Below are 144,179 nucleotides of genomic sequence, written 5' to 3' on the forward strand. Positions count from 1 at the left end.
TTCTTGATCAGTCTGAAGCGCCTGTAAGGCAGAACCACGAAGAGATCATGGATGCCAAACCAGAGCTGCTTGCCTTCCAGAGACCCACAATCCCACGGAACCCAAAAGGTTTTGGCTATGTGACTTTTATGCACCTGGATGCCCTAAGACAAAGAACCTTCATTAAGGATGATACTTTGTTAGTACGCTGTGAGGTCTCTACCCGCTTTGACATGGGCAGTCTCCGGAGGGAGGGTTTTCAGCCACGAAGTACTGATTCAGGGACATAGCATCCCTGCATGTGTTCAAAAACAAAAAGCCGTCTGGAGAAAGCAGTGTCTTGGCCTTGTTCTCAATAATATGCAAACCACAAAAGAAGTGGGAAGGCTCACCAGTGTAGTACTCACCAGTGAATGTTATTAGACAGGTCACTTACCACTTCTTCCTGTTACAAATCTCTGAAGCAGTTTTATTTTCTTCCTTGGAAATCTGCACATTCTGTGCTTTCTCAAAAACCGAAGTGCCTGTGGCACATTGTAGAAGCTCTTTTGTCACTTAGTATACCTCTTTGTTGTACTTCCATGGGCTTTTGCTCCAGTGTGTTTGATTGTCAAAAAGCCCATGGTTGGACTAGGAAAGCTCAAACCTTTTAATAATAATGGACATTCCTTAAAACTTCAGCTTATTTTTATATTATATGTAATATATTAAACTTGAGAATCACTACTGCCTCGTGCTGGTGCCAGCGAGAATTATTACTCTGGAGCTGAGTTCTCATTTTATTTGACCTTGTACGGATTTCAGAGGATTTGAACCTTAATCCTTGGACAGCTTAAGTTCTCATTGACTCCAACCCCCCAGCCCCCATAGGGTGTTACTAAGGATGTTCAGAAACTAGTTTAAACCCTAAATGTAACCTTACTTATTCAGTATAAACACTTATCTGGCTTACATATTTCCTTGAGGCTACAAGTATCTTCTCCTCCAGAGTTGAGACTGTTGAGAACCATGTGGGTACCAACTGCCCAGTGTTATGCTATAAATCCCTTTCTGTCTGTTCAATGCAGAGTGAGTTCCACAGCTTTACATATGTTCTCTGTGGCTTAATGCTTGTAGGACAGGGAGATGTACACATAGAAGCACCAACAGAAAAAATGTGTCTCATCAGTCAGCCAACATGGCATCTCACTGGTGGTGACGGGAGCTATCTGAGCCAGAAATTTTCAGCTCTTTTGAACACCTCCGATAGTTGTTAAATGGAACAAAACTGATTTCCTAAAAACAGAATTTCTTAATACTTGGGAGATCACTGGAGATAACCTGAGAGGTCATCAAACCAAGGTGGGCAGGCATAGTGGTTCTGTCAGGACTTAGCCTGAGTAGGTTGCTTTGGTCAACAATAATACATAGTTGAGGAGGGTCATCTGGAATGTATTGAAGTGGCTAAATGTTCCTAATAGGGAGAGATGATTTTTGTGCCGTTGATTTGTTAAGGCCTATAGATACTAAATATGGTGAAATCTTTTTCTCAGCGAGTCCCAGAGCTAGTAGAGGCTCTTAGAAGAATCTGAGAGGACCCATACTCCTTGCTGTTCACACAAGATTGTTTTAATGCTGTCTGGTCATGAGAGATGGAATTATATCTTTAGAGGGGCCAGATCAGAGCTCCCTGACCAGCATTGAAGATGAGCCTTAATTTCAAGAGGAAGCCAAGAGACCTTGTCTGTGGAGAAGAATGGTTTTGGTTCCAGGCAGACCCAGCAAGTGACACTTTGACCTTTCCCTTTACTTGTGTTTCTGCCCTTCCTCTCTGCTGCATTGAGGCTCCTGCTCTGATGCATTTATGTTCCACAGTAAAAAGAAGGGTCATGCGGAGATCCTGTTCCCCAGAGTTACCAACCGTTACCAGTTCACTTCCTGGCAGTTGGTGTCCCTTAGCTGCTGTGCCTTCCAACTAGCTAGCTCCTCAGAATCATGGCAGCACCACCCTCCAGGTTGAGAGCCCCGCACTACTGCTGTCCTTATGACTGTTTTTCAGTGAGTAATTGTTGAGTTCCATTTAACAAGTAAATGGTAAACTTTTTTTGTTGCATAGAAAAGCCTGAAGGAAATGTACTGAACTATTTTTGATGACTTATATTCTTTGTGCTTTCTTAATATGTTTTACATTTTCTACAATAAACCATATATTTTTATCAGAGGGAAAAAAATGTTGCCACAAAACATTCAACCCCACCAAAAAAGGAAATACTATTTAAAAGCTTCCTGGTCAAATTTCTATTAAAAGCATAGCTGTACTTTAGGTACTGAAGCCAGTCATTTCCTGCTTTGGTTAGTTTATTTTTTTTCTACTCACTCTGCTTAATCCAAACAAAAACAGGGTTTTTTGCCTAATTTCAACTTCTAGCTTCAAGGTTCTCATCTGTAGAATAAGGAGTTGCTTTAGATGTTTCTAAGGTCCACTCCAACCATAAAATTCTGTTTTAAGAAATTAAGTCCTAACCAGCAGAGTGTTGACAATACTTATTAAAGGATTGGGCCAGTAGGAAATTGCTCTGCCTTATTTTCTGCTGACATAATACTTCAAATGTAGTATCCCATCAGCTGGGTCTCATCTTAATTCAAATAAGCATTTGTTTTCACCCCCAAACATGTGGTATTTTGTAAGAAACCAGGCACTTATTTTATGCTGGTCATTCACTGTGAATATAGAATAAAAGTAATGGTCAAGCTGTCATTCCAAATAGAAACTTTTGTTAAGACCTCACCTCAGAATCAAGCCTGAGGTGGAAAATCTGGTCTCTTATATTTTTCCAATCTGCTGGACTCAAACATGCTGGCTTCACTCAACCAGCTTTCAAGTGTTTGCGCCCTGCATTCTTATTTTATTAACTTTTGAACATGTTGATCTTCTGACATCATTCTCAAATGTAGCAAAATTGTTTCCTCTTTTCCCAGAGAGGTCCAACCCAGTGTTGGAGGCAACTGGCTGCGAGTCATGTATTTGGCTCTGGGAAAACAAGTCAGGATGTTGATTTGTAGTTTGGGAGTTTTTACGGTCCTTTGGCCAGGGCAGCAGTGAAGCTTTGTCTGTAGTACAGTATGATTCAGCTTCTGTGGGGCTGAGTCAAGGGAGATAGAATGAAAGGTGAGTTTTTTCCTCTAATGATGGGCTAATATAGAGATGTTGGATGACATCTGACAGTTTGTGTGACAGGTATAAAATTAAGTTCTCCATTAACTGTTTCTGTACTAGTAAAGTCTTAGATAAACTAAGCAGGAATTAGGAATTAGGAATTATGCATGCAATTAGAATACATTCTCCTTAAAGAGGAGCAGTTGCTTGTCATTCCTTTATCCAGGGAACCCTCTAATCTCTAGTGACCAGAAAACACTTTTAATTAGGAGAGAGGTTTTTCTAACTTAAGACTTGAAAGCACTGTACTTTAATTCAGTTACTCCAGCTCTTTTTTTTGGCTTGCCTCAAATTATGAATTATGCTCATCATTTATATAAAATACCATTAGGTCTCTTTTGTGATGCCTAGTTCCACAGAGCCTAAGCACTGCAATGCCTTAAAAAAATGAAAAATGGACAATAGTCATTTGTACTTTTCTTTTGAAATACATTTTTTTCTAAATTTTCCAGATTCACACGATAAGCTATAGTAAGTTTCACAGTTGATACCATTGCATTCTACAGAATGGAGTTGACACTCCCGAATTGCCAGTCTCCAGAAAGTTGATTTGATGAAATCAAATTAGATGGATCTCTACAGATTGTAGTATTCAATTACAGCCTTCACTTTTAGTCACATGCCTGTAAAGAGAAGCCTACTCGGGGCGCCTGGGTGGCTCAGTCGTTGGGCGTCTGCCTTCGGCTCGGGTCATGATCTCAGGGTCCTGGGATCGAGCCCCGCATCGGGCTCCCTGCTTGGTGGGGAGTCTGCTTCTCCCTCTCCCACTCCCCCTGCTTGTGTTCCTGCTCTTGCTGTGTCTTTAAAAAAAAAAAAAAAAAAAGCCTACTCGTTTCTCTAAATGTCACCTAAGCCTTTAATGTTTTAAAGCTTTTTCCTCTCCCAAAATTGTTATTATAAAGTTATAAAATACTGAAAAATCATTCTAGATGGGGCAAGCATGTTGTGGAATGAGAAGATGTGCTATTTTTTTTTACTCTCAAAGTGCTTTCTCAGCCGGACGCTAGCCCTGCCTTTAGGACAAGAGGGAAGGAGAGGCCGACCCCTGTGCTCCCTCAAGGCTTGCAGCTCTGAATGCCCACCTGGAAGGTCACCAGAGCACAGCCGCAATGCTGCTTCCCAGCCGTGGTTTCTGGAAAGGAGAGCCTCCTGTCAGAGCTCCTCTGCCAGCTGACTGCATTTATCCCAAAGTTGCAGGTAGATTTCAGGGTAAAAGCTAAAAGGCCAATGGAAAGAAGAGCATATGGATTCCTGTATTCCAAGAAAGAAATGCTGCCAGTCTTAGAAGCACGTAACGACAGTTTTACTGCAGTCCGAAGGAGAATGTGAAAATTAAGGGACAGGGACAGTGTTCGGTTCATGTTTCAGCACAGTGCCTGGCACAGGATACACACTCATATATTTAGTAATGATCTGTTAATGAAAATACTGGTTAAAACTGACCAATTTCTGGTAGTTTGTCATGTGAGTTTTAGGTGGAATGGTATAGATGAGTTTGTTTTGTTTTTGCTGTTTTTTTTTCCCCCAGCACTTTCTTTATGAAATTTTTCAAACATGCAAAGATGTTGGACGAATTGTATACTGAACAACCACCACCTAGAATCTACAAGTAATATTTTGTAACATTAATACATGTTAATTTTAATGAGACTTCTTCAAGTTTGGTTTCTCTTTAAAAATTTTGCTAAGATAATTAGCTTCAGTTGAGTCATCTCTTCGGGGAAACTTGTGATATTTGAGTTGTAGCTGGAATTGTGGTCCTCACTTTGAGCTAGTTTTCAACTTGTAAATCTATTATGCTGAATTTTGATCTTATTTATTTTGCCTGAAGGGATGCTTTTTATAATGGATTTATTTGAAAGTCCTTAGTTGTGCAGAATATTCTAATGTTGTTTTCACACTTGATAAATTATCCAGTTAATTTCTCTGGTGAGAATGTAATTTTGGGCCCATTTTGCTTACACAGGATTCCAGGATTATGTTCCCAGAGGGCTGAAGAGGCATTGTAATTTAGCATATATACCACTAAATTAGAAGCTAAGAGACTTAGGTTTTACTCCTGACTGACCATGGGCAAATCAGTTCTCTTTGTCTTTGTGTCCGTGTATCTACCTGTAAAGAGTGGGATAGAGTCTGAAGTTTAGATACTATTAAGTAATGGGTAATGTTTATTAATGCTTGGATCTATTAAGCAAGACGCTCTATGAACCCAAGGAGGCTATTAAAGTTCTGTAACTGTATGACAAGCTGTGGGGTGAAAACGTGAAAAATTGAAGCACGTGGAATGGTGAAAGTGTCATCAAAAAGCCTGCTGTTGCTAAGAATTTACCGTTGCTACAGAAGTTGTGAGCAGTTGTCCTAATCCATCTGGACTCAAATAATGTGTTTTGTGAGAGGGAGTGAATGCAAAGATGGGAGGGGGTGGCTCATCACAGAAAGACCAAAAATCAGTGTTCATCGGAAGAGCAGGATGCGTGAAAGGGAGGGCTTAAAGGCATTACCCAGATTCACTGCCACACACCCTCCACTGCCCCCTCCAACCGCCCCCATCACCACGCACAACACAGAGGACCTCCCCCCTCCCCCCCCGCCATGGTCTCCATCAGGTCAGTACGACTGGATTGCAGGACTGGCGGAGGAATCAACAGGGTCTCCACTCCATTTAGTAGGTAAGTGTGACCTGCTCTTTCCAACCTTAGGTTATGCATATAGATTCACATTTAAGTCACAAAGGCACTTGGAGATTTTACATTAGATCCTGTCTTAGTAGTGGTTAAAAGAGTGTGACCAAAAGTGTTTCTTGAATGGCACCTAATTGAATGTTAGTGTACATGAAAACAAATGCTGGACTGACACGGCCTACCCACTCCCATCTGTTGTGCATATTCTCTTCTCAGCCTGTATACAGCACCGATGGCTTTACCAAAGAAGTACTCTTACTTAAAATGAAATCTACATATTAAAATATAACTGGTATCCCGGGTGTTTGTTTTAATAAAATAACTACACTGCTTTGATATTTGCTTTATCTTTGTTTTATTTTGGAGACTGTAACTCACTGTATTGGGAGGAAAGAATGATCCCAGCCACTGGTTTACACATGAAATACAATTAATATTTTGCTCCTCCAGGAAATGGTAAATGATTTATTCTAGACCTTGGTTTAAGCTGTGGTTTCTTCCTTGGACTCTTAAAACTGTATTTTGCAAAATAAAATTGGGCCCAGAGAGAAACGTTTGCACAGCCATTTTAGGCCCAATGAGAAAACCAGGTAAACAGAAAGTACGAAGCCAGAAACAGCATGAACTTAGTCCCAACAGATGCATGAGAAGCTTCAACTCCAGGGCCGAGGCTATCCCAGCTGCTCCATCATTAGCAAACCCCCCAGACACTTGTTTTAAGTGATGGCTGCCTCTATCGTGTGGCAAAAAAGCATTTTTAGGAAGCTTTCTGTGGGTCAACCCCGTCTCTTCTAAAGTAGACTCAGTTTCCCTAAGTGGGACGTACAAGTTTGTCAAGCATGCACGTGTTCTACAAAATGCCACCTTAATTCTTGGAAAGTTCCAAAAGTGAAATATTGTTATTAATCCCAGAATAAGCCATAAAATTTTTTTTTAAACTCCACCTCTAATTTGGGTTAGTTTCTTGACCAGTCCATTCTTGTGGATGTCTTGTTACACTTGTCATATTTTAAATTAACTTTTGTATGGGGACCAGCAGGGGCATGATTACTTTATGAAGTGACAGTTGTAATCTTGTCAGGAAATGATGCATAATCACAATTTTTGCTTGGTCTGGGTAGGGATTTGCACATTTTAATATAAAAACGAGTCAACAAGTCTGAGCTTCACAGAATTTATACTTTTGAAAACTAAGTAATAAAACCACACTGAGATTTAGATTCCTAAATCCTGAAAAATAATCCTTTAAATATAAAAATATATATTTATGTAAGTATAAATATATAAATCCTTTTTTAATATATAGTATATTAAATAAATATCCTTATTTAATTATCCATTACCCTGGACCTTCTCACGGGCCGCTCCACCCTGATTGGCAGAGGTTGATTTAAAAACAACAACGACAAAAAAAAAAACAAACCTTGTGTGAGAAGGTCTAGCTTCTTAATCCCAGCTGTTTCCCTCTGGCCAGTCCTTTATTTTTTATTTTTGTATATATTTTTTATTTTTTTTATTATGTTCAGTTAGCCAACATATAGTACATCATTAGTTTCAGATGTAGTGTTCAGTGATTCATCAGTTTCATATAACACCCAATGCTCATCACATCACGTGCCCTCCTTAATACCCATCACCTGGTTACCCCATCCCTCCACTCCCCCCTCTCCTGCAACCCTCAGTTTCCCAGAATCAAGAGTCTTTCATGGTTTGTCTCCCTCTCTGATTTCTTCCCCTTCAGTTTTCCCTCCCTTCCCCTATTCCTTCCCCTTCCACGCTATTCCTTGTTTCACATATGAGTGAAACCATATGATAATTGTCTTTCTCTGCTTGACTTATTACACTTAGCATAATCCCCTTCAGCCCCATCCATGTCAGTGCAAATGGTGGGTATTCATCCTTTCTGACTGGCCAGTCCTTTAACTTGAAGTGTCTACATAAAGCAGACAAAGCCCCACCAGAAGTGCTTGAGAAAACTAAAGCTAACCTGTCATTTCCTTTAGAATAGTTAGGAGCCTGAAAGTGATATTTATTTCAAACCTAATCTGATATTCTCCTGGAGCCACTGTGAAAGAAGAAAGCAAGCAGGTTTTCTGAAGACAACTAGGCTAACAGACCTGAATTTGACTATACCTGTGCAGTCAGTGTTTTGCGAAGGTTTTTTTTTTTTTTTTATTGTGGTAGTTTTTGTTGTTTTTGTTCGTGACCCACAGTAAATTATATAGATACATAGATATAGAAAGATGATAGAGATAAATGAATAAATAATATGTACACTGACTCAGCTGCAACAAAAGGTGTTTGAAAAACTTGCTTTTACTACATCTTGATGCGTTCTGGTATTTTCTGTTCTTTTTTAAATGTAGCCCCAGAACCCATATAAGTTCATCAGAATACAACTTGTCTCTTGAGTCAAGATCCGAGGATTGAAAATAGCCCAGAAGGCTGGAGGCCAAATTCACATTCTCTCTCTCTCTCTCTCTCTCTCTCTCTCTCTCTCGTAGGGTGCTACCTGTTTGAATGCAGAGGGGCAGGAGGGAGGGTGGAAAGTGGAGAGGCAGATTTCTCCCTGATATCTCAGTTATTGGCAACACTGAGTGTCTCCTTCATCAGACTAAGCTTTCAAGGAAAGGGCCAACCTTTTTATATCTCAGGAATGTGAGATATCTAATATGATTCTGGTCTTCTCAAAAGAGAGTCAAACTATGACTCTCATACAGATATCAAATGAACACAAGTTAAAGATTTTATTTAATTCTTAATGAGGGAACCAGGTGGATGTTTTAACCCATTCAAAGGAGAATCCAAAGAACAGACACAGGCCAGGAATATTTAAATGAATGTCCAAATGGAAGCAAAAATAGCTTCTTCCTCTGTAGGGGAGGGATGTCAGGTGAACCTCTCCCCACAGGATACGATTTGCATTTCTAAAAACAAGAATTATTTTGCATTTCTCAAAGTTACCTACAGGACAGAGCTGAAAAATAGCTTCCTTAGGGTCAGAATCTGATAACCCTGAAGGCTGTGCTCCAGACAAGATAATGTAGTGTTCCATCAAAGCACAAAATACCCATTCCTGCCTAGAACTGGACTACTCTGACAGCTGGTGTGGGTGACAGCTTGTTCTAGCTCTTAAAAAGCTCCAAACTGGAAGACAAGTCAGGAGTAGAGCAAACTCAGCTTAAGAACCATGTGGCAGTAGGGGGCAGCAAAGCTCCATGGACTGAGTCCATAAATCCCCCCTGAGATTGTATGCAAAAAGGTTTACTTTGTACATTGTTCTGGGGGGAGTCTTTTTTTTTTTTTTGGCTTTAAGTCTGATGACTTTCCCCAAGTATTGGAAATTCCGTGTCCTAATTGTCATATTCACAACTTGGTTGCCAAATTAGCTTCAAATTAGAAACACCTGAGGAATTATTCGGTTGAACCATACGAAACTGACATTTCAACTTACATATATAGATTCCTGGTCACCCCCACTCTGATAGAGCCAATGGGTAGATGAACATCTGAGATCAACTACCATCTTCAGGTTGAAGTTTAAGAAAAGGGACTGTTGGACTCCAACCCACCCCAAGGCCTAGATGTGTAACCCCAGCCTATTCTGGCCACTCTGAACAGTGAAAACCAAGATGGCATTAGGACCATCACCCCACCCACTTCACTGGGGGGCTTTCTCAAGGGGTCTGATCTGAGGACCACTAGCCTCAGAGTCTCCTGGGGTGCCTGTGAAGATGCATATCATTAGGTCCCATGCTAGAGCCCCAGAATTAGATGGCTGAGCAGTGGGCTGGGGAATCTGCATTCTAAATAGGCTCCCAGGTAACTCTTCAGCAAAACAAGAGAGTAGGTAATCCCAGGAGATAGGCGAGACTATGAGCTGAGGTCTATCAGGTATATCAAAGTATAACTGTTAAAATGGTAAAATCATGGCTCTCATTCAAATATAGAATAGACATTCAAATATAGAATAGACATGTGTCAAAGGTTTTGTTCAGCTCATAAATTTATGACAGAACCATTAGGTGGTAAAGCTGATTCCAAGAGCATTTGAGGAAAAATAATTTATATAAGCCAATAGGAAAAGCATTTCAAAACAAACAACAAAGAATCTTAGAGTAAGATCGCTGGGTTAAATAAGAAGCTAGTTAATATCCTCCAGGCTAATACAACCATAACCTTTGGGGTTATCTTTCCTACCAGATAGAAAAATACAAATTAACACATAACTTCGCAGTATCTGGCTATCATCAAACAATAAATAGCAAAGTCAAACACAGATACATTCAGCTAGAAAATGAAACAATCCTTGGGTGACTTCATTAAATAATTCCCCAGTAGGACTTTGAAAGGACATACAGCCCAACATTTTGCCTTATTTCCAAGTTTTAAATAATTCTTTTCTACAGTGAGCGAAGATAATAGAACATTAAGCGTGTGGACCCTGCTCCTCTGGGTGAGACAATTCAGACTAGAGCATATATTCAAACACAAGAACTACTTGATTCAGAGGGAGGAGAAAACTGTCAGAAGTCACGTATAACCTCCTCGGATTTATTTCAGACACTAGCCATAATCACTTCCTCTTCCTTTTGCAAGTAAGTGTTTTGTCCTCTTTCTAGTTATCTGACTTACAAACTCGTCATTCCCTAATAATTTCTCTTAGAAGTTTAACTGAATAGGCTGCTAAGGTTTTCGGCTTTGTTCTTTTGTGTTTAAAAATTCAGGCACTTTGTTTAAACATCAGAAATATCCTCTAATTTTTATGAAACAATTGTGCACCTCAGGGATTAAACTTTGAGCTTCATGAAACATGAACTGAAATAGAAATACTGTGTGTCCCAACTCAACCTCCATATTTTTTCATAACTTCTTTTGCCTTTAGAGGGATAGCTTAGGAATGAGTATATCAGTGTTGGGAATAAACATCTGAAGTTCAGCAGTGTCTTCATTTCAGTTCCTTCTATGAATTTCAGATAAAATTAAAATGTAGTCGTTTTTGTGAAGTAATCTTTCAGTGGTTTTCTGTGAGATGACAGATCTCTCTTCTTTGTACTTTTTTTGTGTATTTTTCCTTTTTTTATTCTCTTAAAACTCACTTTACTGATCAAATTTGCCATTCTATGAGTTATTGATAATAACAGCATCTACCATGTATTGGCTAAGTTTTGAAAAAATAATTGAAGTTTTATTTTAAAATAACTTTATTGAGATATGTTCCACATATCATAACATCCACCCATTTCAAGATAGTTATACACTGATATTCATAGCAGTCTTATTCACACTAAGCAAAAGGTGGAAAAAACCCAAATGTTCTTCACTGGATGACTGGATAAACAAAATGTGGTCTATATACAGAGGAATATTATTCAGCCTCAAAAAGGAAGGAAATTTGGGGCGCCTGGGTGGCTCAGATGGTTAAGCGTCTGCCTTTGGCTCAGGTCATGATCCCAGGGTCCTGGGATGGAGTCCCGCATCGGGCTCCCTGCTCAGAGGGAGTCTGCTTCTCCCTCTCCCTCTGCCTCTCCCCCTGCTTGTTCTCTCTCTGTCTCTCTCGCAAATGAATAAATAAAATCTTTTTTAAAAAAAAAAGGAAGGAAATTTTGACACATGCTACAACATAGATGAACCCTGAAGACATCATTCTAAGCAAAATGATTCAGTCACGAAAGGACGAATATTGTATGATTCCACTCACCCGAAGTACCTAGAATAGTCCCATTCGAAGAGGGCAAAGTAAAATGGCTGCTGCAGGGGCCGTGGGGAGCGGAGGAGGGGAGCCTCTGCTTGCCGGGGACAGAGTTTCAGTTTGGGAAGATGAAAACATTCCAGGGATGAATGGTAGCGATGGTTTGCACAACAATGGGAATGTACTTAATGCCACCGAACTGTACACCTAAAAATGATTAGAATGGCAAATTTTATGTATATTTTGCCACAAGAGAAAAGAAAAAACTGCAATTTCAGATGTACAGGTTAAGTTGCTTTTAGTAACTTTACGAAGTGATGGAACATCATCATTAATCAGTTTTAGGTAATTCTCATCCCTGCAGTAAGATCCCTGACACCCATCTACAGTCAATCCCCATTCCTACCCCACCCCTGAAGCAACCACTAATCTACATTCTCTCTCTATAAATTTGCTTTTTCTGGACATTTCATTTGTATATATGGAATCACACAAATTGTGGTGGCTTCTTTCATTTAGCATAACATTTTTGAAGTCTGTCCGTGATGTAGCATGTGTCTATAATATGTTCCTTGTTTATTGCCAGATAGAACTTCACTGTGTGGATATACCTGGTTTTGTCTACCGCATTCGTCAATAGATGTTTAGGTTGTTTCTAGTTTTTGGTTATTACACATAATGCTACCAAGAACAGTCATGATTTTACCTAACCCAGAGACAGCTTAAACCTTTTCTATGCCATATGTATGCTTACATGTATGTGTGTAAGTATGTGTGTATATATGGGTGTGGGTGTGTGTGTATAATACGTGTGTGTGTGTATAGTTTTTTTTTTCTCTCTAATCCTGCAAGGCAGGCAAAATTAGCTGCATTTCACAGAAGAAAAGAGAGGTTAAATAACTTGTGAAAAGTCACCCAGCTAGTTTTGCTGGGCATGGACAAAGGTCTGACTGTCCGCAGTGACAGGGGTGACAGAGGAGAGAGAGGTTTAATCACTAGCGGCCTCTGGGTTCTCAGTGGAGTTGGCCCCCTACCACGCGCTCACAGGCTCTCAGGCGGCAGGTTTTGGGGACCCAGCCTCACTGGCGGGGAGCCTCACAGAGGGCATTTCCCTCAAGTAGAACTACTTCTCTATGGGAAACCAGGGGCTCCAAGGGGCCGCCCAGCAAGCTCCTGCTTTTCCCAGTGACTGTAATTCTGCTTGGTAATTTAGATTACATTTTCCAAGGGTAGGGGAAGAGTTTACCACAGTGGTTAAAAGCAAGGCCTCTGGAGCTGGACTATGTGAGTTCGTTCTCATTCTGGTGTTGCCACTTAGTTCTGTGGCCTCAGGGCAAGTTATTTACCCTCTCTGTGCTTCAGCTTCTTTATGTGTAAAATGTGAATAATAATGGCATCTACCTCACTGGGTTGTTATAAGGGTTCAAAGAGATGATAGAGAGAGAGCAAAGACTACACCAGCACCTGGCCATAGCAGACCCTGAATAAGTATTGAATGTGGTTAGTGTAGTTACTTGCTACAGAATTATCCTTGGAGTTCCAGAAGCTAAGAAGACACACAGGGCCCCTGCGTCCTCTTGGCTGTCCATGAGCGCTGCACATTATGCCCCAAACTTCAGTCTGTAGGCTTTTCCAGTGGTGCCTGCCCAGGTAGTAAGAGGAGTGGCAGTTGATGACCATTGTCCCTGAGAGAAAGTGTCCCCCTGGTAGCTCATGGGCAGAGAAGGCTCCCGCCCAGACTGCCCACTTCAGAGAACACTTCATTTCATGCTTTCCTCCAGCTTCCCTTGCCACCCTGACGAGCCTATCTGTTCCCCGCTCTCTCCTGGGGCTTCCCCACCTCTTCTGCTGAGCCTGCTGCCTGTCCTCCGCCTCCAGACAGCTTGTGTTTTAGGTGAAGACCAGAGCTAGCGGTGGCTTGGGAAGGCTTCTCTGGGGGTTTTCTGTTCTGGTTCCCACCCACCCACCCACATATGCATGGATTCAGTCTGGAGTGGGTGAGTCTCTTCTAGAACTGCTGAGCCATCCCCTTCAGTTCCAATGGAAGAACTTAGCAGAGCTAAATCTGAAACCAGGTAAGATGGCACTCCTTAGCAGCAAGCCGGCTGATTGAATCAGGAGTGGTTTCATGATTCCTGAACTTGACCATATTCTTGAGAATTTAGACCAAAAAATTCAAAGAATCGGGCTGCAGTAGTCCATTAATAGGAAGGTCTCTGTACCTCTTGGGGATCAGGTATATAGAAGAGCAGAGCATTTACACAGAAATGTGAGTGTGTGAGAGACAGACAGACAATCTTAGGGTCTTAGCTCTTGAAGGGTTTCCAGTCCAGAGTCCCAGCAGTACCCACAGAATGTCCTCCCTTTGGGCTAAAACATACTATTGTGCCCTCAGGGACCCTCTCCAACTGGTTTAAGAAAGCACACCACAGGCAGCAAAACTGTGATTAAAGCTCATTGGCAAGAGGTCAGACAGAATTAGGTTTGAATCTTCTCTATCATTTTCTTAGTTGTGTGACCTCAGGCAAATTGTTCAGTCTCTCTGAGCTTCAATTTCCTCGTCTAAGGGGGATGATACAATTGACTTCAAAAAAGTGCTCCGATCACACAACACAATGAATGAAATCCTCAGGGTGGTGCTTGACATATAGTTGATGACCACTAAGTGATAATTTAAGTATTATAATTTCTATCTTCCTTTTGAATAGACCTTTTATCATTATGAAATATGATGGCTCTAAATTAGCAGCACCAAATTTCTTTTGCTAGTATTTACACAGTATATGTTTATACTTTTAATTTTCAATCTGTGTCCCAATATTTAAAGTTGTATCTCTTATAAACAGCATATTGTTATTTCTTCACCTGATGTGACAGTTTTGGTCTTTTTGTTGGAGTGCTTAGCCCATTTACATTTAACATAATGACTGCTATCGTTGTGCTTGTCTACCATCTTGCTACTGGGTTGGCCTTTCTGGGGTCTCAACCAAAAGCCCAGGAGGTTTGCCAAAGCTTCTCCCCGCCTCTGCAGGACTCAAACCTCTGGCTCCTCGGCATGATCTATTTAGCTCTTTGGCTCCCCAGCTGTTGTTCTCTGCTGTGCTCAGCTTAGGAGTCAGCCAACAACCGGAGGGAAACACGTATGCAGATTTCTCATGTGGTCCTCTCCATCATCCTCCCTTTGAGTTCCAGCTACTCCAGCAGCCTTCACCTCTGATCTCAGCCCAGTAAGATGGCAGCTTTCTGCTCTCATCCACTCCTCCCACCCCCACCCCCACCCCACCCGTGATTTGGGAAAATGCCTTTGGGAAAAACCAAGATGACTGTACATTTCGCCTCTCTTAGGGATCACAGCCATTCAGACTTGTGCTGAGTGCTCTCCAGCTCTTTCAAACAGTTGCCCTATATATTGTGTCCAGCTTTTATCATTATCTTGGCAGGAAGATTAATCTGATACAAGCCATTCCCCTCTGGCTAGAAGCAGAAGTGTTACACTACTTCCATTTATTGAGCCCTTCTCAAAACTGCCTTAGAGTGGGCATCAAAAGTTTCTGTTGGCAGGCGACTGACTTGATCCTAGTTCAGTCAACAGGGAGAGGAATGACTTTATAAGTTGGCCCCCAGGGGCGCTTTGGTGGCTCAGTCCGTTAAGTGTCCAGCTCTTGGTTTCAGCTCAGGTCATGACCTCAGGGTTGTGGGATCAAGCCCCGTGTTGCACTTAGTGTGGAGTCTGCTTGTCCCTCTCCCTCTGATCCTCCCCCACCCCTGCTCGTGCTTTCTCTCTCCAAAAAAATAAATCTTTAAAAAAAGAAAGTTGGCGCCCAGACAAAGCTGAGATATTTAATTGATATCAGACTGAAGTTTAGGCATTTGTTAAAAGTTATGTGGCCCCGAGAACCTGCAAGAATTTAGAAGCCTCTATTTATAGTGCTTCGGATTCTTCTCAGAGGCCCAGACCTAGGCCAAAAGACCATGGAAAATAAGAACCAATTTAATGTGTGACTTGGTGAGAGGGGCATACTTCTGAAGGGAGACTGAAGAATGAGGCAATTAGATAAGACAATTGCCTACAAGGTCATGTCTCTTAGGTTATGAAGTTAATGAGTAAGCAATCATAAACAGCATCCAGTGTCTCTGGGGATTCTGACAAGAGTCAAATATGCTTCACCAGTAAACTCAGGAATGTAAGGAACAGTCCGCCAAAATTACTTGAAAAGATGTTTTGGTGTCCTTAGGTCAGGGTGAGAAGAATCGCTGTGCATGTCTACAGCTCTGGGTCACATACCCAAAGGAAATTTCTGGTCGTTAGTAACCTGGGTGAATGGAGAGGGTCCGTGCTTTCTTTAGTGAGTGGTTTATCAGCCAGGGTCTAGTCGCATCTACCAATGGAACAGAGAACTTAACATACAGAATTGTTAATCAGGTATTGGACAAGTCAGCTGGCAAAGAGGAGACACGGAGGAATCTCAGAAGTGCAAAGTGCAGGAAGCAGGTACCACCCTTAGAAGGAGGGAAACAAAAGCCCCAGTTGGGGATGGTTGACTTCGAAAGGGCTTGGAGGAGGGCCCAGGCCGGCTGGTACTGCTGGCTCTGAGGGGAGATGTCCTGAGGCTGCCTGTGGGAGGAAAAGCTGCAAACTGATCCCAGGTGCTGCCACTGGGCCCACCTGTCTGCCCCAGGATGTTGACAAAGGCAGGAAACAGGGATGAGCGGTCTCTTCTCACTACCCCCACCCCACCCCAGCCTCCCAGCCGCCCTCCAGTGCCTCCTACAGGCGGAGCCCCACAAAGCGGAACTGGGGTTTCGGACTTCCAGCCCCAGCATCCCAAAATGCGGAAAAGGCCTGAAGCTGAGAGACAACAGCTTCACAACCAGCACGCCAGGAAGTTTAGACTCAAGTGGGAAGATTTAAGAGAAACAAACTAGAGCACTAAGACTTTTATGTAAGGAAGGAATCTATGCATAGTTGGTATTTTAGACACATGTGGTATTTAAGAGATTAAGGCCCTGATCGGTGACAGTTTTATAATCCATTTTAAAATGTATAATTGAGTAATTAATTAAGACTTGTGATTTTTTATGGTGTCATCTAAGCTTAAGTAGAGTGTGAAAACATTTAAAGTTTCCCTATTTATAAGCTTAATTTATTAGTTTCTATAAGAAGTTAGAAGGGGAAGATTTTATATGCTGTCAGAAAAACTGAAGTACTTAAAAAAGAAATATTAAATTTATAAATGTATTTAAAAGTGTTTGAAGTGCTGAGCTACGCTTGTAAATAGGACCAAGCGTTATTTAAAGATTTCTCCAAAATTAATGCTAGAATCTGCTAGACTTATAAATAGAATAATAAAATTTGTGAGTTGAACTTAAAAGCCAAAGAAAGGCTTTTAAATTTGTATCTTAAATTGAATATTGATTCTAAAGACATTATTAACAGAATTATTTATTAAATGAATACTAATTAAACTTATTAAAATGCTATTTTTAAATCCAAATTTAAACTTAACGAATTTTTCAAGAAAAAGACCCACTGAAATCTTTTCTGCATAGGAAATCAGCCATTCAGGACAGCAGACTCTCCACACCCTCACTCCCTCCCCTCGTGAGGTTTTTTTAGAAGTGGCTGGAGAAGAGCAAGATAGGCAGCTTTGCTTCTCCACTCTCTGGAAACCCTGAAACCATCTCACCATGTAGCAAGCTGAGGAGGATATGCCCCTGGCTTAGTTGTTCTGCTTCCTCATCCTCTACCAAGCCAGGACACCTCATGGAAGAGAGGAAGGATGGTCACTGGACATGGGGTAAAAGAACCCAAGCCTCAGTTTCCCCATCTGCAAAACGGGAGCGATACCTGCCTTGCACAGTTGTTGTGAGGGTCCGTGTAGTGCTTGGCACACCAGGGCAGAGTTTGACGCTCCTTTTTGCTGGATCTTTCCTGGGTTAGGGCCAGGAGGTTCTTGCCTGAGCACACTGGCCAGGAATACTCCCGCTTACTTCTTGGCAGGAGAACTTCTTCAAAGACCTGGCCTCGTGCCAACAACAGGCACATGTTCCGGGCCCTGAAGGAATCAGGCCAGGAAAGAAGCAGCCGGCTCGGGAGCAAAGCACCAGCCCTGTGCACAAGTTAGCGCTGCACAGGGACTGGCAGCCTCGGGCTGGAGCAGGAAGGGGGGGCTGCTGCAGGGAACGGCTGAGACCTGGCCCCCATCCGTGTTCCCAGGTCACTGGGCCACGTAGCCTCAGCTGGAACACGGTTAGAGGGCAGCATGGGTAAGGCCTCTGCCTGCGGAGAAAGCAAAGGGGGTGGAGGTCTTTTGTACAAATAGGTGGGAGGGAGGGAGTAGCAGTCAGAATTACCACCATCCCATTAATTCGTCCAATGCACCTGACTTAGCACTTCCTCTGCATTGCTAAGCCCTAGGCAGGCAAACACAAATCCCACATACTGTTGCCTTCCTGGGATAGCACCTGCACGCGTGTGGAGGCAGAAACATCTCCTACCTGGAGAAGAGGTCGGCAGGGCCCGCAGGGAGAGGGGGCAGCTTCCAGGACACCGAACCATCCAGTGAGCCTGACATCTGTTCACAGGGAGTCACAGAGCAGCAAAGGAGGCCAGAAAGGCAGCTGGGGTCAGCTTGGAAAGGACCTTGAAGTCACGTTCAGGTGTGTGGATGTTTTTGGAAAGCTGGGAGAAGTTTTAACTAGGTTTTAGAAAGATCCGCTGGGGCCGCCCATGGGGAGAGATGGAATCTGGAGGCAAACACAGGGAGTACCCAGTGGCAGAAGTCCAGACGGGAGGATGCGGGCCTGACAAGCATATGAGATTAGAAATCGGAGAGGGAGCTGAGCAAGAGACTCCAGAATCCTAGTGAGTGTGGGAGTCCGGGCCAGGGTGGGTGGAGGTCTGGCTTGAAGGCCCCTAGACACCAAGACCATCACCCGCCTGCCCACTGCAGTTTCATCTCCGCAGGGCCCTGGGCACCCCCTATGGTGGCTTTTCTCCTTCCAGGAGAGATGCTAGCAGTCCAGATGGAGATCATGCTGTGCTGTCTGGGTGGGCCCGATGGAATCACAGGGCCTTAAACATGGGAGGGGGAGACAGAATGTAGGCTGCTGCGATGCACTTGATTTGAGAGGGACTCCCCCCACCGTTGCTGGCTTTGACGCTGGAGGAGGTGGCCCAGAAGCCCAGCATACAGGTGGCCTCCAGAAGCTGGCAAAGGGGAGGGAATGCATTCTCCCCAAGCCTCTGGCCAGGGGCACAGCCCTGCCGACACCTTGATCTTAGCCCCATGAGACCCACGTCACACTGCAGCCTACAGAACTGTGATAATGAATGTGTGTGGTTTTTAAACCACTCAATGCCATTACCATCTGTGGTCACTTGGGATGGCAGGGACAGGCAACAGAAGCCGATCGTAAGGCTGGCTCGAGTCAACTGCAGAACTTCTCTAGCCACCCGACCCAGGGCCGCCCTCTCCTCTCCCCCAGCCACTGCATTTTGTCATTTGATGTCTCCCAGTGTTGGTCATTATTTGAAATGTATCTGTTGACCTGATCACCAGCCTTCCCCCGTTGGATGGTCTCCAGGAGAGCAGGCAGGCCCCTTGCCTGGCTGTCCATTGCTGCATCCCCAGCACTAGAAGGGCCTGCAACGCGATGGCAGCTCCACACATACTCAGTGAATAGCTGAGCAGATGTAGGAGTCGATGTGACAGTGCACCGATGAGGTGAAATCCGCCGAAGCACAGCTCTCTCCCACCTTATGGCTTCAGAAGGCTCAACACGAATGGACATGCCCCGCTTTGCATCCCCCAGGATTCCCAATCAGCTTGGGTCACACCGCGTTGAATGCTCTTACTAATAAGCCTTCAATCTCAGGTCAACTCTGCTCCAGCGGTCCTAGGAAAACCTATGCAGAGAGTAGCAGATTATAGATTAAAGTTTCCATCTGCCAAACAGAATCGGAGGGGAGTATATGAAGAGAGAGTCCATGAGGAGTCACGGTAAGTGTCCCCTCTGGCTCAAACGCTCGGGAAGAGCCCAAGCTGGCTTTAGAAGAGGACTGGCCTTCCCAGACTGTGTTCAGTGTTTTTCAAGCTCTGCAGACAGGCTGCTTGTCCAGGAAATGACCTGCCAGTCCAGCTGAGGATGGCAAACAAAACCCGGGGGACACCGGCCAAGGTAAGGCTGCTGCCGAATCCTGGAGCAGAGGCAACAGGAAAAGGGACGTGGAGGCAGGGAAGGCCAGCAGAGAGCGTGAGGACAGGATGCATAAAGAGCCCGGGGACTGCGGCGCTTGCAGATCCAGTCAAGCCACACAGCACGGGGACAGGATGACGTGTACAAAATGATGTTTATTGAATCTATTTTGGAAACAGACAACATGAAAGGTTTTTGGTCTGTGAGCTCACCCAGAGCTTGGAGTCGGGATAGCTTCCTGTCATTAAAGCGCAGCCACCAGAAGATCCTAGCTTCGTCTCATAAAGGGGCGAAAAAGTGCTTGCCAGCACCACCGCTGTCGCTCTCGCGACAGGTCTGATGGCTAAAATGCCCGTCAACATCAACAAAAGTGTTTCTGTACAGTCTGAAATATCCACGGCACAGGATCAGGCACAGACATCAAAGGTGAAGTTGTAAACTGGCTCACAGTCAGCAATTAAGTACACTGGGTCTACACTGACACTCCCGTTCTCAGCCTGAGCGCTCACGTGTTTAACCGATGGTTGCTGGCCCCATCAGGGGCATTTAGTATAAGAACAAGGCATTTACAAGCGTGTGTATCATTAACGTTGGAAACTAAAGAAGCATACCCAAGCATGATTAATGACTTCGCCTGGATCGATAAATACTAGTCCCGAGTGCCAGTAAGCACAGACACCAGCAGTCAAATAAATCATCCTGTTGTTACTTACTGATGTTCTATTGCTAATGCACGTTAGTCAATTTGTGGACTTCATCCAACACATACGCAGACCTTATTTTTTGTTTGAAATTCTCAGAAGGTCTCCTTTGGACATTTCTTTCCACGTTCTCTTAGAAGAATAAAAATGAGACAACGTTTTAAACTAACTTTCCAAAAGTACAAGCCATCCAAAGCATGACTCTGGTCATATTCCAGCTCTTCACCCAGAAGGGATGTGCTGTCAAGGCTTAGATATGCTTAGAAGGCCGCCTTCCCTGCTGGCAGCTCACACTGTCCTCGTCCTCTCCCAGCCACCTCCTGCCATATTGGAAGCCAAGCTGGCTCATGTCTCATTAACAGTTTCCAAAGACTAACAGGACACCTAGAAGGTACCAGAAGGACTCGGGAAAGCCTTCTCTTTTTTCTGGAGCTGTTATTGGTGGGGCCAACAGGCAAATACAAAGAGAAGAGGGCTTCTAGGTGGATAAAAAGCCCAGACCCAGAGGGAGCAGTGTTAAGGATTCAGCACAGTACCAAAGCCTGCTGCCCCAAACAGCATTTTGAGAGCTCAGATGTTAGAAATTCCAGGCACTTCTTTAATCACAGGGAACGAACCTCTCTCCAAAAGGTCCTGCCCACATCTCCCCCCATCTTCCCCTACTTTAAAGCACTGAGACATTGCATTTGCTATGACCCTCTGCTCTTGAGGCAAACGGAGCCTCCCTAACTCAGTGCTATGGACCGTGATGCTCACAAACACAGGCCATTTTGGATTTAAATCCAGCTGCTTCCAGCACTCTGCAGCTGATGAGCCCTGCCCACCACGGATCACCTGCACCCTGAACCACTTCCAGGCTCTTTTCCTAAGTGGGGGGGGGGGGGGGTTGTTTATTTTCTAGTTTGAAGACACACGCCCTTGGAAATGAGCAATGCAAGAACCTACGTGCAAATATTTGCAAACAATTTTTTTTTTTTGAAACGATGCACATTAAAAAAATTCAAGTCAAATCCAGGAACAGACTACTTGGTTGGCATCCACTGGCCCCGCACCCATAACAGGAAAATGGTCAGTTTCTGAAATGAGAGCTGAACAAAGGCACCAGCTACTCCACCAGGGAGGTTAGTTCCTTGAGCTTGGAAGGAGGCCAGAGAGAAGAGTGCCGAGGCTTCATCAAAGAGGACTTTTCTCCAGCCGGGTGGCCCCCCGGGGCCAAAAGTCAAAGGCGGCATGTAGGATCTGGATACCGAGCAGAATGACCCTCACCCACCAGAGGGACAACTCTTTTCCAGGAATTCTGAAAGTAAAACAGGAAGGCACGCTCCCAGCGTCGTGCTTGGCAGGGGCCGCTGCCTGCTTTCGCTCCACCCAGAACAGGGGAGGAGAGGTACCGCTCTACCACCTCTTTTCTCCTGGCAGCCCCGCATCACAAGAACCTACAGGGGATCTCCGGAGGCCAGTGCATCCCTGTGGGCTTTGTGTGTGGCTCAGCCAACCTCCCGCTATCCTCAAGCCAGCGGCCCTGGGCGATATGGTCGGGAGCGTCGACAGCACTGATCTGGGGGCAGGGCCCGCAGAGGAGGATCCGGAGTCAGGCAAGCAGAAAGTGAGCATCAGGCAGTCGGGTCTGTGTGGCTGCCAAGAGGGGGGTCACAGTCACGAAAACGGAGAGGTTCACAACCAGGACACTTGGACTAGGCCTCCAGGAGGAGCCCTTGGGGAGCTCTGCCCGGCCCGCCCCTGCCCCGGGGCATGGAGCCTGCTCACGCTGGGAGGTCCTGGGGGTGGGCATTCAGCTGAGGGAAGCACAGTTCAGCTCGGAGTCCCCCTGGCTGCCCGCGGCCCCCTGCTGCAGGGCATCGGGGCTGTCGGTGATGTTGGGCTCGCTGGAGCATTGCCGGTGCGGTGGCGAGAAGCTGGGCGGCAGGAGCAGGCCCTCGTCCTCCCCGCCAGGCTCCTCACCCAGGCCCGAGTGCATCATGGTGGCCATCGCCAGCAGCTGGATGTCCGAGTGGGCGTTGGCCACCGTGTGCCGCCGGACGCCGCCGCACTTCTCCAGGTAGGCCTCCCCCTCCTGCTCCGCCAGGGGGGTCAGAGCCGTCTCATTCAGGGGCCGGCTGAGGGCGGGGGTCGGGCAGGCGTAGCTCAGGCCCGCGACCTTGGGCCGGCCCCTGGAGTGGCGTCTGGCTGCAAGAGAAAAACCAGCAAAGACTGTCACTGGGGAGGGGGGGCAAAACCTGCTCCTGTGTTTGGGACCACAGGGACGTGGTGGCTCCATGCCCAGGAACAGCTTGAGGTACAGACGTGCCGAAAGGCAGGGGAGGAACCTGAAGCGTGGACATGCGGGGACAGAGCGGGGGTGCCCCAGAGGGCTTCCCAGGGCGCGTCAGGTTCTCTTTCCCAGCTGCCGCCTGAGCTTCACTGCATTCGCCCTACATTTCCTTTCAACCAGTCTCCGCCAAAGGCCTGGGCACTGGCTGGACCAGCTTCTAGAAGACACGCTCTGGCTCTGTTCAGCAGGAAGTAGGGGCCTCCCCGGTGACAGGAGATGACTTAGCCCCTCATTCCAGAGGGCCCGGACACACTCCATCATCACTTCCAGAGCTCATGCTCCTAGATGGGCATTGCAGTGAGACCTGCCATGTCCATCTGCAAGGCTCTCAGGGGTTCCTGTCACTTGACAGTTTTATAGGTCCACATATACCCACATATACAAGCCTAAGTCCAGCTTAGGGGACCTCAGCTGCCAAAGTGAGGGCCGTGGGACATCCTCCAAATCATCCTGACCGGGACCACAGTGCCCCTCCCACCAGATCAAGGGGCTGTGACCTGCGTTCTGTTCAAGTCATATGCGATTCCAGCAGCCTTTGGCACCATCAAGGGATGGGCAAGACTCCGCAGACGGCCCCGTGGAGGCAGACCCCGAAGACGAGGCCTGGCCACAAATTATTGGAAAACCACTGCTGCCTGAGCACTCCGCACATTCCAGAAACTACGCTAAGCCTTGACATGCAATCATCTTTTGACTCCTCCTAAAAACTGACCTTAAGTCATGATATGCTATTAGCTCCCACTTGACAGATGAGAAAACGGGAGTATCAGAGCGGTGATAATTGACCTACGTGCACACAGCTAGGCCACAGTGCAGCTGGGAGTGAAGTGAGGTCCCACTGCAGACCCTGCTCTTCCTAGACACCCCCACACGAAGCACACAGAACTAGAATAGGCTGAGTATCTCCAGGGAAGGACAAGGGGTTTCGAGGCAGGAAAAAGCGGATCCATGTGTCAGGGAGGACGTATACTGGAGCTGGGGGGAGGGACAGCATCATTCCAGATGCTGGACACACACAGCATTTCTGGTGCTGAGCCAGGTGCGCCATCCGGCCACAGCCTGGCTGGAACATGGAAGACATGAAACAGTGGAGACGTGCACAAACAGGCAGGAGGGCCCTTGAAAGCCAGATGGAACCTTCTGTGATCAGACAAGCCGTGGGGGGACGGGGCAGGTTGGGGGTTGTGCTCCAGAAAGATGCACCTGGCAGGAGCTACGCAGGGTTGGAGCCTGAGGGGCCAGAAGTAAGGAAAGCCAGGGCCACGACAAGCCTACATCCCCTGTCTCGGTCCGGTTACCTCCCCCTGCTCCTCAAGAGGCACCACACCTCTTCCCCCACATCGGCACTGCATCTGTATCATGAGCTGGCTGGAGGACCCCAGCAAGAATGGAGGGCCGAGGACCAAGTGGGTTCTGTTACACATCCCTCTTTCTACCAGTGCATACCTCTCCCAGCCGGCCAGCCGCCTACCGCATCTCATCTGGCCCCACTTTCCACGGCTCCCACGTCCCTGAGACCCTGAAGACCCCAAAAGAAACCCATCCCTTTCTCAGCAGGGGGAGGCAGTGGGCAGGAGGGGAGAAGCATGACAGGGGTGGTGTTCCTGCACATGGACAGGATCCCAGGGGAAGACCTAGTTTCTAAAGGGAAAGCAAACCATGCGGCTCAGAGACTGTCCTTGGGGACACATGGCCCACTCTGCTTTAGTTTACTCTCGGCTCTTCCTGTGAGTCTGGAGGGCCCGGACACACTCCGTCATCACTTCCAGAGCTCATGCTCCTAGATGGGCATTGCTGTGAGACCTGCCATGTCCATCTGCAAGGCTCTTAGGGGTTCCTGTCACTTGACAGTTTTATAGGTCCACATATACGCACAGATGCACATCCAATGACGAGAGGATAAAATCCGAAATCTTAGGACTGAGTCACCAAGTCTGTTGGCTCTGAGCCCCAAGGGAGCTGACAGGTAATAATAATTACTTCTCAAAACCAAAGAATAATATGTAGAATTTTCCTGAGTGTTCCCATCCATTTTCTCACTGCTGAGTCCCTATCTCCCTTTGAAACACCAGGGCTCTCCTCACTCTCCCCATTGTTCAGATGAGGAAGACTGAGGCTCAGCCCAATCTCTTAGGCTCTGAACAGCAGTGCCCAGACCTTCCCCACTGCATAATACTTTGTCTCAGGGCTCCACGGATGCCCTCGGAAGACACATTCCTCTCGGACGCCATGAACAGCAAATGCTACCCCCCAGGAGGTGCTGAACAAGAGGCTGGTATTGGCCAGGAGGGCTGGGTCAGCGGCTCTTCTCTTTGGGGAAGAACGAATAGGAGACAAAATGGCAAGGAGCAACCAAGAAGGAAGAATCCATGCCAAGCATTGGCCGAGGTTCTCTCGGGAGAATGGGGGCTCATACCCTCAACGTTTCTATAATGTTCCCACAGTGTTACAATAACCATGTATTACTTTTATGATCACAAAAATCGATAACTATAAGACAGAGGCACCAGAAGGGTTCAAAGAAGCCGGGGTCCCATTAAAGAACCATCCTTAAAAATAATGCCCTTGAAAACAATTCATTTGTCTCCTGCTAGCCATTAGAAGCAAGCACCTATGATTGGCAGTTGCAAAATCTGTTGTGGCCCAAACCCTCAACCAGCTGGGCCGGAGACTGGACTAGACGGTTCGGTGAGCCTTTCTCACACGCAGACCCAGGAAGAGAAGTGAGCTGGAGCTAAGGCTGGGCCCAGGACACAGGGTAAGCTGAGGGCCTGGAGGATAGACGGTGGACCCACGCAGCATCTCTAGAGGAAATGACGATCTGTTCGATGATTTCCAGGGGCCCCAGCCCGGCAGAATGAGCCAGGAAAGGTGTTTCAGATGGGTGCCTGCCATTATCTGTCTCTCTCACACACTGAGTTAGCCCAGAGGCCCAAAGTCCTTGGGGAGGTTAACAGGGAGCAAAAACAAGAGAGGCCACTTCAGCTGCTGCTGAGAGCTGGAAACACAGTGCGGAGGGGTCCCACGACACCTGTCTCCTCCTTCAACAAACACTCTGAGCTGCGACCTGCAAAACACTGCAGTCACTGCTGAGAGGGAGAAATGCAAACCTGCCACGGGACCCGCCTACAGGGGCCCGAGCCCAGCGCACGTGCGTGTACGTGTGTGCCTGTATGGGGTGGGGGGTAGGGTCTTGGGAGCAATCACTAGCTGAGCATCTACTGTGGGCGAGGTACTGTTATCAAAAAAGGGGGTGCTTCACCGCCATGCTCGTCTTCGGACCATTTTGCAGAAAAGGAATCTGAAGTCAAGATGCTAATTAACCTTGCAGCCAGTTAGGGATGGAAGCAGGATTCAAGCCGAGGGCTGACGGTGGAGCCCCCGTTTCTGCCCCTTGGGAAGCCTGCACACAAAGATCTGTTAGAACAAGGTCAACAAGTACGGAGTTACCGAATCACTCTATTGTACACCTGAAACTAATACAACGCTGTATGGTAACTAAAATGGAATTAAAAAAAGACAAGGTCAACAAATGACAGGGTGGAGGTGAAGGCAGGAACCTGCTGGGGAGCCAGGAGGAAAAGTCCTAAAGAGCAGTCATTTCGGAGGGGTCTGTTCCAGAGCGACTGACGGACGGAACCCAGACATTCACTCATTCACTCCCTCGGAGCCGAGAACTGTGCTAGGGCCTGGGGTACGAGGGTCCCCACGTGTTCCCTGCCCCCAACGAGCTGACAGTCTATGGGGAGACTGACAAATCATCAGGCAGGACCACCCAGCACGGCAAGCGCCAGGATGTGGTCTGGGCTCCCAGGGAGAGGCACAATTTTTCATCTGGAATGATTCCAAGGAGGCCAGGCCACCCTCTAGCTGGGGCCCGTAACACAGCAGGGAGCAGCTCTGCCTGGGTCCTGGGCTCGGACAGGGCCCCTTCTTCCTTCTCTGTGCTCAGCCCTCTGCAGCTCAGAGACATCAAGTAACTTACTCCAGGCCACACAGCTGAAGCCAGGCCCTTGTCGTTTCAAGGCCCTGTTCCTTCTGTGGCCGGCCCTGCCTCTCTCCTGATGGCTCTTCCCTGCTCATGACTCACAGGAGCGGCCTAGGACTCTTCTGCCTTCTGGGTGGAACGTTCTGGTTCCCAGGACTGGGTGTGGGCAGAACGGAGACCACAGGGGCCGCTGGGCTGTGTTGAGTCCCCTCGGCAGACAGTGTTCCCTCGATGAGCTCCCACCAGACTCCAGAGCCAACCTCAGACAAGCACGTCAGCTGCGTCCCCAGTGGGGTCAGGCCACATACTGGGCTGGGAGCTGAGACAGCTACCCACACTGGTGCTGCCCGCCACCGTCCCCGCCTCCTTCTTATTTGTACCAGGGAAAGCCAGGCCCTGCCACTCAGAGAAGGAACTCTCCCTTAAAGAGACTGATTAAGCTGTGGGCACCTCCTGGGGGCTGAAATGGGTCCTTTCCTTGTAGTGGTGCCCTCTGAGCTGGGAGAGGCTCCGGGTCCTGCCACCACGGCCAGCACCCACCTCCAGACCGCCTCCTTCTGCCTTTCACACGGGGTGGGGCCCGGGGGGCCTTTATTCCTTCCTCACTCCCCAGGCGCCCCACTGAGCTCTGGCATTCATCCCCTTGCACCCGAGTGAGCAATGGCAGCTCCTTTCAAACCCCCAGAGAAGCAGAGCCTGGATGAGGCGGTCCTCAGCCCCTTTGTGGGGGACTTGGTTCCCAGGCCTTTGATCTCCCAGGCTCGCAGGAGTGGCTGCCATAATGTGGGTATTGTGACCTCTGCACACCAAGCCCATTGTGGGCGTCTCTCTCCAGGCCCGGGCACCTGAAAGCCCATGAAAGCCTACTTGTCACGAGGAGAAGTTACAGTATCTTGAGGAAAGGGCCCTCCCCCTGGAAACACAATGGAGGAAGATCTGTGGGAGGCCAGGGCTTTTGTGTGGGAGAACACAGCATGCTGAATGTTCTGCGTGTTTGCTCCGAGGGCCCTGGAAGCAGCCAGGGCAGCCGTCTGGAAGCTTTGGGAACTAGAAAGGTAGGATGTGGGCCCAGCCTCTGACCAATCTTTTTTTTTTTTAAAGCTTTCACTCTTCCTCCTCACCTCCACATCCCCACCGCCCCAGGAAAGTGACTGCTCTGGAACAGAGCCATCCATCGTACACCGTCCTCCAACACGAGCCTCAGACTCCTCTCTCTCCCCCAAGCCTTGCACGTCAGTGGGTGAGGCTCACTTCTCAAGCCCATCGGCCTGGCTCAGAGGAAGAGACTCTTCCCAAGAATCCCCATGGGGTCAGACAGGCCTGGGCAGGTGCGCCTCCCCCGCCGGAGAAACCACTTCTCTGGCTCTGGTTACCTCCCCCAGGAAGTTTCTTCCTGAGTCTGAGACTGAGGTCAGCACAGCAGCCACCCCTCAGCAGGCCGTACCAGGAAGACAAGCGTCTGGGCAGCACCTGCAACAGGACAGGCAGAAGTGCGGGCTTCCGAGATGAGCCCTCCCACTGCCCTTGGCCACTCCCAGCCCTGGGTGGGCCCTGAGTGGACCATGGCAAAGCCCTCCTGTGGCTTTACACTTCCGTTGGTGGTCTCCATACTCCTCTCCTTCAGGCGGGACAGACGTAAGTTATGGCCTCCGTTCTACTGGGGGGAAGACTAACGCCCAGAGAGTCCTCACTTTATCTGGCAAAGAGGTGTCCTCAACAGGGAAGGGCTCCATTGTGACCATTTTAGCTGTTTAGTATGCAGAGGTTTGGGGTGAAATGTCTGGCCCCGGAACTCCGTTGGGCTAAGGAATGAGGGGGAAGAACACCTCCTCAACTGCCCCTCAGTAAAATCACAATCACCTGGAAACTGACAGGGGGAGGCTGGGGTGAGGGTGCAACCAACCTGGGGCTTTGAAATCCCAGCTCCAATAGCTGAGTGACCTTAATCCTCATTTGCCTCACCTGTGAAATGGGTACAGTGGTGCCCACTCTGTGGTAGGGTATTCAGCCCGCCCGGCAGAGTGCCTGCCCAAGATGTAGTCTGTGGCCTGTGCCTTCCCTTGCCACCAACCACTTTGTAACTCTGAAGGTCTTTCAGTTCCTCAAAGGCTCCAACCTCCTGTTCCCCTCCTCCTACCCCAGAGCCCTCCCAAAGATCCTTCCCTTTGTTTGGGATAGCTGAGCAAACAGGGAAGCAAACAGGGACTAATTCAAATTCGTCCTACAGGACGCATCTCAGGTATCACTTCCGCATCTCAGGTATCACTTCCTTCGGGGAGCCTCCCCTGATTTCCCAGTCCGAGGGAAGGGCCCCTGCCGTGGGCCCCATGGCTGATGCACTTCCCCCAATCAGAGTCTGTGCACACTAATGAGTCATTGTGATCTCTTGTCTGTGACTTCCTCACTGGCCCGTGTGCACCACAGGGCAGAGACGGGTCCATTTAGTCATGGGTATCCCCGCAGCACCTCACCTCACAAGGTACCTGGGGGGGCCTCAGGACACATTTGCTAAAATAATAATAATAATAATAATAATAATAATAATAATAATAATAGGGGCGCCTGGGTGGCTCAGTTGGTTAGGAGACTGCCTTCGGCTCAGGTCATGATCCTGGAGTCCCGGGATCGAGTCCCGCATCGGGCTCCCTGCTCAGCGGGGGGTCTGCTTCTGCCTCTGACCCTCCCCCCTCTCATGTGCTCTCTCTCTCATTCTCTCTGTCTCAAATAAGTAAATAAAATCTTAAAAAAAAAAAAAAGAAAGAATAATAATAATAACAATAATAAAAAAAAACTATTTAAAAAAAGAGTCATTTTCTGCCCCTCCTGAGACAACAGCCTGGAGGCGAGGCTTGTCCTTGGTATAAGAAAATCTCAGGCCTTTACTTTATAATTTGCCAAAAGTATGTATTATTCTGAGCTTAACTGGAAAGCCAAAGGCATCGCCTCTTAGAGTAAGTACTCCCTGAACAAACTTCCAAATCTATCCTTACTCTCGGCTCTAGGCCCGGCCGATGGCCAGGTCCCTGCCACGGCCCAGCTCACCTGCTTGTGTCCTGACATCTGCCTGGATCGTCCCGCCCAAGCTTGGGGAGCTGGCGAGCCCGTGAGCTGGGCCGAAGCCAGAAGGCGGGCTCCAGGGAGGGCAGAGCAACGTGGCCCCCCGCTCACAGCTGACGGTTTTCCTTCAGCAGGCACTGTTACTCGCTCTGGCTTGTACCAGCTCCTGGGTGAGTGAGCGAGCGAGGCAGGAAGGAAGGGCGGGGGGGAAGGACCCGGCAGGCGGGCTGGGGCCAGCACCCCAGATGTGTGGCAGCCATGGCTACGCCGGTGTCTCCAGAGACACATGAAGCGGCCAGGAAACCTCCCAGCCGCCCTGCTTTTCCTGCAGTACTGAGGCCCAGGAAGGGGCAGAACCTCACTGGACACTGTGCCCTTTTCTTGGACACTCAGCTACAATTCCACTGGAGCAAGGAGAGCAGGGCAGAAGATTCCAATTTCAGGGAATCCCTTTCCGCCTCTGCACCCCTGGACAGGCGCTGGTCACCCCTCCCTTGGGGTACAACTGACTGTCATCCACCTACAGATATGTTTTTGAGTACCTACTCTACACGGACCATATACTATATGCGTCCCATTAAGGTTGCTGGAGATAGGGACATTCCTGCATTTGGGGGGGCTCTCATTTCAAAAGGTAACTGAGGAATGTCTCTTATGATAAGCCTATTATATGGCTATTTCCCCATCTGGACTGCGGGTTCACGGAGAGAAGGAACAGATGCAATTCACCTCTAGATTCTCCGGGGTGCCAAGTGCAGACCCTGACACTGATGCTAGTTTTAGAGCCACCAGCCGGACTTGTCCCCAGTCCAGGAGCGCCTTTCCCTGGCGTGCAGGCCCTGGCGGTACCTACGGACAAGGAGGGGCCGGCGAGGGGGGGACAACAGCAGCTCCATTTCGTCTGGCCGTACACCAAACGAGTTGTCTTCCCATTTCAAGCTGCTTTCAAGGGAAAATCTACCACAGGTGGTTTTTCCACTCAAGTGTGTGGGGGGCGTTGCAATCAGGCCCAGTTTCTGGCTATCAGATACGGGAAAATGAACACTGCAGGAACACGGAAAAGATCAAAGCCACTAGTCAGGCAGATCAGACAAGCAAGACCACAGAGGCGCAGTATCAGTCCCTGGGGAGGACTCGTCAAGCAGGGAGGTTACCCCAACGCAGGCCAGCGGGAAGCACGGGTGATTAACATGCACAGATTAGCCGGGACCCACATGAGAAGCAAAGAGCTTGCTACACAACCCAGGCTCAGGAAAACATCACGGGCAGCATTCTCCCCGAGGCCCCTGCAGCCTGAGAGCCTCGCCCCTTACCTGACATGGACGTGGGACCCGAGACGCCGCGGTCCTCACTGATGCCCAGGAAAGGAGACACCACTTGCTTCACCAGTTCCTCCAGCTGCAAATAACCCTCACTGGGGCCTGTGGGCTCGTGAACACTCTGGAAATAAACATCCAAGAGAGACAAAGGTCCGTCAAAAGAGGCCAGGGCCAGCTTGGCACTCAGCGAGCAAATCCCGCCGGCCCTCCCACTACATTCAGAGCCGTGATACCTGCCGACAGCATCCTCGTGGCTGGAATGAAGGAATCCGAGGCCCGAACCCCAGTCACAGTGATCAGAACTGTGCCCCGCGGCGGCTTCTCCCGTCGGGCCCCAGCCACTCGGGGCAGGCGGGACTGTCCTCACGCCAGCTCCAGGGTTGAAGTCTGACGGGTCCCAACCACAGTAATCCCAGCCCACCCTCAGAGTGGCTGCTTCATACTTGGCATGCAGGCACTTCCCTAAGCACTTTACATGGACCAAAGCACGGGGGCCTCTCCACAGCCCAAGGAGCCAGGTGCCCTCATCATCCCCCTTCTACAGATAAGAAAGTTAAGACCCAGAGGGCTCATGTAACTCAGGACTGGAATGCAGGCTGTTTCGGCTCTGAGCCCATCTTACTGCCACTTGTTAAGGAGGCTAGAAAAGAAAGGGGGACAGAATGTGGAAAAATCCAGAACAGTAGAAGAGAGAGTCACTGTGGAGCTAGACATACATTCCGCCCCAAGATGAAGAGTTAGTTCAACAGCCCAACATGACAGGCGTCCTCGGGGCTGAGCCTGAGCAAACACCAACTAACACAAATGACAACGCTCAAACACCTTTAAAAGGGAGACCAAAAGTGACCCAGGTTCTCTAGAAGACCAGCAGACTCCTAGGGAATCCAATTTCTCGCTGGAAAGGACTTGAAGCCTTGCTCTGTTGAGGGGCTGCAGGGGCGCAGAGCTGTGCTCAGCCCAACAGGGTGTCCCACCAAATTCTCAGAGCGGAAGAGAGGTTACATCACCTTCACTTAAAAAGTAGAAACTCCCCACTGTGCTGGAGTTGGGGGGATTGGAGGAAAACACGGTGGGGGAGGGAAGCGAGAAGGGCCCGTCACACAGGCCGGGGATGGCTGGGTGAAGCGGGGGCTCCCTGTACCCAAGCTGACTTGGCCCCTTGTCAACGCCACCCCACAAAGACAGGGCTGGCTGGGGGCGGTGGAAGGGAGGGGTTTGGCTTAAGGAAACACAAAGGAGGCTGGGGAAGGGGGTTCTGGGGCAGAAGACTTGGGGTTGGGGCTGGGAAGGGGTCAGAGGGGAGGACATGCAGAATGAACAGGAGTGGGCCTCCGACCCACGGCATAGTACCGCAGTGAGGGCTGCCCAGGGGGAAGGCAGGAGGGTTTTTCCTGCCCCCTGGGCTCTGATACCTAGTCCTCAACCTGGGCTGAAGGACTGGACAATCTAGCAGTGGAAATAAAGGGGGAAAGCCCTGGGGGTGCTTCAGCCAGGAAGGGAATCCTCAAGGCTGCAGAAGGGAGAGGGGAGCCTTCCTCGGGCTCCCCGGAGACCACTCAGGCCTCCAGAGCAGGGCAGTTTCAGCCCCAAAACCACCTCGACTGGTGTTCAGAGCTAAGGAAACTTTTTTTTTTTAATTCAATATTTTCCTCCTTGATATTTCTTGTCTGCCTTCTCGCCCCAAGCCTTCCCCCCCACTCAACAGAGAGGGACAACAGAGAAAGAAGAGGCAAGAGGTGGGGTGAAAATGGGTAACATGCGCATGCTTTGAAGCTGGATGGGTTTCTCCCAGGGCAGCGGCCGACAGACAACCTGACAGCCCTCAGCCTGGCTGCCGGACTGGCCACCTCTTTGCAAGGCTCAGGGCAAAATGAAAATGTGGGCGGGGTTCCCTTGTTCAAAGATTACTAAGCGACAGGAGAGAATAAACCAAGCACAGGACCCTGCTTGGCACGGGACCCTGGGTGACCGCACGGGGGCCCCTCAGAAGGCACTGTCCCAGGATGATCTCAGGATCTGGCTGCACCTGCCAGGAGGAACCAGATCTCTGTGATGGTCAAAGTCTCTGGCTCAGCCTCTCCCTGGGGCAGCCTGGGGACAGAAGCATATAACCCAGAACAGGGAACTTGGAGTCCCTTGCACATGTCGGGGAGGGAGGGGTTTGTTCGGGGACATTTTGGAAGAGCACCAAAAAAGGGAGACACGAAGGCCTGAGGAATGGCTCTTTTCGCTGTAGGAGAGTCAGGCCCGGAGAAATCTGCCCCAGATCTCGTGGCACTGGGGCAAGTGAGGGCCTGGCGGGAGAAGGGAGCAATTCTAACGGGGGTCCTGATTTCCTGCAGTGGACATGGTCCAGGGGCATTGAGATCCAGCAGCTGTGCCCTGCTACTCAAGAAGATAGATGCGGATGGGCCCAAAACCCCTATTCGTCCCTGTCACATTCCCAGCTTTACGGCTCCCAGAGTAAGGAAGAACATGGGCCAGAACTCGCCCCGTGAGACCCTCCAGGAAACAGCGCCAAATGCCCGCATGAAAGTGGACCATCTCAGAAGCTTCTGCGATCTCTCCCAGGGCCCTGGGGCGCTGCAGGAGGGAGGCCGTGCTACCTGAGCAAGGCTGGCTGGGCAGGTAGAAAGAGCAAGGGCTGAGGAATGGGTGACAGACCCACTCTCTCACAAATTAGTATGTGACCTTAAGCTGCTTGGCCAACTCTTCTGAACCTCCACCTCCTCTGCGAAAATAGGACAACAGGGACTGTTCCCTCGCTCAACTTCCCAACCATCTGTCACAACCACAGAGCTTCTCTGACTGTACTTCTTTCCCTCTGCCAAGAAATAAATCCCTGCACGATGATCACCATCAGAGGACTGGAGGCCAGAGACCTGGGGTTGGTCCCACTCAGGCTCTTGCTAGCTGTGCCGTCACTCACTGGGCACATGTTTAGTTGACACCTACCGCGCGTCTACCATGCAATGGGTGCTGAAGGTACAAGAGGGAGGAGAACGTGGGCAGACCTGCCTTGACCGGAAGGGGGCTGTGGGTCCCAGGAGACCGTGTTCTCCTCAAAGGGAACCCAGGTGCGAAGACTTGCTGCCCCAGGGAGAGGCAAAGGTGATCAGTGTGACCGGAGGCTCCAGGTGAGGCTGGGGAGGTGGGAGGACCGGAGGCCGGGGTACAGATCAGGCCATTCTCCTAAGATCACCGGGAAGCCCATGGAGAGCAACGTGGGCTGGAGGCTACAGAGGATGAAGGAAGTGTCTCCTAGGGAAGCAGGCTAACCCCCCAGGGGCTGGCAAGGGGATGATGGCAGCCTTCTGCTATGGCTGTTGGGTTGTCCAATGTGGGAACATGGTGGATGTTTTTCATTAGCACAGACAGAGGCCTTCCTGGGCTACTATCAGCAGGCGGGGGCCCTCACCCCAATTCTCCCTCCAAGGAACAAAAACAAACAACACCAACAACAAAAGAATCAGCTCTCATCCTTAAAATATCATAAATGGAAATAAGAGGGAGAAAGCCCAACTTTTCTTTCCCAGTCTTCCCATCTGGACCCCAAAGGGGTCATTTTCTAGACTCCTCACTTGGGATGCAAGCTCTACTTCATGCTTCTCAGACACAAGCCCCCCCCCCACTTTCCGAACCCCCCTCCTTCTCCTTCCTGCCCGAAAAACACCTGACCTGGTTTTCCAGCCAATAAAGAGCACCCTTATCCTATTAGGTAACTCTTGCTCCTCTCAGACTTCAGGAAAGGCGGAGAAGGTCCAGAAGCATGGCCCAGCTCAGAGAGCCAGAAGAGAACAGCAGCTGGGGGAGGGGGAGACCAAGGCCCCAAGCCTGCTGGAGGGCAGTGGGGTCACCGCCAGCCTGAGCAAGGAGGATACCGGCTGCCTTGGGGAACAGCTCAGACCTGATGCTGTGGGATCTGAACTTATTACAAAGGTGGAGGCACAGGAGCCCTCTTTTGGGGGTGTCCCTGGCCACATCTCTGTTTCATGGGAATTGTGCACCCCTATCCATAGGATTGGGCTCCCTGAGGCCATGTTTATGGTACTTGACCCAAGATCATGGCTGATTGGCAAAGGAGAGTCGTGTAGCCGGGGCTAGGCCAACCCAACTCTTTCCCCTGAGTGTCCACAGCTCTGAATCCTACTACCACTTGCTGAGGGACCTTGGACAAACACACACTTCCTGGGTTTCCATTTCTTTGCCTGGAAAATGGGAATAACAACACTATCTACTTCACGAAGTGGTCATTTGGATGATCTGATTCAGAAAACACCACGTAAAGTCCTCGGCCTGCACCAGGTACACAGCCAGGAACTGGTAGTGTTAGCTTGTCTTCCTACTGTTGATTCGGAATGGAGATGAAGAGGCGACCATCTGGGTCACCACTTGGTGGAAACGCGTGAGCTGTGTGCGTGATGCCAGGTTTGGTCAGGTGTGAACCACAGTACTGAGCACAAGTCTGCAGAGGGAGGGGGAAAGACAGAGACACCCAGTCCAAGAGACAGCGGGCAGGGCCAACAGAGGCGGCATCAGAGAGAGACAAGGAAAGACCAGCAAGTGGCGACAGGCTGGCTGCTTTGGGGCCTGACATGGTCTCGCTTCTGGTTGTAGTCTCTTAGGATGCCCTCCTGCCCCGGGAACCTTCCAGTGAGCTCCTGGTCTGGCTCGAGCTCACCCGCAGGAGGCTCTTGCCGTCACGTGCTACTTGAGGCTCCCAGGCGAGGAGGGAGGGTGTCCGCTCCCTGAAGGACAGGACTGTGCCTCTTGCCCCCCCCCCCCCCCCACTGGGATCCCAGCACGCAGCACAGCGCCAGGGGCCTCGCAGGGGCTCGGTGGAGGTACAGCAAATGAACAAACGTGCTAAGGAACAGGAACGACGACACCGAAGCATACTAGCTGAGCTAAGGTGCTCAGGTCGTTTGGTCCCTCCCCCGTCCCACAGGGTCTCTTCCTCCCCCGGCCTGGTGGCCACGTCTCCAGTGGGGCCTCACCCACCTGCAGGATGAGCAACATCTGGACAATGGATGAGGGTGGCTGGGACTGGGCCAGCAGCAGCAAATCACCCAGCTTCACCTTCAGCAGGACCAGGTCGCGGAAGCCCAGCAGGGAGATCTGGCGGATGGTCAGCTCCTGGCCCTGGAGAGGAGAGAGGGGGCAGGGCCGGGAGGTGAGAGCCCGCTGGATATGCTGCCGGCCACACGGGGTCCAGGACAACCAGTGTGGACAGAACACCAGGATGGGACAGGACGAGGTGTCTGCAGGACTCGGGGCGGGCAGGGGCGCTGCCAAAGAGTCGAAGACTTGGCCCTAGTCCTTCCCAATGAAAGCTTCGTTTAAGATAAGGTGTGACTCAACCTGCCTAAGTGACTCAAGATGATACAAGACACATCAATGGGGGCCATGCTGTCATGAGGGCGGGGGGGGGGGTCAGGAAGGAAGAAGAGAGAGGAAGATGGGGGGAAATGAGAGAAAAGATCAACACCCCCGACCCCCATCCCCCACCCCCACTTTCAAGGCTGCTTCCTCAACCCTGTTCAGTATGTGAGCACCTAGCTTGCGCCAGGCCAAGAAGGAAAACACAGGGACAAGTCTGACCATGCACGGTGTGGGCGGAGGGTGAAAGGAACTCCTAATCCTAAGAGCTATACTTACTAAGCTCCAGGGGCTAGGCATGACTCTCAATATTTTCGATGGAACTAACACGATTAATCCCACCCTTCGAGACAGGTACTATTATTAAACCTACTTCACAGAGGAAACACCTAGAGCCCAGAGTTACGGTTCTATCCCCCGGGTAGAGCTGGGTCTCAAACCTTAACTATTTGATTTTAGGGCTCCCAAAGTTTCCCAAAGCAGAAAGAGAAAGGAGGCCCTCTCTCCTAGACTCTCCTTTGCACGTATACACATGACACACACCAAAAACGGGCTGCTCTTGGTGGAGCCAAAGAGATCATGAAGGTACCTGCCAAACGGGATGTCGCTTTTCATCCCTCACGTCTGCCAAGGCTTAAGGAAGTTTTACATTTCCTAGACGTCCTTAGGGTTTCACAGAAATGCAGTCAAGAGTGGTTTTGCCATCTCCGCATGCCCCTCTCCCTCCCCCCTCCCAGTCCCCAGAGATGCATACAACCGCCAACAGGTGCCTTCCAGGCTCGAGTCAACCACCCCCTTCCTCGACTGCCTTCCTGGCCCGACTCCAGTGGCAGCAGGCCCCCCTCCGCCAACTTTGCCTTTTCCAAGACGCTACAGTCCACAATGACCTCCGACCTCGTAGCTAGCTATGCCCTCATTTCATCTCCCAGGTCCCTTTCGCCTTCTAAGGTAGGAAAATGAAAGCAAGCTTCCGCCCCCTTGAACACAGTAGGTACTCAAAAACACATCTGTCCACCGAGGAAGTAGGGCTCACACAGACACCCATACAGACAGGGGGCTCTGAGGTGGACGGAGCTGGACTGACAGACACCTCGGCGTGTTACTACCGGTAGTGAGAACCCCTAACTCCGGGCTTCTCAAGGTGGGGTGCCTGGATCAGCAGCAGCACTTGGGAAACTGTGTGTGGGGAAGGGGGTGGATTGGGGCAATATCAACTATCACCGGAGCTTGCAATTCTTCAAGAGAGGCAGAATGCGTAACATCCTCAGACCCGCACAACTGGTTTCCTGCCTGGATATATGCCAATGAGGGCCCTTCTTGGCCATCCGATGACTGTACCAGGGCCATGCCCACTCAGATGCCACACTCCCATTCTAACCCATCTGGACACCCCCACGTTGAAATTCCATGCCCACGGGGCCCTAAGACAGAGACCCAGGTCTACACAGCCCCTCCAGTAGGGTTGCCAAATGAAACAGAGACTGTCCAGTTGAACGTGAATAATTTTTTAGTAGAAGTATGGTTCTAGATATTGCATTATTCATTGTTTATCTGAAATTCAAATTTAACCCAGCATTCTATAATTTTATTTGCTAACTCTGGCAACTCTACCTCCCGTGTCTGTCTTCTTAGGACCCAGCGCTGGCCTAGGAGTGACCATTACAGGGAGGGGAGACGTTTGTGGGTATGGGAGCTGAACTGACCCCAAAAATGCTGCAAACCCTCTCACGGTGGTAGAGGATGGGGCTAAGGATGGGATGAAGAGAGCAGTGAGCTGTAGGCCAGAGCTTCTACTGGAACTGTGAGGGGCAGGCCAGAAATGGGAAATGGACTCAGTAGGCGTAACCTCCCAATTTTTAGGTATTGACACATATTTAAAGGAATTCCAAGTTCCCGTACAACACCATTCAGAGCAAACAAAGTCTGTGGGCCCTTGTGTCTGGCACACAGCATCGCTAAGGGCTGTGCCATTGCTGGGCCCCACACCCGCACTTCAACAAAGCCCCATTAGATATGCGCCTTCACCCCAGTGGGCGGAGCGGGGGTGGGGTAAGTGGAGGATGGAGATGTGAATCTTGGAGAGGAAGATCTATCGGTCAACCTGCCTGCAGGGGTGTCCATTCTGACCTGGCAGTGACCAGTCCTGCTATTAGCCTCTGCAGGAAGGTAGAAGGAAAGCAACTCAAGTGTTAGAATAAGCTCTGATCACAGAATACGAATACTAAGGAGATGCTGCTCATTTTTTGCTCGAAAGCCCACATTTTGCAGATGAAACATTTCAGAGAAGTGAAATGAGTTTACCTAAGCCCAACGACTGACTGATGGAGTCCAGTGTTCTTTCTGCTCCCTCACGTGGCTACTTGTCTTCAGGCATCCCTCACAGAAGGCAAGAGACATGATTCCCTTCCCACAATTTGGGATAACAGGAATCTTGCTTTAAAATCGGGCTTCCAAGAAAGGGAGGGGGAAGAAAAAGAGGAAACAAAAGTCTCCCTGCCCCATCTTCTCTACTTCTGAAAACGGGAGAAACAAACCACGCCAAGAATATATAGGAATACTCAAAACCAAGAGGGTGACAAGAGCCTACAAATTGCTAGTTATGCAGGCACTCTCTCTTGGCTTGAGGTTAGATGCTAAACATAGACCAGAGAGCCCTCCAAAGAGCGCTGTGGTCCTTAGCCAACTCAGGCGCCCAATGTCCTGCCTCTCCCCCCTTCACCAGGAGGTCCCAGCTGGCCAAAGGCCAAGGAAGGAGACAGAGTGCCGAGGCCGGCAGGAGGTCGTTCCTCAGTGAGACTGACCTGAACTGGATAAAATATTGCCTGCAGGGTGGGGAGAGTCTCAGTGAAGAAGTGGTCCCACACTTCAGCCAGAACCTCAATGCGATTTTCACCTACACAAGGACGAGAAGATGGGAGGGGAGGAAGAAAGAAAAGAATTTGTCATTACTTGCAGGAGAGGCTAGAGACAGTCCCAGGTCAAATGCAGCATGGGGACAGGGGGACAGGGGAAGAAGCTCATGACCTACGTTTGCTCTCGGAGGCATTACTACAAGTCAATGTGCGATTGGATGGGAAGACTTAATCAAAAATAGGCAAATATGCCTTCTATCCCCCACTCCAGAAACAGGAGCTGAAGTTTGGAAATGACATGACAATGGGTGCCATCACAAGAATGGTTACAACATTCTCAGGCACTGTGCTAAACTACTTATCTACAGGCCGTTTCATGAGTAAACCCTATGACCTCATTTTACAGGCTCAGAGAGGCTGAGGGTCTAGCTCAACGTCACACAGCTAGAAGGCAGAGCTGGAATTCCAGAACCCATGCTTTTGACAGATTTAATCTAGGAGGATCACGTGTACAGTTATTGTTTTGATTTTCTAATCATGACAACACTGCTTTTTTGTTTTGTTTTTGTTTCATTCTGGATTCGAGCTGTCAGTACAGGGAGGGGGGAAAAAGGGCCTAGAGACTGTCACTTCCACCCCCACTGGTTTGCAATAACCAGAGGCCGGGTGGCGGGTGGGAGGTGGACAGCATGCTCTGCAGTGGTCACCTGCAAAACACAGGACCCACCTCCTCATGCTGTGCCTACTCTCACCCCTGGGACCCAGAAGGCTGACCCCAGGCTGCCTGTACATGGGGCACCCAATGCCACCGGAAGGCTGCGCCAGAAACTCTGCACCTGCAGGAAGGCGGACACGGGCAGGGAGGGACCCCCACGGTGCCTGCATGTTAATGACCTAGGTGACACAACTGACTGAGTACTGTCTTTGCTCATCTGAGGCAGAGAAACTGGGTCAGCCAAGATTAGACACTGAGAGATACGTCTGGCAAAACACTGCCAGTTCACTGAGCAGATCTTGAAAGATTCATTTAGCATCTTCCGCCTATTAATTTAATGGACAATAAAAGCAGTGGCTGCGAGAGAGAGAGCAGAGCACGGACGTAACGAGCAGCGAGCAGGGCCGAAGACGTGCAGATTTTGAAAGGTCAGAGAGAAACACACTAGGGGAAAATGCAAATCCATAGCACCCTCTCATTTCCCTCCCGGAGTGCTAATTACACTCGGCTGGAATCACTTACTGACTTCTCTTGTCTCCTCCACTAGAACGGGAGTAAGCACGTAAGCCCTGTCTGTCCTGCTCACCGTTATTATTTCTAGTGCTTAGCATGAGGCCAGACAGATCAATAAATCCATTTTTAGAAATCTTTGAGTGAATGAATGGCAAGTATCAAGTGTGCAGGTTTTCACAGATGCTAAGGCCGGTGAGTGGAAGGAAGTTACCGTTTAATCCAAATATGGGACAGGACAGAACAGGACTTAGTAATTAGCTCCAACATTTTCCTTTGCTCTTAGATCAAGAAAACCTCCACAATATAGGCACTCTAGTTGCCGGGGGCGGGGGGGGGCGGGGAGGGGGGAGTCTGTTTCCTTCTTCTGTAACCTTACCCTTGAACTTGACCTTTCCCTTCAACCTTTGGGCCCCAACTATGTGGATTTTACCTTAGCCCCTCATGTTCACCATGATCCTTCACACCACAGGGCTTTTGCATGTGCTAGTCCCTTTGCCTAGACTGTTCTTTCCCCCTCTCTCTGCCTAACTTACATCTGTCTGTCCTTCTAGTTTTAGCTCCAGCACCACCTCTATAGCAAAGTCTCTCCACTGGTCAAACGCCGCTTCTACGGATTGTAGCCTTAATACCTGTTGCAATTACAGTTTTATATTTGATGATGATTTGATTAATATCTATCTCCACCAGTGGCTGTGAGCTCCACGAGGGCCTGGGAATCCTAGGATGGCTTTGTTCACCACTGTGTCCCCAGCACCTAGCAAAGCACCTGGTACATAGTTGACCACCAATCAATGTCTGAATGTACAAGTCTTTTCAAATGCAGGCTATGCTAGTTCACGGCAGGGAGGAGCCAGGGAGGTCAGAAGGAACATCTGAAACGTTAGCTCTCATCCTGGTACCCAAAACCAAGGTGACCCCAGCAGCTGGATAATGTCCTTCACAGAAGAAAGGGCTCTTCCAGCTCCTTTACTGATGGCCTGTATCCTAAGCCTTCCATGAGGAAGACAAGCAGAGGCCTTCCCGACATGGAAGAAAGGAAGGAGACTCGTGCAGGTCAGTGCTTATTCCCCTCCGCCGCCAATGGAACGCTCGTCAGCACATGAGGTAATCCTTCGACCCGGCAGGGGAAGGCACCTCTCCTGGGAACCTGTGTCTAATTGCTGGCTTCACACTTCACAGAGTAATGGATGTTTTGGAAAGCGTTCAGAGGAGAACATCAGACAGACACAGGCTAACAAAGCAGGGGAGCCCCGGGGAAGAGAGAGTTACAGGGATGTGACTTCACCTTCAGAAAACAGCCCAGAGGACTTCACTCCCTGCCAAGATGAAGGGCAGCTGGATGGAAGGGTCTAGATGAACACCCTACAGAAATTGTCCTCTTAATATGCCACGGGAATTTAGATCGCCGCATGTCTATAGAAGGGGAATGAGAAGCTCCTCGGGGTCAAGGTGGCTAAAGCTCTGGGAAATTACTGGAATTATCATGACCGATCCTGCCCGCAGAAGAGCAGCACCTGGGTAAGAGCTGTGGGGGCTGGGTCTGCGGCCGGGAGGCGGGGTGCCCGTGCATAAACACTGAGGTCCTTTCGGTGAAAGGATGGATCCTGTCTGTGGCTCCCGAGCTACGTGTTAGAGCAAGAGGATCCTTTTAGCCAAATAAAATCTCTCTTGGAGCTGTACTACATAACATAAAAAGTGGGGATGTCTGGAAGACAGGAAAGGCCCTTACAGGTTTTCCACGGGCCCCTTTGCTGAGCAGAAGGGCCGCTCAGACACCAGGACGAGAGTGGACCCCAGGGAGAACACCCGGTCCGGTGCCCCGTAGCGCACTTTGGGGGCTGAGCAGAGAACCTCGGAGGACCTTCGTTTGCCCGGGTTAGCGTAGCTCCATTCCTGAGCTTTCACTCCAGAGTATTTATGTCGAGGGTCACTCGAATGAGAGGCACTGAACCTCCCCTTGAAAGCACTTAAATCTCTGGTTTTGCTCGGTATCTTGTTCATGAAGCTGGTTTTCCATGTTTCCAGGAGCTTGTGATAACTCCCCAGATGACTTCCAGGCAAATACCATGGTCACAGACCGTGCTTCTCTTCCCTCCCTTTCTGAGACTGTCACCTTCCACGCTTGTGTAGTAGCCTGACCCCAACATGCACAAGGGGCACAAACCTCTTGTCAAAGCCAGTTCACTCAAAAATAAGGCCCTGGGGGGCGCCTGGGTGGCTCCGTGGGTTGAGTGTCTGACTCTTGATTTCAGCTCAGGTCATGATCTCGGGGTTGTGAGATCGAGCCCCGCATCAAGCTTGGCACTGGGCGTGGAGCCTGCTTAGGATTCTCTCTCTCCCTCTCCCTCTGCCCCTCCTTCCTGCTTGCATGCACGCACGCGCGCTCGCTCTCAAAAAATAAAAATAAATAAGGCCTTAGGCTAGGGGGCATTTATAAGGTTAAAAAAGCCTGAATACAGTTGTACTGAGGGAAAACAAGGTTACAGGCTCAGTCAGCTCTCAGATATACAGAAGTTAGTTTCTAGCCTCTATTCCTCCAAAGGGCTGCCGAGCTCTTACTGTGCGCCAGGTACCAGCCCTTCCAGCACCAGTTCTCATTTGTCTCCTATTTCATCTTTATACGACACCAGCCAAGAGTGTCTTTCCCGGGGTGGGGGGGGTGGGTGCGGGGGAAGGCACGCTCTCCTGCCTGCCATGTCTGTGTCTAGTAGTAAATCTGTAGTAGTAAATTTGACCTCCAGGTAGAAGTTTCTAAACTAGAGTAGAGAAAAAAAAAAAGAAGGAATCAGTCTGTGGCCGGATAACAGTGCTACGCCAATTACGCTCCCTATACTCCCTTTTAAACTCACATCATTTTAAAAATGATAGGGAAAAAAAAAAAAAAACCAAGAAACTAGAAACGTGCCAGAAGTCACCCAAGCAATAGGTGGTAAGCTAAGATCAGGATCCACCTTGGTGGCAGCTGGGAGTAGCCCCTGGTAGAGTCATGGGGTTGGCCAATTCTTGCCTTGGTCCCATCTCCATTTGGTGCCTTTCCATCCTGTCCCGTGGGCTCTAAAACATTTTAAGGTCAGGAAATCTTCCTTTGCCTATCAAATCATATCTCACTCAGCAGGTACCTGCTTAGTATAACGTCCGCCAAATGGGTAGAGCACTCCTGTCATATAGGACCTCGAGAAATACGAAAAAGGCCAATTAGGAATAGCCTGGATCAGACCCGAGAGAACGGCATGACAGGATCTGTAGTATAACTGATCCCTTCCCAGGAGACCGCCAGCACGCATCCTGCGAGAACCCTCCACAAGGTCTCTGAGAAGACCACCCCGATTCTACCTGACTTCTCAAAATACAGATCTGACACGCACCACCACGCTCCAAGGGAAGTGCTGCCACCTGGCTGGAGGAGAAACGGGCGGGGTGACTCACTCACTTGGAGTCCGCCACTTTTGGACAGAAGCACGTCAGCTGTCCAAACATCAGAGGCTGAGTCACAGAGCCCGCTGTACGAGCCCGCCTTGTACTTGCCTTCACACAGCTTAATCTTCTCCTCCACAAACAACAGGCCTTTTGCAAGAAGCTGGTTCTGTCAAGAGAGAACAAAGAACACAAGGGTTGGGCCACTTCAGAGAGTGACAAAACCTTCTTCCACTTCCCATGGCTGAGGGAGCGGGGTTCTAGGCACTTGTAGGCTAGTCATGCCTCCAAGTCTGAGGAGACTTTTGTCCTCTTGGAGGATCAGGCTTGGGGAGAAGTCAGCAAAAGAGGGAGACAAGAGCCAAACCCAACCGCCATCCCATCCCTTCAAGCAGAAGGAGGCATGCCTCACTCTTGGCTGGCTCCTATGGCAGGCCTAGGGTTGACACACAATGTCCTTCAAGCCCTTAATCTAAACTCAGAAGAGGGAGCACTGAGGTAATGGGAAATTAGGCAGAAATAGTATTTTTTTAAAAAAGATAAATTTAGGGTTTCTCATGCTAACGTGCAAGAGACTATGCGTAAAACTCTAAGAAGCCGTGGGTATGTGTCCGTCAGTGAGCGTGTGTGTGGAAAGTTGTGGAAAGAGAGAAAAAGGCGAAGTCCTTTTGCAATTGCACCTAACAACTGTTGAGTGTTCTGTGTGTGTCAGAGGCTTTATTTCCTTCATTTCACCTAATTCCAACCCTCCCGATAGTCCCCTCCGGCTGGTGCCACTACCCTTACTTGACCGATGGTCAGGGAAGACACTGCCTACAGGAGACAAGGCAGGTCTTCCTGCAGCCAGAAGCCACGTTCTCTCCGCTCCGCTTTGCTGCCTTCCAGCAAGTCTTCCCACCCAGACCCCTTCCTTCCCTTGAAGGGCCACAGCGGGTCCCCTAAGAAGCAGCGCAGCCTCTCCAGAGGTCACAGAAGCTCCAAGAGCAAGGACGTGCTGTTGCCCCTCCACCTCGCCTCACAATATCAGATTATCAAAGGCCTGTGCTTATGGGGTAGGGGGCCCATGGGGATATGTATCCTACACAAAAACCCTAAGGCATTGCTTAGTATCCTCCTTTACAAAACCCTACAACCCTGTTGCAACGATGATAAGAGCATGCACAGCAGAGTGGAAAAAACTTGGGTATCAGACGGGTTCAAGTCCCAGCTCGGCCACATTCTAGCTGTGTGATCTTGGCCTTACTTTCCCTGATTCTTGAGTTCCTCATCTGTAAAATGGACCATACCAGCAATATCATAGAGTTCATGTAAGAATTAGTCATTGTAAATACACACACACACACGGTATTTTATGTCCTTAGTACTCAGTGGCGATGGGCAGTGATGATCATAGCTGCTCTCTCATCTATCTTCACAAAAGGAGTGGGAGGTAGAGAGAGTCTGTAACAAATGAGCCTACATCAAATATATTAAAATATTTTAACAAAAGAACTACCACATTTCTGTGACACATACAGATGAACCAAATTTCACAGAACCTATTAAAACTCACAAGAGGGTGCCTGGGTGGCTCAGTTGGTTAAGCGACTGCCTTCGGCTCAGGTCGTGATCCTGGAGTCCCGGGATCGAGTCCCGCATCGGGCTCCCTGCTCAGCAGGGAGTCTGCTTCTCCCTCTGACCCTCCCCCCTCTCGTGCTCTCTGTCTCTCATTCTCTCTCTCTCAAATAAATAAAATGTTTAAAAAAAAAAAAAAACTCGCAAGATAGGGGCGCCTGGGTGGCTCAGTCGTTAAGCATCTACCTTCAGCTCAGGTCATGATCCCAGGGTCCTGGGATCGAGCCCTGCATCGGGCTCCCTGCTCAGCGGGGAGTCTGCTTCTCCCTCTACCCTTTCCTCCTGCTCATGCTTTCTCTCTCGCAAATAAATAAATAAAACCTTAAAAAAAAAAAACCTCACAAGATATGACCTAACTTCGAAAAGTGGTCGGCCACTGTTTAGTTTCAAGATGGAACCCCAAATCCAAGTTAGAGTGACATCTCAGGGGAGAACACCAATTCTGTTAAAGGAAGAAAAAAATCAATTCCTTTACAAAGAACTGGAACAAACAGGTAATTAAGGTGAAACCCCAACTGCGTCCTCTCCCTTCCAGCCTAGCAAACGAATCCCAGCAGCTTCTGGGTCAGAAAGCAAGCAACCATCATGGCACCCAATTTAGACTCTCAGAAGCAAGGCTTTGCGGCAGCTGAGCCAGACGGGAAAGATTACAGAGGTGCTTCCACGTGGCAGTCACTCTATCGGCATGTTTCTGAACAACTGGGGCCTTAGGTCCCTGCGTGGGTCCCTTACTCCCCCCCCCCCCCCACCGGTGAGGTTCTCAGAACATCCCTGGGTGCTCTGTGGGAGGGCTCCTGATGCCATGGCTCTCTGTCACCACTTCTAATACCACACGGGTGTCCCAGGCTTCTTCCAAAACGGCTTCACGACCCTCCAAAAGCTCATGTCTCTGCGATGCGCCTGCAAATGTGATCAAGCCTCCCTCTTAATGCAACTTTCCTGAGTGTGTTCCATCACTGCGATTATCTACACTTCCAATGGCGGGGTTGGGGGAGAACCAGAAGTTTACTGGGAGATGGAGAGAGAAAATGCACTGGGTCTGCATGTGCTAGGTCCAGGTCAGATCCTGAGTTAATCAAAGGAATGAATTCAAACCCTATATCCTATGTGTTAGGTCCTTAGGGGGTAAGGACCATTTCTTAGTTTAGTGCCCGAGGCTCTGAGAACAGGGCCCCAAACACGGCAGATGCTAATGAACATTTGCTGAGAGTGTATGTTGCCTGTTTTGGTGCTAAAGACCATTTTGAACTTTTAAGACATCAAGACAAGAGACAGAATGTGTATAAGACGGGAGAAAGAGAAAAACAGCATCACTAAATTTGTTGACATTTCTTCACTGGGTAAAAATCACTTTGTCTGGATCTTAAAGGATAAACTTTAAGAGATGGCCCGGGTTCTCCTTCCTTCTCTCTCCTAGATCTTCCCCCTTCAAGGATACATTTGGAAAAAAACAAAACAAAACATTTTGTTCTTTTTTAAGAAAAATAAATTACTTGTGGATTAGAGAGAAATGGAAAAGAAAATACTCTTTTTAAAATTCTCATGATACACAGCATGGCAATCCTTAACTTAGACCAAATAAGAGCAACAAAAACTTGGGCTCAGGAAGGGACTGAAGGGAGCATCTAGCCATGCTGCCATCTCCCCAGCCCTGCGGTCAAAATCCACTGGTCACACACAGTTTTGATGGTATTTGGGTGGACTCCTTTTCCAGGAAATGAGTCTCTAGATTTTATTCAGCACGTGTGCACAGAAGAAGGACCTTTGGGGCCAGCCTAGCCCACAGCCCCCCCCATCCCTTCTGGAGAAGCACCTGTCATCCACTTAATGGACCTCTGCCCCACTGTGCAAGCTCAAACCCCTTGACCCCAGGCTGCACTGTCGGCTTAGCCAACTGGCCTGGTTCCGACCCCACACCCTGACGCAGGCCCCAAACTGAGCCAATGGTCTTCTCTCCTGGGAATCTGCAGTCAGGCAGGACCCTGCGGAGGTTAGGGTCCTGTGTGACTGCAGGCTTCGTGGTCGGAAGGGCCTCCCACTTGGGCTTAATGCTCTGCAGTTACTGTTTCAATTCTTATTATTTTTATCTTTGAACTTGTGTTATGTAAGTGAAATTGGGGCCATGGAGGACGTACCAAGTGCTTGGGGTCTCAGCTCCCTTGTGGTCCTGCCTCCTACCACCTCCCCAGGAGGGGTATTTCACACTTGCTCCCCACCCCCTGGTGGCTGGCCCCACTGCAGGGTCTCCCTCACCCTGCCCGCCTCCCACTATCCTCCTATTCCCCAGATGGTGAAAAGGGTCCTGTCGGTGGGGGCCCAGGCACAGGTACAGGGAGGGTAAGGTTGGGTGCATGCCCTGCAGCATCCCGGGGAGGGGCCTGGTGGCAGCCCTCCCCGCCCAGCTGCCAGAGGGGTGGCTCAAGTGCTGGTGGCTCAGAGGGGGGCTCTTGGCCACCCCTGATCTGTGTACTGAGGGTGCAAAGGTTACAATCTCTTGGGGGGTCGCCTGTCCACCATGGGTTGCAGCTGCAGGCCCACAGGAAGGGGAGACTGATTTCCCCACCCTGGTCATGGCCAAAATTTTTATTTTGCACTGGGCCCTATAAATTATGAAGCCTGCCTTGTCGGCTGGTCACTTCACCTAAGGATGTGCCTCCTGGACATCTGTGGAGCTTAAGGCTGCTGAGACCTAAAAGAGGCGGGGAGGAAAAAAAAAAAAAAAGGAGAGAGAAGAACCACCCTTGAATCGGGCATCCATCATGCGTGGTCCTTCTAGGCACCTGTTCTCCCTAGAACTCACGGCACAGCATTCCCAGCCCTTGACAAGTGCCTGACTCCGGAAGGTCCCGAGTATCTGCTCGCTGTGGGCAGTGGTGATGGAGCCTTGGGGGGCCAGAGCTGGAAAGAACCTGACTTTTCTCTGGTCCCACTCCCTGCCCCATGGCAGCAGGCACTGCCCCCCCCACCTCCCCAGGCCTAAGGCTTCAAGCTAAAAAAACACTTACATGAAATAGCAGCTCCTAGGAAATGATTTGGGACTTGGAATGAGGCCCGTGGTTACTTAGTGCCTCGCCCCCACCCCGGAAATGAACTTAGCGGTGGAATACACAGCATTTCAATGAAAGGGCAGAGGAGCCTAGACGTGAGAAATAGCTGACACGTCTATTTTTTCTAAGACATCCCCAAAACAGGCTGCCCATAGAAAAGTGAGGTTCAGCTAGGAAAAATGCAAAACACAAGGCTGTCTGGGGAAAGGCACCCAAACCACCCAACCTTGACCGGGCAGGACAGATTCAGCTCATCCCACTGAGGTGATCACGGGAAGTCAGGCAGGAAGAGGCAGGGGAGGTGAGGAGAAGGTGGGCTCGTCACCAGTATGCACCTCCTGTCAGGCAGGCACCTCCCCGCCCCCACCGGAGGGACTCAGGAAAACAGGGAACCCATTAGGCTTGGGGGTGGGGAGAAGGACAAGGACCCCCATCTTCCCAGGGGAAAGAACTTTCCATACAGCAGGAATTCTGTAAATGTTAAGGCCACTGGCCACCCGCTCTTCTACTGATTTAGCAGTGACGACGACGATGATGATGATGGAAGGACAGGAGAGTTACTGATTTTTACTCTTGTCAGGCACTGTATTAAACCCTCTGCATGCACTAGCTCATGATACCTTTGCCACAAACTATGCCCGTTTTACAGATTAAGAAATCAAGGCTCAGAGAAGCAACCAGCAAATGTGAGACCAGAATCGGCACCCAGGTTGGTCTGAATCCAAATGCAGGTCTTTCTCCCATTCTATGTCCCTGGTCTATTTTAGCAATGATAATAAAAAATACAAAGATACAAATTACCGTATGTTGACTGTTCCCTCTGTACCAAGCACTTTGCGTATAGAACATCTCCTCTAGGAACCACAACCACCTTTTGAAGTAGGCATCATGATCACAACTAGCTTACCACTCAGAAAACCAGGCTCAGAAAGGTTAAGTGACATGCCCGCAGTCACCCAGCCAGTAAGGGTTCCAGCAGGGACCGGGATCCAGATGTACCTGGCAGAAGGGCTGGTGCTTTCAGCCCTCATGCTCTCCTGCCCTGTCACCTGGAGAGACTGTTTACGTCCTTGCCCACAGGGGAAAGTAGAGGGGATCAATTCCCAGTTCACATGAACTGGGAGCTATCTCGGGGGATGTCACTCAGTTCCACCACAAAGCCTTCATCCAGCTGGATCATTCCTGCTGCCCGACCCTGCAACCAGTGTCCCAAATTCTGCCTCTCCAAAAATACTTTCTCAGGGCCTCCCTCTCTGCGATCTACTCACTGTCTAGCAAGGCAAACACCTGGCTCGCAAGCAGATTCCATTCCCAAACGCGACATTCTTTCCGACCCCAGAGGCGTCTAGAAGCATGCCCCTCTCTGCCTCCTGAGAGCTTGTGTTAACCAACAATTCTACTTCAGGCATGTTTCCAGTGATACCAAGGTCTACAAAGGTTCCTGGCGTTGGCACCCAGCCAGTGATGGAAATGGTGGGCCACCTCCTTTTTTCCCCTCTGCGACTTTGAAAGTTCAGTCGTCGTCTCTAAGGATGTCTGCATTTCCTGTGAACCTGGATACCTCTAGATAAGCAACAAGAAGGCTCATAAACACAACTCACCCCTAAGTCCAGAGAGTTCCTAATAAACCAGTTCTGGGGTGTGTGTGGGGGGCGGCGGCGATGAGACCAGACAGAAATCCCCAGATGGAGTGTGAAGATTTAAAACTTGTTACAAATGCTAATTCTTCATTTAGTACCGTTTCAGTGGTCATTAAGAGGGTGAATTGGGGCTTTTAACAAAGTTGTTTTAGGGGCACCTGGGTGGCTCAGTCGGTTGAGCGTCTGCCTTCAGCTCAGGTCATGATCCCAGGGTCTGGGGATCGAGTCCCACATCGGGCTCCCTGCTCAGCGGGGAGCCTGCTTCTCCCTCTGCCCCTCCCCCTGCTTGTGCGCTCTCTCTCTCAAGTAAATAAATAAAATCTTTTTTTTAAAAAAGTTGTTTAACAAGGAAGCTTAAAAACAGTCCATGTCTGTTTCACTGGACACCTAAACAAATAAAATTTTAAAACACTGAAATTTTTTTCCCTGGGGTTTTTCATAGGATGCCGTAAGGGCATCCTTTAACATTAAAAGTAGAACCCAGATTTTTCTCCTGTGGCCAGGTGGCCTGGGTTTGATACCTGCTCTCCCTTTTCCTAGCTGTGTGATCTTGGGTAACCTCCCTTCTCTGGACTTCAGTTGCAGTATCCGTAAAACGGTAAGAGCAAAATCTTCCTCATCAGCTGTCAGGAGGAATAAGTAACGTGGCCTGGGGAAAAGGCTTAGTGCGTTTCTCAGACTTGCGTGGGCGTCAGAATCACGGACACTTTCTGATTCTCTGAGTCTGAGGTGGGGCCTGAAAATTTGCTTTTCCAACACGCTCGCAGATGGCGATGAAGATGCCGGTCCGGGGACCACACTCCTGAGAGCCAGCAGCTTAAGACAGTGCCTGGTGCATAAATGCGACAAAGTGTTAGCCGTCGTGACAGTCATCGCTTTGGTCCTCCTTATAGATCTTTGCCAGCCTCAGAAAAAGTTGCCCTGTTGCTTTCCACGCCTAACAAGTATTTCTCAGCCCTTCCAACTCAGTCGTTATTCCTCGTGGGCCACTGAACCTCTGCACATGTCCCGGTATCTGAACACCGCGTGCATTTCAAGCATCCCCTTTCCCCCCCACACACACACCTGCCGCCCCTCCTCCATCAGTGCCCTTGAGCCCGGCTCCTGCCGGCTCTATGGGAAATCACCCAATTTCATACATAATGGTTTCCTGAACACACGTCCTCGCGTGGAACGAGACACTTACATGATATAAGGAGGAGTTCTGCTCCCGTAGAGCTAAGAGGGATTATAAAATCCCTAATTAATTACACCTCATCTGCGGATGATATACTTCCAGCGTTTTGCACCTACATGTTCTTTCTTTCGCAACTGAATGTTCACTACCCTAAGGCCAGTGAGGCTAAAGACCTGCCATGTCGGCGTGCCCGTTGAGTTTCATCTTGATCTCAATTATATGAAGACTTACGGTTATCAATTTCACCAGACCCATCCTTTCCACTTACCTTCATAAAATTTGAGAGAAGTCCAATAAAAATATTCAAATAATTGCAGAGAATTCAGGTAATTGTCGAAGGGATGAAGTATGGCAGAGCTGCTGAAAGATAACAGGGCGGTCTGTCGGGCGGCCCCCCACGAGAGTAGCCTGAAACATCCAGGGGTCTTTCTCAAAGCCCCCAGACAGGGTACCACCCTATTTTCTCCCCTCACAGCAGCCAAGGAAAGCTTCCAGGCACCCCCTGCCCCACATATTTACGAACTCCACAATGCCTTTCTTCCAAGTAATGGCCAAATCCGAAACACAACCTGTAACAATGTTCTCACCTAAAGGCATCATCCCCTCCCCTCTTCCTTGTCTTTTCGCTGGAGCTCAGCCCACTTGTTCAACACTCCATCCCTTGCTACCCTCTGTCCACCTGATCATCTTTTTCCATTTGGGGAATCCCATCGGTTGGAGAAGACTTCCCAGGCTGACCAAAGAGGAGCTGAAACTTTTCTCCTCTATTCCATTTGGGTTTGGGAAAAAAAAAAATCACACACAAGTGATTTTCCCCACTTTTTATCGTCTCTCCACCCAGCTAGCTGTGGATTCTAACCAGTCCCATCTTTGCCCCCTACAAAATCTACTTATTCTGGGCTTCTTTGGAAGCCCTTACCATCCATTCGGGTTTTCAGTTAACACGACACAGTGTGGTATGCATCTGCATGGATGCATCTACATCCCTGTTCTGTCTGCAATCTCCAACTCCACAGTGGCCACGATGCTTCGATGTTTCCTCCTTCGGCTCTGCCATAAACCCTCAATGAATTTTCCCTGATAATGAAGAGCTAAGGAGGAAACTGGCCTCCTGGGACTCACAGATATGGGTAGTAGGGGGGAGGTATTTGTATCAAATGCTACCAGGTCATCCATCACCTTTAGGCATTAGGGTGACTAAATTTCCCCCTTTCCTAGGTACTATATCGTTCAGAGCCACTGACAATAGACAGAGTTTCTTTTATTTTTTTAAGATTTTATTTATTTATTTATTTGACAGAGTCAGCGAGAGCAGGAACACAAGCAGGGGGAGTGGGAGAGGGAGAAGCAGGCTTCCCGCAGAGCAGGAGCCCGATGCGGGGCTCGCTTGGGACCATGACCTGAGCTGAAGGCGGACGCTTAACGACTGAGCCACCCAGGCACCCCAGAGTTTCTGTATCAAGCAAAACCAAAAGGAATTTAACTTTCTGGGCTTAGGGGAAAGCTTGCAGCAGCCACAGCAACACCAGCAGATACAGGAACATAGAAAACGCTGTCTGCAACTCCTCGCATCCCCATGCCCCGCACCACCAAAGTGGTTAACCACTAATTAGGTGATACAAAAATGCATAGCATTTCATTGGTTTCCAAAGTTATAAGGAATGAATTATCCCACAGAGCTGTCTCTATGATACAGAGTTCCCCTGGGAAAACCCAACCCTCCTTCCAGGCGCAATGCAAAACAGAGGGAAAAAGAAAATGCTGGAAATGTCAGATTTTGGGGGGATCAGTGTCTTCTGGAAATCTATCTGTGCTTCTGTGGCTCAGACGGCCTGTCTCCTGTGTGTCTGTAGACACAAGATAAGCACTGTTTTTCCACCTGCTTCCCCTCTGCCTTCACCTCAGGTCATTTTCATTATTCTTCGCTGAAAATATTCTTTTGTGACTCTTTCTTTAAAGCTACAAAGTGAGAATGTTCACTTTCAGAAGCGGCATCACAAAGAAGGCTTTGTAAGTAGAGATGTCTGGGTTGGGGGTCTGGGTCCCAGGAGATGGGAGTCCACTGCTGAATGCAGATGCCCAGGAGGGGGCCATCTGTCCCTCCACATAGATAAGCCCAGTGCCCAAGGAGCCCATTCATCATCTTCACCAACAGCCACATCCATGGTGTTGGGGTCTTCCCTGTCCACCCCTGGGTTCTGTTCCTTATTTGTCCCCAGACCTTCTGCCCTCCTCCTTGCTGGAGGAATGTTCTTCCTGGAGCCCATTCAGACTTTCCATCTGCCAGTGGAATGTGAAGGCTGGCCTCTAGAACCCTCCCTCCTGGATGCCCCTCCTCCCCTCCATCCTCCCTCATGGAGAGTTCTACTTGGCATGGCTTTGGGACCAGCCCATTTCCAAGAGGTGCCTAGCACGGGGCTCTCCAAACCCGAGTCTCTCTTGAACCACCTTCAGCATTTGGCCATAGCCAGGGCCGCCTAAACTGTTACTCTTTGCAGACTATTTTTCTTAAATCCATCCGCTTTTAAAACATACATATGTCTAAAAATGAAACTATAGTAACATCAGTTGCCATAAATAGAATGTAACTCAACCATCAACTCAAAGCAAAAAAAAAAAAGGTTATGAAATCCTAATTAGTGTCCCTAGCTGAAGGCTCTACACTTGAGGCCTGCTCTGTCTTCCTGAAACACGATCGCCAAGTCCCACAGAAGTGTCAAAGACTCGCAAACCAAGACTCTCTCTGGCACAATCAGCAGCGCTAAAGGAAAAAGAAGGGAAATAATTTCCAGCCACGAAGGTGAATGTTATTTAACGCCCCTGCCTCTACCACCTAAAATCATCTACCTCCCTCTCCTGCAAGAAACTTTACTGAGTATCTCTTCTATGCCAGGTAACTTCCAGGGACTGGGGAACCAGACACCATTTTTAAAAAGGGCTCTGCTCCTTACATGAGACTTAAAACCTACATTTAAGCAGACAGCTCGACAGCGTCCAGGCTAGCTCTCTCTCCCGTCTAGCACCCTACACTAAGGAAAAACCAGATTCAAAACTGTGAAAACCAGTTCCTACCCCACACTGTCAGACTCACTCTTCACCAAGCAGTTTGTCTGATTAAGCTCTCGATAGAAAAAAAAATGACATGTGGTTATTAGTTAAGTGTTTGGCATACTTTGTAAGCAGCATTAACCGCCCCCCAAAACCTCAGGGCTTCCCAGATAAACAAGTCCCCACCCAAATGCCCTTCCCCACCCATCCTAGGGGTAAGCCCCCTGTGCCAAAAGACAACTGACATTTAAAACCCGATGGAAACCACACCAAACGCTGTTTTAAATGTCAACGAGGAAGGCGGCCGGCTGGGCAGGTTCCTCCAGGACTGATTGAAAAACCACTTCTCTGGAGTTGGATTTAAAAATCAATCCCTACAGAGAGCAAGAGGAGAGGCTGAGGACAAGACTGACCTTTGAGTCAAGGGCAACAGAGATGATTCACATTTGTAACTAATTACCTCTTTCTTAATCTTTACGTTTGTCTCTCCCTGGACCCGGGCCTTCTTTCGAGCAGCTGAGACATCTGAGCCAACTGAATTCCAGGCTTCCGTTGAGTCTTGCTTTGTCCAGATTTATAGCGGCCATTTTCTGCTCTGTGCGTGTGTGTGCGTGTGCGTGCGTTCATGTGCACGCACATGTGTGTGTGTGTGTGTTTTAAAGGACTGACATCTGTCATTCTTTAAAAGTGCACATAAGGGGCGCCTGGGTAGCTCAGTAGGTTAAGCGTCTGCCTTCGGCTCAGGTCGTGATCCCAGGGTCCTGGGATTGAGCCCTGCATCAGGCTCCCTGCTTAGCAGGGAGCCTGCTTCTCCCTCTCCCTCCCCCTGCTGCTTTCCCTGCTTGTGTGCTCTCTCTGTCAAATAAATAAATAAAAAATCTTAAAAAAAATTAAAGTGCACATAAAAGTTTAAGCTTCCTGAATCTTGGTAAGAAAAAAAAAGAATGCCTGTGTTGTTTTTAAGACCTAAAAACTCTTTAAATGGTCTTAAAAGTATGTTCTCCTTGGATATGGAATAACATCACCAACCTGAAACCAAGATGTTTTCTGTTTTTATGTTACTTTCCCATTAAAAGGGATGGATGACACCTTAGAATAACAAATATGCATACATATAAATTTAACGACCACATTACTCTGTCTTCCTCTGTGCTCGTCACTGTTCCTGACACTTAACAAATAATAATCTAGTCGGTCCTCACAACAACCTTGTAAGGTTTGGTCCTATTACCCTTGTTTTTATAGAACAGAAAACTAAAACACAGAGAGGTAAAGCAAATTGCTCAAGGTCACACAGCTAGTACGTGGCTATGCTGGGCACTGAACCCAGGTAGTCTGGCTTTAGGGGGCATGATCTTGACCACTCCCCCACTCTGTTCCCCCACTTCCCTCCCCACACACTATGTGCCGAGTACTTTACGGATATCATTTCATGTAAACCATACAATGACCTCTAAGGTAGGTCATATTTTTATTCCCATTTTACAAATGGGGAAAACAAGGCATCTTGCCCAAGACCACTCAACTAATAAGTGAAAAGCAGGAACTCTGACTTCACCAAAGTGTCACCCAGTGAGTTACTCAGTCAAACAACACGTCCCCATGCCCTCCCCCGTCCCCATGTGCCTGTGGTTAGAATCAGGAAAACCACCTGTATCAGTGGATTAGAGACCATCTTCCAAGTGAGACTGGAACCTTGAATTCAATAGCCCCGTAAAAATAGGGTTTTGGCAGGAGGGATGTCAGATCCCCTGATCCAATCATCTTTAACAGGACAGACCGGGAGGCTTAGCGACCAGAAACAACTTGGCTGAAGGATACCTACAGTTACAGTGATTTAGATGCCATCCATGGGGGTGGGACGGAAGGTCACTCAAGCAGCAATTCTCTAAGTGTGGTTTGGGGTCCCACGAGAGATCCTTAGACCTTGCCCACATGGTCAAAACCATTTCCTCAGTAACCCGAAGCCACAATTTGCCCTTTTCCTTGCATCCTCCATGGGTGTACCGTGCGATTTTCCAGCGACTACATGATGTGCAGTACCGCAACAGACTGCATGGGAAACAGATACGAGGATCCAGCTACCTCCTCTGGAGCCAGACGGTGCAGAGATTTGCAAGCATAAAACAATGCCACTCTTCTGTTTTGTTTTTTTTCTGAAAAAGCCATCTTTCATAAAAATGCTGTTTAGGCTAATGTGTAATAGGTTTATGACTTAAATGAATTAAATATCTTAAAGTTTCTCAGGTTTCATTTCCAATATCGTGATTCAGACAGAGATAACCCAAATAAGTGGTCATTTTTAAGAGCACAAAGGAGTCCTGAGACTAAAAAAGCCTGAGAGCTGCTGCCCAAGATCATCATCTCCATAAAAGGAGGGACCACACTGGCCCTGCCCGTATCAGGGACTCGGTGTCCGTAATTTTGGATGTTGAAGGAATGGTACATGCATCCACGTACACTATAATGACAGACACTCAGACCCACGCAGCTTACCTGGAAATAGTCTGTAATGAAGGATCCAAGCTCACTCTTCAGCAGCCTCCTGGGGAGAGAGAAACACCGTCAAGCAGCCCTTGATGGTACAGCGCCTGGTGTCTAGTTCATAGATACGTGACAATGACGGAGTGCTCGCCAGTGGTACAGGGGCCAAGGCGAGGTCTAAGAAGGGAGTGTGCTAGGCTTAGTAATACCTCTGCACAAGAGTTATTAGGGAATTCAGGCAATGGAAATCCTACAGGGGGATCCAGGCTGCCACAGAAGATTCTTTTTTTTTTTTTTTTTAGAGAGAGAGAGAGGAGGGGGGAGGACAGACAGAGAGGGAGAGAGAGAATCCTAAGCAGGCTCCACACCCAGCGCAGAGCCCAACACAGGGCTCGATCTCACGACCCTGAGATCATGCCCCAAGCACAGGAGAGTCCAACAGTGTTGGTACAGGCAAGACAAGGCACCTGGCTTCATGTGAAGGGGGGGAAAAAAAAGCAAAGAGGAGAAAGACTATAATTTTGGAATCCTCCACATCTGCAGACTTTATGGTTTAAAACACAGTTGCCATACATTCTTCAACCCAAGATTGTGAAATATGTGCGAGAGGAGAGCAATCATTATCCCACCCATGCAGATAAAGAAACGGAGGCTTAGGGGCGCCTGGGTGGCTCAGTTGGTTAAGCGACTGCCTTCGGCTCAGGTCATGATCCTGGAGTCCCACATCGGGCTCCCTGCTCAGCGGGGGGTCTGCTTATCCCTCTGACCCTCTTCCCTCTCATGCTCTCTGTCTCCCATTCTCTCTCTCAGATAAATAAATAAAATCTTAAAAAAAAAAAAAGAAAAGAAACGGAGGCTCAGAGAGGTCCTCGGAATAAGCCGGTGGCAGAGTTAAGATTCAAAGCCAAGCCTTCTGCAAATTCAACATCTTTCCCCATAATCCCACCCTGTCTCTCCTCCAAATCCACCAGGACATTCAACTTGGTGCCACGGTTGGGCTGGTCTTGCCGCTCATCCCCGAGCGACTGAGGAAGCCTCCAAAGGGGGCAACAACTGGGAAAAGAGATTTTACTCATCCAGCCACAAACATTTCTTGAGCTTCATGTGCCAGACATTGTGCCGGCACCAGGTATGCAGAAGTGAACACAGAGAGGAGGTCTCGGTGCTGCGGATGGAGAGCATGCTCATAAATACACTCGCAAGATGATCTCAGAGTCTTGAGAGCTCGAACGAATTTTAAACATAGAGGTATTGGCACCAGACCCCTTCTCCCTGTGACAAATCATGGGACTGGCCCCACTGCTATAGCTCCCCAGAGCCAGTGAGTCCCCTGGGGGGTACACTCTTCACCACTTCAAATGAGTGCACTGACCCATCCCACCAGTCATGGTCATGAAGGGGCAAGTGCTCAGGCTTCTGACAACAGCTGCCGCTATCCACTCCCCCCCCAAGAATGCGTTCCCCACATGTCACTGGAGGGGAAACAGGAAGTTACAGCGAGGTATCATTAGGCGCAGACCATAGACGCAACAGGACTGCAAAAGAAAAAGAGGGAGACCTCCATAATCTAAATTCTCATACCAGAAAGACCCCTGGAAAGCTGCAAACATGTGCTGAGCTAGGAAAATAAGTTCTTTTTCCCACGACCGACAATGTGCGTGTGGTGGATACTGCATTTTGAAATCCAGTATCACGGCGGGCTCCTGGAAGGTTACCCCACAAACACAACCCAGCAGCTCTCCCAGATGTGGGCAGGTCTGACAAGAGGCGGGGGAACCTTCATCAGTCAGCAGGCCATGGGCCGGGCGCTCATCACCGCTCTGGGAGGCTAGAGCCTTCTCTCAGGCAGAAACAGAAACCTAGTGGGCAGCCCCAGATGGAGGCTTTCAAACAGGAAGAGTCAGGGAGGCCGTTTCTGACTACTAGAGGGGAGGCACCCCTGAGCAAGGTCTTCATGGCCACCGGGAAGCCTCGGAACCACAGGCGAAGAAGCCAAGCTTCCTCAAAAGGTGGAAAAACACGTCCTAATAACAACAGGCTGCCCCAAACAGAGTTTCCCAAGCACGTCTTGGGTACTCATGATGCTGAGGGACGGACACGGCTCTGAGACCAAAGAATGGGTTATGGAATTGGTGTCCCCGAGGAATCCAAGCTGGGAAACTGTGCTCGTGAAGATGCTTTGGGTAAAGTGCAAGGAGAAAGAGGTCCGTGGGAAGGGTAGTCCTTCAAGGTCAACTGCTATGGGAAACCCTCCCGGACCACAGTGGAGGAGGGATCCACGTAAATGTGAGCATCGTTAATCAAGGCTGGACGTGGTTAACAGGTGATGACTGCCCAGGGACTTTTCAGGGCAGGACTTGGGAGCATCACCACGCTACCCAACCGAGGAATCCGAGAAGCACGGCCCCCGACCGATCAGGGGAGGCAGAAAGGCTACAGCTCACAGTGAGGGGAAGGTACAGCACCTTCCGGTCCTGCCAGGGCTGCCACCAGCCGTGGCCACGGCCGGAATTCTGCAGAGCATTACAGGGAGACAAAGCTTGCGGGAGAAACCGGCTGATAAAGGAGCAGAGGCTAAGGAGGGAACTTGACATGGCTGCCAAGACAAAGGCACAGCGGAAAGACTGGAACTCCTAGGACTGAAGCTAGAAGCAGCCATACCAGGAGCAGTGAGATGGTGATGGAGAAGAACGAGCAGCGCAAGGCGAGGACCTCCTACTATTGCTGAGTGTCCCCGGCTGCTTTTCCATATATATATGTGCTTCTACCACACTGGGAACTCGGATCCTCGGTCCTTTACTGAGGAGGAACCAGACACAGGAATCTGCACAACGATCCGCCTTCTATACTTTCAACCTAATTAATGGACTATTTCTGACCGGGTATGGTAAGAGAACCAGACATGTGTCCTTTCCTCAATTCCTGAGTTCAAAACCCTGTCCACTAGGTCTTGTTATATAGACTTAGCCGAACAGAATAGACCCCATCGGATCAGTTAGGTCAATGTTCTGTTGTCCTGGGGGCGAGGGGTGCCAATCACTAAGTGGTTCTGTCCCTTACAAAACTTGTCCTACTTCGGAGCATGTTTTGTGTTAGACAAGGTCACTGCGTATATGTACGGAGTTTCTGCAGCAGCAAAATAAAGGAATCAACACAGATGGGCACCAATAAAGTACTTGCAAAAAATTGTATCATTCTTACAATGGAATTTTATGCAATTGTTAAAAAAGAGAGAGAAGAATTCTAATGGTACATAAAGATCTAGGTTATATTAAGTCTTAAATAATGCAAGATGCTGAACAGTGTGTATAATACGCTACCTTATGAAAAGATAAGAGAAAAATAAGAATATGTATTTTTATTTACAGAATACCAATTAACTCAGTTGTCACATCTGTTCTTTGAACTTAACTGCTCTGGAACAGCGATGTGATTTGGTTTCCAACAGGCCCTTTGAACTGAAATAGATAGCGCCTTGATTTTCAAGCAGGCGAAGCACGAATGCATTTTAAAAATTACATATAAATGCACTGGGCTTTGTCCCCTCCTATCCATCTCCCCAAGTAAGGAGCTGGAGAAAATTGAAGCTGTTGCTGGAAATTAAGTAGGGCAACAAAACACTTTAGCAAACTTTATTCCCTGAAGTTACGAGGAGATAGAGACCCCAGTCTGTGGACCTCCTACAAATTGCTGAGTGTCCCCGGCTGCTTTTCCATATATATGTTCCTTCCATATGCATAAAGAAGGTCTGGAAGAATGTCCGATAAACTGCTGTTATAATAATTCTCTTTGGGGGGGGTGTTGAATGAGAACTGGGTTTCTGGGGTACAAGAGATGGAGATTCTTTATGGTATAACTCATTATATATTTAAAATTTTTGTATCCTGTGAATCCTATGAAAAAAACATTTAAAAAATGTTTTTTAATTTAATTAACAAAAATCACCACCAGGGTTACTACCAAATGGCTTGCAGCCTAGAAGAAATTCTGGGAGGGAGTTCCCATCAAGGTTGCAATGTCAGGAAGCAGGTGCTCCCAGGGATCGGAGAATCCCACAAGGCCGGAGAACCTGCCAACCCAAACCCAAACTCAGCCTGGCAGCCTGAGAATTCAACCCAGAGAGAAAAGTGGGGAGGAGGCCAGAGCTGGCCCAGCCATCGGAGAGCAGATTGCCGCTAAGTCATACTGCAAAATCTCCATCCGGTTTCTATACTCGGCATTTATTCTGTTTGCACTTGGTTTACAAGGAAAGAGTACTTCTGAAAAACATGATCTTAGCTGAACTGAGAGAAAGAGGGATTTTCCACGCCTCTGTCTTGATACACCATCTCCAGGGGGGTCTCGGCAGGAGCTTCTCTCCAGAGAGAGAACAGAGATCCACAAATTCATTCGCCAAATCACAGCCATTTTCTGAACACCTGCTCTGTGTCAGACATGGTGCTAGAAGGGACGAACGGAGCCTGGACAGAGATTTCTTCCCACCAGGGCCACGGTCTCGGCAGGCACAGGAGCACCATCTTCCCCAAAAACAGAGAGTACAAGTATCAAGCGGTTAGAGGGGCACAGACCTAAATTCAGAGGTCAACTCACCCTCTAACCTTCCTCATTAGCTTTGCCAGTTTAGTTTGCAAAGCACAAGAAAGGAGAGCAAAGCAAGAGGAACGACAACAGAATTGACGAGCCTATGGTTTGTGGTTCCCTAGATGCAAGAGATGAAAACTCTCATTGCCGATCCCTAGGATGCGTGTTCTGGCTAAGGCACAGGGGCTGAGAACCCGGCAGCCCCCTTCCACTTTCTCCACCCTCTCCTAGGGTGTTTTCCCTGAAAACAGGAATGTAATTCCTTACTGGAACAAATAAATAAAAATAAGGAATAAGAAATAGATTGCTCCTAGGATGGAGCTGGATGATCCCCGCCCTGCGACTGAAGTTTACTAAGCACTTACTAGGTGCCAGGCACTGCAGTCCACAACATACACAACACCTGTTTCCTCCTTTAAGCCAAAAACAAAGCCATAAGGTCGTAGTAACACCTCCGCTTTTTATTTATTTTTTTTATTTTTTAAAGATTTTATTTATTTGAGAGAGAGAGAATGAGAGACAGAGAGCATGAGAGGGAGGAGGGTCAGAGGGAGAAGCAGACTCCCCGCCGAGCAGGGAGCCCAATGCGGGACTCGATCCCGGGACTCCAGGATCATGACCTGAGCTGAAGGCAGTCGCTTAACCAACTGAGCCACCCAGGCGCCCACACCTCCGCTTTTTAAACACAAGGAAAACAACCCTCAGAGGCCAGTACGGAGGGTGTGCAGCAAGCACAGGACAGAGATGAGAGAGGCCTCATGGAGTGTGAGGACCTGGACCAAAGCCTGTTGTCAGCGATCACCTTTGCAAGTCAACATCACTGGTCAGTCCCTTGTACCCGTTCTCCAGCCAGAGCTCAGGGGTAAAAAGGATACCACTCTGCGGATTACCGCAAGGGTTAAAGAGTTCATCCTGGACCAGTTAGTTCCCAGAACAGGCCTGGCGTGCATAAGGCTGGGCAGGTGCATGCTGCCCAGGGTTGCAGACCCTGACACCCACACTCCCAAGAACTTGATCCAACAGCTTCTCAGCATCTTAAAAGTACAGCCGGACCAGCCCATTCCCAAGCCTGCATGAGGGACCCAGGTGAAACTCACGAAGGGGGCCGGACACTAGGGCCAGACCTCACTGAATGAACAAAGGGTAACAAAGGTAGGATGGTGGGGAAAAGGTGGCTTGACTAAGATGGAAGTGACGTCCCAGCTCACGGGGCTCCAGCTTCGCCTGTGTCACCTATGTGGCTTCCAGGCACACAGAATCCTGTTGCTAACCACCACCAGCAGCAGCCACGGAGCTGGAAAAAGGAAGTGGGGACCTGGGAGTAATGGCAAAGGAACGCTCACATGGGTCCAACCCACAAGGGAAACGGGGCACGAAGTTCAGTCAGAAGCCAGAAAGGCCACAAGAGGGAAAAAATGGAGAACCACTCACTGACCTGTATTATGTCACCCCCTTCTCCCCGCCTAAGGCTGACTGGGCTAGACACCACCCCAGATGACACGATTTCCTGTTATTACACAGACCCGCCAACTCGCCCCTCACTGTCTTGTCAACTCAACTTCCCACTTCTGTGGGCTTGAAGGGTAAACAAGGCTGGGCCAGAGCCGGATCCTGGCTGGTGGAGAGGCACGAGGACCCCAGGGGGGCAGGCGGCGCAGGAGCGGCCCAGAGGATGGAGAGAAACCACCTCAGGTATGGGCCACCGTGTCCCTGGCACACGGGGAAAGACCCAGAGCAGCAAAAGCCCAGGGGAGGAGGCAGCAGTTTGGAGACAGGAGTCACGGGGCTTATGGCTCCCCAGCATCTGTCAGGACGGCCAGATGAGCTGTTCAATATTTCCGTGTCATCTGGCTACTACGGGCTGCCCCAAGTACTCAGGCCCTCCAACCTGGCTCCTTAGCAGGATCCAACCCAACCTCCTCATGATCAGGCCCTGTTCCTGATACTGTAGCTGCTCAGTACCCCCCAACCTGACTGCTAACTCCCCCGAAGGTCACCTCCCTCAGTTCTGCAACAGGACATATTTTAAGGAGGTGGCCTCTTTGTGCACTGACATGCAAATGCCCCTTTCCTCCTTGGGTCCATTTTACTGGGGCCCACTGGAGGGGGTGTCCATGACTCAGGTAAAATGTGAAGACTCCCATACCTCTTGCTTTCCTGCACCCTAGTGGGTGGCAGTGGGGACAGTAAAAAAAGATGGGAGACCACCAACAAAGAGCTTCCATTGGCCTTCCTTTTTTTTCTTTATTTTTTAAGATTTTATTTTTGTGTAATCTCTACACCCACGGTGGGGCTTGAACTTACAACCCCAAGATCAAGAGTTGCACACTCTATGGACTGAGCTGGCTAATCATGTCACATGCACGATGCTAGGCAGTTGGCACGCAGCATTGCTAATCCTCCAGTGCCTCTGTGGTAGGAATTTATCCTCATCTTGCAGATGGGGAGACTGATGCTCAGAGCCTTGCCCGGGGCCATATAGGTAGATCCTCACCCCAAATGAGGCCAACCTCAAAGTCAGCCCATGGTACCCCGCATGCTCACAGGAGCAGGTGGGTAAGGTGGGTGAGGGACGCAGGCAGACATGAACAGTGGGGGCTGCAGCATGCTCCTCGAAAGCCAGCAGCCAGGCCTTGGCTCCCCCTGACCAGTCCCAGGCCAGACTACACGTCCAGTGTTACCTGATGTGAACTTTCCAGAGAGGCCTGGATTTTTAGGGGAGATACCCACATTTCTAAACACCATATGGGCCAACCACCACCACATGGGTCAGCCCCAGAGGTTTCCGATTTGTCACTTCCCTCCCACCACTCTTCCCGCCCCCAAAGTCAACCAGAGCAGACACAGGGACAACACATATACTTGGGCAGAGCCACCGGAGCCAAAAAGAGACTCCACCTTAAGCCCTCCCAAAGCAGGGTCCTCAGAAGACAATGTCCGGCCTACCTCAGGATCTGGTAAAGAATCTTTCCCCGGGGACGTCAGGCCTTGGTCTGGACAGGGCGGGCTCTGCATGCCCCTTGCGGCCTGCTTACTAGGTGTTTAAGAACACGGGGGGCTCGGGTTCAAATCCCAGCGTGGCTACAGACCGGCTATGCAACTCTGGGCAAGGTGTCCCAGCTCGCTGGGTCTCTGTAAGACAGGGATACAGTACCCGCCTCATAGAGCTGTGCTGAGTTTTAGAAGAACGGACATATTTAAAGCACACAGAATCGAGCCTGGCACATGCTAAACACTACACAAATGTCTGCTATCAGCATCACCTCGGGGAGCCTCGCCTCAGACTCTGCCAGCCTGTGGGCCTCATCCAGACTCTGCTCCTTCCCAGCTCTCCCTGCCCCCCCGGCAGCTGCGGGTCCCGCGACCGTCAACAGACTCCCTCACGGAGATGGGAAAACCTGAGGTGCATTTCCCTTCGGGGGTGAGGGGGCTCAGGCAGCCCAAATGACTCAGAAGGAGGGCGTTTCCACTCAGACCCGTCAAAGATCAAGCACAGTTCTTGGAACCTCCTCTTTCCTTGAAAATCTCTGGGGTTTCCTCCACACCGCCCTCCCAACAAGAACAGTAACAGGGTGGTTGGAGAGAGAAGGAAGAAGTGAGTTTCCTGCCTCAGGCCTGCTGCAGATAACTCATCTCTGGCTTCCGGAAACCTCGCCTCTGAGCATTCATCTCTGCAGAGGAAAAAAAATCCTGGGGAGGAGCAGGGGTGGTGGGGGCATGGAGACAATATTAACAAGGAGGTTATATCCTCAGTTGCCCTTTCCGCCTGACCCTTACCTGCTCATCCTCCAGATTTCAACTCCACATTTCACCTTCCCCCAAATAATTATGAACCCATCCTCTGCACTCCCTGGCACTCTGGATTCTGCTAGCACCCCACTTAAGAACACGGAACCATCATCGCCTGTGCAGGGCCCCGCTCTCACTCTGCAGGCAGCTCCCCAAGAGCTAGAACCACCTACTTCAACAGCCTCCCCCAAACCTGGCCCAGTATCTGGCCCAGCATCCACGAACATCCATTGATGACAGGAATAAAAGAACCAGTGACCTCTGACTTCTCCCTCCACACAACCCCCCACCAAGCAAAAAGTGAAAGCACCTGCATGGGGTTCTTATAAGAACCAGTCAATGAAAATCATAGGTTTCTCACACTCTGCTAACCCTTTGTGGTCACACACCATCGGTAGAGTCGTTGGCTGACAAGAATGTTCAGGAAGAACGTGCTCTGGTGTGTCAGGGAGTTTGGCCACTCTTGTTCCTGGGAGAGCTCACGAAACCCAAACCTCAGACCCAGAGGCGTCCCCACTACCAAACTGCAGCCCCATCAGCAATGAGGCCGGGGTTTTTACAAACCACATCAATGTCCCACGGAGAATTTAAACCAAGAGGACATCCAGGACCAGCTCCAGTCAGGGCAGATGGAATTTTAGGGCAGGCAGAGTCGTAAACTGTGAGGACCCGGGATCTCACTAGAATAGGTCTATTCTAAAGGGTCATCTTCTTGCCTTTTGGGATATGACAACATGCAAGTCCTGCTTTCTAAGGCAATTCTGATCTATGGTCTTCATGCTGACTGACCATATGCCCTGACTGGTTTGGGGAAAATGTGCTGCTTTATTGAGGTGTGACACTCCTGACGAATTTGTTAAGAGGTCTCCACATCCTTCCCTTGATCTAATAACAACGTGTTTTAGAACTTGCCCATTGTTACCAAGATTCTTCCTCATGGCTACTCCAAAGTCTACCTGCTAAAATTTAAACTGGAACTCACTTTTGATGACCGAAAGACCAGGTGTTTGTAATGACTGCATTATAAAACCTAGTTACATAAAACCTCTATCTTCCCAGTCACCCTTTGCATCCACCCACGTTTAAATGAACTCATGCTTCCCAGGCACATACGAACCCCACCATTAGAAAGAAGGCCAGGGTTGGCCAGGGTGACCCGGGGACACTGATTTCAGCTTTGATTCTGGATTTGGACAATCCATCAAAGTTTATTACCGTTTGGCTTGAGTAGAATGGAGAACTGAGAGAGTCATTTCCTCTCGTTCTTTTCTCTGTGGAAAGGACAAACAGCAGGGCCCTTGTGAGAACTCAGCCTCACCCAAACTTCAAGTCCAGCACGTTCTTGGAGGAGCCAGTCCTGGACCTCTCTATTTCGAAGTGAGGTCACCGCATCCAAACTGCTAGAAGAATCTTTACACAATACCGTCCGTGTGGTGAGTCACCACACTGCCCTGCGCTCTCATACCTGGTCCATCCTTTATCACTTTATTATCGCTAACATTTCACAAAGATAGGAGTAATAACGGCTAACATTTATTACGCATTGGACCCTGTACTCATGGCGTGTTTAGCATTATCTAGTCCTCCCAACCACCGTGAGGTTGGTGCTATTATTATCCCCATTTTATAGAAGGAAAAACAGAGACCGAGAAAAACAAAGTAACTTACTTGCCCAAGGTCACACAGCTAGTCTAGTCTTGATTCCCAGTCTCTCTGACTCCGGACACGACTCTCCCAACAAGTTAAAAAATTCTACTGGACCTGGCACAGATCTTCTGGCACAAAGACCTATCACAACTGACTGCCAAAGTGGGCTTGAGAATCACTGGTCCTCTCTCCTTCCACATTCTCTTACCTACATTCCTATTGCCCTTCTGCCCCCGCCCCCTCATACACACACCCTCCGTACCAGGCATGCTTCAACCCTGTCGGGTTTATGGACCTGCTTCCAAAAGAGAAAAGAAAAAGGAAAATCAAAACCCAAATGTCTCCACGAAGGTGAACCAGAGAGGGGCAGGTCTATTCTGGCGTTTTCATTGCTGAGATGAGGGACAGTTGTGTTCATTCCCATGCAGGCACCTGCAGATGTGGGCATGTGTGCAGGCTGGCTCACCTGACTCCACTTGGGACCAGGTCACACTATGCCTGGCATGCCTTGCACGTTCTCAGACTCTGAGTGTCTGTGATGTGAAAACCCATCTCCATTCTAACCACTCTCCTGGAGAAGGCCAGAGGAGAGAAGGTCCAGAACATCGGTAGCTGCAACTCTGGTTTTTGACAGCTTTGACATCTCCTGGACTTGAGCCACATCCGGGCAATCAGTGTCAAGCCCCACATGTATCTCTCACCAGCCTGAAAATTGCTCAAAACATAGGAAGAAACAGCCAGCCGCCGCCCCCCCCCCCACCCCTTAGACCCAACACTGGAAGGGAGTGTTGGGGGGGATGTCATGCTTCTCAGAGGGGTGTTAAGAATCTCAGCCCATGATGGAAGATGGGGTCCCAAAGGCCTCATGAAAGGAAAGCAGAAGGCCAAGAACATCTGCTTAACCTTTCTTCCAGTCCGAAACCCCTGACTCTACAATATGTTGCAAAGAACACAGGTATTGCTCTGGACTGAACTGTGTCCCTGTCAAACTCCTATGCTGAAGCCCTCCCCTCCCCGGGTGCTGGTTATTTGGAGATGGAGCCTTCGGGAGGTCATTAGGTTTCGATGAGGTCATGAGGGTGGGGCCCTCGAGATGGGATTAGTGTGACCTTAGAAGAAACCGGAGAGCCTGCTGAACACAAAGGAGAGGCCCTGTGAGGACACAGCGAGCGGGCAGCCAGGAACCGGGCTCTCACCAGGAACCGAATGTGCTGGCCCCTTGACCTCAGAATTCCCAGCTTCCAGAATGGTGAGAAGTAAATATTTACGGTAGAAGCCCCCCCAGCCTGTGGCATTGGTTATGGCAGCCTGAGCAAACGAACACAGGTGTCTGAGACAGGGGTTCAAATCCTGACTCCACCCTTTCTAGAGCTGGGTGACCTTGGACGAGAGTTTATTTTTCTTATCCACAAGTTTATGGATAAACCACGAAACAGTGGTCGCCTCACGGGGCTGTGAGGAGGGTCGGGCGGGCTGAGAGGTGCTCCGAGCTTTTCCAGACTAGCTCCCTTCCCCCACTCATGCGGCCTTAGTGCTAGGTCAGCCCCCCACCCCCACCAGCAACGCCTTCACGCACGCTGGGGCTCCTCTTGTCAATGGATGGCCTCCCGGTCCCATTCAGCCCACAAATGTGTTTTATTTGACCTGTACTAATGTTTGGGGGAAATTCAGATTATTTATCAACGTTTAAAAGCCAGGAAATTTCACATAAAAGTCTTAATTTCCGGTTGAGAAAGAAGTTGACATGTCACTGGCTCCGCGTCCTGCCAGGGCGATCCGCAATCCCCTTTCAACAGAGGGTGAACTCTCACCTCCCTGCATCCAGGCCAGCCTCCCGCCTTCAGAAGACGTGCTGGAAACCTGAAGGCTTCTGAGTTAGCAACCCCCTGGGGATAAAAGGGCTGGTGGAATCTGCCGGGCCCAGTACTTTTCCTAGCTGCCCACAAAGATTTTAAGTACAATTTCAGGATCAGTCTCCCAAAGTGAGGAACAATGAGCACGTTCCTGAGTCACTGTTTTATTTATTTATACTTCCACTGTGAGCTAAAGAACCCTCCCGAAGAGGCCAGGATCTTAGTTCTTGGAGTAAAATAGAATTCTTGCAACCCAGGGGTTGGCTGACCCAGCTCTGTCCCTGTCACTTGACTTCATGGGGTCTCAGCTGCCTTCTCTGTAAAAGGAGGCCTTGGGCTAGACAAGCTCTATTGTCTCTTCCCATACTTGTGTAATTACTATGTGAAATTCAAGCTCCTGGGTAGAAATTCAACACACCTCAGTTTACTTCTGAGCCCTAACGGTTTTAATGAAAGCAGAGCTCTTAAAACACCTCACTGATCCTTAACACAGGTCTTCACTAAATGTAAACAGGACCCAAATAAGGGCTTTGTTTATTGTTCTGCCCATTCCAGGGTTGGGTCTTTAGCCTTGATGTTCTGCACTTAACACACCAGACAGGAAAGAACATCAGGGCATTAAAAGGCCTGATGCACAACCTCCCGTCCCCAGGAGATCCTGGCGCTCTGGGCTGTGCCTGCCTCTCTGTCCAAAACACAAATCCGACCATACCACCCATCCCCCAACTTCTGGTATTCTCTGCTCATGGGTCTTTTCTTGGATTCTTGCTCAATGCCACCACAGGACCTTTGCACCTGCAGTTTCACCTGGTGAATTCCCACTGGTCCTCCAGAAGAGAGCACGAGTAGGACATCACTCGTGGCCTCAGCAAGATCAAGTCATACAGACGTGCTTTCCTCACAGCAGCTGTCGAAGCCACACTTCTACGTTTTACAGGTATGGTTAGTTGACCAATGAGGATCTCCCTGACTTAATATAAATCCCAGGACAGCAGGGTCCACCTCGGTCTTTGCTCAGTGTTGTCTCTCCGGTGCCTGGCCAGTAAGGCGGCACTCAAATATTTGTTGAAGGAGTGAATAAACCTATGAAAAGCTGACACAACTGGGAAGATTCTGGACGACAAGAAACCCTTCAAGGACCACATCTTATTGTGGGTTGTATCACCCAAACCATAATGACAGCGACAACACGCACAGTCATAAGAGCCCCCAGTACCGAGTGAGCTCTGACCCTGTCCTAACAGTTCATTTATACAATAACCCAACTTAAATCTTCACAAGAATCCTGTGGAAGTAGGCATATTTCCCATCCGTGTTTCATGTAAGAGGACAAGGGCAGCAGAATCCCAAGCACACGAGGCCATCTTGCCGAATGTGGCACCTAATGGTTAAGCAGGGCACAATCCATATTTACAGAGTATGTGACATCTGCCCTATGTCAACCCACCCCCTGCAGAGGCCCCCCTACAGACACTATACACAGGAATAAATGTATGAACCCTTTGTGGACCGGAAGTCTAGATAGATAAGGGTCTCAGAACTTAGTAGCCATATGAGCCAGTAAACAGAAACAACAAGTTGTTTCGACAGAAACAACAAGAACCAAGCAGACAAAAACTTTAAGCTAAGGCTTCCAATGGGGTGGCCCCCACTGCCCCAGCTCAGACCCACGGTGGGAAATGGTCCCTAACCGAGCCATCTACATACCTGATGTTTTCGTTCAGTGCATAGAGCTCATTGCTTTGCAAGCCGCCCCCTTTGAAGACATTGATCACGGCAGTCTGGACACTACAGGAGAAACAGAAACGGGCCCTCGTTAGAGGATCTGCCTGCCAAGGGAAACCTCAATAAGCAGCTCAGGGCTAAAGGCAGATGTAAGGGCCAGAGAGCCCATGGCACAAACATGGCCCATTTTCCATCCCTGGAAATGCATCATTTCCTTTCCAGGGTCCTCAGAGAGAAAAGAAGACTGAGGCCAAGAGGATCCCAAAGCAGCCCCTCTCCCCCAACTTTCTCAAAGGCGAGCTGGTGTTCCTCACTGGCCTCGCTGGCAGCCCTAATGGCAAGCAGCATTCATGAAGGGCAGGTGGTGGGATCTGCTCTCAGGACACTGGGCCTGGAGGGATCCAAAATGGCGCCTGCAGCAAGCAGATGCCAACGGTGCCCAGGGTTCCTTCACTTAGGAGGTCCCTGTCCTCACAGGACAGCCTGCATGCCTGGGGCTGATAGGAAATGTTAATTCCTTGCCTTTTTGGTAGGGTTACCTTGGAAGAGTTTCATTGAGGCTAGCCTCTCTTGCCCCTTCCGTTCCCCTCCTGTGAGGTGCAGAGGCAGTAGGGGGCTAGTCCCTGGAGGGGCCACAGTTAAATCTTGACACCACGTGCTCTGGGGCACCAGCCCAATATTTCAGCAAGGAGCAGATTATAATCTCATCTTTATCAAGGATCCTAGGTCTTTTTTTTAAAAGAACACAGATCCATTCACAGCAAAACATGTCAGAGCCCCTCTTCACCCCCATCATAATAAGAGTTGTGCAAAAATGAGACAATCCAAGATGATTCAAAGTACAAAGAATCCAGTAATGCTTTAAAATAATGATGCATTTAATTCATCCAAAGAGTAACTGCTAGATATGAAAAAGAGCAGCCCACAGGGATTCAAAACATAGTGTTGATTCAGTCTCTACTCAATGCTTGGCCTACAAAACGTTGGCCAGACACCACATAAAAGCGCAGTGTCCCCTTTCCCATCCACCTGTGGCTCACAGGTACCGAGAGTCCCCAGTTTATACCACTCATTTGGCTTTCCACAGATATGTGTCTTATCTTCCCAGACAAGTAATAGGTGACTTGAGGTTACTTACACGGCCCCACCCCTTGGTACTCGAATAGTCTGGGGTGTGACTAAGGAACATGAATAGTAACTGTAAATTCCAATCCGGTTAACTGACTCTGGTAGCCCAGAGGCCCCCAGGGACCCCCCTCCTCTCTCCTCAAACAAGGGAAGCCAGGGAATACATTGTCCACAGGGAAACATGCTGTCTTCATCAACGGCCTAGATGTATAATCACGACCTTCTGGAACAGAGCTCTCCGAAGGAGCAGAAGCTAAGCCTGTCCCCAAGCCCTGCTCTGGCCCTTGGCAGCCCTCCACTCCACGACTATCGCCACCCCCACTCCCCCCCACTTCCGTTACCTGTTCCAGGCCGAGTTGGAGCTCAGCTGCAGAGCCTGCCGGGCTGCTTGGAATCGGGGCAGATCGCTGAGCACTGGGGAGCTCATGAAGCGTGGCCTGGGCCTGCGGAAGGAGCCCATCTTGTGGAACTCAGTGGGTAGAATGGGAGCGAAGCCACGGGTCATAAGTCCAAGTGAGGGGACGCCTTCTCCTCTGAACCAGAAGGTTCCAAGTGCCCCTGGGAAGGGCTTCTCCCAGAGCTGCCCTCCGGCCGTCAGGCTTTCTTAAAACCACAAATTTAGCCAACATCTGAAAAGAGAGGGCAGTGTTTATTGAAAACTCCCAGGTTGAGCAGATCATTTCTTAGAGGAGGTTGGCTGGGATTTTCCAGCCACACTTTTTTAAAGAAGACTCCAGGACCCTGCAATAACATCCATACCCCACCGGCTCCCATTCCCACTTTTGACTGTAATACTGTGCTTACTTACCCCAAGGTGGGAAGGCAGCGACAACGGGCATAGGTTAAGGCAATCTTACAGAAAGGTGATTTCTCAGCTGTGCCTCACTGTGGTTCCTATAAATACCAGTCAAAGTTTGGGCACTGGCTGGGTTTCTGTAGACCCTGCATCGTTGTGCATTAAGAGATGGCTTTTTACAAAATGCCTCAAAAAGAACACAGGAGCTCCTTCTCCTGGCACTAAAGACCTTCCATGATCTGCATTTAGCATGCCAGCCCATGTGTATTGCTCAGTATTTCCCAAAGCATCAATGCCTCTTCACTCAGGCACATCTCCCCATCCCTTACCTGCTGTTCATTCATTCCTTCCATCAGAACATATTTGCTGAGTGTTCATTATTTATTAACCACTGGGAGCTGTGGAGCATCAGAAGATTTCTAAAACATAATCCCTGCCCTCAAAAGGCTCAAGGTCTACTGAGAAGAGAACTTTGTGTGTATTCGTACGCACAACAAATATTTTTTTCCTGATTTTATTTTTTGGGGTTTTTTTTTATAAATTTTAATTCCAGTATGGTTAGCATACAGTATTAGTTTCAGCTGTACAATATAGTGATTCAACACTTCCACACATCACCCAGGGCTCTTCATGACAAGTGCACCCCCTAATCCCCGTATCTGTTTCCCCCATCCCTCCCCTCCTCCCCTCTGGTCACCATCAGTTTGTTCTCTATAGTTAAGAGTCCGTTTCTTCGTTTGCCTCCCTCTCTTTTATTTTTCCTTTGCTCATTTGTTCTGTTTCTTAAATTCCACATATGAGTGAAATCATGTTATTTGTCTTTCTCTGATTGACTTATTTCACTTAGCATAATACACTCTAGTTCCATCCATGTCGTTGCAAATGGCAAGATTTCATTCTTTTTGATGGCTGAGTAATATTCCCTTGTCTTTAGATACCACATCTTCTTTATCCATTCATCAGTCGATGGGACACTTGGGCTGCTTCCGTAATTTGGCTCTTGTAGATAATGCTGCTATAAACATAAGAGTGCATGTATCCCTCTGAATTAGCGTTTTTGTATTTTTGGAGTAAATATCCAGTAGTGCGACTGCTGGATCATAGGGTGGTTCTATTTTCAAGAAATATTTATTGACTGCACACTACGCACCCATCACTCACCCAGGTACTCACTGGGATACAGTGGTGGTTCTGGACAACATGGTCACTGCCCTGTGGAGTTTACAACCGGTAGGCGTGGTTCCACGCCATGCTTCGTCCCTCTCCCTAGCTTCTGACCACTTTTACTGCTTTCCTTGCCCAGAATTCCCTTCCTTTTCCTCTCTGCTTATCTAAATCTAACTTACCCTGCAGGGCTGGGTTCAAGGATACTGTCCCCTGAGCAGTTCCCAGGACTTTATGGCTTTGCAGTTAAGAGCAATGGCTCTGGAGTGAACCCGGGTTCAAGGCTTAACCAGGCCCCTCCCCAGCTGCATGATCTGGGGCACATGGAGTCCAAGAGTCCAAGGTTATTAGCAGTGCCACCCGCACAGGACTGAAGAGAGGAGACACGAGATCATGTGATGTGCCCAGCAGAACGGCACACCCGAAGCTCGCTTTCCGCAGCACCTCTGCTCCTGTCATTTCAGTCTCGGACTCTCTCTTTTATTTTTTTAAGATTTATTTATTTATTTGAGGGAGAGAGAGAGCAAGAGCACAAGCAGGGGAAGCAGGAGAGGGAAACGACACGGCTCCTATGGGCAAAGGACTGGGGCTTGGAGACGGGCATCCAGGCAATCCATCGAGAGGGCTTGAGACGTGCCAGACATTGTATGCAGACCGCGGGCACACTGACAATGAACTTGCAAAAAAGAAATGACTGGTACTATGTCTTACATTTTTAAAGGAAAGCCGACTTGTGTACCATTCCCCTGTAGTCTTCTTGCCCTCCACTTGCTTCTCAGGATGAACCCACGGTGACTAAAATTTATCAATACGTACCACAGAAATCAAAATAGGCCTGCTCCGCTTCCAAGTCTCAACGACTACACAAGTGCCCCTGGAATTTGGCAAGATCTTTGCGAATCATCCGACGAGGCAAAGAAGAAATAAAACCACGGAGCCCCTTCTGAATCCTTCCACGGGCTGGCTTTGGGATTTCACTTGCCCGGTAAAGGTCACACTATTAAAAGAGGATCCATTTCGCTGCCCTTCTTTAAATGGGCCTGCTAAGGGCAATACGTCTGTGCAATTACAGGATATTACCTCCTTTTTCGAGGACCTGAGACTTGAGGTGACGGAGCTGCCTCCCACTCAGGGGCACTTGAACAGGGAAGCAGAAAGGTGAGCTGAATGGGTCGTCCAGGTGTTTACTTCCCGGCTTCCTGCTGAAACCGCCACTTCCCCAGGAGGCTGTGCGACACAGAGGACCACGGGGCTGGCTCCTGTCTCCCTCCGCGGCTCAGTCAGCAGCCCCAGGCCTCGCACTCCAGGCCGTGTGTGTATCCAGCAAGGCCCACAGGCGGGCAGCCCCATCCACCCGCGGCCCCTTTTCAACAAGGGTAAATTTCAGCCCGAAGAACGATGAGCACAGCCCCCACAACCTTGCCACTGGCTGCCCGGTGACACATGACAAGCAGCTGCCTCCAAATCCATTCTCACCCACAAGACCTGCCACCCTCAGACCCCGACTGGCCGAAGACCATCGGAAGTGGCCTTTGTTTCCATCATTCCTGCTTCCGGAGGGAGTCAGGAGGCCTCCCCAGAGCACTGCGGAGAGGGGGCCCTGGCAGCGCGGACAGGAGCAGCCTGAAGGGAAAAGCGGGCGCCCCCCGTATCCACCTGCTTGCACCGCGCTGGCCCCTCGGGCACAAGCTGGTCCTGACCTAACCATGACAAATGAGAAAACGACAAGACCGATGCGGCCCCCGTGTACAGATGAGCAAAGTGAAGTCCAGAGGAGCACAGCAGCTTGTCCAGTGTCTCTGAGGTGGGAGAGCCGGCACTGGCTAGAACTCAGGTTCCCCGACTCCCGATCTAGAAAGTTCCTCAGGCCCCACCTAGGCCATTCTATAACCTCCTTAGAGAGTCATGGGCACTTCTCGTCTCCGTCTCCGTCTCCTCAAGCCTAAACTCACTGCCCAAGACACAGATGAAGGAAGGACGGGAATTCATGAGGTGCCGACGGCCTGCCTGTCACAGCAGGTGAACTTACAACTCTCACAAAACCCCACTTCAAGACCAAAGTAATCTGCTGGAAGTCACAAAGTGAGGTGGCAGACTGTTGACTGGTGTCCAGACTGACTCTATAGCCTATCCCCACTTTGTCATGCTACCAAACTCAGCCAGGAACCAGAAGCTACCAAGTCAAGTCAAGAACACCCACTCCTGAGATTACATATCCAAGTTTAAATCTCATGCCCCTGAGACAGATAAATGGACATAAGGAACTCTACGACCACATTTTACAAGGGCAAGAGGAGCCATGAGGAGAAGGGAAGAAAGGAGAAAGTGTGGGCTGCCTTAGTTAGACACCCCATTCCTCACCAGCTGTGTGACCTTGTGTAAGTTACTTGACTTCTCTGAGCCTTGACATCCTTCTGCGTGAAATGAGCATGCTAATGGTGACTACCTCAGCCCTGTAGGGGGATAAAATGAGTACATATTTGTAAAGCACTTAGAGAGGACAGCCCATGGCAAACAGCAAACAGCTAGGTAAGTGCTTGTTAAACAAATAAGATAACTTGTCATTTCTAAATCTCCAAGTAATGACAGCAGTGGAAACAAAGCAACACTTCCCCGTTTCTGGCAAGCTTACTGACATCTGGAAAACTCTCCTCTCGGAAGAACGCAAGGTCTCCAAGCTGCCATGGTGGTCACAGATTGCTGAGGCCTTGCCCCCTCACGCCTTGGGCAACACACTTATTTACTGACCCTTCACCTGTGTGTGGCCGTCCCTGAGTTTAAGAGTGTTTCCACACATCACCACACTCGTAAATCTTACCCTAACCTTGCAAGGCAGGTCGAGTAGGGATCCTGTCAGGTCAGGAAACTGAGGCTACGTGATTTGGCCACGGCTGGGAGGCGGTTAGGGCAGGGAACCTAGATCTGGCCCCGACCTCAAGCCTGCACTGCCAGGAAATTCTTCCCCTATATATGTTAAAATATTTTCATTATGCAATGTATGTAGAAAAGAGTTTATACACACACACACAAATATATGTATCGTAAACAATGATAAACTTCCACCTGCTTAAGAAAGAGGACGTTAGCTTGGAAATCCCCTGTGTTCCTATTTTTCTGATAATAGCACACCTACTTCTTTATCATAAAAAAAGGTAAACATGCACATAAATCTACAACATACAAAGTGAAAAAGGCTGCACTCTGGACACTTAGTGTTGAGAAGCTTTCTGCCCAGAACTTGCTGAGAGGACGGAAATGTTCTAGATCTGTGCTGTCCAAGGTGGAAGCTGCTAGCCATGTGGTCAGTGAGCACTTCCAACATGGCTAATGTGGCTGAGGAAGTGAATTTTATTTTAGTGTAATTTTTAATGCCATACACATGTGTCCACACAACATTTGAATAAAAATGGGTAATCTTTTCTTTCCTCTTAAGACATCATGGCTTTCTTCCCATATCCCCGTATACTGATCTACTTTACTATTTTTAATGGTCTCTTCCATTTAGGGGATACCATACTTGATGTAACCAGTCCCCAGTGGATGGGTATTTTCGGAGTTTCCAGTTTTTTGTTCCTGCAAAGAATGAGCATATCCGCCAGTCTTGGGGACCCTGTGCCTCGAATGCCCACTGCCGCAATAGCCAAAAATAGCAAGGCAGAAAGGGAGTTGGGAGGTCTCATGGCCGTAGCTCCCAAGGATGAGTGGCCACGATGGCTCTGGAATCAGGCAAGCCCTGATTCCTGATTCCTCACTGACGGTGACAGGCAGAAAACCCAGTGCCCCGAGATACACTCACTTCTTAGTCCCCAGAAGCTGTGAATATTAGGTTAGATGGCAAATGATGTGATTCCGTTAAGGATCTTGAGAGAGAAGGAGCTCATCCTGGGTTTTCCACGTGGGCCATAAATACCATCACATGTATCCCTGTAACACGAACGCTAAGATGTGAGCAACACGAGCAGCAGCTGAAAGGGGAAAGGCATAGATTCTCCCAATGTGCCTCTGGCGGAGGCCCGGCCCGGTGACACCTTGCTTCTGGACTTCTGACCTCCAGAACTATGACAGAACGCGTGGACGCTGTTTTAAGCCACCGAGATTGTGGTGATTTCTTATTGCAGCCACGAGAAATGAATATACTCATGGTGTGGCCTCGGACCACGCTGACTGCACTCTCTACGTCGGAAAGAAGGGGAAACAGGAAGAGTTACTTTGGAGAGCTGTGGCGATAAGAAAGATGAGCTGTGAAGTGACTGGCAGGCATCCAGGAACTATGAGGGGCTTGACCCTGGTGCAGGGAAGGTTCTGAGCAAAGGTGCCAGAGCCGGGTCGAGCGCTCTCGCTTCCTGTGTGACCTGGCAGCTGACTTAGGTATGAGGGGTGAAAGAGATGTCTCAGGGAAGCCTTAAATTAGTCCCAGTATACAGTAAGTGCTTGATAAATGCTACCTATGGCTTATTTTTATTACCACCACCGCCTCTGGGTTAGCCTGCTCAGGCTGTTGTAACCAAAGACCACAGACTGCATGACATAAACAACAGAAACAAATCTCCTCATAGTTCTGGAAGCTGGAAGCTCAAGATCAAGGTGTTGTCAGGGCTGGTTTCTCCTGAGGCCCCTCTCCTTGGCTTATAGATCACCACCTTCTGGCTGTGTCCTCACATGGCCCTCCCTCTATGTACGTTCATCTCTCTCTGTATGTCCAAATTTCCTCTTTGTATAAGGACACCAGTTAGACTGGATTAGGGCCCACCAAACAGGTTCACTTTAACTTTATTACCTCGTTATTTTTATTTTTATATTTTTTAAGATTTTATTTATTTGACAGAGAGATAGAGCCAGAGAGCACAAGCAGGTGGGGGTTGGGGGGGGGTGGAATGGCAGAGGGAGAGGGAGAAGCAGGCTCCCCACTGAGCAGGGAGCCCGACGCAGCACTCGACTCCAGGACCCCAGGACCATGACCTGAGCTGAAGGCAGATGCTTAACCAACTGAGCCACCCAGGCGCCCCTCATCACCTCTTTAAAGGCCCAACCTCCAAATGCAGTCACATTCAAATACACCGGGAGCAGGTTCTGAACATACGAAGCTGGGGGGCACACAATTCAGCCAAGACCACCACCACCACCACCATCATCACCACGAAAAGTTCCTTGCCCAGTGTCTCGGAGTTTTGGTAGATGTTCTCCTGTGAAGGAGCAATGCAGTTAACATTTAGAGACATGTGCTTCTAAAATGATTTAAATAGGTAAATTGTGGGTGCTTAAGTTATCTGGAAAGCTGGGATCCTGGACACATGAAGGGCTGTGGTGGTTACAGGGTTACTGGGTATCCTCCCCGGCCTTGCTCCCCAGCTCACTGCACAGGGATTTCTTTGAAAACCTCCACACACAGGATCCAAGGTTGGTTTCTTGGAGGAAAGAAAACGTGGTGTCTCACGTTCTCCTCCCAGCAGCCAGGGCCAGCGCCCGGGGAGGAGGGCACAGGCCTGCAGGCCGGCCCAGCAGGCCGAAGAAGGTAGCGCACTTAGTGGGAAATGCAAATCAATTCCACTCAGCCTCCAACCCTGAACTCTGAAAAGGGAAGTAGAACCACGGCACAACTTAAAATAAAGAAGTGAGTGGCTTATAATGACTCTGAGGCTTCCAGGAAAAAGCCATTCTGAGGGTAAAGAACAAAGAAGTCAAAGAAAACTGAGAAAACACAGTCGGGTGTGACCGCCCAGAAAACGAGGAGAGGCCAGTTTCCAGGGAAACCGGAGAGACCGCAGAGATGGCCCAATTTATATGTCCCCCTCAGGAGCAACTGCAGTCAGGAGGCCCTCGGTGCAGCTCCTTCCCTGGGACCTGAACACAGAGACGAAGGGCCAGTGTCCTTCAGCACCGTCGGGATTTGACCCGTCTGCTCGGGTCGCAGCCAGAGTCATCTTGATGATAACGCCCGTGAGGAGGGTGACAGCGCCACTTACCAAGGGCCCGCCATGACACATGCACTTGACATATTCTCTCAGTATTTCCAAAATGAACTTAGGGGGTCTCGGCCAAAACCTTTAATAGATTCGGACAGAAGTATCAGTGCGTCACGTCTTGGGGACGTGTGTATATTACATGTGCGCTCGTGTGCACGGAGTCTAAACGAAATGCCTATTTCACACTGTATGTCACAGTCAAAATGTTTGAAAGCCTCCATGTGCTGTTACCATCCCCACCTTACAGAGGAGGAAATGGATGTGCCCGACGTTTAATAGTCTAAGGTCACAGAGCTTATGACAAGAACCCCACAGCCCGGGGCCCTTGGTGCCCATGTCGCTTCCATGCCCTCAAAGATTTCCCACAGCTCTCAGAATAAATCCCCGAACCCCATCCTCATACCCTCACCTCCTTCTTGCCACTCTGTACCCCAGCTCATTGGTCTTCCTTAATTTCCTCCAACACTACCTGTTCTTCCCTGCCTCAGGACCTTCGCATACACTATGCCCTCTGTGTGAAATATTCCCATCCATTTCTCCAGGTTCAAACCCACAGACCCTTTATCACCTGTCTTTCACTTGCTCAGAGACCTCTCTTTCCCCTCACTCCTGATTAGGTCACATGACCCCAAAGAACACCCTCCTCACCGCCTTTGTTGTCTTGTCACTCAATAAATGCCTACGGAGTTAGTTATTGTTTTGTGAGGTCCGTAATGGCAAGGACTATGTCTGTCTTGTTCCCAGGTGCTTAGTACAGTGCAGGAATTCTGCAGGCACTTGAGGAAGGAGCAAATGAACCAGCCACATGAGAAGCACTACTTCCAGGAGACAAGGGAACTGTGCGTGGCTGTCAGCTGAGAATACCAGCACCCCAAATTACACAAGGCTTTACCACATGAAATAACCTGGTAATGAAATCTAAGAAATCTGGATTCGAATCCAACCATGCAATTGATTAGCTGGGTGACCTGAGTTGATGACTCAGTTTCCTCATCTTCAGGGGCACCTGGGTGGCTCAGTCAGTTAAGCGTCTGCCTTCGGCTCAGGTCATGATCCCAGGGTCCTGGGACTGAGCCCCGCATCAGGCTCCCTGCACCTCGGGAAGCCTGCTTCTCCCTCTCCCCCTGCCCTTCCCCCCAGCTTGTGTGCTCTCTCTCTCTCAAATAAATGAATAAAATCTTAAAACCAACAACAACAACAAAGCTTCCTCAGCTTCAAAAGAGTGGCGTATGCTTCTCCATGAGATAACTGAGATCTTAGCTTTGGCCCATCCAAGGGCCCCCCCCCCAAATTAAAGCTCGTGTTAATATTTTCATAACTCTGTGTTCTTCACAAAACCGTCGCAGGTTCCAAGAGATGACCTATGACCAGGGTTTGGGGCGGCAGGTACTCTCACACATCGCTGGAAGGAGAGCAGTGTGGGCAGCTGCTAGGAACGGAAATTTGACAAGGGCTGTGCTCTCTGACCTAGCAATTCTACTTCCAGAAATTTTACTCTAGGCATGTCAAGGGACTTACATAACCAGGGTTTTTACCACCGCCTTCTTTACGACAGCAGCTGATTGGAAATAACCTAGATGCCCAGCAACAGAGGATTGGCTATGGAAACTTGGGTGTCCCACGTGCTAGAATCCCATGCAGCTCCAAGAATGAACAGGAAAACTCTTAAGTACTGACTGGTGTGCCCTCCCATCCGAATGAAAGTGTGCTAAACATGGAATCGTGTGTGTGTTAGGCTACCATCTAAGTAAAAGAAGATGAAAAGAGCATGTACATATTCCATTGCACTGCATAAAGTACCTCTGGGAGGACAAACCAGAAATTGAGAACACCTGTTTCCCCCAAAGAAAAGGGCTGAGTGACAGGGACACGGTAGGGAAGACTTTTCTCTGCAAACTTGTTTGCACCTTTGAATTTTGAAACATGAAAATGTACGACATATTCAAATAAATAAGTAAAAACAACAGTGAGGCCTCCCTCACCCCCACAAAAGAAAGGCGAAAACATAAAGGTTATTGATTTGTTCAAAGTCACTCAGCTGCTTGGAAGAAGTGAGGTTTCGAACTTGGCTTCTGATCCCAAACAAGTGATCAATTATAGTTCATTCATTCACTCATTCGACACAAATTTATTTCTTCGGCACTTATTCTACAAGAGGAGCTGCCTTGTACAGGGACACACAGGTCAGAAAAACAAGCCCTGGGGGAAAAAAAGAAAACGAAAGGAAGACCGATTTCTTTCCCTTTTTGCACCACACGTCGCCTACTTGCCACACTTTGTGGAACCTCACCAAGAGTGGGCAGGACCTGCCTGGGCTATAGGAGGCAGTCACTCCTTAATCCCATCTGGTTTTTGCCAACTCAGGACACAAGCTCAGTTTTGCCAGATCCGAATTTTCCAAGAGATGCCAAAAATCCAGGTTTTTTCAAACGTGAAATCGTGTGATTTATAAATGTTGGCCACGAATTCACCAAGTTGACTCACACTTTAGGGGCCCAACTAGAGGTTTGGGACCTTTCTTTTATCCCATCACAGCTAGGATCACCAGCCTTCTCTCACCCTTCCCTGGGGCCTCCATCAGGTGTGACGTAAGCCCCCACAAACCAGCCACCGTGGGCTTGAGCAAGTCACTTCCCTTCCTGAGGTCTGTTGGCTTATCAGTTGATGAAGAGTCCGGCCTAGCTGGTGGCCATGAGCCCCTCAGCATCGTCAGCTCTCCGTTCAGCCCCTACCCTGACTGCCCTACAGACCTGAGCACCTCTGAGAGAGGAGGCAGCAGATGACCCCCAACATGGCACAAACCCAGAACTAGCCACCACCTACCACATCATCTAGCTGACCAGCCTCTTAACTATCAGCTGTCTTATCTCAGTCCTACCCCATCACTGACTCTGCACTGGAACTGCGAGCTCCCCTTCGTATTACAGACCCACGCACGCACACTCTTCCAATGGGACAAGCCAGCAGCATGTGGGGGATCTCGAAAAGAAACCCACAGCAAACAGGACACACCAAACCGACCCAGGAAACTAGATCTGACCCCCACACACCCCACCCCAGCCCAGCCCACTAGATGGAAACCAAGCCAGAAGTGGGTATTCAAGAGTGCCGAGACCATTCTGCAAATCCCCTACCATGACTATTTTACTCTATTTATCACTGAAAAGAATATACTAGCTTTCATCAGGGGCCGGCCAAGATAATCAGGATGGTGCCACACCTCTGTCTGCATCTAGCATCTCAGGTCATCTCCACTCAAAACTAACAAGGCAGGTTTAATTTTCCCATGTTGCCGATGAAGAAACTGACGGACAGGGATTAATTTATCCAAAGTCAGAAGATTAGTTAAGAGGGACCTGAGCAACAGATCCTACCTGATTCCAGGGCCTGAGCTCCTAACCGCTGTGGTTTAAGCAACACTCACGTCTGCCACACGCAGAGGTGAGAGGTGACCACCACCCATGGCTTCCCTTCATGCACACCATCGACAGCTTCTTGCCTGGCCCGGGCAGCAAGCGCACTCTGTCTCTCACAGGAAGGAGGCTTTGTTTTCTCAGGGCCCTTACCAGCTTGTGAGGTCATCGCGTTTGTTTACTTGTTCACTGACGAGCCCCGATGGCATGTTAAGTTCCTCAAAGTCTGAGACCTGACCTGTCTCATCCCCTGCCGTGTCCTGCTGTGAGCACGGCACTGGGCACGTACGAGGTAAACATCTCTGAATGATGGAATGACTCATGGACTTCCAGGCCACCGGCAGAGCAACCTTCCCGTTATTGAGGGACCAGAAAAGTTCTCCCCGGATGACTGAACTGGGATCCGTCCACCTAAGTATGACTGTCCACGGAAACGTGGACCGTGGCCGTGTGGACCAGGAATCCTGGGTCTGTGTGCGGGTGTGTGGAGCCTACAGATGGGGCCCAGGAGAGATGCCTGCTGCAGAGCCACGCCTTTGTTTTGATTAAGGACCAAACTTCGCAACTCTTAGGAGACAAAAGCCAGCCGAGGGATAGACACTGCCACAAACAAGAAAATGTGAAGGGTCAAGTTCGGACTATGGAAAAGGCTCCACGGGAAGAATGAGAGAACTTTCTCATTGCTCCACTGGAAACCGATGCAGACAGAAGAGTCTCGAGAATGTGAATTTAGGCAACAGTAAATATTAGCGCAAACAGGATGCAAGCTCAAGTGCTTATCTCTGCTTAGCCAGGCTTTCTCAATGCCCAGAGGACTCAAAGCACTGACGATTCGGATCCAGCTAGCAGTAATTATTTCATCAGACTATCGCCCTCACCCTGGCCCGCCAACTACTGTATAATCACCAGAAAAAAATCCCCTCCTTTGGTACAAGTCAAGCAAAACTGTGGGGAATAACCACACATCTTATTTACTCATCTGTGAGCCCCACTTGAAGGATCGAGTTGCTTGGAGTGCAAATTGTGAAGGTGCGGCCCATAAATGCCATCCAGAGTGATTCTGACGGGCCTACGAGATGATAAACTGGAACGTCTAGACAGAAGCGGTCGCTGAGGCTGACCATTACGTGAGCAATTACACTTCTGACATGTACCATCTAAAACCCTGGTGGGTGACACAGCGGGCCAAAGCTACTGTCTGGCAGACAATAAGAATTTTCAGGGTGGGGAAATGTGCTCCAGATTAACTTGTGCTATTTGTTAAAAATGAGCTTCACCCTCCCACTGCAAGAACAGGGTGACATGCTTTTTCATGAGAAAATGGAATCAAGGGAAAGGAAACTTCTCCGTGTCCTACTGTAGCCAAGTATAGGGAGCACTGAATAAAGACTCAGAAAACTAAAGAGGCTCCTGGGATCTCATCACTTCACAGAGGTCATGGGGTTACTTCAAGTTCATTCAACAACCAAACGTTAAGAGGTCCAGTATGTGCCAGGATCTGAGAAGAGGAAGCATAGAGGGTAAGGAAGAATAAATTCCCTGCTTCCATGGGGCTCAGGGTCTTGCCAGAAACATTCAGAAGTCATGTTATAAATGCACGTTGACAACTATAATTGAAGATGCGCAGTGGAGACAAGACTGAGGCGGAAGGGTAAATCACCTCTAGTTATAAGGCAAAGCTATTAAGGAACACCTGGGTGGCTCAGTCAGTTAAGCTCAGATCATGATCCCAGGACCCTGGGATCGAGTCCCTTGCTCAGCGGGGAGCCTGCTTCTCCCTCTGCTTCTGCTGCTCCCCCTGCTTGTGCTCTTTCTCTCTGACAAATAAATTAAAAATCTTAAAAAAAAAAAAAAAAGGCAAAGCTATTAAGAGACCACGTGAAAAATATAGGTTCTCCATTTTCTTGCCAGTTACTCTAAAGAACATGGACGCTGGAGCCTAGAAAGGAAATGCGGGGAAGGAAACAAGCTTTCATAGGTAAGCCTTTCAGAAGCTTGAGTATCCTTTTTTCATTTGTGATGGACAAGGAAAGGATAAAAAAAAATCACATTTCAACAAATATTTCGGGAGCACCTACTAACCTGAACACAAAGATGAGCCAAATGTAGTCCTACCAGTAGCAAAGAAACAAGAAGAGAGAGAAGAATTTGATCATGATTAAAGAGAAAGACAAGAAGGCCTGAAGCCGGAATGGCAAACTCAATTCTCATCGGGGCCGAGGCAGGGAACACCACGGTGTTAGAGAATCCAGTCTTTTTGTTATTGTTTTTTTTTTTTTTTTTAAAGCTGGGAACCTGAAGTTTAGATATCAAGTCTCCTAATTTTTATATTTTAAACAGCGGTGGACCAATCCCATTATTTTGTAGTTAGGAAAACTGAGGCCCAGAGCAACGGAGCAACTTGCCCACGGTCATACAGCTCGCCCACGGCAGAGTTGAGATCAGATTCCAGATCTCAATTCTTTGACCCGTGTTGTCTCTAAGATGCCCGTGAGGACCAACGCAGGGACTCTTTCAACAGCTCCCCTCTCTGCAAAGTTGATACCGACACCTTTCGGGGTGTCTTGAAAGTAATCAATTGTCCTGTTGGTCAAGAATTTTTTAAAACTTTTCTCAGAACACTGCAAAGGATTACTTTGTTTGCCCCCCAATTTTGCCTCCAGATACTTTACAGTGAAAGGAGTCACACAGCTCCACAGTGGGGGACCCAGCAGCTGGCACGCTGCAGCAGAATTCCCCGAAATGATGACGCCAGTTGACGTGATGTCCCCCAAAGACATCTGGAGAACGACAGTGAACTAGTTCCAAAGGAGTATGTGGAATGAGACAGCAAGCATTAATGGGTTTCCACTGAGGATTTATGCAGCTGAGGTCACAAGCAGGTTGTAACAGGGTCTGACGCAGCTCAGTTCAGAATAATACACACACACACACACATCACAGCCTGGGCTGGATTCCTGCCCCCAGTCCTTGGGAGGAAGACAAAAACAAACGCTCCTTTCAGGTATTCTCCCAGGCTCAGCTCAAGCTGACATATACTCTAGTTCCTGAACGAGGGAGCCCAAAGTGGTCCCTTAATCCAAGTATTTGCTAAAAACCTAAAAACCTAACTGTTGTCACAGATGCCTTCAACAAAACACAGAACTCAGCCCGGGTCAGAAAGAACCAGCCAAGCCAGAGAAAGTCCTGTAACAGGGAAGGAGGAGTGAGAAACTGGGGGTGCTGTTGGCATGCGGCAACCTGCTAAGGCGAAACCAGGACGCTGATGAATGCATTAGAAAGCGCATATATTTGTACCCCAAAATTGAGGAGAAGGAAAGAGAATGAAAGCCCAGAGAGGTAAATACGTGCTTTTAGGTAGCATATCATTATATGCAAAATAAATTGTACAAACACGCATGATGGGTTCTTTGGGCAGTGGCACAGGTAAATGCTGACCATATTTTCCCATGGGCCACGGTCAAAAGAAGGAGAGGGGCACCTGGGTGGCTCAGTCGTTAAGCGTCTGCCTTCAGCCCAGGTCATGATCCCAGGGTCCTGGGATCGAGCCCCGCATCGGGCTCCCTGCTCCGCAGAAAGCCTGCTTCTCCCTCTCCCACTCCCCCTGCTTGTGTTCCCTCTCTCGCTATGTCTCTCTCTGTCAAATAAATAAATAAAAACCTTAAAAAAAAAAAAAAAGAAGGAGAGAACTTTTGGTGAGTTCTACCACTCTCTGAAACTCTCCGGGCACAGGTCATCCGTCAGCACACCAGGGCCCCGAAGAGGACCGGGCAAGTGAGGCACCGTCTCTCAGGGTCATGCCCTCCGTGGTTACACCCTCCGTGCCTCTGAAGCACAGAGTAAAGATGGCTGATTTTCATTACAGGCCTATCCTTTTACTACAGAGGTAAAGGACCACATCATACTCCATCCAGAAAGCTTCACGTAGGTGTCCCTAAATTTCCGACAAAGAACTCCGTTCACCGGCTTGCCTTCAGGAGGCTGACTGCACCGGATGTCCCTGGCTGGGAGTTTCTGCTTCGCAAAGAAGCCGGTATATAATAACATCATTTATTATCCTGCTAGAGAAATGTAGTATTTTTAAAAGGTGGGGAGGAGGAGAACACCCTCTACACATTTAAAGAATATAAAAAAGCCTCCCAAATCCCAGAATACGTTAGAACTAGAACTATCGTGGATTAAAAAAAAAAAGTCAGCTTAAATTTAATAGACCGTTTAAATTCCTGGTTGATGGTAATTACAGAGCAAGCAACATTTCTTTAAACGCTGCTAGACAGAACTTAATCCAATTTAGGTAATCACTAACCTTTGCTGTTTTTTTTTTCCCCCTCCCTCTCTCTCCTCTAAATGAAATCCAAGGATTGATCTACAAAGGCCATAAACTGGCAAAGCATAAAAAAAGAATATTTTAAAGACAGAGATTGGGTGACTATTACCACTAAAGGCCAAGTCCAATTAAAATGGAAACAGGTCTCACGAGCTCCCTAATTTATATTGCCTATAAACTGGGGATTCTAACCAGGCATCATCACAACAGAAGGTATGCTGAGGAGGGTGGGGGTCCTTCCTTCCCCGCTGGCCCCCTCTGGGCACCTCGTGTGGCCTCCCAATTGCCAGGTCTTGCTTTACAGTATGACAGCCATCCCCTGCCAGACCAAGGCTGATAATTCTCTATACTCAAAGTATCTGCAGGGCCTCTCTCCCTCTTCCATGAATTATCAGAATTATCCAGACGGTCCCTTCAGCTCATCCACTGCTCACCTACCTCCTATCCCCTCATTTTTAGAGCTCCCACACTGCTCGGGTACCCACTTCTGATCCAGAAACTTCCATGTGAACCACCAGGACTTTACTGAGTACTTGGCACCCTGGATTCTTCACCGAAGGCCTTCAAGGGTAGATATCAAAACATACTGGAAAGCACAAGGTGCTTAAGTTAATGGCTGTTCGTCAGGAAAGGAATTAACCTCTCTGAGCTTCTGTTTTTACATCTTAAAATAAGGAAAAGAATATTCACCTGCTCAGGTGGTGAGAGGCTCAAATGACATCACCATGGCTGCACCTGGCTCATAAGAGCTGCCCAAGAAATATGTTGGCTTGTTTGTTTTAACTGTACAAGTTTCAAAGTAAACCTTGGATCCCCAGTTGCTGAGAAAAATGTTCATTAACTCAAGTTCACCTCTGATGTCTCATCATCGCTTTGCATCATTTACACTCCCAACCTCCTTCCTGGCTCCAAAGTGGAATCTTCCCTTGCCTTCTGCTTATCAGGATATCACTCTCTCTGTTCCCAAAGTCCTAACCCAGCACAAAATCCCCAAAATATTGTATTCTCAACCTTCAGCAATTGAGATATTCACACTGACTTGTTAACAAATGATACGGTCTGTAAGCATTACTTTTAACATTGCATACAGAGAGGCAGCTCTAGGGAACAAACTTCTAATGAGGAACATTAAACAGAGTAGGGATCTCTCAGAGGGGCTCACACCCTACTTCTCAAATCAATTCTGTATTGGCCTAGCTCTGCAAAAACCATGAGAAGGAAAAAGGCTGCAATTCAAGAAAGATTTCAGTACACTTGACCTTGTACAAGGGCTCTACAAAAGGAATGACCACAGGAAGTAATGAGGGTAGAAAAATAATTAAGAAATCCACAAAGTCCTAATAATTCCATTTCCTACAGATAAATGGCTTAAATCTTGCACATACACAGTCAGTGAGCAAACTGAAGATGATGACATTTAGGTCTGGACTACCAGCATGAAATTTTCAGGTACCAGAGTAACAGTTTTCTAAATACAAGATTAGGACTTTTTTCCTTCAATAATTGAGCCATTCCGTGGTACTATGTGACATAGAGAAAAAATAAGAAAGAAGAAGCCACCAAGTTACTCAACTATAAGCCGATCTAGTCATCAACTGAGGAACAACAAACTGAAGGGAAAGATCCTCAGTACTGGCTCCCACTAGAGGCCTGGAGTAACAGACCCAGACCCCATCCTCGGCTCTACCCCCGTGTGTGTGACTTGGGACAAACCACTTAAATAGTTTGTCCAAAGCCTCAGTGGGCTCATCATTATTGTGATGGGGATATAACAGTACCTACCTCATCACTGTTTTGGTGCAGATTATATAATATTATCAATGTCTCTTAGGGCAAAGTTTAAGACATAATAAAAACTCAAGAACTGTTTGCCCCCCTTCCTCCTTTTCTAAATAAAGGGAACGTTTTTATAATGTTCAAGTAACAATCATTATTGAAATCTCACCCCCTGAAATAAATATCCACGAGCCCCCGGATCTGAAAGAAATGAGGTCTCCTCAATTTAGAAACAAGGGAGTCTAAACCAAGCCCTGGAGAAATAAGCCAACTGGACTACTAGCTCATTTCTAACGTCTTTCTTTTTTACCCTATTCATGGTTCTGGCTGTTAGAAGCATCAATAAGATACCGAAAGGACAATGGTTGGGTTTGGAAAACAGAAAACGATTTTGTGGACTGATCAAGCATGGTTTCCTTTATCTGCTCATTGCCTACAGAATAAGCTCTCAACGGTGGCACCCTACATGCGTTAGAACAGCTCAATACTACAGGGGCACCTGGGTGGCTCAGTTGGTTAAGCGGTTGCTTTCGGCTCCGGTCATGATCCCAGGGTCCCGATATCGAGCCCCTCATCGGGCTCCTTGCTCAGTGGAGAGCCTGCTTCTCCCTCTCCCACTCCCCCTGCTTGTGTTCTATCAAATAAAATCTTACAAAAAAAAAAAAAAAGAACAGCTCAACATTGCAGCCAGGTTCCACCACCGCATCTTTCTTGATCGTACGGGGAACCTCAGCAAGGGCTTACATTTCAGTGGAGAGCCTGCTTCTCCCTCTCCCACTCCCCCTGCTTGTGTTCTATCAAATAAAATCTTACAAAAAAAAAAAAAAAAAAGAACAGCTCAACATTGCAGCCAGGTTCCACCACCGCATCTTTCTTGATCGTACGGGGAACCTCAGCAAGGGCTTACATTTCAGTGGAGAGCCTGCTTCTCCCTCTCCCACTCCCCCTGCTTGTGTTCTATCAAATAAAATCTTACAAAAAAAAAAAAAAAAAGAACAGCTCAACATTGCAGCCAGGTTCCACCACCGCATCTTTCTTGATCGTACGGGGAACCTCAGCAAGGGCTTACATTTCAGTGGAGAGCCTGCTTCTCCCTCTCCCACTCCCCCTGCTTGTGTTCTATCAAATAAAATCTTACAAAAAAAAAAAAAAAAAAAGAACAGCTCAACATTGCAGCCAGGTTCCACCACCGCATCTTTCTTGATCATACGGGGAACCTCAGCAAGGGCTTACATTTAAATTGTGGCTAAATTAGCCTCTGCAAGCTCCATTTCCCCCCCTGACCCACTTGCTGTTCCGTGGTGTCAAGAACAGCGCCTTCCACCAGAGAGCAATTTACCAGAGCTCAGCACCGGGACATTCTGCAGCGTGTAGGCCAATGAAATGTCAGGACAGCAACACACGGCGGTCAAGCTCACCAAAGAGAGGTCAAAAAAGGACAGTATTCGTGGCTTGATCAACCAGCACCCTTTGGAGGGGCACAGCGGACCGTTAGCGCCCTTGAGCAATTTGATCTTTCGCGTGGGCCATTTGAATTTGCACGGATCCCGTGGACAACAGGTTCCAGAACTCCGCCCCAGCAGGGATGCCGGGACACCGGCCCAGAGCTTTTCACATGCGGGTCTCGGGAGCAAACGTGCGTCTGAGCGGCCGCGCGGGACCCTTCCGTCTTGTGGGGCGCATCGCACTAATTGAAACCTTACCCACCGCAGGACTGCAGCGGCGTCTATAAATACCGCCTGACTGCTGACAAACAAAACGCGGGCTCCCGGCACCGCGGAGGAAGAGGCGGCGGCATGTGACCGAGGGCAGGGGCAGGGAAAAAACCCCGTTGCCTACCAGGGACGCACCCCAGCGCCGATTCCTGAAGCACAGTTTGCAAGCACACAGCCTGATGTGACCCGGGGCGCCCGCCCTCGGGAACAGAGGCCGAGCGCCGGGAAGGGAGGGTCTCGGCCGCGGGGGGACCCGGGGCTCCGGAGCGCCCCCAGCGCGCAGGGGGCCCCCAGCATGAGCACAGTAGGCGTGCAGAGGGCAGCCTCGCCAAATGGAGGGCGGGCGGGAAAGCCGGCGCGGAACGGGGGTGCCGCCGGCGCCTACAGCCGCCCGCCCCAGCCGGGTGTCTTCGCGGGCTGCGCCCCGGCCCGCCCCAGTCGGCGGAGCCCAGCGGAGCGCGGGACAAAGCGGCTGGCCTCCCTGCCCTCCCTCCCACGCCTGCCTCTGCAAAAGGGGGCCGGCAGGAAAAGATGGGCTGTCTCGGGGCGCCCGATCGCCCGCGCCCCAGCCGGGGCAGCTCTTTAGATTTGCCGCCTCCGGCCGAGGGAGAACGAGGGAGGCCAACAAGCAAACTTTCTTTTTCGATCTCCTGGCACAGCCTGGGTCCCGCGGTCGGCGGCATCCCCCCATCCCACGCTAAGCCGCACGGCTTCCCCCCCCCCACCCCGCCCCAACCCGGGTGTCGCCAGTCCGGACCCCTCCGTCCTCCTACTGCGTGGGATCTGAAGATCCTGCACCGTGCTGGGGTCCCCATCCGGTTGCCCCCAAATGTGACTTTTTCCCCAAGCCGCCTCCCCCCCCCCACCCCCCCGGCCCGTGCCCCGCCAGTCTATGCCCAGAGTGCACGGCGATTTCGTGCTCAATCCTGTGCGGTCGCTGAGCGGACAACTCCAGCCCCTCCCCGGGACTTCCCCACTCACCCCCTTGGGGTCCCGGGGCTGAGTCACCTCGAGTTGCGCACACCCGCAGCTCGCCTCCGCCCGAGACTCTGCGCGCCCGGGACAAAGTTTCCGGTCTTCCCGAGAAAGTTTTCTCACCGGAGAGCGACGAGGGACCTGGAGAGCTCTGCCGCCGCGCTCTGCCCAGCTCTCCCTCCTCCCTCCCGGCGCAGCGCTGGCCTCTGCGGGGTCGCGTCCAGCCTCCCGTCCGCCAGCGCGGGTCCACGAACGCCGCGGCCGCGGAGCTCCCCGCGCCCGGCTGGTGACACGTTTCCCTCCTCTCTCCTCTCAAGGCCGCCTCCTCCCCCTCCTTCTCCTCCTCCTCCTCCCACTTTTCCTGTCCTGTGCTCATCGCTTTAGTTTCTCTCCTGCGCCCCCACCCCACCCCACTTCAACCCCTCCTACTCCTCCTCCCCTGCAGCGATTCTCACCCGGCTGGGGAGGGGCGAGGGGGAGGAGGCGCCTGCACTTTCATCCAGATCAACAATTTCAGGAAATCCAACTCTTAACTTGAAAAGCCTGGGAGGATGCAACAGGTCGAGAGAGCTCACACAAGAGGAGATCCCCCGCAAACCTGCACCGTGGGATCTCCGCCGCAACCCCCTACCAAGGGAAACTCTACCAGGAAGCCATGGGATTGTTTCTAAGGCTCAGTAGAGTCCCCGAGAGCCTGGGACTTTCGCTGTTGTTTCAAGGAACAGTCCCCAGGCCGATTCCAGGAACAGTTGTTTTAAGTGCATTAATGAAAATATAATTCCAGTGAGGTCTCTCCCTTAGATTTGCAAAACCCTTTTAAAGCTCCCAAATTCTCTTTCCAGCTGAAGGTTTAGTGAATTGGAGGGACCCTCAGAGTTTGAAACAACAGAAAACCAGCCAATCTCAAAATTAAAACCAGTGTAAAATTATTTTCTTTTTCTTTCTTTCTTTTTTTTTTTCTTTTTGCAGGTGGTAAGAATTTGAGGCGGTTGTTTTCAGGAGCCACTGGCTTGTATAATTTCACCCTATGGTTGAGCAGGAAATACTTTTAAAATGCTGCCTGCTCGAACATCACACTTAGGCTTTGAAACCACAGTTGACATTTGCTGAAGAAAAGATGTGCCTTTTTATGTCAAAACTGAGGAAAAAATAAATGTTTATTTTGATCACTGTACCCTTACAAGACCTGGGTAAGCGAGGGTTGCTGGTCAGGGTTTGCCCAAGGGAGGGGGCTTGAGGGGGTTTGATGAAGCTTCCCCAGCCCCACTTGTCCAATGATAGTAAAGGATTCTCAATACAAACCCCAGGGGGGTGAAGAGACCTTAAATCTCATCCCAGGAATCACACACATGGAGAAGCTCCAGGCTCTGGGCACGGGCTGGGGAAAGGAAAGCATGAGGGGCAGGGACTTGAGGGATGTCCTCAAGGCAGCTGTGCTGAGGTCTCAAGAGCCAAAGCCTAGCGCCTGAAGGTCAAAGCTTGTATCCCACCTCCTCCTGTTACTGGCTGCAGGGTATTAGCCAAGTTACTTAGCTGTGCTACACCTCAATTTCCTCCTATGAAAATGGGGATCAAAGTAGTAGTGATCTCAGGGTTGCTATGAGGATGTAATGAATTCATAAGGAGAAAGCGCTTAGAGTCTCTGCCCATTTCAACAGAAATTAAGCCATCATTATTACTATTATTATCTCACAGGTCAGGAAAGCGAAAAAGGAGCTATTTCTACAGGGTTGCAGGAAGCCCTGGTTGGGCAAACTCCTTCTACATTCTAACTCCCTCATCTCCTTCAAGTCTTTGCTCAGGGAGGCCCACCCTCTTCTATTTCTATTTTTCCTTTTGTCCATTGCATCTATCACCTTGTAAGGTATTACAGAATTTATTTTTTTTAGAAAATGTATCTCTCTCCCACCACCTCCTACTTCCAGGCCAGCACATCAGCTCTACAGACACATGGATTTGTTCTGTTCACTGATAGGGTTCAAGATCCTAGAACAGTGCCTGGCACATAGTATGCACCGAGTAAATATCCACGAATGGAAAAATCCATGAATGGATTCATTCAGCAAATTGATACCGTGCTGGTAAGATGGGTTGGGCACTATTCAATAAGAAAAAAAAAAACTTAATCACTAGGCCTATTCAAGGATAAAAGAGGCTCCCTCTGGGAGAAATGTGCTCCCTAGTAAAGAGAAGTACCCGAGATGTAGGCGATGCTACCTTGGTGGGGAAGCCATAAAAGAGTATTCAAGGACCGGAAGGGAGGTTTAAAGAGGTTAAAGTCTCTTCTAAAGCTAAGAGTTGCAAATTTTGTAACCTGAGTTTTCTTAAAATGAGAAGTAGCCAACATTTGGTGTAAATCAAATTAGATCTTCTCTCTAATAACTATTACTACCAGTATCTTCTACTTGTCACCACCCACATTTTTACCAAAATTCTATCTAAATGCCAATGGAACATTGCCGTTTTTTAAGAAACAGAATTTTGCTAGGAGAAACCAATACAGATCATTCTATTTACACATTGATTTATGGAGATGAAAACTGTAGGTCTTTGTTAGATATATCAGGTATGCAGCTTGCCATGGTCACAGCCTCTGGAATGGAAGGTGGCTGAACCAAGGTCCCTGCTGAAAAGGCCGGCCTTAGGCATCCCCTTTAAGATCAAGGGCAGGTACCTAACCCAAACGCAGCCAAACTCTGTAACAAACCTCTGTGACCAGAAAGGGTACACTGGGCCAATCAGATTCCATTTCAGGAATGCAAACACACACAGGTGCACACGTGTGAGCACACACACACACACACACAGCTAGTATCCAGAACAGAAGCTGAGAGGTCATGACTTTATCTAAACTCTCGATTCTAGAAGCTGCATCCTCTGTGGACCAGCTAGATGTAGATTACAGGTAACATATTTTCTTAACCCCACGGTGTCAACATTTTTTAAATTACTTGCCAATATGTAAGAATCAGAACACTTCATGCAAAATTGTGGATTTTCAGCTTGCCTTGACAAATCTGAAAGGCCTGGCGCTGTTCATGCTGCGAGCTCGCACAGCCACAATAAGCTAGTGTTAGAGCTCATCTCCCTCTAGACAGGGCAGGCAAGATTCAGATTGCCACAGTCTCAACCACTTCTTGACCCCAACCTGCTTCATCCACTTCCCTGCCATCCCTGGTACAGCTAGAGATGGGATGCTGTTAGGAGGGGCCAGAGCTTTGAGGAAGCAGACATAATGCAAGAGAATAGCATGGGTTCAGATCATTTTTCTCCCCAGCAGGAGAACCTTTCCTTTTAACAAAACCTCGCTTGACAAGGCATGACGTTCACACTACTGAAATAAAGGAAACTCTGGAATAGATATGGAGGCAAGTGGGCATCAAGACAGGGAGAAGCAGAGGCCCTCCTTGGGGCTGCCTTGGGATCAAAACCACCCTCCAGTTTCTGTTCTTCTAGGTGTATTGTTCTCCTTTTCCTTTGTTCCCATAACAATGCCTGCCCACCCCATCTTCATAACTCATTTCTGTCCCCCAAAGCCTAGCCAGACCAAGTTCAGAAAGGGCGAGGTGACTTGTCCAAAGTTATACAAAAGGTAAAAAAAAAAAAAAAAAAAGGATAACGCAGGGATTCCTGATACCAATTCAGCCCTCTTTGTACTACACGATACTCCCTCTTGGTAGGATTAAGTGCGTCTGTCTATGAATGATAATTAAAATCACTTGAATTTCCAAAATCATAGTATTGAATGCCTCAAGGATCTGTAGTATGCAATAGGTGTAAAATAAATATGTGCTAACCTTGGGCATTCAAGTTTGGACCTCCCCTTCCATAATACTCCAATGTCTCATACAATGTCTTAAAGGCATTCCAATGAAGAAAAGCATCATATTCTTTCATACGTTTTCTCCTTTTTGCAGATGGAAAACTGGAGGTCCTGAAAATCCAAGATCCTTTGCACAGAGTTTGTGAGGAGCACAGGCAGGTCCCCCAGGCGTGGGAAGCTTTAGAACATACAGTGTTTCAGGTTCTCAGAGCTCCAGTCCTAAAATAAGTTAACGTAGTTACTCATGATAAATGCCAATCTAGATACAGAACTTGTGTAAGTGCTCAGAATATGTCCACAGCTCTGCACCATCCATAAAAACATGACCATTTGAGAAATAAGCTCAGTATCTGATCTAACACCAGGATATAAAATCAGTGACCTCTGGTACAGCAGGAAGACTTCATGCACAGTTGGAAAAAAAGCTTGCCCTCCTGTCCTCTTTTTAACTTCCACAGCACACAAACTGAGGAACCTGAAGTTTGTTCTTTGAAGAATTTTGGATGATACAAACAAAGAGTTGTCATCCTTTCCTTGGGAAAAATGGAGTGTTTCTGGTATGTTGGTTGTTGGTCTCTTTGACTTTTGGTATGGGGAAGTATCCAGCCTCTACTCGAAAGGGGCTGGCAATTAGTTTGAGATTGTATTTTGAGAATGACTTGAATGAGCACATCTTAAAAGTAAAAAGAATTTAATAATCCTACCCGAATTTTTCCCCGGGTAATCCAGATTTCAACTATTCCTTCCCACAATTCCAAGTCAGTCAGTTAGTTGACAGATACTGACTGGTCACCTAGTAGTACCAGCTACTGGGGATGCCAGTGAATAAGACAAAGTCTCTACCATCGAGGGGCAGCAAACAAACAATAAACATACAAATGAACACACAAAGGAGATAATTTCAAGAACTGGCCTTTGCTGTGAGGAGGCTAAGGAGTGCTGGAGTGACCACAGGGAAGAGAAGTGCTTTATCCAGGGTCATCAGGGATGGCCTCTCAGCCAGGGTAGCTTTGGCCCTGTGATTTAAATGATGAAAAAAAAATCCATAGCAACAGAGGGATGTTCCAAACAGAAGACATGACCAGTACAGAGACCTTGAGTTGGGAAGAAGCTTGGCAAGTGACAGGGATGAGAAGAAATCCATTATGGTGGAAGCATAGAAACCAGGAGGAAAGGGGAACAAGAGGGGGACTACAAAATAGATCGGGGTCAGATCCCATAGGACCTGATAAGTCAGGGTAAGAGTTTGGCTACAGTGGGACGTCATCAGAGGAGTTTAGAGAAGAAGTAACATGATCTGGCTGATGGTTGGCAGATGAACTAGAAGAAAGGCAAGAGGGAGGGCAGCCCTTTTGAGGAGGTGGCCTCAGTAGACCAAGAAGAGATGACGATGTTTGGATTCAGTGTGAAGCAATTATATTTGTCAAACATGGACTTGGAGATGATGGAACTTTCTGATGGATTGGCCATGTGAGGAAGGTTAGGCATCATGGGTGAGGCTTCGGTTTTTTGTTTGAGCAACGGGGTGGATAGTGGTGCCATTCATTGAGATGGGAAAGACAGAATGGAGAGTGCAGTCAGAAGGAGAATCCATAGTTCTGTGGTAGCTCAGTAGAGTTTGAAAAGCCTGGGTGAGAGCCAGGCAGAGATGTCCAATAGACATTTGAATATATGAGATGGTGGTGAGGGATGGATAAATTTGAGGGATAAATTTGAGACCTCTCAGTGTATATAAATGGTATTGAAAACCAAAAGACTGCATGCGATGCTTTGGGGGGTGAGTATGGACAGAGAGGAGAAGCCAGGAAGACTAGAGGAGTCTAATAAAAGAAGAGCAACCAGCAGAGGAATGAAAAACAATGAGTTGCTAATGAGATGGGGAAGTCCAAGGGAGTGTGGTACAGAGCCCTAGAGAAGATGTACCGGGAAGGAAGAGTCGGTCAAGGATGTCCAATGCTGTCAAAAAGTGAAATGAGAACAGAGAATTAACTTTTATTCGACAAAGCCATATTGGTGACCTTGATAAGGGTCCTTTCAGTGGAGTGGTGTGGGAGGAAATCCCATCAGAGTGGGCTGAGGGGAGAAAGAGTTGGAGAGGAGACAGAGAATACTAAACTCTTTCAAAGAGTTCTGCCATGAAGAGCAGTAGAGAAATGGGACTGTACCTGGAGGGGGGTACAAAGTCAAGAGAAAGTCTGTTGATTTGATGGTTTGATTACTTTTAAATGGGTGATAACCAGTAAGGCATGTTCTGAAGGCTGATGGGAATTATCCAATGGAGAGGGAAATTGATTTATGTCCCTACTCACAGTTCGGTGGGATGGGGTAGGAGAAGTAAATGCTCTTTTGAGTGCATTCTCCAAATGTGGCACCTTTAAACACACTTTTAAATTTTTTATTTTTTATTCATTGAATGTTTATATTTGCAAGCTCTTTTACTTTTCTGCGATTATGGAATTGTGTTGATCTGGTTGGAAGATTTAAACATTTTAAAATGTAATATATTCACATGTTGAGACTATGATCAGATGTTAGGGTGAACACTGCCCAAGTAAGATTTTGATATGCACAGGGAAAGTTCTCGTGTCAGGGCTTCTGCATCACACGCTGTGAGAGACAATCAGTCGCTAGAATTACAGTATGAACGGTGTCTTCTGCAATCAGGCAAAATGGCAGGCTTGAGTTAAAGATTCTTTGGGCTAGCTCCTCTGCCAACCAACCACGGGTGCAGATCCAGGTCCAGACTTTCTCCACTGATGTAGGAATCTGGCTGTAGACATCAACCCGCTCACCACTGCCACCTCCAAAGATGCCGACATTGTATTGCCCGATCCACCTCTAAGAAGGCCTTTTGCATCCAGAGGCAACGGAAGACATTCATAGCAAACCATGTTCCCCAATTTTTTGTGTCACAATGTAAGACCAGCACATGCTCAATCCGGCTCTGCACCTTCAGGCAAGACTGAATGGGAAACATTCCAAATAAATACTCAAAGATGTTCCCCAAAAAGTTCTTTCATCTCCTTAGTCATTGGAGCAGGCATTTGGGAATGCCTGCCCACATCTTACCCTCTTCCCCAGGAACATACCCTCTCTCCCAGATTTTGCAGGATGGGGCAGTGAATCATCCTACGACTTGTGACAGGTCTTGGGAGGGGGCACCTGACAGAAGAGCAGGTGAGGAGCACCAGTCAGACTACCCTTTAAGGATTCAGATACTGTGTAAAATGGCTAGTCTCCTGGCACCATGTCTCCCCCAGCAGAACCTGGCTTGGTGTGCTCCTGGCTTCCTGGCAGCACTCAGATTCATCACTACCCTCTGCCTTCAAGTACTCAGGACTGGCCTCCCTAGGGCCTTCATCCCTGTCTCTGCCCATCAATGCAAGAAGCCAGGGCTCAAGGTTACCCTTAATCCTCCAGACTGTCATCACCGTATGGCCATTTCCATTCCCATTTGTGACCTGTCTCCCAGCCCTTCCCCGTTCCCCAGAACCTTCTGTTGTGTGCTCTGGAACCTGCAGTCAACACTCTTAGAAATCATTGAGGACCCCAAAGAACTTTTGTTTGTATGGGTCATATCCATCAATACATACTGGATTTGAAATTAAACAGGGAAATTAACTTATTAACTTTAAAATAACTGATAAAACCATGAAATATTTTATGAAAACCATTTTTTTTAAGGCAAGGGAAGAATGGCATTGTTCTACATTTCTGCAAAGCTCTTTAACTTCTGGCTTAATAGAAGACAGCTGGACTCTCCTATCCACTTCTGCATTCAATCTGTGGGGTTATCACACATCACATGCGTGGCCTCTGGAAAATTCCACTGTGCACTTGTAAGAGAATGAGAGTGAAAAGGCAAATAATATCATAGTCTTGCTATGAAAATAGTTTTTGATTTATGGATGTCTGACAGGATCTCAGAGACTCCCTGAGGTTCCTGAACTACACTTTGAGAATCACTGTTCTAACTGAGCCCTCGTTCTCCCCTGAGGACCTTCCCTCCCCCAAAATCCTCTCAAATGGTGGTGGGTTCTCTCCACCAATCCTTCTATCCCTGGACTGTGAAGGAGAGTGCTTGCTTTCCTTGCTCCTTGTGCCACTTTCGAGACCACATTCCCTTCTTAAAACTCCCCATCGAACTATCAGATGAGTCTACTCACTTCCCTTCCTTGTTATGGTCATTGCAGGCTCCCAGGTTTTTCCCCTCTTCCCTGGAAGCTTTAAGTCCCCATTCATGGTCACTGCCATAGCTACTGCTCCTGTTGTGATTCCTGATGATTTCAATATTCATAGACAAAATCCTTCTAATGTCCTGGCAGCTCGGTTCCTTGACCTCTGCTCTAGTGACCTTTTTCCCCAGTCTACTGCAGTCACTCACTCTAATGGTCAGTCTTGACTTTGTCATTTCCTCTTGCCACCCTCTCCCACTAACTTTCCAGTTCACCCCTCCAGTACCCTGACTCCCATAGTTCTGCAACTCCCTGAAAGGCCTATCATTCCTCACTTCCCTCCTCACCCAGATTAGATTTTATTATATTAACTTCCTTGAATGCATCCTACACTCCCTTGCCATTTCTCACTTCATTGTATTTGCTTTGCTAGGTCAAGGTTGTCCAGTCTGATTCTCCTCCTCCTTGGTGCCTGCATCAGTTTAAGCGTGCCTGGAGAAACACACCCAACCACACTGCTGGATTTCACTTTAAATCCACACTCACCACCCTCACCACACCAGTTGTCTCTAGTGTAGTCACTGTCCCGCTGTCTCCAACATTCCCAAATTTTCTCACACATCCTCACTCTCATCTGAGAACCTTTGTTCCTTCTTTGATCGAGAACATAGGAACATAATTTCTATAATGCTGTGGCCTGAAGGTCTGTCTCCCCCCAAATTCATATGTTGAACCCCTTGTCCCCAGTGCGATGGTATTTGGAGGGGGGCCCTTTTTGAGGCGATTAGGGTTAGATGAGGTCATGAGGATAGGGCACTCATGATGGCATTAGTGCCCTCACCAAAAGAGAAAGAGACACGAGATCATTAATCTCTCTCTCTCTGTCTCTCTCAACCAAGGAAAAGTCATGTGAGTGGGCATCTGCAAGCCGTGGAAAGGGTCCTCACCAAGAACCAAATCTGCCAGTACCTTGATCTTGGACCTCCCAGCCCCCATACATGTGAGAAAATGATGTCTGTTGTTTAGGTTCCCGGCCTGTTCGTTATAGCAGCCCGAGCTGACGAACACACCTATGTTGCCACAGCTGCACCTATCTACCTGTCAGAGTCAGCTGCCGTGCTCTGCCTCCCGCCTATTGCTGGAGACCAAGCTGCTGGTGCTGAATCTGAGGCCAACCTCCGTTGTGCACCAGACCCCGTCCCCCACGCTCCTCATCTTTTCGGAGGGAATGTGGGATGACCCTCCATCACTCCCACCATCTTGGTTTATGTAGAGCAAAACGCCTTGAAAGAGTTTCCCATATTCATTGTCCTTACTATTCCTTCTCTTTTTCTTTCTTTGACCCTCTCCAGTCAGGCTTTCATCCTCTCCGTTCTGAGGAAACCACTGTCAAGGTTGTCCATGATCTCCACGTCACATGGGAGCTCAATAAATACTTGTTGAAGGAATGAACGAACGAGTCCTCAGATCGTGAGGACCTCACAACAGAAGAGTTGCACCAGCGTGAGCATATGCACGCAGAGACACACACAGTTAGAGGGAGATGGGGAGGGGTGGTGGGAATCCTCTTCCTGGCCCCAGCAACCTTGAAACCCAGCTTGTCCTTGTTTCCCTGAGAGGCCCCAGCCCTTTCATTTGAGATAGTGGGGTGTAGGGTATGGGGCGCGGGTGAGGCTGTCCTTTGCAACGCATGTCTTGATCAAGACAGTCATCTTACTATAAGCCAACCCTTGCAGTCAAGAAGTGTCTCCTTGTGGGGAAGAAGCCTACATTTTAGTCCTTTGGGGAGCAGTTCCTCAATCTATTGGGATCCCAGGTGCAAACACAAGTTGGTTTTCAGGGATTTTATAAGGTCTAAATGAGATTTATGAGAGTTATGTGAAAAATGTATATAGTCCTTGCCACACTTGTACGATCTGATAGAAAAGTAATGAAGCACCACATTCAAACATTGTGTGTTTTTTGTCCATTAATGTTTGCTTTTCTAGATAAATAATCCCAATTCCTTTATCGTAAAGCCTAGGATTGTCTTCAGTTCCCAATTTGGTTTACATATGTTTTAGCCTTTCTTTATACTGGAATATTTATTGTATTACCACAACACAAACATACCGTCGTGTTAAAAAATACCGTTGAATGTAAGGGAGACTTCAACCAAGAACATGGAAATAAAATGGCAATCTTAAAACATGACATTCAGACCCTCCCCACGTTGAAAACAGGTAAAATAAAAATAAGGAGCATAATCACATTAATATAATGATGTAAGATCGCAGTCTGCGTTGGATATGTACAGAGGCAAATGGAATAAGCAAGAATGTGTTTATGATTATTCATTCCTGTCTGAGGGGGAGGTGAGAGCAGCAGGGGGAAGTGGGGGTGGGGGGGGGACGGGAATGGGAGAAAGAAGGAGATAGGGAGAGAAAGACAGGGAAAGCGTCCTGGCCAGGATAGTTCATCTAGGCTATGGTCAAGAGGCCTGATGAAAAATTCCTTGGGACAATCTAGGCCATGTTCCTCAGAGTCAGAACCCCCCATGCAATCCTACCCATGAGTATGGTGTCCTGGGTACCCTGATATGCCCCCAAGGTGCATCCTGTGCAAAGTAAGCTTTTTACTCATACTAACTAGATTCTCCAGAGCCTAATGTATAAACTAAGATACTAGTTAATCTATAGTCAGTAATATTGGTTTCTAGGACTCTTCCTAGAATCACATTGGTAAATGATCTCTTCAGGTGAGTTAGCATTAGTAGGAAATTTATTCATTTTCCATTTTAATATAAATCTTCCTTTGCAAGATGGAATCCCCTTTATACCAAAAGCACTGCACATTCTTTCCTCTTCTTTCCCTTCTACCTCTTCCTCTTTACCCTCCTCCTCCTTCTCTTCTCCTTCTCTTCCCCTTCTCCTTCTCTTCCCCTTCTCCTCCTCCTCCTCTTCCCCCTCCTCCTTCTTCTTCTTCTCCTTCTTCTCCTTCTCCTCCTCCTCCTCCTCCTCCTCCTCCTCCTCCTCCTCCTCCTTCTTCTTCTTCTTCTTCTTCTTCTTCTTCTTCTTCTTCTTCTTCTTCTTCTTCTTCTCCTTCTTCTCCTTCTCCTCCTTCTCCTCCTCCTCCTCCTCCTCCTCCTCCTCCTCCTCCTGCTCCTCCTCCTCCTCCTTCTTCTTCTTCTTCTTCTTCTTCTTCTTCTTCTTCTTCTTCTTCTTCTTCTTCTTCTTCTTCTTCTTCTTCTCCTTCTTCTCCTTCTCCTTCTTCTCCTTCTTCTCCTCCTTCTCCTCCTCCTACTCCTCCTCCTCCCCCTCCTCCTCCCCTCCTCCTCCTCCTCCTCCTCCTCCTGCTCCTCCTCCTCCTCCTTCTTCTTCTTCTTCTTCTTCTTCTTCTTCTTCTTCTTCTTCTTCTTCTTCTTCTTCTTCTTCTTCTTCTACTTCTTCTTCTCCTCCTCCTCCTCCTCCTTCTTCTTCCCCCATCTCTCTCTCACACACACACAGGAAAACACAAATATGGAATCAATAATAACAACAATTACAATTGACATAAAGGTATGATGTACTGACACTGTGCCAAGTGTGTTGAACGCAGTATCTCCCATCTCAGACAACGCTATGACATGGGTGCTATGATTACTCCCATTTTACAGATGAAGAAATCCAGTCTCACGTGGGTGGTTTAGTCCTTTCTCAAGGTCACACACTTGTCAGAAGTAAAAATAACCCCAAGGTTTTATTTCCCACTGTAAGAGCTTCCCTCCCCTCAGTCAACTTGACCTCCAAAACGAGGGCGAGGGAGTTGCATAGCTGTTTGCGGAAGATAAATATTCTCATCCAAACCACCAACTGCAGGGAAGTTTTGTGCTGGACATGGGAAATAAGGAGAATTCTGCAGTAGTAGAAAGCAAATGGAGGAAAGATGCCCTGTCCCCTAGGACCGCAGTACCCAGCGGTGCTTGAATGTCTCCTGCAGTCAAGGTGAGCCAAGCCAGCGAGTGGATGGCTGCCCTTCACAAAGAACTCTCTGTTCATTCTCTAGCATTAAGTGGGGCAGTTCTGGACTGATAGGAACACAGACCAGCCCATTACTCACCGTCTGTTCTATTTCTCCTCCTAAGTACGATATTCATTTATTGGAGTTTGGGTGTTTCGGCATAGTTTCCATCAACGAAGTCTAGCTTAGATCTCGACGATGGGTGTCTCTTAGACTGTTCTCTGAGGAAGGGTGATACCACAAGACACAGCTACTATTACTGGAGAAAGGCTCCTTAGCTAAATAATTTTGGGAAGTACTACATACAATAGCATAACACGCATCAGTATCCTTCCCCTGCATCCCAGGCAGGCTGCCTTAGCACTTAGCACACCCTCCCTTAGAGCCTCGCCTCCGTGTGTCACTGTGATAGGTCACTTGTCTCCGCTCACAAGTTATGCAATCAAGAACTTGGAAGTGAAAAAGAAAAAAAGAATTTGGAGGTGGTCTGCAGGAAAGAAACTCAATAATTTCATTGCTTTTCATGGAATACTATCAACAGTTTGAGGGTATGGTGCTCCTCAGAACATGAGTGGGGAGATGCTGTCCTAGGCAGAATTGAATGCCAGTCAAATTTGCTTTGAAGAGGGCCCGGGATTAAATAAGATCAAGGCAGGATCTTAATTGAGTCTACTCAGTAGACTCTGCCTTCTGATTTTTAATTTCTTGGATGACTAATCTACTGATAGTATCCTAAATTTATAGGGAAAAAAAAATCCCTGCTTCACTTTCCACTGCAGAAACAAACTGAGTAACCTTGAACAATCATTCCCCTGACCTGCCCAAGTACCTCATCTGGGCTGGAGAAAAGAGTGAAGAAGCAGTCACCTTCTTCCTAAGAAAGGATGACGAGACCAGAGAGAGATGTGAACTAAGGACCTCTGCTAGTAAATTAGCACAAGCAGCTGTGTCTGTTGGGAACACACTGGGTAGCAGACACCCACTGAGCCCTCAGAAGACAGGCACTCATTTCCTCCCTCCAGTCTGCCTCTGATGCACCGCGGACCCATCCATGTGGGGAATACCCAGAACCTAGCACTGAATACCCAGAACCCAGCACCGTGCCTCTGCTGAAGAGACACTCAATAAATATTTATTAACGGAAGGAAGGGAGGGAGGAAGGAAACAGATTGAGGTTTGTAGATGTTAACTTACTCAACGTCACACCTCTTTTTTTTTTTTTTAAAGATTTTATATATTTATTTGACAGAGAGAGCGAGAGAGCACAAGCAGGGGGAACAGTAGAGGGAGAGGGAGAAGCAGGCTCCCTGCTTGTGGGGCTCGATCCCAGGACCCTGGGATCATGACCTGAGCGGAAGGCAGATGCTTAACCATCTGAGCCACCCAGGCGCCCCCAACATCACACCTCTTGCAAGCAGGAGAGTCAGGACTCGGAGGCAGTGTGGCTGGGTTCTTCCACACCTCACCAAACTGCCGCATCTTTGTTAACCAGCACACGACCAGCCCTGAGGAGCCGGCTTGAGGCTCCAGCCACACTTGCTCAGAGCGTCAGCTTTGGCATTATTATAGCTGGTGCAATCGAAATTGGTGCATTGATAGGGCACTTTTGGGGGGCTGCCTGATAATAACAGCTAAAACTTGTTGAGCGCTTACTATGTGCTGGGCACAACACTAAGAACTTGACACAACTCATTTCCATGACCAGCCCGGGAAATCGGTGCAATTATAACCCCCGCTTTACAGATGATGAAACTGAGGAGCTGAGAGACTAGGTGACCACCCCTAATTAAGTGGTGGAAGGAGGATCTGAACTGAGGCTGTTTAACTCTCAAATCCCTGCTCTTAGCCTCTTTTCCTAAATCTGTTCCTTCTGTCTGATGACAGACATCCCGAAGGAAAAAGACAGAGGCAAGTACCACCCAAAGCTGGATAATTAAATAGATTTATTTTATTACTTTACCCCTTAAAAGTGTTTGCATCATTCTAAGCACATCACAAGTATCAACTCATTTAATTCTCATACTACCATGAAACAATAGCACGAGGCTGGTCCTCTTATTATTCCCACTTCATAGATGAGGAAACGGAGGCATCGTCTCTGTAGATGGGAAACTTGCCCACACAGCGGGTGACACAGATGGGATCCAAACCCAGACAGCCCAGCTCCTTAGTCCTTAGGTTAAACCACCACAGAGTGCTGTCTGCTGAGAGCAAGTGGGCACCTCATTTAAAAGTGAGATACCGGGGCGCCTGGGTGACTCCGTCGTTAAGCATCTGCCTTGGGCTCAGGTCATGGTCCCAGGGTCCTGGGATTGAGCCCCGCATCGGGCTCCCTGCTCTGCAGGAAGCCTGCTTCTCCCTCTCGCACTCCCCCTGCTTGTGTTCCCTCTCTCGCTGTGTCTCTGTCAAATAAATAAAATCTTTAAAAAAAAAAATGAGATACCCTCCCACTAGCAGGGGGGGAGGATGGCCGCAAACAGGAACACAGAATCATCCTGGAAGTTAAGGGGCCAGGGAGCTTGAATGACTTAACCACTGTTCAATTTAGATTTCCTGGCTGAATGGGTTCCTGTTAGTCCCACTGGAAATTAATAGCTGATTGTTTCTTTGCATTCTTGTGGGAGGGGTGGGCCATCCTCGTCGGGCTGCTAGCCATGGAAAAGTAAGCTCTCCACCAGCGTCAAGGCAGGTAAAGAGGACCAAATCCCTGTGGCAGAGATGGACCAACTCCTGCTTACTCGGCTGGTCTAGGAGCTGGGCCCTGTTCTCCCCGCGGCAGGAAACCTGCCCTGGGCTCAGTTCACAGCTCTTGTGATGGAGGGAGCAGGAGGATGGAGGGAGGAAAGAAAAGACGAGTCCGGTTATTTGTTAGAAGGGACATTTCTAAGGCAGTGATGAGGAGCTGCACCCACAGCATCGGTGGGAGGGACAGAGCCAGCCACCGTGAATCCTGCTTAGCTCTGCAAGACTGTCCCCAGCTACGCCGTGAAGAGGGCAGACGTGAGCTCCAGAGGGTGGGAGTGATATCGGTCCAGGGGCAGGACAGGTGCTCAGTGAATATATGTTAAATATCTTGGGACATGAATATAAGTTCATAGCACCTCAAAGAGTTGGACCTTACTTTTCTCTGGCCCAAAATATTTCCCTCCCTTTTCTGTTTACCCCTGTGACTAAAGGGATGCTAAATGAAGCCTGAGCCACGGACCTCATTCCCAGCCACTCTTTGCCCCCACCTCACCCTATGCTGGGTCTCAGGAGCTGCTGGTGGTCTGGGAAAAGGCAGTACCGCATACAGGTCAAGGGTGCAGGCTATGGAGGCGAGCCAGGTTTCAGCGCTGGTCCAGCAACATACCAGTGTGAACTTGGGCAGTTTACTTAACTTCCCTGGACCTGGAGCACCCCGATCTCTTGCTCTCCCGGATAAACACCGACTTCCCCCTCCACGAGCCAGGTCAAGGGCTTATCCTTCCCCTGCATCCCAGGCAGGCTGCCCTAGCACTTAGCACACCCTCCCTTAGAGCCTTGCCTCCGTGTGTCACTGTGATAGGTCACTTGTCTCCACTCACCAGTTACGCAATCAACGACACCATGTTAGGTATCTCCAAATCCCAACACCTAGGCGATTCCTGAGATATCACAGAGGCTTTTACGGAAGAGGAAAAGTGGGAATGAAGAAAGAAAGACAGATGCAGGGAGGAAGGGAGGACAGGCATACTTGCATAATTGATTACCCCTTTAAAACCACAGGCATGGTTTGAGAAGTACTAGGAAAATGTTCTTTCCCCCAAATGTCTGCACAGCTTGCCCAGCCTCTAACATTTCCTGCTTAGGAGATTTGTTCCTCGGGGTAAAGATAGTGTCTCCAGGGGGCGCCTGGGTGGCTCAGTCGTTAAGCGTCTGCCTTCGGCTGAGGTCATGATCCCAGGGTCCTGGGATTGAGCCCCATGGTGGGCTCCCTGCTTGGGGCGCCTGCTTCTCCCTCTCCCTGCCACTCCCCCTGCTTGTGCTCTCTCTCTCTCTGTGTCAAAATAAATAAATAAATAAATCTTTAAAAAAAGAAAAAAAAAGATATTGTCTCCAGGATCTCCTTGTTTCTTTTCCAAGGGTGATGTGTTCAGCTATTAACAGCCAAGCACCTCAACATTCATTTATAAGATGGATTTTCAAAAGACAAGTGGCAGAAAAGGCCGTCAGGACTTTGGTGCTAAAAGTGAAGGAAAGAGGCCCCCAAAAAGGGAAGGGAGATACCAGTGACTTAAAAAAAAAATCTATCTCAGTGAGTAAGTCATGAGAATGAGAACACAGGATTCCCATTCCCACTCTGCCCGCCACCCCCCAGCCCCCACGTGCCGGTTCTCCCTGGTGCACACCCCTGGGAGAAAGTTCTCTTTGGGCTCCAGCCGGTACCCCAGTCTCATAAGCAAGATTGGAATCTCCGGTGACCATTCCACTGCTTTGGTGCTAACAGAATGTCCCTTCTCTCTCTCTTTCCTTTTGAGACAGGGACCCATTGGTGAGTTTGCGCTCTCTCATCTGCCACTCCAGAAGTGCAAGAGACCTCCGAGTTCACTATATCCTACTCTCTGCCTCATGCCGGCCCCTCTCCAGCACCCACAGGAAGGGGGCAGCCAGCCCTCCAGAGGCGAACAATTGGCTTCTGCGTGGACCCTCGGGGGAAGAGATGGAAGAGATGTTCACTGCCTGTTGAAGCAGGCATTCCATTTCGGGACACTCCAGTGGCTAGGTATGACCCGGAATCAGCCAGCCTGAAACTTCAATGAAGGAGGAAAAACAGGTGAAGCAAGTGATGTGTGTCGGATGCCGCTTTGGGAATTCTGCCGAAGGTCAACGGTAAGGAATGGGTAGTGTCTTTGCCTCATTTTTTGATAGACATAGATTTGCCTACATAAATGACCAAGTGCAATGGTTAATTTTGCGTGCCAACTCGACTGGGCTAAGGGGCGCCCGTGGCTGGTAAAATGTTTCTGGGTGTGTCTGTCAGGGTGTTCTGGAAGGGATTAGCCTTTGAATTGGTACACTCAGTAGAGAAGGTCATCCTCACCAATGCGGGTGGGCCTCACCCAAGCCCTTGAACAGTGTGCATAGAACGAAAGGCAAAGGCAGGGTGAATCTGCTCTCTGCCTGAGCTGGGACATGCATCTTCTCCTGCCCTTGGACGTTGGTGCTCCTGCTTCTCCATCAGACTCAGACTGGGATTTACCCACCGTTAACATAAATTAACATTTTTATGAAGACTGACTATAGTTTCCAAAAGCAAACTATATGCAGTGAGAAGAGTGGCATTGTTTTTCATTTCTGCCGATCTCTTTAGTGCCTGGCTTAAGAGAAAATAACCGGATTCCATATCTGCTTCTGCATTCAGTCTGTTGTAATAGCCATGTCCTATAGCTGCTGGAAAACTCCACTGTGTTCTATGGGAATGGGAAAAGGCAAATAATGGTGCACTGTATCATCAATGTATTAGTATTAGAATAGTTTTGAGCTCATGAACCCCATGAAAGGGTTCTCAAACAACTAAGAGTCTCGGATAAATAAGACCAGCTACATAATCTGCGGTGCAACTGAAAATGTGGGGTCCCTTGTCCAGAAGGTATTAAGAAATTCAAGGTAATCGCAGCAGAGCATTACACAGAGCACAGGGCCCTCTGAGCATGGGTTCCGCGGGCAACTTCACAGGTCCCCAGACCACACTTTGAGAACGGCTACTGTACAATACTGTTTACATCTTGAATCAGAGGGCTGGCTTAGGGCCACAGTGCACATTGAGGTGCTACGGAGGTGCGAGTGTGCGTGTGTGTGCGCGTGTGTGTGTGGATCTAAGCTGCTGGATCGCTAGATCTAAGTGTTCTTGAGCCATAACGAGAGAAAGGTGTCATTGTGCAGGTTTTTCCCCGGGTGCCTGCAGAAACTTCTACCCTATTCAGCCTCTTATTCCATACTGACCACACACACACACACCTCGAGCTGAGGCACCGCACCCCTTGTGTTCCAAGTGGCTGCACACCAGAGAGTCAGATACTTGACATGGTTTCCTGTTTTGTGTTTTTATTGTGGTTATCGGCTTTGATCAGCAAAACTGATATATGTACAATCCTCATTTTCCTGTTTTTTGGGGTTTTTTTAAAAGATTTTTAAAAGATTTCAGCGAGAGAGGGGAACACAAGCAGGGGGAGTGGGAGAGGGAGAAGCAGGCTCCCAAGGAGCAGGGAGCCCAATGCGGGACTCGATCCCAGGACCCTGGAATCATGACCTGAGCCGAAGGCAGACGCTTCACGACTAAGCCACCCAGGCGCCCCCTCATTTTCCTGTTTGGTGCCTGACACATAGTAGGTACTCTGTGCGTCTCCTGAGTTACAGTTCTCGTGGCTGGGGCAAATTCTACTTGTTAAATGCTGTCACCAACAGATGGCTGGCCACACAAATACACCCTTTGGTCCTCCTTCCTGACCACAGGGCTCTTAGGGGGATCTGCAATCCCACTACCAATGCCTCGGCTAGTGTCTCCAAGGGACAAAACTGCTCTCCAGCAGTGAGCTAGCAATGCCCTGAGGGGCCTGAGGCTCACACATGTATATGGCTAGTAAAGGACATACATTGTTGTTGTTGTTGTTATTTAAGCAGGCTCCACACCCAGCATGGAGCCCAATGCAGGGCTTGAACTCATGACCCTGAGATCAAGACCTGAGCTGAGATCAAGAGTCGGACACTCAACCGACTGACCCACCCAGGCGCCCCAAGGACATATGTTTTTGTAGCATTTAGAATGATGCCCTTAGAATTCTGGTAACAAATTAATTCATTTTAATGAACAGTATACACATTTACAAATATCATGCAGACCCATTTATGATTCTGGTCAAATCACCTCTCTCTCCGGCACAGAGAGAAGCGACTGTGGCTACTCTCCCACTCAAACAAAAGTCACACGATAAGGGAATTACTCTGTTACTTAAAACGGCGGGACATTTTCTATTCATATTAGAAGTTCATCCTGCTGCAGGTGCAAGGACCCAGGATCTGTAGTTCAACTCTGCCACTTTACAGATGGGGAAATTGAGGCTCAGAGACAAGAAGTGACCTATTTGGGGTGCCTGGGTGGCTCAGTCAGTTAAGCGTCTGCCTTCGGCTCGGGTCATGGTCCCAGGGTCCTGGAATCGCGTCCCGTGTTGGGCTCCCTGCTCAGCAGGGGGCCTTCTTCTCTCTCTCCCTCTACCCCTCCCCCTGCTTGTGCTCTCTCTCTCTCAAATAAATAAATAAAATCTTAAAAAAAAAAAAGAAGTGACTTATCTGTCCAAGAACACACAGTACCCCAACTCTGGGATACACACCCACTTCTCCGAACAATTAGATAATGGACCATCCACACCAGGAGAATGTGGGCTTTCAGGACAGGGTGAGTCTAGATTACTGAACATTTCACCACTGATTCATCAGGGGATCATTAACAAGTAAAGCCAAAAACATCTCTTCTGAATCCAGCTGGACTTCAAACCCTCCGCTCGTGCACGAGCCCAGATGTTTATTTGAAATATCTTTCCTCCGTCTTCAGCATCTTCATCCTCTTTCCCTCCACTCTCACCATTCCCCTCTTTACAGTGTGTATTCATCACCTTGGGGAGAAGAAAAAACAAGCCTTCACATGGCAGGCTCCTCCAAGTAGCTGCAATTCTATTTCTGTCACGCCTCTTACTGCCAGACTCCTGGAAGTGATATACACATGGAAGGTCTCCCTTTTCTCACCTCCCTGGATGCCCGTAAGCCTTTGCAGTCTGGCTGCCATCCCAGCGCTTTACAGAAACCACCCGCTCAAGGGTCAATGATGTGCTTGTTTCTAAATCAAATGGCCTTCTCCTTGCCATCAGCAACCATGCTTCCCTAATAGCGATAGTTGTCGTCGTAATTTAGAAGGTTTTATACTTAAACATAGGTCAGGGGTTAAAAGGCCATTTGCCAGTTCAGTAGTTAAAAGCATGGGCTTTGGAGCCAGACCACCTGGTTCACCTCTTGCTCGCAAAATTGACTGGCTGGTTCCCTTAAGCAAGTTGTGCCTTCAGCTTCTGGATCTGTGAAATGGGAACACAGCAATACCTAGCTCATAGAGTCTTGGTGAAAGTCCACGACATGTGCTTAGAACACAGCCTGGCACATAGTACATGCTCAACGTTAGTGAGTTGTTGTTGATGTAAAATTCATAAATCTAAGGTGACTAAGAGTTTACGTTTGCAGTACCCATTCACATAGCCACCAAATCGAAGTGCTTGTTTATGCTCTGAAGTTTATGTTCCTCCTGGCTGCTCTCATACATCCCTCTCTTGGGCATATTTCCTTAAAATAGATCCATTTGGAAATCTGTTGAGGCGAATGACACTTCCTCCCCAGATGGTCTCCTTAAGTGTCTCAGGGACCTATGGGATCTATACTCTGATCACCCAAGATTCCCTTCAATGAAGAACAAATTCAAATGAACCTTAAATTCATGGGACACCCATGGCTGGCAACAAGCATCTCCAAGTGGCACTTTCCACTTCCTGCAAGCTAAGCCCTTGCATTCTCCAATACCCAGGCAGCTCCTAAATTTCCATGAGGTTTCCAAGACTGACGTTCAGCTGTAGCCATCTACTTGAGATTTTTTTCCAATTTGCTGTTCACTCTTCCTTGCCTCTGGCTGATAAGTGCAGAGTGCATGAGCTCAAAAATATTTCAGGTACTATATGATTCCTTCCTTGTTCTACATAATGATAATGATGGTGATGGTGGTGGTGGGTGGTGGAAGATATTTCTAGAGTGCTTACTAGGTGCAAAGGTTGTTTCTAAGCACTTTGTATGTATCATTGTCCCCACTTTCCGATGCGTTCCTTCAAATGCACATTCAGAACTCTGCATTTTCTCACTTCCAACTTTTAAAAAATGACCTGTGCTCTCATTTCCATTATGAGCAGATCTCTCTCTAAAGTGGCAAGTTCAACAATCTCACTGCTTTTGTGCGTATAGGAAATGAAGGATTTAGTAGTAGTTGTAAGATACCTCAAAACCAAGCACACATACAACCCAGAAGCCATAAATAAGGGACAATCAGGTGGCCGAAGCTGAAAAACTGCCCCGGTGACTTACTCCTCTTTGGTGGTGGTGGATGTGCTTTTACCTAGAGCGTGACTTTGTTCTTAATTATAAAACAGGATAAGCTGAGCAATGATTAGAGAAGCTTCTACAGCACTAGTCTGAGTGCTTACCAGGTCCCGAGCTCCGTGCAAAGAGCTTCACGTACGTTGTCTTACAGAATCTTCAAAAAAACCATGAGCTGAGTATTGTTATTATCTCTATTTTACAGATAAGGAAACTGAGGTTAAGAAAATAATTTGCCCGGGCGCCTGGGTGGCTCAGATGGTTAAGCGTCTGCCTTCGGCTCAGGTCATGATCCTAGGGTCCTGGGATCGAGTCCCGCATCGGGCTCCCTGCTCGGCGGGGAGCCTGCTTCTCCCTCTGCCTCTGCCTCTCTCTCTCTCTGACTCTCATGAATAAATAAATAAAACATTTAAAAAAAAAAGAAAATAATTTGCCCAAGTCATACTAAGCTGAGGTTTAATCACAGGTGCATCTGACTTCAAAGCCCAGGCTCTCAAGGGCTCAGTTTCTAGGTTGATTTGTGCAGCAGAATGTTCTCCCTGCTGTCCATCCACACTGGACTGTCCATTGTCTCCCCTGGCTTCTCTCCCTTCTCCTACTCCCTATGGGACTCTTTCAGTCCTAGAGGTGAGCGTTTATTTTCGTGGTATCCCTGATCTTGCCTAGAAAACTCTTTAAAGCCATCTCATGCACCCCATCTCCCTAAAGACTTCCACAGCACCCAGCACACGGCACATAAACAATACGTATTTGTGGAATGAATGAACAAATCACCTGCCTAACGATTATTTGGAAAATATGAAACATTTCATTCTCGGTGAATGATCTAAGAGCTTCAACGTTTAAGATTTTGTGGTTTGGGGCCCGTGCAGGGATGGAACTCACTGTAAGCATATCGGTACAAGGTATGGGTTCTCAACCAGGAGGGATTTTTTACCCTCAAACCCTCCTGCCTGGGACATTCAGCAATGTCTAGGAACATGTTTAATTCTCATGACTGGGGGTGGGGAGAAGGGGTGAGGATGCTGGTGGCATCTAATGGCAAGGCCCTACAGAATGCAGGGCAGTCACCCACAACAAAGAATTTTCAGACTCAAAATGTCAATCGTGCTGATGTTGGAAAGCCTGGTGTAATGGTTCATCTTCCGAAAACTGGTGTCCTGGTGGCCGAGATGGGTCAGGAATGCAAAAGCCCTCCTGTTTATCTGAGTGCCCAGTGCTGAAACCCAGGTTGGCATTGGCCTTTTGTTTGAATGGAAGGAACAGGGAAAAATTAGGGATCCAGCTTGAGGATCCAGAGGTCTAACTTCCGGCCCTGACACCTGGAATTACCATGATGTGCTACTCTAGGTGAACTGGTGGGTCCAACTTCTCATCTGTAAAATGTACATGTGTGCATGCAGCGTGTGGAGTGGAGAGCCCTTCTAGCTCTAAAATTCTCTAGTTTTGGGGCGCCTGGGTGGCTCAGATGGTTAGCGTCTGTCTTCGGCTCAGGTCATGATCCCAGGGTCCTAGGATCGAGCCCCGCATCGGGCTCCTGGCTCAGCGGGGGGAGCCTGCTTCTCCCTCTCCCTCTGCCTCTCTCCCTGCTCATGCTCTCTCTCTTTGTGTATCTCTGTGTCTCAAATGAATAAATAAAATCTTTAAAAATAAAATTCTCTAGTTTTAACAAATTCTGAAGGTTGAACTTCTTTTTTAAACTTATCCCCCTGATTCACATCCAATCTCAAGTCAAGCTTTATGTTCACTTTTAAGATCCTCTTGCAATTGCCTCTTTTCATTCCTGTCCATCCCCACCACCCCTACACACATACCTATGATTCCTCCACCTAGGCCCCCACTATCACTGCCTGGATTATAGGACGCTGTTCCGAATCGACCTCCCTTTCTCCAGAGTAAATCCTCAAAATTGGGAGCTTGACCTGGATTCCCAGTAGCCCCTCATCTGTGACCTGAGTCACGTTCTCTCTCCTCTTCTTGCTCTCCACCCTCCCTGGAGGGCAACTTCAGAATCCTTCTTCATGGAAATTTCCCCAAAGTCAGCAGAAGGGCCTCTTCTTCATTCACACTCTAGTAGCCCTCTCTGTCTAAAAGCAAGACATAAATTCCCCTGTGAAAGATGCCCTCCTGGTACCAGGAAGAAAAGAACATTCTTATTACCTAAGATGGGGAGCTGACACTGAGATGAGTCTGCACTATAAATAGCCCTTATCTTGCCTTAGTTTCCCCCATATGTTTCCTAGTCACGGTCCCACACTCAGCCACCCCCAGCAGCCCAAAGCCCTCTCCCTCGTCCAACTACTTTTCCGCAATTTATCACCCTTTGTTAAATGGCATCCAAGCCCCCTAATCAAACTGCTTCTTGGAGATTTTCATTCCTTTTCTATGAAGCTCCTCATGCCATGTAACATCGAGTAAAATGTGTGTGCTTTTCTTCCGTCACTCTGTCATTTGTCAGCTTAATTCACAGTCCTGAGTCTCAGAACCTAAGAGGGTAGAGGAAAAGTTTTCCCTCCGCTACAAAGGCAAAGTATTATGAAACAACTACCAGCCACAGCTGTTTCTGCATTATGTGCACAGTTAGGGATATTCTCTATTGTCCCAATGGTGGGAGAGTGGGGGAGGAGTGGACTGATCTTTTGTTTAGAAGAACATGGTGATGAACCCTTAGGTATAGAAGGCTCCCTGGCTCAGATCAGAATGAGGAAGCAGAAATAAAGGAAGCGGAAAGTGTTCTCTGTAATTAAGTAATAAGAATTCTCTTTCCCCTTGCAACCTGGGCCATACACATATCCGAGAGGCCCAGGAGTTCTATAGGGAAAGAAAATGAAAGCTGTTGCCCCTCAGGGTCAGGGCCCGCACAGGCCCCAGCAACACAGAGCCGGACTAGGGCAAAGTCAGAGACCTCTTAGATGCTATGGCAGTTATTCAATAAGATTATCTAGTGCTTTCTGTGCACCAGACACAGTTCTGAGCCCCTTACAAATATCAGGTCATTTAATCCCCACAACAATCCCATTGGTGTTGTTACCTCCATTTTACAAATAAGGACACTGAGACACAGAGAAGTTAAGTGACTTGCCTAATGCCACCCAGCTAGTAGGAGGCACAACTGGGATCTGAAACCTGGGTAGTCTGAAGTGAAGATCTGTGCTTTTCACTACTTTACTGGTATTGCACGTGAGTGTGCTTGCTCTGTGATGTAATTCTGTTAGTTCAGAAGAATATGGGAAGTAAAACTGAGAGAGAACTAAATATACTCCCTTGCCCCAGGGGCTAAGTGTGCGGATAGCTGAAAGTAGCCCCAGTGTCAGTGAGGAGGGGACTGGTGGGATGGAGAAATGCCAACAGTAGGAAGTCCGAGATGGTGCTGGTCTCTCTCCTTTGCTGAGTCCTCTGTGGGGATGGGCAGGTCTCAGAGCAGTTTTTTTTCTGGTTATTGGAGGAAAGAGTGAGCCCAGTTACATCTGGACCACCTCAGGACGCCTTAGGTACGGTAGGGTTCAGAAGATGATGAGTTGTTAAAAAAAGTGATAAGCTAAACCTTCCCGTCCTTGCCATTAAGGAAGCAATGAAGGAGACTGCACCCCCATTCCCACCACCCCGCTTCCCAAGAAGGAGGGGAAGATGTGTGTGCTCTAAGGCGGGGGTGTGCATTATTCCAGCTTGCTTAAAGAGTGGGCATCATGGGATTCCGGAGAAAGAACAGAAGGCCCCTCGCCTTCCTTCCCACGAACAATTGACCAGAAGGAAGCAGGGACGCTCAGCCCCTGGATTTCCCCGCAGGAAACCTGGACCCTACTAGGGCCTCCTGCTTCCCCTCCCTCGGCGCCCTGGGTCAGTTCCAGGTGAGCTCTCTGCGTGTTTGGAAAACAGACGCCAGAAGAGGCCAAGTGCAAACTCAAGACAGTGTGCGTGTGCGTGCGTGCGTGCGTGTGTGTGTGTGTGTTTAACTTTAACTCAGATGCTTTTAGAAATAGCAATTTTTCAAATCTCCTATTCATCAGACAGGGAGCACAAAAGGCATTTTTCTTCCTGTTTCCCCTGCGCCTACTGTGTGCCCATACTCTGCTTGGCTCAGGGAGGGAAGGAAAGGGTCGGTCTCTTCAGGTGCGTGGCTGGTACTTAATTAATGAAGCTGCTTAATGGCTTTCCTGCACCCTGTTTTTCATCAATAAAGTGGGAACATTGATACAGCTGTTTTGCAGGGGTGTTGGGACAGGCGTAAATTTTAATTCCGTGTGAAGGCATCTAGTACCATAGCTGACACACAGCAATCTCCTTGAGTTCCCCGTCGATCCTTAGTTTTTCATGAATCTCTTATTAATAGTTATCACTTGAGCATACCTAGGACAGAGTCCAGCTCTCCGAGATCTCTCTTTCAGCTGGGGCTGTGACACATAGACAGGAAATGACACACGTATGACACAGGGCAGGACGGTGGAGCATTACCAGCCCAGATGGGCACAGGGACGGAAGTGCCCGAACGTTCTGTGGAGGGAGATCCCCACGTGATCAGAAGAGCAGGACTCGCGTGTGCAGCTGGGTGAGGTGGGGAGCTCCAGGCTTGGTGTGTCCTGTCACTTTCCACTCGTCCCCCGCACTGCGCTCTCCCGGGCCGCATCCCTGGCATCTTTCATGCATCACCTGCCTTACTGGAGAGGCGCAAGAGCTACGACGAAATCTGTGTTCAAGATGAGAAAACTGAGACCCAAAGAAAGCCATGCCACCAAGCCACGATCAGCTTGGTTTTGTCAAAGAAGACCACGGGGTAGACAGTTGTAAGGTCAAGGGGGTGGGCCAGTCACACACAACTTCAGGGGGAGGCGCAGAGAGTAATCGGGCAGTTGTCATAGTAACAACCTGAGTAGTACGGATGATGACAACAAACTATTAACCGTTACCAAGCACTTACTTGTTATGCGGGGGATCATGGAAAATGTTGTGTATAGACTCATTTGGTTCTCATGGTAACTCTATGAAATAGGTGGTATTATTACTATTATTATTAACTTTTTTCCCTTTACATAGGAAAAGCGGAGGCGTAGAGAGGTTCAGAAACTTTCCCCAAGGTTGCTGGGCTCTGAACTGACAAGGTCAACTGCAAACCCAGGTCTGTCTACCCCAAAGCTCGGGCACTGAACCACCACAGCAGCTGCCTCCTGGGTCCTGCGGAGACCAGCATGTTTTGGAGTATTTTAGAAAGGGGCCCTGTAAGGAACATCTAGCCTGCTCTCACCCAATAACTCTCGTGGCTGGACTATCCTCTGCCTGACAAGAGATGATGGGTCACAGTGGTTCAGGCACAGACTCTGGAGCTTGGGTGAGCAGCTCCTTTGCACTTCTCCACCATGTGAGGACTCTAGCATCCTGCATGCCCACCCTCTCTGCAGGTTAACCATGCTCCTCTTCTCGGAACTTCCACACCCCTCACCTTCCCAGGGTCTGTCTCTGGAGATGATCTAGGTTGCCCATGCCTGCCATACAACCCGGCACCCCAAACTCAAAAGAAAGCACTGCATGTGATTTGACTGGTACAAAAACATTGGGACCCTCTCCTTTATTTATCAAAAAATCACACTTTCACTTTCATGGTCTCAAACTGCTCTAGGTCTTAAGAAATTGCTGATTTGTCTGGAGCTTGTGGTCAAATAAACCTCTTTCAATCAGGTCAAAGCTTTCCCAAAACTCTATGGGCAAATGCACTCTGATACAGCTGAAAAATCCAGATGCTTAGTGATGTCATTTTAGGAACTCGAAGAAGAAATTTCAAAAGCAATACACGGTGTTTCATTTTAAATCAAACAACAGAGAATTGAGTAAAGGAAAAGCGAATGATCTTCCTGCTCCCCATATCACCCCTTTTCTCTCCAATGTAACCAGTATTAAGTTTGGAGCCTAACTTACAAAACATACACACAACATACAAGGGTTCCCTTCAAAAAGATTACATCCTATGCCAAGTGTCAGCAAACCATGACCTGCAGACTAATCTGGCCCACTGCCTACTTTTATAAATAAAGTTTTATTGAAACACACCCAAGTCTATTTGTTTACATATTGTCTACAGCTGCTTTTGCACTGCAATGGCAGGACCTGAAATATTTGACATTTGGCCCCTTACAAAAAATGTTTGCTCCTTTCTGTCCTATGTACTACACTCCAACCTTTCACTTAAGACAATATCATGAACACCTCTCAAGTCACTGCATACAGATCTAACATTCTTTTTAAAAGCTATCTAATATTTCATAATACAGATGAACTACAATTTATTCTCTAACTTCTCTATTTGTGATCTTGTGATACAATAAGAAATGTAAATTTTGTCTTCCTCTCTGGTTCCTGGCACAGAGCTTCTAAAACCCTTGGAATTTCCTGAGTAATGGGCTGAGAGGAGCATTTTTATTATTCATTACAAAGCTCTTTCCAAACATACTTGAGTTTATGCTAATGAGGAGACACTTGATGGGCCCTTAGAGAATTTCAGGATGGGGGGCTGGTTGCCAGAGGAACCAACCATGTGATTGGAAGGCTGAAACTTTCAACCCTGCTCCCGTACCCCTCCCTACCTCCAGAGAGGGGAGCGGGGCTGGAAACTGAATGAATCACCAATGGCCAATGATTTAATCAACTGTCCTGGAACCTCCATAAAAACCCTATACGAAGGAGTTCAGTGACTATCTGAGACGGTAAGCGCATCGATGTGCTGGGAGGGCGGTGCCCCCCAAACTCCACAGACACAGAAACTCCTGTGTTCAGGATCCCCCCAGACCTTGCCCTATATACTTCTTTATCTGGCTGTTTATTGGCATCCTTTATAATATTGTTTACAATAAACTGGCAATAGCAAGAAAAGTGTTTCCCCGGACTCTATGAGCCCTTATAGCAAGTTATCAAACCTGAGGAGGGTGTCACGGGAACCCCCAATTTGTAACCAGGTCAGACAGAAGTGTGAGTAACCTGAGAACCCACTACTTGTGAGGGGCATCTGAAGTGAGGCAGGCCGTCTTTTGGGAGGGGGCTCTTACCCTCTGGGGTCTGGGCTAACTCTGGGTAATCAGTGTCACAATTAAATTGATTCGTAGGACACCCAGTCGGTGTCCACAAAGCACTAGGGAATTGCTTGGTGTGGAAAATCCACACATTTGTCAGAAGCTCACATTTTACATACAGCCATAGTACCATGGACGGTACCCCACCCCTCCATCCAGGCAGGGTATTTGTGCCTTTGGAACAGGGCAGAAGGAGTTTGGCTCTGGGCACAGAGTGCCTTGGATCCTAGAAATGGAAGGAATCCACACAGATCACTTGTTCCTAATAGTTTTGTGGTTGTAGATGCCTGAAAGCTAAAGATCTCCAGCCCTCTCCGCCCCAGAAAAACCTGTGTATTTTTTTCTGTATGAATTCAGCATAAATTCAGAGCATGCACAGAATTCCTGAAGATGCTATCCATGGCATCCAACCCTTAGGTTAACGACCCCTGCCCCCGGTTCACGGCAGTCACGTTCCTTATTGAGGCTTACCCACCCCTTGTCATCACTTTGACACAGCAAATTTCTCTGTGATTCATTAACTCTTCCTTCCTTGCATCACTGACCTTGTGCCTGCTGTTCCAAAGGCGGGCTGTCACATGCCTCCTTCTTCCTCTGGCTATCCTGTTGGGCAAAAGAAACTCATTTCCCAGCCCTCGGGCACCTCCTGCCTGGCACGAAATGCCCACTGACCAACCCCACCGACAAGCACCATTCTTCCTGCTTCTCTCACCCTGACCTGCTTTCCTAGCCTCCAGTGTGCGCCTACATTGGAAAGAGCCTTTCCCTCCAGACTTTTGCCATCTGGATCAGTCTTCCAGAACATTCCTGAGAGCCGTAAATCTTTCAAGTAAACTAGATTTTCCTTTCTGGCTCTTGCCTGTAAATTTGGTGGCTTTGTTGTTCCTAATTTTAACAAAGGAAGTTTGGCAAAAAATGCGACAAAAATGTCAAATTCATTGGCCAAGGGGGCTCTCCATTTGTTTGTGCTGCCCCCTACTGGGTAGAAAAGTAGCGCCACATAAACCTGCCTGCTGGTCAGTCCATTCTTGGTCAAAATGCTCACGGGTCTAATCTTGATTTTTAAACGGAGTCTTAGAAAGTAATGCTTAGAAAGTAATGCTGATCTTCCTTATTTACAAAGACGGAGTGCCCTGTGGTCTATTTTAATACCTCATAATGTCCATGGATGAGTGACTCGATCTCTACAGACCTGTTTTCTCAGTAGTAAGTGGAGGTCTCAATAGTGCCTGCACCAGAGAACTAGTGTTAAAACTTGAGTATGCATTGCAAAACTTCCCGAACAATCCTTGTCTTCCATTCATTCCCCCCATATATTTACCTTTGCACAATTTGCCACCTCGAGAAGCTCAAGCCCTCTTCCCTTTGTCTTACCATTTTCCCACAGTTCATCACCCTTTTTAAAAAATGGTGTATAAACTCCCAGGCTTAACCACTTTGGGGGGTTTTCACTTCTTTTCTGTGAGCCTCCCCCCCCCATACAAAATAAACCTTTTTTTCCTGTTCACCTGTCTTTTATCAGTTGAATTCACAGTCCCCATATACTAAACCTAATAAGATAGAAGAAAATGTTTTCCTCCCCTACACTACCCACATTTGCTAAACTCTTAGTAGGGAGCAGGAATCATGTAGTTCCTCCAACCTGCACTATATGCTCAGTTAAAGTCCCTTCTTGTCTTTTTTGGCTGTTTAGACCAACCACTTTGCATGTGTTAAAAGATAAAGTGAAGCATATTAAAAACATTAAGTTTACTTGAGCAAAATCAACTCAAATCAGGCAGCATCTAATCCAGCAGAAGGATAAGGGTTCCAAGGAACTCTATGAAATGAAAATTTTTATAGGCAGAAGGAAGCAGGAATAAGGAAATTATACTAGGAAAAAAAGGGGGGTGGCTATTGCAAGGTTACTTTCCCTTAGGGGATGGCAAGGACCTATCAGGCAGAGCACCAGTGCTGACCAGGAGATTTCTGATTGATTTGTTTAGGATTCCATTTCTGGGAGAGTCTTGGTTTGGGGAAGGGGGTAGGATCTTCATTTTGGGAAAGAGGCTTCAGTATTTCAGAGGCAGGATCGTGGAACTCTTTTAGTCAACCTCAGGCAACCAAGAAATTCTTGAAATAGATAGAGGGCCATTTAAGGGTCAAGACTTGAATTCTTACATACTTTTCACACAAAGGTGGGGGTATCAATAATAAAATATTTTAGCCAATCTACAGACCTTGAGTAACACTCCCTGATAATAACTGAGACCCTCTTTCTGACCTCCATTATTCCCATCAACATGTTGCTAATTTCACCAAGGCAAACCCATTTCTGACACTTAGCTAGCTAATTGGCAAAACATTTGGTGTCTTTCAGAGGTATAGATAGCCCTTCAAATGGCCCCTTCTGGAATTAGACTTTTCTGACATAATGCTAGCTGACCGCTCAGGAGCATGGACACCTGATCGGAGTGGTAGCTGCCCCAGGTGTCACTTTAGATAATATACATAAATATCACGTGCTCTATGCTGCCATGATTCAGAGTGAATTACAGACATAGCACCTGTAAACAACACCGCTAGTCCCTGACACATGTCCGCACACAGCAATTACTGATTATTAAATCTGGTGCAAAAATTCTAGGTACCACTATATTCTGAATTTTGCATTTCCTACATGTACTCCCTTACAGATTATGAACTAGGGATTCTTTCCTTCTTCCCTCCCTCCTTCCTTACCCCTTTCCTCCCTCCTTCCCGCCCGCCCTCTCTCTTCCTTCCTTCCTTCCTTCCTCCCTTCCTTCCTCTCTTTTCTTCTAATGAATTCTTTCTCCCCATTCCTTTCCGAAGTGTGGCCACGGTTAATGGGGAGGTAGGCTGTATGTTAAGGGTCCCCAGTCAGAATACCGAATGAGTCAATGCTGAATCCAAGGTTCCCAGGGCAGAAAGGTGATACCCACCCCACCGCCTCCCCTTCCAGGTCTCACTGCACCTCAGGAATCCCATAAAAAGGCCTCCTTTGGTATTCTGAGAGCTCTCCATTCAGGGTGGTTTTATCAGAGAAATTAAACCAGAGAGCATTCAGCTCAGATAACAGGATTCATTAACATTCTTCTCATTCTGCAAACAACCCCTCTGGGAGGAGTGCCCCTCCAGTCTTGCTGAGGTAGGACTGGGGCAGTCTAGGAGCTGCCTGAGGCTGGGGGGGGCTTTCCTGAGGCTGGTTGTGCTGCACACTAGGCTGTCCGAGGAGTGGTGAGTTAGAGTACCACCCCTCCCTCCACCTCGTCCTCCTGGGGCCGTTTTGTTCTCCTGTGGTCCCCCCACCGCCCCGGTTTTCAGCTTTGTGTTTCCAGGTTGGTGTTGATAGACTGAACGTGGCCTTCATAAGAACAATCGCAGTAAGAAGAGCACGAGGTCACATTTATGGCACCTTCCCTGTGATCCGCACAGGCTGAGCACTTGGAATTTGGGAACTCCAAAGGAGAGGGCCTTCAGGAGTGGGTGGTCTCAGCTCTCACCACCCACCCACCTTGAGTCTGCTGCATCCTCCCCAAAATCTGCCTCATCAAGGATTCATGAGCAATGGCTCTTCCATTGAAGACCTCATGTCGAGATGGGCCCACAGGCTTGGAATCACAGGGCACACTGCACAGCGGTAAGTTAGACAGTTTTCCATTCGTTGTCGCCTGCTCCCACACCCAAATTTCTTTCCTCTTCCAGTTGTCTCTTCGTTTCTCCTCTTTCTCTTCCCTGCCCTCAGCCTCTATTAATTCCCTTGATATTCCAGAGCCATTAAGCTCTAGGGCTCACCTTGCAAAGCCCACTGGCATCTCAGCTTACAAAGCCACCTTAGTCCCCAGAGCCCAACTACTTGGCCTCAAGCCCTTCCCTCATGGGGAGGGATCTCTCAGCACATTCCAACCACATTATCTGATATAATCCTCGCAACATTCTCGAGAGGTAAGAACTCAGGACGGTTATCATCCCCATGTACACAGGAAGAAACAGGCTCAGAGGTGAACTTGCCCATATCAATTGTCCAGAGCCATGAGGAGTCTTAAAGGCTCTGTTTGCTGTGACCACATGTCCCAGTGAGCCCAGATCGGCCCACTTTAAGCCTGTGTGCTTCACTCTCCAGAGTGCCCTGGTCTGGAATCTTACGATCACCCTAACTATGCCATAGGCTTATTCATCTCCGCATCCACAGCTTCAGAGAGGCTTGTCCCTGGTGGGTCTTGGGACAGCCGTCACCCACCGGAAGCAGCCATACTCCCCCCCTCCTCTGCCTCAGAGTGCTTGAAGAGGGCTCAGTTTTCCGAGGCTGACAGGCAGGTGACCTGACCCAAGCCATCCCTCTCTGTGCTGCAGGCTCCATTCATCCCCCTGTGCACCCATTCCCCAGCCCAGGGGGGGCTCGGGCAGGCTGGGGACCACGGAGGGCGCCAGCCAGTGTGAAGGCTGAGACGCGTGCTCGGGCAGGCATCACCTGCACCCACCTGGGACTGAGATGAAGTACACTTGTTTACGGGCTAACGTTTCAAGTGACGGTGGGAGGGAGGCTTAATAGAATCAATGAATTCTCTTTTCCAAGAGGGATGGAATCGGAGTCAAGGGAAAGCCGTCCACCACAGTTGGCCCTGAGATGGCCCCAAAGACCCTGCAGGTGCTCACCCGGCTTCCCTTTAGGGCCCTAATTTCCTCTGCTGCAGGTTCAGCTCAGTTCAGAGCCTTTCTCTGCTTGCCTGTTATTAGTATCGGACATCAGCTCTGTGGGGCTGTGTTTTTAATGTGGGGCAGGGACAGGTCCCCTCCTGCTTTGCTGTCCCTTCAGAGCAGTGGAGGGCTTAAACGCAAAGACCACAGCCGGAATGCCTGGGTGAGTCCCAGCCTGTCCACGACGATTAGCGTGGGCCTTCATTTCCTCATCTGTAAAGTGGGGACAGGAACAGTACCTCTTCCAAAGCTGGCTGAAGCGATGGAAAGTAGAGCACGTAGCCCAGTGGCTGACGCGGAGTGTATATACACGCGCACTTTGTGTGATGAGTAGTATTCGCTGCCGACGGGTCAGAAACAAGAAGGTAGCCGTAGGTGTCTGGCTAACAGGGAGGAGGACGCCGTGCCAGTTCAGAAGGAACAGCCCCCATGGAGCCTGGCAACCTGGGCCCGTGGGCAGACAGACCCACTCTTTCTGAAATCTTCCAGTTTTTCAAAAGAAGCCAAAGATCCAGAGTTTTGCATGACATCTTCCAATTTGTAAATACTGACAACAAATTTAAAAAGGGTTATTAAACACTAGGCTGCACAAAACGAAACAAGTCAGGGGGTCTGATTCCTGCTGGAGACTTCCTGCTCCCTTCGGTCCCGTCAAGGCAGACCAGGTGGGAGCGAAACTCTGTGGGGACCGCGAAATACAAAGGTGATGAATTGTCTTTTGATGATCAAATCAAAGTGGGATTTGATTATCAAGAGGGAAGAGAAAGGACATGGCGGGGGCGGGGGATGTGCAGTTGAGGCTCAGAAGGGGCATGGGGAAGTTACAGTGCCCTGCCTGGGGGGCACACCTCAAGGAAAGGCCATCCCAGCTGAGGAAAGCTTCTGGTTGGGACAAGGTGACAGGAGAAGTCCCAACTGTGGATGGGTAGTTTCAATAAGGCCACTAAATCTTCAAATCATGAGATCACCCTTACTTTCTAGCTACTTTCTTAACATGGTGACTCAGAGCCTGGGCTCGGGAATCAAACTGCCTGGATGAAATCCTAGCTCCACCCCTTACCAGCTGTGTGACTTCGAATAAGTGACCTAACCTCTCTGTGCTTCATTTTTATTTGTAAACATTAGTAGGGTCTATCTCATAGCTGTTGTAATGAAGAAATGAAGTGAATGCATGTGAAGGGCCTAGCACATAGTAATTACTCTATAAATGTTATTTTGAGCATAAGTAATAATCATTTAAGTAAATGCCAGCTCTTATTGCTCAACAATGCAGTGGAAATTTGTGAAGCACTTAACGTGTGCAAATTTTTATTTTTTAAAGTTTATTTTTAAATTTATTATTATTATTTTTTAGTAATCTCCACACCAATGGGGGGCTTGAACTCATGACCCAGAGATCAAGAGTCGTACGCTCTTTCAACTGAGCCCGCCAGGCACCCCTACATTTGCAAGTAGTTTTTTGTTTGTTTGTTTGTTCGTTTGTTTTTAAAGTAGGCTTCACACCCAACACAGGGCTTTGAACTCAAGACCCTGAGTTCAAGACCTGAGCTGAGATCAGGACCTGAGCTGAAATCAAGAGTCAGACGCTCAACCAACTGAGCCACCCAGGAGCCCCTGCATTTGTAAGTTTTTAATAAGACTCCATGGGAAATATTAGGACTTGGAAGACAGGCCCCATGCCTTATTCACCACTAAATCCCCGACACTGAGCACCATGCCAAATGTAAGGGAGGAGGCCAATGAATGTTCACTGAGTAACGGGCAGCTGTCCTCAAGGAACCTGGAATGAGGGATGAGGGTGGGAGACAAGACCTGAATGTATAAAAAATTAACAGTGAAAAATTTATGCTGTTCAAGTCATTAAAAGAAGAGCAGTCTGCAGTAGAAGTGTGTGGATATCTGAACAATTTAAATACATACTCATTGCTGGAAGAGCTCAACTTCCAAAGAAATCGCCTCAGATTCAAGCAGAAAGGGGGAGGTCTCATGGTGACAAAGGTGTGGCTTGGATATGAACCAAACAGGCATTCCAAGAGAGCTGAGTAAACAGAGACAGGGTGATAAAGTACTAGGTGTGTTTCACAGACAGTAAGCAAAGGAATTTGATGGGGACAGAATGTTCCGAAGAGCTAGTAGGTGAAGGAAATCTGGAAAACTGGGTTCAAAAAGGCTTTTAATGCCAAGCTAAGGTAAAGCTTACTAGATATCACCCCTTCCTTTTTAATAAAACATCAAATTTATTTGCCCAGAATGCACTATACTCCTTAACCTCACTGTTAGCTGGATGCAACCATGTGACTAAGTTATGATTCAGTTAAGACCAAGTTCTGATTTAGTTAGGACTTAAGGTAAAGTCCTGCTTGCAAATTTTAGAATGTGGGCACAATGGCTGGAGCTTTAGTGGCCATCTTAGATCATGAGGCAGACTGCTAAGGTTGATAGAAGAGGAAGGAAGGAGCCAGGGTCCCTGATGACTCCACCAGTTTCAGAAGTAATGGTCACACAAGAGAGAAATAAACTGTACTGTCTATTTTAACATGCAGGCAGACCTAATCCTAACTGATGCACAAGCCAAAGACTTCATACTTTATCCTGGGATAAGAGGCAAACATTGGAAGTTTATGAGCAGGCAAATAACAAGATGAATATATACATACATATTATTCATATTTATTTTTATATATTCATATATATTCATACACACACACATATATTAATTGGCTCATGCAGTTATGGAGGCTGAGAAATCCCAATATTTGTAATCAATAAGGAGAGCCAATGGTACAGTTCCAGTGTGAGTCCAAAGTAAAAGAAGACCTGGCACCTGGGTGGCTCAGTCAGTTACACATCGCACTCGATTTTGGCTCAGGTCATGATTTCACAGTTGTGAGATCGAGCCCTGCATTGGGTTCTGTGCTAGCATGGAGCCTGCTTAAGATTTTCTCTCCCTCTCCTGCTGCCCCTCCCTCACCCCCCCCCCACTCTCTCTTTCTTCTCTCTCTCTCTCTTGCTCTCTTTTTCTCTCAGAAGAAAATAAAAAAGGAAGAGGAGACCAATTTCCTAGCTGAAGACAGTCAGGTAGAGAGAGTGAATTCTCTCTTACTCAGCCCTTTTTTTTTAATGCAGGCCTTTGACTGATTGGATGAGGCCCACCCACATATGGGAGGGCAATCTGCTTTACTCAGTCTACCAGTTCAAATGTTAATCTCATTCAAGAAAACACCCTCACAGACACACACAGAATAGTGTTTGATCAAATGTCTGGGCACCCAGTGGCCCAGTCAAGTTGATGCATAAATCAACCATCACAAATGAGTATGTACTAAAAACTGTTTAGAGGGAAAATCATACTAAGAATTGGCATAAAAACATTAAAACTACACATCCTTCTTGATAGGTCTAACTAAAATCGACTGGCTTGGTAGCTCAGATGGACCAGAGAAAATCAAATAATCTAGTGTACTATTTAAAAAGAAGGGCTCCTGAGTTAACTGCCTGAGATCAGATCCTTGCTCCTTCAGTTACCAGCTCTGTAGCCTTGGGCAAGTTACTGAATACCTCTGTGCCTTGGTTTCTTTTTCATCTGTAGGACAGTGGGGATAACAGTTTATGTACTAGTGTTGCTGTGAGAGTCAAATCAGGTCAGCCGCTCTTTCGTTCACGGGGCTCGATCCCAGGACCCTGGGATCATGACCTGAGCCGAAGGCAGTCGCTTAACCAACTGAGCCACCCAGGTGCCCCTCATCCTCTCTTTATATCTCAAGTCTTTGGTTTATTTCTTTGACTACGTTCTGGGGTGTATGCAAGAATAAGAGTATTTCCGCTTTGAAATTTAAGAAAACCCACTAATCGGATTAACTGTGGCAAAACTTTATAAATTGAATAAGAAAATATTTATAAAGAGAAGTGATTTCCACTTTTGCTTATTATATAGTTGGCTAACCAGGAGCTGCATCATAAAGAACCTGTTTTTCTGAATCTATTAATATCCTATAATTATCCTGTCAAAGCTCCCACTTAAGCAGGCCATAGTGTTTCTGCATTCTAAATAAACACCATGTACCTGAGAATAATTTGTCCCTCAAGTAGATGAACAGAGCCTCACTTCCCAGTTAAATGAACAACATAAATATGTTGCTGCCCACCCCCCAGCCCTCTGCACACCACTCCTGTTCCCACACTCAATAATTCCAATTCCCCCCCAGGGAGACGGGAGGTAGTGAACTGTATAGTAACTTTTATTTCCACAAACTTTACTCATTTCACACACACACCCCCACATACACATACACCCTGCCACCCAAGCAGACAATATTTATAGAAAGATTGCCCCTCAAAACGTAGATGGTGACTGAAATGCCCACTTAGGGTGGAGGTATACAGAGCAAGTGACCCAATGAAAAACCACTAAGTCTTTCAAAACTGACACCTAACAAAAGTAATCAGGGCTCAGTGGAACTACAAAACTTCTCCGTAGTCACCTCACTTCGGTCACCAGTCCTGGATAAAGTGCATTCATTCATTCACATACTCAATAACAGTGTATTTAGCTCCTTCCACCTTGTCACGTACTGGCTTAGACCCTGGCATACTGAGGCGACCAGAAAGGAGCTTCCGGTCTAGTGTGTGAGGAAGAGTGATCCTACTGTCACACAAATACAAGATTACAAACCATGAGAGGCACCTTTTAGGAAAGGTATGTGTAAAACAAACAAGGAATTTGCCCTAAGAGGAGGAGTTAGGGTGAACGGAGAGCTTAAGGATAGGGTGGTTAACTAGGCAAAGAGTGAGGGACAGGTGTTCCAAACAGAAGGAAACAGTAAATGAAGCCCTGATGTGCTAGAGTGGCTAAAGGCAGTAAGTACGGGGTGGAGCTCTTCAACCCAAGAGAGTTAGGCACAAAAGTAGGCAGGGACCAGAATCCAGTAGGCTTGGGGAGGCCATGCAAGGAGTTTGGCCTTGATTCTGAGACCAGTGGAAAGCCACTTGAAGAGCTTTAAGCAGAGAGGATTCTATGATCACATGCACATTTTGAAGACAAGATACAAGCAGCTGTGTAAAAAACTAAGTCTGCTAACTGTCCCTCTATTTCTATTTTCCCCTTCCTCTATATACATGTGGCCATCTGAGATAAAGACTACATTTCCCAGCCTCCTCTGCAACTAAGTATGTGCATGTGACTAAATTATGGCCAATGGCAAATAAGCAGAATTGTCAGGAAGGAGGGGCTTCTAAGACCCCCTTTTAAGAGGCAAACTGCATGTGCTCTTTGCCTTCCTCTTTGTCCCTTCCTCCATCCTGCAGCTTGGAGATTAGATGCTGTCCTCTTGGACTATGAGAAAGAAGCCGTGCAGGGAGAAGCAATGAGAAGAAAGATGCTGGATTCCCGACATTGTGGAGAGCTTACCAGCCTCAGACTGCTCCTTCAGCTTTTTAATTTATTGAGGTATAACGTATATACAGTTTTTATACACAAAAAACTCCTGCATCCATTTGAAGCATATAATTTGGTATATCTGACAGTTGTATACATCCATGTAATGACCAAGATGGAGAATATTTCTATCATCCCTAAAAGATTTTTTTAAAGATTTTTTTTTTATGTTTAAGTAATCTCTACACCCAACATGGGGCTCAAACTCAAAACCCTGAAATCAAGAGTCACATGCTTTACCAACTGAGCCAGCCAGCCCCTCCCCCCAAAAAGATTGTTCCATGCTCCTTTGCAATTTACCCATTCCTCTATTCCCAGCATGAGACAACCACCGATCTGCTTTCTGCTGCTATAGACTAGCTTTCATTTTCTAGAACTTTATATAATGAAATCATATAGTGTATACTCTTTTTTGTCTGACGTCTTTCATTCCCCATAATTATTTTGAGATTCATCCATGTTGTATCAATAATTCCTTCCTTTGTACTGCTGAGTAGTATTTTATTGTATAGATGTAACAGTTTGTTTAATCCATTCACCAATTGATAGACATTTGGGTTGTTTACTCTTTGGGGCTCTTGTGAAAAAGCTTCTATGAACATCTATGTATAAATCTTTGTGTAGACACAGGATTCATTTCTCTGGGTAAATACCTAGGAGTGGAATGGCTGCATCATATGCTAGATGTCTGTTTAACAAAAGGAGAAATAGCTAGTTTTTCAAAGTGGGTATAGCATTTTACATTTTCATGAGAAATGAATGAAAAGGCTGGTTGCTCCACATCCTTGCCAATACTTGATATAGTCAGTCTTTAAAAGTTTAGATATTCTAATGGGTGTGCAGTTGGGCTACCTAGATTTTTATATAAGAAAAGAAAATTACCATCTTTGTTGTGTTTAAGCCATGTTATTTTGGATTTTCTGTTACTCTCAGCCAAAGCTACTGCTATGGATTGCAGAAAGCAAGGCTGGAAGGAGGAAGACCAGTTAGGAGACTCCCAGGGTTCAGACAAGATATGGTGGTGGATCCAAGTAGGGGAGGGCAGTGGGGATGGAGAGAAATAAATTGATGAGGCAATTAGGAAATAACGAACCTAGGATCAGAAAAGTAGGTATGGATTAGGTATGGAGGGTTAGAAAACCACTTGGGTTACACAGCCGAGGAGCTGGGTCTCCGATCCAAGCTCATTTAATGCCAGAGGATATTCCCAACCACCGCTCTCTTTGCCCGCTAGATGTCAAAGTCATATGAAGGAGAAACCAGCAAGTGCTCCAGCTTCCACTGTGGCCAGTCTCTGGTTTTTGCTGGCTGAGTTGTTTGTGTCTTTGTTTTGATGCAGAGGAGAATGTTTTGGACAGAAAAGAGGAGGATGTAGGATGGATGGATGTAAGAGGAGGATGCTGATGTTGGCATTCATGAAGATTTTCAGTAATATTGTTACTATTTTTGTTAATACTTATAAAATTATTATTGTTAATATTGATTTCTGTGTGTATCTCCTCTTTTAACTCCAATTCCATGGTGGCAAGAAATCAAAGGACTTGAATATGTATAATCCCACCGGAAGCCAAAAACTAAACTAGGAGCTCTCGGTGGATAATTTTTATTTCATTCTTATAATAATCCTGTGTTTTTCTGCATTTTACAGATAAGGGAAACTAAGACTCAGAGAGATTAAGTGCCTTGCCCAAGGTCACACAGCTTGTACGAAGTGATGCTTCCTGTGTTTTGGAACGTCACTCCCAAAGCAGAAGGATTATAAAGAAGGGTCTGTTGGGATTCAGATGGGTGGAGAAGAGCACAAGAGATTAACCAAGAACAGCCAAATGATGATTAGTGAAGCTGGGAAATAAAGACATGGGGGTTCACGGGACACTCTAATTTTACATGTTCGAGATTTCAAATAAGCAAAAGTAAAATAAGACAGCACACATCATTGCTGCTAGTGTAAATAAATACAAATTTTTTGGAAGGCAATTTGGAATTCACATCAGAAGTACTAAAGATGTTTACCTCTTAAAAGAAAACCTCAGCATTTTTGCAGACTTCAACAATGGACTCATGGGCACGCATCCTAAGGAAATAATCCCAGATATGTGTAAAGATCACTGAGAGGATGTGTGTTCCAGAGGGATTATTATATCAGAACAAGGAAAACAGTCCTAATGACTATCAATAAAAAACGAGGTAAAAAATTAAAAACAAGGGTGCCTGGGTGGCTCAGTCGTTAAGCGTCTGCCTTCGGCTCAGGTCATGATCCTGGAGTCCCAGGATCAAGTCCCGCATCGGGCTCCCTGCTCGGCAGGGAGTCTGCTTCTCCCTCTGACCCTCCCCGCTCTAATGCTCTCTCTCTCTCATTCTCTCTCTCAAATAAATAAATAAAATCTTAAAAAAAAAAATTAAAAACAAAAAAATTTTTTAAATGAGTTAAAGAATTCATGGCGAAGGAATGTGTTGGTATATTAGGCCTTCTTGAAAATGGTGCTGTTGGAGAATACTTACCGACATAAAAAATGTTCACAATAGGCTAAAAAAAAAAAAGTAACAAAACAATTGGTACCCTATGATCAGATTTTTCCTTGGCTTAAAAGAAGTGAGCACTGGGTGTCTTACACAACTAATGAATCGTTGAACGCTACGTCAAAAACTAATGATGTACTATATGCTGGCTAGTCGAACGTAATAATAATTAAAAAAAAAGAGAATGGAAAGATAGATCTCAAACGTCAACAATGATATTTTGTAAATAGTGGGAATGTGAATGACTTATTTTCTGCTTTTCTGCATTTTCTAAAATTCTAACAAGGAATATGTATTTGCTTTCGGGTAAATTAAGAAAAGAATAGGTTAAAAAGAGTTTTAATGTTAAATAACCATGTTTTATAGACTCAAAAATCAGTATATTTTTCCTAGAAATTTTGGAGTGATAACACACCTGAAGTAAAGCTCACTAATTTCAAGTGCCCAACTTGATGACTTTTTTTTTTTCATATGTCCACACCCAGGTAACCATTACCCATTCTTAACATTCAGATAAATCCTGACTCAGGCCATGTGTTCAGTCCTTCAGTTAATCACCGTGTCCCAAGGATACAACCCCATGTTTAACCCTGTGATGAGGCCAGAGTAGTAGTGATAGTGGGCAATGATTTGACAGTTTAATACCCAAAAGTCACTTGGAATAGAGAAGGAATTCCCCCAAAGAACCCAAAAGAAATGGTATGACCAAAGTGTGCTAGGCAGATGGAAAATAATAGCCATCACAGTTCACTCTCAACTAGTAGGTTAAATCATTCCATTTTCTAGAGTTATATGTATTACCAATTCATTTTGAGAGTCTTTAAAAGTTTAGATATTCTGTTGAGTGTATTGGTGTGGGCATTTTACTGAGATACTTTCTAAAAATAGGTATTTGAATTACTGGTAACACCCGCCTTAAAACTTTTCTAAGGTAAAACTGTCAGGCAGACAAGATTTCCTGACTGTTGAGAGAATCTCATGGATAAAATGGTTGCCTTAATTTCTGAGGCAATGTCAGTGTAGGTTCATTTCAAATAATGTTTTTGGAACAATTATAAAGTATAGATATGTACCAAACCATTAAGAACGTTATTCCGAGGAGTAGTCTTGGAGGTTGTGAACTGTTATGGGCTGAACTGTGTCCCCCAACACTCATATACTGAGGTCTTAACCCCCAGTACCTCCGAATGTGACTAAATTTGGAGATAGGACCTTCAAAAGGTTATTAAGGTAAGGTTTTTAGGATGGGCCCTAATCCAATACAATGGGTATCCTTATAAGAAGAGGAGATTAGGACAAACACACCCAGAGGGAAGAGCAGGTGAGGAAGAAGCAAGAAGGCAGCCATCTGCAAGCCAAAGAGGGAGGCCTCAGAAGAAACCAAACCTGCCAACACCTTGCTCTTGGATTTTTAGCTTCCAGAACTGCGAGTAAAGAAATTTCTGTTGTTTAAGCCACACCCAGTCTGTGACATTTTGTTACAACAGCCCTAGCAGACGAGCGTGGGAACTGACAAACCACAGAGAGGATTAAACCAGGTGGAGGAGAGGAGTGGATGCTCTGCTCCTACCATGCGGTCATGGTCACGGTGGAGGTTCCCCCGGGCATGCCTCTCCTGCGCTCTCGGGGGTTGCTGAGTGGCCAGCCAGGCAGCTCCACAGGTGCGCCTGGACTAGGTTAAGCACATTAGTGGTGCCCAACATCGATGGGCACAATTTCTTTCAAGAATGAGTTCATGACCTCATCTGGGCAAATGAGGCTTGAAAGGACTTTTGTTAGAGGCTTATGGGAAAGAAACTTTCTTGTTCTTCTGAGGGCCACGTGGAGAGATCTTTTCTCTTTCTCTAGGATGTGGAAGAGGATGCAGGGAGCCCCTAGATCTATTTGCACCCATCTCTGGCCATGGATTGAGAATGTTTTACCATTTCATGATCCCCAAAGAAGGCAGAATGTAGAGAGAGGAAGAAAATAATCTTTGAGGACATTTTTGAGTGTTGTATTAAGCCATAGAGGACTTTGTGATGACATGGGACAATAAATGACCTTTCTTATATAAATCTGTTACTTTAACTGAAAGCATCCTACACTAATGGTTAGAAGTTCAAATATGTTTTTTTTTTAAATAGGCCTGTTTTACCTTTACAATTTTAGAGAAGTAACTAAAAGCAACCAACAGCACTGAAACTCAAAGAATTACTTTTGAAAAATTGCATAATAAGAACAGTAAAAAAAAAAATGGGAGGAACTTGCTAGAAGGAACCTATTTCTAAAAACCAAATAAAATTGTTACAAGCAACTATAATAAACAATTACCCTTTCCAGATTATCTACTATGTATATGCAGTATCTCACTGAATCTACACAATGATCGCATGAAGAGGGTCCTATAAGTATCCCCATTTTACAGATGACAAAACAAAGGTTCCAAAAGTTTAAATAATCTGCTCAATGTTATAGCAAGACAACAGCTAAACAAGAATTGAGTCCTGCTAATCTATAACTCTGAAGCCGGGACTTTGAAAGAACACACACACTACTTCTCTAAGCATGTGGCATACATAATCCTAATCCTAACACCCTTTCCAGGGTAGAGCCAATAACAGATGAGGAAATTCATACTCACAGAAGTTCACTAACATGAGGGAGCTCCCCCAGCTAGTGATTATGGAAACAGGTGAACCACAGGGCAAGGAGTATTAAATCTTAGAGACCAACAGGCAAGATAATTGATATATGGAAGGAACCACCAAACCTTAGCACTCAAAGGGGCCTTAAAGATCCTGATTTCATCACCTTCTTTTTATACTTGAATTAAGGCCCAGAGAAGTTTCGTATCTTGCCCAAGGCAACATAGCATGTTAGTGGCAGAGTACAGCTAGGATCCAGGTCTTTGGTCAAGGAGAGCTTTTTTCTAGCACACAAAACTGCCTTTGATGAGCTTCATGTATAGGGTGCTTGCTGAATATGTTTGATTTTGGAATCTCTTCCTGCCTTTTTTTTTTTTAATATTTTTATTTATTTGAGAGAGAGAGAGCGCAGGGGGAGGGGCAGAGGGAGAGGCAGACTCCCTGCTCAGCGGGGGCTCGATCCCAGGACCTGGAGATCATGACCTGAGCAGAAGGCAGATGCTTAACCAACTGAGCACCCAGGCACCCCCTTTTCCTGTCTTAATGGAGTAGAGTCAACCCCCAGTGCTGGTTCTCCTGATAATAGCCCCCTAATTTTCCCTACAGAAACACCCCCTTCCTTGCTGCATGTGGCCTTAGAAGGACAGGTAAATGGCCTTCCCATGATCATGTGACCTTTGAATTTTGGCTACCCTTTTTTTGATAATAAATCTGTTTTTCCTTAAGGAGTTCAGAGTCAGTTTCTAGTGTCCACAACCCAAGAAGCTGGATCAGTTAAAGTTTTTTCAGTTACAAGTATTAGAAAACCCAAGCCAAATGTGCTTAGCAAAAAAGGGATTTAGTGCCTTAGATGAGGGATCTGCAAACTATCGTTCTTGGGCCAAATTCTGCCCACCACCTGCCTTTGTAATAGTTTAATTGGGATATAGCTATGCCCATTGGTTTGTTATTATCTATAGCTTTTATGCTGCAATACCTGTGATGAATAGCTGTGACCGAAACAAAGCCCCAAACCTTTATTATCTGTCCCCTTCCAGGAAATGTCTGCTGATCCCGGACTTAGAAGCAAATCAGGTGTGGCTTGATCCAGGGACTCAATGACATTTTTAAAAGCCAGGCCTTCCATCTCAACTTCCGGCTGCTTTCCTCCATGTGTGAGCGGGATTCTCGGACTGACTCTCCCCTGTGGTTACAGCCCATGCAGGGACAACAGCTTCATCCCCTCCACAGGCAAATAAAAGTCTTCCCTCAGACACTCATCAGCCCTTATCAGCCTTCTTCTGTGTTCAGAGTGACGTGATTGGTTTAAGTCAATCAGGATTCATCCCCTGAAGCCACGAATGGGGTAAACCAGGATTCTGGGGGAGAATGCCCTGATTTGCTACACTTTGAATTCCCGAGTGTAAATACTCCTACCATGGCTGACTTCAAGCCATCACTTGTCACTGAATGCAATGCTGGGAAGAGATGCATAGTTGCACACTGGTAGGTGTATTTCCACCATAGATAAAATAGACAAATATTCTCAAGGGCACAGATAATACAAAATGTAGCAAAATAATTAGGAAGTGGTAAACTCTGAGCATTTATTTACTTTTGCTCTCCGTATGCTATTTAACTGCACATTTATATAATTTAATTTTTACTAATGACCATGTTTGACAACTGGCTTATCCTTAACCATCAGCTCTTGTTCACCAGCTCTGGCACAGCATCGGGTTAAACTCACCCAAACCATTATGAGGACTTCTTTTACCAGGATAAAAATAAATAGATAATAGATGATAAATAAAACAAATGAACAGGGCGCCTGGGTGGCTCAGTTGGTTAAGCGACTGCCTTCAGCTCAGGTCATGATCCCAGGGTCCTGGGATCGAGTCCCGCATCGGGCTCCCTGCTCTGAGGGGAGCCTGCTTCTCCCTCTCCCACTCCCCCTGCTTGTGTTCCCTCTCTCGCTGTGTCTCTCTCTGTCAAATAAATAAATAAAATCTTTAAAAAAAAATAAAATAAAAATAAAATAAAACAAATGAACAAAACCCCCCACAAGTATTCACTATGGAACACTAACTGATAAACCAGGTAAGATGGGAAATAGCATGTGGTTTTAAGGAAACAAAATATTTATACGAGTAGGTGAATCCAATGGTGGTGCTAAGCAGAAGAGGCTAGAGATCTGTGTGTTTATACGGACTGCCCATTATCCCTCAAGGACCTCCATAAAGCATCGGTTTATGCTGACTTCAGGTGAGCCCCCAAAGTAGGTAAAATAACACTTTACATCATACTGATGGCTCATTCAGACAGCTCCACAGAAAGAAATCAGACCATTTAGGAGGGCCAGACTCCAGAGAAATTTAAAAGCACGATACCATGGAAAAATGGGTAAGTATTAGATGCCGTTCCCATGGAACCCAATTCATTGATAGAACACGTGGTCTCTGGAAGCATTATTAATAAGTAATAAATGTCTTAAGTATAGTGCTTGACAGCTTTCAAAGGACAGTCCTATGCACTGCCTGATTTTGGCCCCATGCTCACTCTCTGGAGAAGACACCATCTCTACTTTATCAATGAGAAAATAAGAATTGTGTAGTGGTTATTGCTAGAAACTGAGCTGTGCCTGTCATTCTAGTCTTTTAATTCCAAACTCTTTCTAGTCTACAAGCTGTAATCCCACAAATAACATGCTTTCATCTCGGGATGTGACCACACACCCGCAGGTCAAAGGTTAAGAATCAAGTCACCACAAGAAAAAATACCCACATAATAAATGCTGCTATTTAGGTTTTACTTTCACAGCTAATGAGTCTATTATTAATGTGTTTTGTATTAACTAGCTATGTTAGTGCACAGAAAGGTGTTGGTAAATTTGGCTCCACTAAGTGGTAGATTTCAACACCCTTAGCTATGGATAAAATAGTGGTTCAGAATTCAGATTCCAGGAACATGGACCTGAATCTCAGCTCTACCAGCTATCTGGGAATGTTTGGCAAGTTGCTTAATCTCTCTGCAGCTTATTTTCCTCATCTGTAAAGTGGGGATGATAACTCATAAGGTTATTTGAAGATTAAATGAAATAATATATGAAAAATGCTTAGGGTCGCCTGAGTGGCTCAGTCGGTTAAACGTCTGCCTTCCGCTCAGGTCAGGATCCCAGGCTCCTGGGATCGAGCCCCGTATCGGGCTCCCTGCTCAGCAGAGAGCCTGCTTCTCCCTCTCCCTCTGCTGCTCCCCCTGCTTGTGTGCTCTCTCTGTCAAATAAATAAATAAAAATCTTAAAAAAAAAAAAAAGAAAGAAAGAAAGAAAGAAAAATGCCAGGCACCTAGTAAGCCCTCAATAGATAATGGTGGTTAGTACTTTTACCATAATCAACACAATGATCCTGATCATTATTAATGATGGCCCAGACAAAATTTTACCTTGTACGAATATTAGCTTCACAAGTCAAATTTTAAATGGAAATGCTGCATTTGGGATTTGTTTTTTCCCGCTAGGGTCTTTTAGTAGTAAAAACACCATACGTTCATATCCACGTGTTTGTTTTTATATTGTTCAAAGCCTTTCGAAAGATATTCTCTCATTTACTCCCCCAACAACAAGAGGACTGGAATCCTTTTCACACTGGACAGATAAGGAATCTGAGACTCGGAAACCTAATTATTAAGCATCGGAATCACAATCCAGCCAGGTCTCCTGACTCCGGCAGTCACTTCAGGAAGTTACGCTGCTTTGTTTGCTTTTTTAGCTCCTAAATCACGTGTCTGTTCTTTGTTTACAAAGCTTCTCGAAGCTCCAAGTTCCCTCGCTAGGTATAATGGCCCTTGTTTGATGCCTCCCCGGCGTCAGATTTCTACCCGTTACTGGAGAATTCCCTTGTCCCCTGTGCTCAACCCTGCAGTTTGGGCGGGACCAGGTTGGATCCTGTCTAATAAAGATAACCAGCCTTTGTCTGTCGGCCACGTGATTGGATGAGGTGAGGGCACGTGACCCATTGTGGGCCAATGAGAGGTTGTGAATCCCGGGTCTTCTGTAAAGAGAGTAGAAGAGATTCCTTGTCTTTCTGTGTTCGGTGGAGGGTGAGGGCTCCAACTGCCTTAGTTATTTTGCTCTTATGAGGAGGGAGTGAGAGGGTACCCAGGGGTGGGAGTGACCATGCATATAAGGGAAGGATGAAGTCAGCGGTAGTGAACATAGAGCGAAGTTATGGCGAAAATCCCAATCCTTGATGACGTCATTTGAGCTGCTGGTTAAAGCCTCACCCGAAGCCCAGCACCCACTCTAGACTTTTCCCATATGAGAGTCAGCAATTTCCTTTTATCGTTGAAGCCTTCAAGTTGGGTTTTTAGTCACTTACTTGCAACCAAGAGTTCTTTCTGATAGACTGGGCCTCCCGATACGATCTACACAGAACCCTCAAAGAAAAGGAAGGATTTATTTTAGGCTGGACTGGTTGTATAATCTTGACATGGGACATACATTCTTCACAGTGCTGGCTTCCACTTCTAAATTTCCTTTATAACTTTTATTTTATACAGCACCTATTCAAAAGTTAATAACCCATTTTATTTCCCATCAGAAAAGAAAAAAAAAACTGGTGGGTATGAAGTGCCTCCAGTATAAAGAAAGAAAGAGAGAGAAGAAAGAAAGAAAGAAAGAAAGAAAGAAAGAAAGAAAGAAAGAAAGAAAGAAAGAAAGAAAGAAAGAAAGAAAGAAGAAAAAGAAAAAATGAAAGAAGGAAAGAAAGAAAAAATGAAAGAAGGAAAGGAAGGAAGGAAGGAAATTCAGAAAGGGAAGGGTAGGGAAGAGAAGGGAAGGAAAAGAAAGTCATTACTATGTGATTTGTACTTTTAGGACCTCCTAGTAAAAAAATGGGGAAAATTTAAGAAAACTACCTCCCATGAGCACCTTCTTTTGTTCTATTTGAGTTTCTGACATTTGCTACCAAATTTCTGTCTTTTCCTTTCATCTCTCTTCCCTCCCATCTATCCTGTGACCCACCACATCTCAATTCCTTTTCAGTTTTCCAGATATCCAGGACATTCCCCTGGCTACACTGCATGGATGCCCAAACTTCCATTTCCCTATATCGCTTCACCTCACCCCTGAAATCCTGTCCTAGTGCAGCCTTCCCATCTTCTTTGTACATAATGATTCATAGCTGACAGTAGCTCCATGCATCTATATCCACCCTTTTCAGGTGTGTTGAAAATGAACCCAAATGAATACCTACTGGCTGGGTTTCATGGATTCATCAAATCTCAGGATTAAAAAGAAATTAGCCCATCCAATGGTTCTAACTGGTGTGTACTGATCAGCTGTGTGAAGTAACAAGCAAGGGCATAAAAATAGTACCCAGTAATTTACTTAAGTCACTGAACTTAAGATAGCAAAACAAAGGTTGATAAATAGCGCTATATTAAAATCAGAGATTTCTGTTTGTCAGCAAACATCTGCAACAGAAAGAACTGTTTCAAATCAATAAGAAAACTTGGCACTCAAACAGGCACTTAAACGGAAGAGGATATTCAAATGACTAATAAGTATGTCAAGTGCACAAATACATTACTTACTTGGAAGACGCCAGTGAAAAACATCAGAAACCAGAATGATCAACAATTGGAGCTCTTATAACAAGGCTCATGGGAATATAAATAGGTATAGCCATTTTGGAAAACTACTTAATGCCAACTAAGCAGTTTGATATCTACTAAAGCTGAATGTGCACAACTTATGACCCAAAAGTTCTACTCCTGGGTATATCATGGAACTAATAAAATAACTCTGAACATAGATCCAACTCAGGGGAAGTTGTATGCTAAAGTTTGTAGGAAAGGTGGGGAAAAAAATCCCCAAAAAGCAAAATTACTCTTGAAGCTTCTTTAATTGCCCGTAAAAGACAGTATTCAGACACACTACGTTGTCTTTACAAAACACAGTTCGTTTAATCCTCATAACTCCATGAGACAAGTTCTAACACCCCAATTTTACAGATGGCCTCAGAGGGGTAAAATAACTTGCCCACGGTCACACAGCTAAATGACAACAGTGCTAGGGTTTAAACCTGATCCCAGTCAGTCTCCACACTCTGACCCATTCTGTACCACCTTTCTAGGTGGTTGCCTTCATTAGAATAGGCAAGCCCTATAAAGGAGGGAAAGAGAAAATGAGTTTTGAAGTCTCCCCCCACCCCAACTTCCCACACCCCTATTTCATCCATCAATCCAGATGTTAGCCTGCCTCAGGAAAGTGTTGGTTTGGATCCTCTTCTCCAGTTTCCCATTGAGAGCCTTAACCTAGACCAGGAGTCCATGAACTACAGCCTATAGGCTTAATCCAGCCGTTTCTTTCTTCCTTTCTTTCTTCTTTTTTCTTTCTTTCTTTCTTTCTTTCTTTCTTTCTTTCTTTCTTTCTTTCTTTCTTTCTTTCTTTCTTTCTTTCTTTTTCTTCCCTCCCTCCTTCCTTCCTCTCTCTCTCTCTCTTCCTTCTTCCTTCCTTCCTTCCTCTCTTTCTCCTTCCTTCCCCCCTCCCTCCTTCCTTCCTTCTTTCTTCCTTCTTTCTTTCTTTCAAAGATTTTATTTATTTATTTTAGAGAGAGAGAGAGTGCACAAGACAGGGGAAGAGCAGAGGGGACAGGACAAGCAGACTCCATGCTAAACACAGAGCTCGATGTGGGGCTTGATCTCATGACCCCTAGATCATGACCTGAGCCGAAACCAAGAGTTGGAGGCTTAATCGGCTGAACCACCCACACGCCCCACCTGTTTCTTTAAAGTTTTATTGAAACATAGCCAGATCCATGAGTCTATGTATAGACTATGGCTGTTTCTGGCCTACAATGGCAGTCGAGTCATTGCAACACAGACCATATGGCCTTCAGTGCCTAAGTATTTGTTATCCGGCTCTTTAGAGAAAAAGTTTGCTGACCCCTGGCCTAGCCTAATCAACTTTCCTTGCAGCCAAACCCTTCTAAGGACCAGGATGAGGTTGCTTTCATCATCTCTCAGTTCCAAACAGCAAGCTTCCTGGTCACCCAGGCCCTATCCCAAAGGAGAGACATCTGGACTCTCTGAGTTCCAAAGAATTCTGAGGGGCCCCAAAGCTGCTTTCCGCTCCAAAATCCCCCACCCCTGTTCCTCTGGTAGCTAATCCTGGAAGGACTTGTCTGGGAGCAAGGTAACTACAGTCATTTGTGGGAACTGCATTTATGTCTAATTAACCCACAGCACAATATTGATTTTTCATATCCTTTACAACATCACATTAAGTTTGTTGCAAGCCTTATTTGATTCCAACACTAAACTCTGCTCATGCATATTCCATCTTCATAACTAGTTGTTCGTGGAATATGGCCAATTGCTCACAGTTTACACAAAATCAAAGGGAACACTGGTCAGAAGTCCTGAGCTATTAACTCATCCCCCAAATTAATTCTTAATGTGTGGCTGATGAAAGGAGACTACTACAAAGCTAACAGCCCACAAAGAATTTAAGATTTCCAAAATGAAATATCAAGAGAGAGCAAATAGTAAGTTTATGAATTGTGTAGTGATTTAAAATTTCTAAAGTAGAAGCTATCAGCTTAAATTAATCAATTTCTGTCTTGACTACAGCCATCAGTTAAACAGCATTGGGATTTCCTAAATGCATCTGAACTTTGCAAATTTGAATTTTATACCTGGAAAAGAGGCAAATGCACGTACCTATCCTAGCAGTTCAATTCAAGGCATAAGCTTTTAATAATAATAGCTACAGTTTTCTAAACTTTTACATTGTACCAGGCTTTGTTTTTACATGCATTATCTCATTTAATCCTCCCCACAGCCATTTAATAGGTACTGTTATTATCCCCATTTTACAATGGAGGAAGCTAACGTGCAGAGTGATTAAGTAACCTGCAAAAGTTCCCAGTGTCATCTAGATAGACCTAAGTGTTCATTATTTTATGTCCCATAGTGCCTTATACACATCTCATAAAAAGTTATGGATGGGGCGCCTGGGTGGCTCAGTTGGTTAAGCGACTGCCTTCGGCTCAGGTCATGATCCTGGAGTCCCTGGATCGAGTCCCGCATCGGGCTCCCTGCTCAGCAAGGAGCCTGCTTCTCCCTCTGACCCTCCCCCCTCTTGTGTGCTCTCTCTCTCTCATTCTCTCTGTCTCAAATAAATAAATAAAATCTTTTAAAAAAAAGTTATGGATGCCCATTTTCTGCTGGGAGAAATCCCCTTTATATTTCGTGAGAGATGAGGCTATTATTTATTCAGAAACATAGATTGCGCGGCCATGAAACACCAGGCAGTGTTCTGTGTGCGCAGGCACGATTTCACTTTGTGTCCACAACAGTCCCTCCAGGCCTAGCATTACCTTCATTTTTCAGATGAGGAACCCGGGGGCTCAGAGAGGTTGAGTAACTTGCCAACCATCATGGAGTTAGTAAATAACAGAGCAGTAGGGGCTCAACACGGGTCTGGGCATTCAGAGGTCTGCAAAGTGCTTTGATACACCATCTTGATACATCAACTGAATCAAGCTGGAGAGGTTGGGCCACCATTTGTTTGATGGGGTAAGTGTGTGCACCAAGTGCTGCCAAGCGGGGACTCTAGAGGGACGAAATACTAAAGGAGGTATGAAGGTTGTTTGTGGTGGTGCGCGCACATGTGTGTGTGTGTGTGGGGGGGGTATGCACTGTGATATTCCTCTCCTCAACCCCTCCTCACACCTCGCTAGAATACTGTCAGTAAGTCCGCCTTGCTCACGGATGTGTAAGGAGGGTCTTCTAGAGTAACTCGGTGAGGTGCCAAGATCTGGATTGTTGCAAGGCCAAGACAGAGACCGTTCCTGTGGACACAA

At 47.7% G+C, this 144,179-nt stretch overlaps 2 protein-coding genes across 12 annotated transcripts in view; one reads left to right on the plus strand and one right to left on the minus strand.

Moving 5' to 3' along the window:
• The window catches only part of TRAF6 (TNF receptor associated factor 6), a 21,628-nt gene extending 15,436 nt beyond the window's left edge, over positions 1-6,192 (plus strand). The window contains exon 7 of the mRNA XM_045893885.3: positions 1-6,192. This exon is cut by the window's left edge and continues 601 nt beyond it. Coding sequence (XP_045749841.1) covers positions 1-269 — 269 coding nt within the window. The 3' untranslated portion in view covers positions 270-6,192.
• A 13,692-nt stretch (positions 6,193-19,884) lies between these two features.
• On the minus strand, positions 19,885-92,250 carry PRR5L (proline rich 5 like). Of its 11 annotated transcripts, XM_045893890.3 has the most exons (9): positions 92,003-92,245; positions 72,092-72,379; positions 70,605-70,685; positions 57,040-57,088; positions 44,129-44,186; positions 39,325-39,416; positions 36,146-36,286; positions 31,139-31,265; positions 19,885-22,635 (listed from the first exon to the last, which is right to left on the minus strand). In XM_045893890.3, the coding sequence occupies exons 2-9, from the start codon at positions 72,253-72,255 to the stop codon at positions 22,241-22,243; spliced, it is 1,107 nt and encodes a 368-aa protein (XP_045749846.1). In that variant the 5' UTR covers positions 72,256-72,379; positions 92,003-92,245; the 3' UTR covers positions 19,885-22,240. The 11 variants fall into 11 exon arrangements, with proteins under 11 accessions (XP_045749846.1, XP_045749845.1, XP_045749844.1 ...); XM_045893889.3 differs by lacking the exon at positions 39,325-39,416 and having other exon boundaries at positions 44,034-44,186; positions 91,913-92,250; XM_045893888.3 differs by lacking the exon at positions 39,325-39,416 and having other exon boundaries at positions 44,034-44,186; positions 91,886-92,250.
• Positions 92,251-144,179: the final 51,929 nt, after the last annotated feature.

Source organism: Mirounga angustirostris, unplaced genomic scaffold (assembly GCF_029215605.1).
Source record: "Mirounga angustirostris isolate CCGP_5_RB_7025 unplaced genomic scaffold, mMirAng1.0.hap1 SCAF_13, whole genome shotgun sequence".
NCBI lineage: Eukaryota > Metazoa > Chordata > Mammalia > Carnivora > Phocidae > Mirounga > Mirounga angustirostris.

Coding starts and splice junctions, on each gene's coding strand:
- PRR5L (XM_045893889.3), bottom strand. CDS start 72,255: ATGACCCGTGGCTTCGCTCCCATTCTACCCACTGAGTTCCACAAGATG. Junction 57,089..70,604: donor GCACTGAACGAAAACATCAG/GTATGTAGATGG, acceptor CTCTCTCCCCAG/GAGGCTGCTGAAGAGTGAGC. Junction 44,187..57,039: donor TCATTACAGACTATTTCCAG/GTAAGCTGCGTG, acceptor CTCTCTTGACAG/AACCAGCTTCTTGCAAAAGG.